This window comes from Balaenoptera acutorostrata, chromosome 14, assembly GCF_949987535.1.
Source record: "Balaenoptera acutorostrata chromosome 14, mBalAcu1.1, whole genome shotgun sequence".
Taxonomy (NCBI): domain Eukaryota; kingdom Metazoa; phylum Chordata; class Mammalia; order Artiodactyla; family Balaenopteridae; genus Balaenoptera; species Balaenoptera acutorostrata.
Window position 1 is genome coordinate 27300146 of NC_080077.1, and position 144179 is coordinate 27444324.

At 38.4% G+C, this 144179-nt stretch overlaps 2 protein-coding genes and 1 pseudogene across 2 annotated transcripts; 1 reads left to right on the top strand and 2 right to left on the bottom strand.

Moving 5' to 3' along the window:
• Positions 1 to 757: 757 nt before the first annotated feature.
• Positions 758 to 5483, top strand: LOC130704721 (heterogeneous nuclear ribonucleoprotein A3-like; annotated as a pseudogene).
• A 16551-nt stretch (positions 5484 to 22034) lies between these two features.
• On the bottom strand, positions 22035 to 24866 carry SLC35D3 (solute carrier family 35 member D3). Its single transcript, XM_007190928.3, has 2 exons — positions 24428 to 24866; positions 22035 to 23411 (listed from the first exon to the last, which is right to left on the bottom strand). Exons 1-2 carry the CDS (start codon positions 24864 to 24866, stop codon positions 22582 to 22584), a joined length of 1269 nt encoding a protein of 422 aa, XP_007190990.1. The 3' UTR covers positions 22035 to 22581.
• An 8112-nt stretch (positions 24867 to 32978) lies between these two features.
• On the bottom strand, positions 32979 to 120302 carry PEX7 (peroxisomal biogenesis factor 7). The gene is made up of 10 exons (XM_057528095.1): positions 120076 to 120302; positions 118094 to 118151; positions 117070 to 117220; positions 108265 to 108342; positions 107772 to 107880; positions 86347 to 86453; positions 84579 to 84692; positions 83281 to 83336; positions 54848 to 54947; positions 32979 to 33124 (listed from the first exon to the last, which is right to left on the bottom strand). Exons 1-10 carry the CDS (start codon positions 120203 to 120205, stop codon positions 33056 to 33058), a joined length of 972 nt encoding a protein of 323 aa, XP_057384078.1. The 5' UTR covers positions 120206 to 120302; the 3' UTR covers positions 32979 to 33055.
• Between the last annotated feature and the right edge of the window lie 23877 nt (positions 120303 to 144179).

Consider the following 144179-nt stretch of genomic DNA (forward strand, 5'->3'; position numbering starts at 1 on the left):
CTTTGATACATTTCCAAAAGACGATTCAGAGAAATTGTCTGTTTTTTCTTTTAAGTGCAACATTAAAATCTCCTTCTATGCCACGCCCCTGGATGCCTCATTAAAATTTTTAAAAAGTCATCACCTTTGTTCTATCCACGGAGGTTTCTGGGGGGAAAGGGAGGTTGGAACAAGATGAAGAGGATGTTTTCATCAGAGGAGAATTGTTCCAGGATGAAAAAGCTCACAGGAATATATGATGTGTTTCAGAAGAATGAAGGAGAAAAAAAACAAAGGCTGGGAGAAATCTTCTCCTGTGGGTGTCAGCCCCGCCAGAGACACTGCTCACGAATGACATGTTTCAGATCACTTGACAGGGTCATGCAAGCAACAGAAAGCTATATGGTTTTTAGTCTTCAGGTAGCGGTGAAATGATAATGTGGGTGGATCAGGGGGAAAAAATGAGCTTCTCATTTTGTATTTAAATTACTTTTGAGCTAGTTCTAGACTGTGGAGGAGTCGATAAGCCACTCGATTCATACACACTCACACCTCCCTCCTCCTCCACATCCTCACCAAAGTTTCCCACAGACTTGCTCTAGCCAACTCATCACTCACTCAAATTGCATTTATGGAGGGACTGGTACATGTGGGCATCGTGTTATGCCCTGGCAAAACAGATGAAAGAACACATTTCCTGCCTCTAATGGGAAAGTCAGGCAAGTAGACAGACAATCACAATGCAGGGAGGGAAGTGTCCTGTTCCGAGCAGGATGCTATGAACCAGGCACCCAACCCAGCTGGGGCTGGAGTGCAGAAGGCGAAGGTGAGAGAATCCTTCCCAGAGCTGACTGTGTTTTGAAAGATGAATGGAAGTTGTTCAGAAAAGCGAAGGACATTCCTGGCAATCTCAGCTGCGCAATCTCAAGATATAAGATATGGAATGAAAAAGTGAAATTCGGAAAAGAGAGCCAGGGCAATCATAGAGGGTCTTGAAGGCTATACTAAGAGCTTGACCTTCACTCTGAAGTAGATGGGAAGCGATGACTAGCATGTTTAAGAAGGGATTAATCTGATTTGCATTCACAGCATCAGTGTGGTACATAGGCTGTCACCTCCTTTCTAAATGACTCAAATCAAGAAAACCAACTAGGATAAAAGGCAGGGCTAGGGACTTCCCTGGTGGTCCAGTGGTTAAGACTCCATGCTCCCAATGCAGGGGGCCCGGGTTTGATCCCTGGTTGGGGAACTAAGATCCCACATACCGCAACTAAGCCCACGAGCCGCAACTACTGAGCCCACGCACTCTAGAGCCCAGTGCCACAACTAGAGAAGCCCGAGAGCCGCAAGTAGAGAAGCCCACGAGCCGCAAGTAGAGAAGTCCACGCACCGCAACAAAGAGCCTGCGTGCCACAATGAAGACCCAGCGCAGCCAAAATAAATAAATAATTTTTTTAAAAAAAGACTAAATAATAATAGTTAAAAAGAAAAGGCCGGGTTAGAGCAGTGAGTGTGAGGACAAGAGACACATAAGCTTCAAGAGGATTTATAAGAAACAAGGGTACCAAACCTATCGATGGATTCGTTGCTAGTAGTGAGGGAGAGCTAAAGCGACAGCATAGATGGTGGTACAATTCAGGGCTCAGGAATAGGGAGCCTGATAGAGGAGGAGGAAATGGAGAGAGCGGCAATAGTGGACACAGCTGAGACGAGATGAGTTTAATCAATGCAGCATCCCACGGGCGATTGATACAGAGACGTAGAGCTCAGGAGACTGGGCACGATAGAAAGACACATTTGGGTGCCATCTGGCAGGTAGGAGGAGTCACAGGTGGGGGTGAGATGGTCAAGGAGAGGTAGGGAGCCCTGGAGATCACCTGCATTTCAGGGACCCTGAAAAAGAGACTGAGAAGCAGTGGGCAGATGGGCAGAATGAAAACCATGAGAGCCATGTAAAATCCAAGGAGGGAATGTGTTTCAGAGACAGAGTGATCGACAGGGACAAACGCCACAGAAAAGTAATAAGATCAAGCTAAAGAAGGGACTTGACTTTTGTAAGCGTGGCATCTTTGAGGATCTTCCAGAGCGGTTGCAGTGGGGCGGTGGGGCTAGAACCCAGATCTCAGAGACTGAAGACTGAATGGGAGATGCGAGCGCGCAAACAGCAGAGCAGACTCAAATTTCAGGAAGCTTGACATCGAAAGCTAGTGGAAAGAGGGGACGGGAAATAGTCAGGAGACTCAGGTCAAGGAGGAACGTGTGTGTGTGTGTGTGTGTGTGTGTGTGTGAGAGAGAGAGACAGAGACAGAGAGAGAGAGAGAGAAAGAGGGAGAGGGAGAGAGAGGGAGGGAGACAGAGGTGAGTTTTGCTTTAATAAGGTGCTGTCACCTTCTATTTCCTGCCTGCTGAGAACTCTGGGACTAATCTGATCCATTTCTCAGGTTTTAAATGAAAAAAATTAGTGGTGTGTGTGGTGCAGGAATTCATACAACACTTAGTGCCTGTCAGACCGTTGTGTGTTTTTTCCCTTTTACCATCCCAGCAGTTCTACCGTAAGGGCATTATTATATTCTCTCTTTAAGCTTCTCAGGAAATTGAGTCAGAAATGTCCACTGGTTTGCCCACAGCCCAGGGTACATAAACCATCGAGCTGGAATTTGGTTCCAGGTCTATCTGAATCTAAAGCACCGAGGGCCTGGGATTGAGAGCGTCAGCCACTCTCTAGCAATTTCACCTCTAGGAGCTTGTTCCCTTCTCCATGAGATGAAAGCTTTGGACCAGGAGGTCACAATCATGCCTTCCTTCTAGTGCACCAGGCCGTCAAGACCCAAGAGTTCCGTCCAAGAAGCAAATCACTCGGTAAACAAACCATGTGATAATCCATCTATTTATCTTCTTGCCACTTTAACTCCCATCTACACACCTGAACACACAATTCTATTCTTTTCAAACTCCAATTTAAGTCTAGGAGGAACTGAGTTAGTTTTAGCACCCCAAGCGGCTGGCTCAGCAGGACAAAGGCCCATTACACTAAACACAAACGCCCTTACTGAGTAGTTTCAGAAAAGTTAATCTGGAAGGAGATCTTTCTTCTTTCTCTTTATACCAGGTTTCTTAATACATACACACACACACACACACACACACACACACACACACACACATATTTTTATTTTAACTTGTCATTGATATGTAATATACATTCGCAATAGTGCACACACCTTAAGTATGTAGCTTGATCAATTTTCGCAAGATGAACATATCCTTGTAACCAGCACCCAAATGGCTGCCTCTTTCTGAGAATTATTTGTTCTTTGTTTCCACAGTTATAAAGCTTCCTTGATAATTCAACTCTTTACCTCACAGTGAATTTAGAAGGGCTAGCTAATTATAGCTTTAACTGTAAAACACTTTGACAAACTTGAAGTAGTTAGAGAGCTGCTTAAATTGATTATAATGTCACATGGTTTCTACTTAAATTATTTCACCTGGGAAAATGTCAAACTGTCCTCATTAACAGATCATGAAAGAGATGTGTTTGAAATTCAGTTTAATGGAGACCCGTGAATTTTTTTTTAAACCATTGGAAGGCAGCTTGTTAACCTGAAATATTCCTGTTTGAGTTTTGAGTCAGCCTCTTTCCCTTCTCATAGCTCTTTCTACATTCCTTTTTCTGTAGCAATGGGAAATTTTGTGTTCAAAAGTAATAGTGGTCCCCCCAAACCTCTATGTATTACAAGTTGGTTATCACCAGTCCTTGGCTTCAACTGTTGGTTTTCAGGCATTGTTAATAATGTCTTCTACAAAGCCACATTCATATTTTAACCTTCTCCAGATATGGACCACCTTTCAGAGTCTGATCTCATTCTAGGTCATTTCTAATCCGGAGGGGCATTGTTTGAAACAGCTCAGGTAGACTCATCTATCTCAATGTGGGATGAATGAGCAGAAAAGCACCTGGCCTCTTTTGAGGATGGTGCTTCTACCTCAAGGGGAAGCGGGAAGGGAGAACCCTGTATGTGACAAGGACTCTGATGGTGAAATCTAGAGAATCCCAGCGTGAACAGTAAGAAAGGTTGATTTAGCTGCACAAGATTTTGGTCCCAGAAAGTCAATAGCACATCAGCCATTGTGGTTATTCCACAATGATATGAACAGAGGAAGAATAATGCTTTTTGTGGCACCTGAGAAGGAGTCTCATTAACATTATTTCTACTTACTGATGCTTGGTGTCCAGTCATTCCAGCCTGCCTGGGAATTGCTGGAATGATTTGTCCCCTTTCCAATAGTTACTTTGATAAATCTAGTCATTTCACGTAGCCTCTATGAAATTCGTTTTTCTTCCACTTACTAACCTGTCTGAAGGATCTGGCTCACAATCTAGACTTGTACTATCTGTAGACCAATAGTTCTCATTCCCAAATTATATGCCTCTAATCTTTCAAGCTTAGAGACTTACCAGGGGAGTGAAATTTAATCCTGCTTTGGTAGTTAGTAACTTTATTCTGCCTTGGAGCAAACGTCTATAGTTTGCAAATGAAAGGTCTGTTGTTTTGTTTTGTTTTGCTTTTGGTACTGACATGTACTATTTTGGATTGTTAGGTCACTTGCAATGTACATATATCTTAGCTTCCCAAGGAGAATGTTAGCTCCTTGAGAGCAGGAGCTAAGTCTTATGTACATTTCTTTGTGTGCCCAAAGTGCCCTACTCAACAAAGTGCCCAAGAAATATTTGTTACCTGGATGATTGGTCAAGGAAAAAAAGAAGCCTAATAGATCATATTAATATTTTTCAAGTTTAGGAATATACTCTCTAATTTTGATCTGTCATGGTAGCTGTATAAATCCAGAGTCTTTTTCAAATTTAAACCACTGTTGCAGACACTAAAATCCATCATCCGAGAAGGTTGAGTATCACTCAGAGAGAGTGATAACACCTTTCTTTTAATGATTCTAATAAGAGCTTTGGACAAGGACCAATCATACTCCATCTCAGAAAAGGAAGACTCGTGGAGGTGGGTCTGGCAACTTCATGGGTCGTGGAGGAAACTTTGGAGGCGGTGGAGGTAACTTTGGCCGTGGTGGAAACTTTGGTGGAAGAGGAGGCTATGGTGGTGGAGGTGGTGGCAGCAGAGGTAGTTATGGAGGAGATGATGGTGGATATGATGGATTTGGAGGCGACGGTGGTAACTATGGCGGTGGTCCTGGTTACAGTAGTAGAGGAGGCTGTGGTGGTGGTGGACCAGGATATGGAAACCAAGGTGGAGGATATGGTGGCAGTGAGGGGGGGGGGGTATGATGGTTACAGTGAAGGAGGAAATTTTGGAGGTAACTACAGTGGTGGTGGGAGCTATAATGATTTTGGAAATTATAGTGGACAACAGCAGTCAAATTATGGACCCATGAAGGGGGGCCGTTTTGGTGGAAGAAGCCCGGGAAGTCCCTATGGTGGTGGTTATGGATCTGATGGTGGAGGTGGTGGATATGGTAGCAGAAGGTTCTAAAAACCCAGAAGAAAAGGGCTACAGTTCTTAGCAGGAGAGAGAGCGAGGAGTTGTCAGGAAAGCTGCAGGTTACTTTGAGACAGTCGTCCCAAAATCATTAGAGGAACTGTAAAAATCTGCCACAGAAGGAACGATGATCCATAGTCAGAAAAGTTACTGCAGCTTAAACAGGAAACCCTTCTTGTTCAGGACTGTCCTAGCCACAGTTTGCAAAAAGTGCAGCTATTGATTAATGTAATGTAGTGTCAATTAAATGTACATTCCTGAGGTCTTTTATCTGTTGTAGCTTTTTCTTTTTCTTTTTCTTTTTATTAAATCAGGTATATTGCCCTGTAAATTGTGGTAGTGGTACCAGGAATAAAAAATTAAGGAAGTTTTAACTTTTCAATATTTGTGTAGTTCAGTTTTTCTACATTTTAGTACAGAAACTTTAACAAAATGCAGTTTTGAAGGTGTTTCCTTGTGAGTTAACAAGTAAAGAAGATCATTGTTAATTACTATTTTGAATGAATTTTGCTAAAGTTAACTGTAAAGAAACACCTACTGACTTGCAGTTTAAGGGGATCTATTCTCCCCATTTCCAAACCATGAAATGAATGGGCTCTGACATGTGGAGAGTATAGATATTTGTATGTTTGCAATGTGTGTTTTAGATGATAGAACTGGGTATTTAAATTAACATATTTGTGAATTTAATAGCATTAAGGTTTACCTTCAAATGAAAAATCTCAAAATTCCTATTTGGTTTTTGTGCATTTTCTTTCAAAATGTAATCATATGATTTTAGAGTATTAGCTTTGCTGAGAGTCCTAGCTGTGTTTAGAACATCTCCATTCTACATTCACCTTGGTCACATGTGAACTGCTGCCATAATTTTATTTGGGTGAAGAATGTCTACTGCCCTCTGTTTAAATTCTGGAAAGGGATAGTGAATGTTTTCCCTTTCCTCTCACCTTAAGAAACATTCTTAAAATCTTCAAAATACAGGACCACTAAGCCTGCTGCATCTGAGCAAATTAGTGGCTACCTTTTTTTTTCCTTTTTAAAGCACAAGAGGCCCATAAATTTTCAGTTACTTTCCTTGGTTTAATATATATATATTTTGATACAAGCTCTCAGAGCAAGAGAATAAAAATCATGCATTGTTGAACCCTTAAAAAAAAAAAAGACTTTTTTCCCATAAGCAGCTAATAAAACCATCACAAACAAGCTAGATGCTTCTCTACAAAATATTTTAGGTTATATTCTTACTCTCAGTTTTGCCAATTCATACAGTCTTAGGAAAACATCATTTTACATATCTGACAATGAAAATTATTCTCTCAGCAAAGTGCAACACCTCAAGCAAATCCATGAGAATGACATGAAGAGAAGCAAATAAGAAAGGCACTTTGGGATGCATGGAAATGAACAATGTAGGGACTTCATTGACCTTCTCAGAGAAGACAGTCTTTATAACTCTTGAATAGTGGTATTATTAAGTATTTCAAATGCAAAAATATGGATATATCTGTTTTGCTAATTAAGATGTCTGTTTAACACAAGTATTTGGCACCTCATTTAAATAATTATCTACCAGGGTACCTTGCACTTCTATGTTGTATATTAAGAGTGTTCAATCAGGAGAAATTCTAGCCTGCTTAGGAATGTTTGTTAGTTAACAAATTTGGAGATTTTAATTAGAGTGCCTCCAGCTTTGGGAAAATCCTCAAAGTTAAGCCAATAAAAATTACAGTTCTCATTGTTCATCCAGAACTAATAACAGTCTCTGGCAGGCATTTGAATGCATTCTCAGCCACAAAGTCGTAGCTCCATTGATTAGGCAGGCCTCTTTTAGAAAGCCACCTTTCCTACCCTTCCACAGCTGGACTCATCCAGCTTTGCTAGTTTCCCTGAGGATCTTTTTCCAGTTTTGAACCTGAAAACAAAACAACCAAAAACAAATTCTTTGTCCCTAAATGTCCAGCTTACATAACAGTGACTTGCCTAGGTTTGAGGACAACATAATTTGCAAGTAAGAAATGCAGGGCCGACTTAATAAAAAGGGAAGAAGAATTAACTGGATGTCTGTGGTATAATTTGGTTTTAACATTTTGACAACACTATCATAGCAGGAAATTCAGGGAGGATTTTCAGTGCATCACTGTTTTTCAAGGTCTGTTATGGAAGGGCCTGTGAACTCCTTTTATTACAAGTGTTTCTTTGTTTGAAAACATATTTTCAACACAGAAGGGATTCATGCATTGAGCAAGCACTTACTAAATGCATACTAGGTGCTATAAAGCACATGGTCACTAGAAATACAAAGATGAACAAACCCAAGCCCTGCTCCGTGGAAGCTCCGTCTAGTGGGGACACAAATACACAAACACAAATAAAAACATAACTGGTGGAACGGTGGGGGGAGTCCTCTAACAGGTGTTGACGTGCATCCTTCTGGGAGAGGCTTGAGGAAGCTGAACAGGTTCTTCCGATGCGGTCACTTTCTTTTTTTTCCCCCATGTGGTAACTTGCTAACCTAAACAGTGTTTAGAATCTGTAAAGCAAGTTTCTGCAAAGCAAATCATTTATTTCGTTTTTAGTCAGATTTTGACATATTAAGCTTTTAAGAATAACCAAGGTGTATTCATTGTTCTTAAAACAACAGCAAAAACAAAGAAACTAAAAAACTTAATCCTGAAGCTCTTTGATCATCCCAGTTTTCAAAGAGGAAAACTGAGACCACCCTGGGTAATAATGGGAGCCTGGTGTAAAGCATATGCTCCTGCCTTGCAGTTCTTCATACACATCTTTAACTTCCTGCTAACGTTGAAGGACTTGGTAACTAGATTGGTTTCTATTTTGGCAATTAGTCAACTGTCCTCTAAAGGGAAAAACCTCCTTAATTTTCTTATTGAACCATTAAACCTAAAAATCCTATTGGACCCAGGGCTTCTATTTGATTCTCAAACAATACCTCCAATAATATGCATTTTTTCCCTTTGCATTTGAGTTGGTGACTACATATTTTTCTCTTTATCATTGTGTTTTAATCAGAGGTTCTCTTGGGTGTGACTTAGATTGTGTTAGCACTGGATACATATATATATCAGGGATATATATCATATACATATATATATTAGATTGTGTTAGCACTGGATAAACATATACATATATATATATCATGTATATATATATCAGATACAGACCACTGGTTCACTCCCAACATCAGTAAACTCTTCTGCTGTCCTAATTAAGGATCCTTTCTCAACAGCAAGAAAACAAATAATCCCATTAAAAAAGGGACCAAAGACTTTAACAGATACCTCACTGAAGAAGATATACAGATGGCAAATAAGCATATGGAAAGATGCTCCACATCATATATCATCAGGGAAATGCAAATTAAAACAACAGTAAGATACCACTACACACATATTAGAATGGCCAATATCTGGAACACTGACAACACCAAATGCTAGTGAAGATATGGAGCAGCAGGAACTCTCATCCATTGCTGGTGGAATGCAAAATGGTACAATCTCTTTGGAAGACAGTTTGGCAGTTTCTTACAAAACTAAATATACTCTTACCATACTATCCAGAAATCATATTCCTTGGTATTTACCCGAAGGAGTTGAAAACTTGAATCCACACAAAAACCCAGATGTTTTTGCAGCTTTATTCATAATTGCCAAAACTTGGAAGCAACCAAAATACCCTTCAGAAGGTAAATGGATAAGTAAACCATGGTACATCCAGAAAATGGAATATTATTCAGCACTGAAAAATAATGAGCTATCAAGCCATGAAAGGACATGGAAACTAAAATACATATTATTAAGTAGGGAAAGAAGCCAGTCTGAAAAGGTTAAATATTGTATGATTCCAACTACATAACCTTCTGGAAAAGGCAAAACTATGGAAACAACAAAAGGATCAGTGGTTGCCAGGGGATGGGAGTGTGGGGGAGGGATGAATAGGCAGACCACAGAGGATTTTTAGGGCATGAAAATACTCTGTATGATATTATAATGATGGATGTGTGTACATTTGTCGAAACCCACAGAATATACAACACCAAGAGTGAACTGTAATGCAAACTATGGACTTAGAGGGATGTGTCAATGCAGACTAATCAATTGTAACAAATATATCACTGATGGGGGATGTTGATAATGGGGGAGGCCATGCATTGTGTAGGGTATCTCTGTACTTTCCTCTCAATTTCACTGTGAACCTAAAAATGCTCTAAGAATATAAAGTTTTTTTTTTTTTAAAGGCTCCCTTGTTTTCTGCTCATTCACTGTCTTCTATGGTTCCTTCTTCCCTCACTCACTTGGTTCACTCTCTTGCTGTCTCTTTTCTAGTGTTACCCTTGGATGTTGCCAAGCTTCCTTAAGGTAACTCAGTGCTAACTGAGGAGCCACTAACTGTTCTGTGAAGACCCACATTTCTCCAAACTCAGTGTGACTGTTATCTCAGGGTGTCTTCTTTTGTGGGCCCCATTAGGGAGATTGCTGGCCTCCAATGGGCCCAGTCTAATCATTTCCTATTTATTAGTTATATTGATCACCATGCCCAGAGGGATGACAAAAACCCTGGCACAGATATTAACTCCACAATACAGAACAAATTTGTTCATCGGCCAAGAGCTCTTTCAAACACTGTTCAAAAGATTAAAGAAAGGCCAGGACAATTTCACCCTTCATTTTTTGTCTGACCTATTTCTACCATTCCTGTCTGAATTGTTAACAATGTTCTATATTATTTTTCAAGACAAGCATCCTAGCCAAAAAAAAAAAAAAAAAAGTTTCTTTATGAACATTTTTATTGGATTGAGTCAGAGCAAGTCTCCTAAAACCTGACTGCATGGAGCCCTGGGGCGCCAAGAGTGCTGAGTGAGAGCTCCCCATCTCGCTGAGCAGACCTCCAAACAGTCTGCACCAAGCCTCCCTACCTCTGCCTTTTATGCAGAGACTACACAGCCAATTCCTTACCCAGCAGATTCAATTTACAGCATTTTATTTTCCAAGAATGGCACTTTAGGGAAATCAGGCTTACCAATCAAACCATCTTAGAAGAGCTTATAATCCAATGTAGTTTCCAATTGAATGAGAAAACTGAAGTTGTGCTTTGATTTTTCGTGACTTGGTTTTCTTTTGTCAGTCAGTCAACAGATATTTATTGAGTGCTGGACCGCGTTCCAGGCACAGTGCTGGGCAGTGGGAAATAGGGCAGTCAAGACAGTGGAATACCTGCCTTTGTGCAGTGAACTGTCTGGCTTACTGACTCCCTTTCCACAATCATCTCTCCATATGGTGATGGAATTAAAGGGGACAGTGTTTGTTTACAAAGCCATTCATCACATGGGAGAGGTAGCGCCATCCTATGATTACTGCAGCGCTCTGGAAGGCTTAGGGAATATTAGGTAAAGTGAATTTGCCTTTATACCATCACAATGACAGTAAGTGCCTACAGAAATGGCCGTTTACCAAGTCAGTAATAACGTTTATAAAATATATTGCAGATTTTGGAAGACACCCACTAGGCGAATAGCAAAATGTAAAACTTTCCCCAATTTGCCTGTCTAATTCATTTGAAAATTGAACATTACTCCTGAAAGGAAAATAGGAAACTGGTCTTTTGAACTGGCCTGCTTGCAATGGGCTGCTTTAAGGGTAACTGGGCATAGCAATCATTGATGAGAAAGGATGGTAGCCCTTCGGAGAACTGGGCAATCAGTGTGAAAGCACTCCACATATAGTCAGGACTTTTGAATTTCAGACATGACCTGTGTTAACTTCCACTAATCCAAGGCAGGGGTGCTATATAGCAGAGATTTATAACTGGTGATGTTTTATTAAATCACACAATACATTAACACTCTAGATTCATCATAATTGTGTGGAAAGCCAGTCCAAGACCAACAGCATCTCTCATTCATTAAGAGATCTTTGATACACGGAGACATACACACACACGGCTATTTTGCATGAAGCCAAATAGCCAAACAAAAAGCAAGAAATTTGGTCCACTGTCCAGATCTCTCTGAATTAGGTCTGCATCAAGATAGAAAAACATCAAGATTATCAAGTTTTTAAATTTTTCAACAGGTGTTTTGGCATCAAACAATTGAAATCAACCTTTGTCTCTTCCATCACACCACAGGAAAAGGTTGATCCAGAGGCAGAAATGAACCAAACATATCTGGGATTACATCATGTGAAGAGACATAATCAAAGGCATGCCCTTTGATAATAAGTAATTGTTCTCTCTGTTGCACCAAATTTACTTTATGGGTTATTTTGAGGACATATCACTGAAGTTAATCCATTGCTACATTCTTGCAAGCTCTGAAGATCTACCGAATTAGTTTATAATAAAGGATGGATTTAAGAAAAGTGATGGTTTCTACCCTTTTGCTTTCATGTTCCATAATCTTTTCTGTAGTGAAATAAAAGGAACAAATGGCAAACAGACATTACTCAGATAGCTAGGGAAAAAATTGATTTGCTTATTTGAACATAGTTGATATATTCAATTGACTCTGTTGGCGTGAACCATGAACTAATTCTTATTTAAGTTCTACTGTAGAATATTGTGCTCGTTGGAACTCCACCCACTGTGAATGAAATCAATGGAAAAAAATTGGATAGTAGTAGCTTACTCTTATATACAGTACTGTGCGTTCAGCAATTCTGTAAATTAGAGTAAAATTATGTAGTGGGTATAGGAATTGTGGAGCCCTGGGACGTTGCTGGTTACAAATGGAGTGTTGGTCAAGATGACGGAGGGAAGGAGCAGAAGAAAGAGAGTAGGTGGGTGCCCTCAATCCCTGTCTCTTTTTTTCAAAATCATTGTCTTTCTCACTGTGACAAGTGAGGTGACAGTGTTTCGGTGAGAACACTGGCTAAACTGCTGAACTAAAAAGAATCCTGAGTACAGAAGCTCAACAAACAAGTGTATTTCTCTCTCACAGTAGTCTGAAAGTAGGGGTAGGGTTGTAATGGTAGAAAACCTCACTCACAGGATTATTCAGGTTCCCAGCTTTCTTCTAAAGGTGTTTTGTCATAGCTGGGTCAGTGCCACATCCACAGTCCAGCCATGGGACAGGAAAGAGAGAGAGGAAAGGACAAGCAGGTTTCTTTTACTTTTTAAAAATATGCATACCATACAATTCACCCGTTTAAAGTGTACAGGTCAATGGACTTGGGTATATTACATTATTAATTTTTCTAATAGTGGTAAAATATATTGCTATGGACTGAATGTGACCCTCCCCAAATTCATATGTTGAGGTCCTAATCCTCAGTGTGGTGGTATTTGGAGGTGGGACTTTGGGGAGATGATTGGATTTGGATGAGGTCATGTAGGTAGAGCCCCACGATGGGATTGGTGCCCATGTAAGGGGATGAACAGCCCAGAGCTCTCACTTAGCCAAGTAAGGACCTGGCAAGAGAGTGACTGTCTACATAAGCCAGGAAGCGGGTCCTTACAGAACCCAACCGTGCTGGCACCCTGATCGTGGACTTCCAGCTTCCATGACTGTGAAAATAAATGTTTGTGGTTTAAAATGGTATTTGGTTATAGCTGTGTTACCAGACTATATATAGTAAAGTTTGCCCTTTTAACCATTTTTAAGTATACAATTCAATGGCACTGATTCCATTCACAAGGTTGTGCAACCATCACTACTATCCATTTCCAAAACTTTCTCGTCAACAAGCAAGTTTCTTTTAAACAAGTGATATGGGCATCGTCCTCATTCTATTCATTCATATCCCATTGGCTGCAGCTAGTTGCAGGGAGACTTGGGATTGTAGTCTGAGGTCTGCAGCTAAAGCAAGGCGCTCCAGTACCAGAAGGAAGAGGGGAGAAGGAATGCCTGGGGAAAACTAAGTGCCCACCAAAGGTATTTATCTAAAATAAAATCTTTGTCTCTTTTGTAAGAACAATAACCCATTTATGAAGTCTCCCCTCTCAAGACCTAAGCACTTCCCAAAAACCCCACCTACTAATACCATCACATTTTGCATTATTTTTTCAACATATGAATTTGGGGAAGACACAAACATTCAGACCTTAGCAATCTTATCAGGCACAATCACATATTTTGAATTACTTTTTAGAATTTGATTTATTTATCCTCTATACTTTGGGGGGAATATTAAGGATTCACCAAGCCTTGGTGTATTTATTAGTGGGTTGTCAGTATCATGTTCAACAGCAGCCAACAAACACCAGTGTTTAGCAAGAACCCATGGAAAGGGGAATTTGGGACACAAAGAGGCTTTGTTGGTCCCATCATGGAATGTAGTCACCTTTTTAAGTTATTATGCTAATAATTTTAAGTAGATAATTCACAGGACACAAAATCCAAAAGGTACCAAGGGGTACACAGTGTTTCTTGCTCTGACCCCTGCATCACTGTCACCTGATTCCCCTTCACAGTGACAACTGTGAATTATTACCAACTTCTTCAGTAGTCTTCCAAAGATATCATATGCATACAAAAGGACAGCATCCCTTTTTGTAGACACATGGTAGCATACAATCCACACTTTTCTATACTGCACGCTTTTCCTAGACATATCTTGAAGATCATCCCCAAGTCTTTCTTTGTAAATGACTGCAGGTCTTCTATTGTTTGGCTGTATCATAAATTATTTAACCAGTACTCTTTAAATAGAAGTGTAGGATTCTTGTCATTTTTGCTATGGCAAAAATGGTTTAGTCCTTGAACATATATCGTTGTGCCCATGTGCAATCATATTTTTAGGATAAATTCCTAGAATGAATCGCTGGATGAAATAATAGCTGTGTCTTAGTCAGTTTGGACTACAGAATTCCATAGACTGAGTGGCTTAAACAACCGAAATTTATTTCTCACAATTCTGGAGGCTGGGAACGCCCAAAATCAAGGTGATGGCAGATCCCGTGTCTGGTGAGGGCCTGATTTCTGGTTTGCAGAGAGCCAGCTCCTCTTTGTACGCTTACATGGCAGAGAGCAGAGAGAGAAGGCACGCTCACTTGTCTCTGCTTATAAGGACACCAATCCCAGGTAGGAGGCCTCCACTCTCATGACTTAATCACCTCCCAGAGGGTCCACCTCCTAATACGAACACCTTGAGGGTTAGGATTTCAACATATGAACTGGGGGTAGAGGAGGGAGACATTAACATTCAGCCCATAATAAGGTGCATTATTTATTATCCATTTTCTTGTCTTCAGAGGTGGTACCAACATGCTTTCTCCTGAACAACCTTCGTTCCAACAGCCTTGCTGACACGCGTGTTTTCATTGTGGTTTAATTTGCTTTTCTCCTATTTAAATGATGTTAAGGATCCTTTCATCTGTATGAGAGACATTTGATCTCCTTTGCTAAAAACCTTCTTTTGACACCTTTTGCCCCTTTTTTTATCACATTTCTGATTCATTTTTTAAACTCTTGGTGAATATGGGAAACATTGTCCAGTTGTGTCTTTCAGATAAACTTTAGAAGATAAACCTTAGAGTTTTTACTGCCCTTTCAAAGAATGTTTGACTAGTCTATCTTCAAATTAGCCCTTTTGGAAGGAATCCTTCATGTATATAAAATCACTAATTACATTGACTATAAAGAAATTTTTAAAAAAGGAAACAAATTTCAGAAATTGGTATGTAATATTTACTTAATAAATGTTGAATAAAGGGATAAATTATGGATAGATGGGTTAAAATCGGTGTTGCAATGGAAAAAAGTTTTGCTTTTCAAGTGTATTTTCTTTCAGAAGCAAAATTAATTATCAAATTTAAATTATATCAGTTGGGAAGTTTTTGACTGAAAGAAAAAGAATGCCCAACTAAAAATGACTTTAGAATAGGAATTTATCCTCTCCTATAACAAGAAGCCTGAAGTAGGCAGTTCCAGTGTTCCTAATTCAGCAGCACAATGAAGGTGTCAAGAAACAGACTCTTTCCCTCATTTTCTTGGTTGCCTTCAGCACACTGCTGTATACCCTTAGGGTTGTCCACTCATGGCTACAAAATGACTACTGTAGTTTCAGACATCACATCCACACCAACTGCATGCAAAGGCAGGATAAAGGGAGTTTCTTCTGAAGAGCGTCTTCTTATCACAGCGAAATTGCCCAGAACCCCTTCCCTAGCATACTTGCTCATTCACCTCATTCTCTAACTGGGTCACAGGCCCACCGCTGAACCAATCATTGGCAAAGAGCTATGGGTCCACCATGATGGCTTTAGAAAAATGATGACTAATCCAACTAGGGGGTCAGCCCATCTTCCCTGAGCACATTGCTGCTTGTACCTGAACAAGTTTATAGTTCTGTGTGCAAGGAAGAATAGGAGAGGGGCTGGGAGATGACAGATGGGCAATCAACTTTGCATTAGTTGTAAAATCTTCCAGAGTAACTTTCTCTATCCATGTGTGTGTGTGTGTGTATATATATACACACATACATATACATATACATATATGTGTATATATGTATATATATATCTCCCCATATATACATATCTGTGTTTGTGTGTTTTGTGTAGTAGGACAGAAAAGGGGTGATGCTTTAATAACTATGGCTTTTCCACATTCTAGGATGTGGTGAAGAATTATATTGGAGAATGATTGCTCTTTTGTCTTAGAGAACAGTATTATAGCCCTTCCGGTTACTTCTTCAGAAAAATATTAAGAAAATAAGGAACTTGGGGGCTTAAGTCTAGGGTAAGTGTGACTACGGGAAAGGGACTGTGCATAGCAGCAAACAAGGGCCAAGCAGGGAGAGAAATACTCAGAGACACTAAGAGCAAGGACTTGCGACATTAACTTTCAAGTTTTCCTTTCCTGCACTGAAATGCCCTTATGATAGGGAGCTTCAAGCGTTTAGTAGATCTCCTCAACTGCATCCCAACATCAACTTTCTATTAGCAATACCTGGCCTAAAAAAGGAGCACAGGAGCAGGTTAGGAAGAGCAGCTTGAAAGAGCAATTTCAGGACAGCAGGAAGCATCCAACCAGAAGAGGCAAATCCATAGAGGCTGAAAGTAGATTTGTGAGGCTAGGGGCTGGGAAGATTCAGGAGAAATGGATAGTGACTTCTAATGGTACAGGATTTCTTTTTGGGATGATGAAAATGTTCTAGAATTAGATGGTGGTAACAGTTGTACAATTCTGTAAACATACTAATGACTATTGTGCACTCAAAATGAGCAAATCTTATGGATGTAAATTATATTTCAATTAAGCTTTTTTTTTTTTAAGTGATTGGCACAGCGGCTGAGAGCAGGAAGTAATCAACACTGAGCATGCTCAAGGAATCCTCAGAAACACTCGTCTGAAGCTCTGCACTTTTCAGGGTTATTTAAGGTGAAGGATTAAGTTGTTTTACTTGAATATTAAATGAGAGATGGACCAAAAAGCCTGGAGATCTTGGGGACTTGGTTAAAATAGCAATTGGACCCCTGTCTCTATTCTGTTTTCATGGTACCTCAACTGCTCTCTGGGTCCCTTAGTGCTCACAAACAGAAAACTGTTCGTACATACAAACGTGTAGGTTGGATCCTTTTCCTTTTTGAGGACAGCAGAAAGGAATCATGGATAGAGTCTGGGTCCTCACTGAGTTGCAAAATTAACAAGCATTGGAACTGCCCACCACCACTCCCATCTTCTCCAGCTTTATGATGTCAGGTTGAGTGCTTCTTACCAAGAGGCAGAATAGCATAATGGTGAGACAGATGGGCACTGGAGCCAGACCACCTGGGTTCAAATCAGCTCCCACACCTACAAGTTACCAGCTATGAGACCAGGGCAAGTTACCAAGCCTCTTCATGCCTCAGTTTACCCTTTGTATTATTGGGATAATACTAATGACAACCTGTAGGAATATTGTGAGAATTACATGAATTAGTCCATGTAAAACACTTAGAACTGCACCTAGCAAATAGCAAGCAGTGTAATAATAAGCCTCAGGTATTATTATTTATAATAGTGTGCAATACACAACATTGCTCCAATGTCCAGTGAATTTGTGAAGCATGAATGTGGGATTCAACTGAATTGTAAACTGAAGGGAAAGATGACAGGTAAAACCATGGGTTGTTTAAGACCATGGGTGATACATGGTAGATGGTAATTTGTAAGAGACCAGGGTGACATATCTAATCCCTAGTCAGGTGCAGGTAACAGCTTGCATGGTGAAAAATGAAAAACAGAAACAAAACAAACAAACAAAAACCTCTTTTGTTCCTTCACCCCACCCTGTTGGCTAAGAACCATTCATTTATATTTGTGCCACTTGGGACTCTTTGGGTTGAAAGTGGCAGAAATCTCAACTTATAATGACTTAAGCAAATAGCAACAATAAAAAAGACTTTGTTTTATACTAATGACAACTACCGTGGCAACCGATCTCAATGTGCATTGACTCTTGCTCACACTTTGACTCAAAAGTTGCCCACACTCACATGCATATATCACCACAGCTTGAGTGCAGGAGTGGCCAACACGCCACATGAGGTGCAGCGGGCAGGAGTTACAAGAAGGGCCAGTAGCTTTGTGTGCTTTTATTTTCTTTTGGAACCTTCCTTAGGAATGTCTACTTTCCCTTCACAATGGCTGTCGTTATAGAAATTGAGCAGACTTTTCAAAAATCTTCAGCCAGGACTTCTGGTTCAGCTCCATCATATAAAGAGCTTGGAAGTTGTTACTACCTTCCTTACAAGCAGAAAAAAGATGAACAAACTGAAAATCAATGACTTTTCAAGGACTCATCAGAGAACTGAGGTCACAGGGCAAACTGCCACCCCCAAATCTGGATAGACAGATGAATCCAGAAAGTTACAGCAGAGACCTCCTTACCTGAAGCAGAAGCCATTGGAGCTATAAACTGGTAGAAACACTTAAATGGTAAATTTTATAAATTTCTGGAGGCTGAATGTGGACTATCACGTGAGAAACTCCTGGAGGAGTCTTCGGGGAGCCCCTACGTTTTCATGGGTTTGACTTCCCGGAAACCTTGGCACTCTGGCAGAGGGAGGGAAAGAGTAATCATTCTGAAATATACCCAGAGGGTTCTTCACAACAGAGGCCTACTCTCCAGCAGCAGGGACTTACCAGACTTTCCCACCCTGGGGAAAGGGCATTTTTCCCACTGGAGGCCCCTCTGGTCTTCCTGTCCCATCTAAGGAGAGAAAAAAGAAAAGGCTAAGAAACACCTGTAAAGGTCACAAACCAGGGACACAGGCCCCTAACAGGCTGAGATGTAATAATAAGATTGTAGAACACATCCCCTCCCCTACACTTTACCAGCACACTGACAAGGCCCCAATTTAATGAGTGGATTACAGCTGTAAGAGCTGTGGTGTGTCAAACTCTATTTAAGGAGGAGTTCTTAGAGAAGCCCAAAGACAACAGGGAGATAAAAACAAGAACGCTAAAGGAACTTAAAGACTCTGGCACCTACAGTTGCAGCAAACATTAAACAAAGTCCATATTACCATGAAATCTCACACTAGAAGCATATTTACCTCAGTTTCTATTATCCCATACATCACCTGGCTTTCAATAACAACAACAAAGTTATAAGGCATGTTAAGTAGCAAGGATGAAATATGTCTGAATAGAGAAAGCAAGCATCAGGACCAGACTCAGATTTGACACAGGTTCTGGAATTACCAGACAGGGAATTTAAAATAACTATAATTAATATGCTAATGGATCTAATGGAATAAGTAGACAACATGCTAGAGCAGATGGGCAATGTAAGCAGGGAGATGGAAACTCTAAGAAAGAATTCAAAGGAAATACTAGAAGTTTTTTAAAAAAACTGAAACACTGTGACAGAAATGAAGAATGACCTTGATGGGCTCATCAACAGACTGCCCATGGCCAAAAAAGACCAACAGACTGGACATGGCCAAAAAAGACTCAGTGAGCTTGAAGATAGATCAATAGAAACTTCTCAAACTAAAAGGCAAAAAAAAAAAAATCTTCAGTCAGGTAAGGACTTGTGAGTTTCACCTAGCTTTGTCTTGGTGAACTATTGCTATTAATCATACAGACTAGTAGGCCCTCTGACACCACTTTTCAGGATGGCTAGTCTCATAGAAGTTTCGGTCACTGCTTCAGCTCTGTTCAGCAACCCACAGTAGCATGTACACGCCCTCTCACCCGCACAGTTCTGGGAAATCTTTTACCCCAGAGCTTCTGATTGATCTATGGCTCAATTAACAATAGAGGGCTAGACAGCATCTGGGTAGGGGTCCAGAAGCAGGGCCAGCATTGAGAAGGCCTGACATCATGCTGTGTTCCACAGACAGATTCCAGCTGAGAAGTGGCAGGTGAGTGTGAGGCAGGGCCTCCATCCTGAAGAATTGATAGAGGAACAGATTGTCAATTGGGACCAGACACCAAAAGGGGTACAATGTGGGGGCATATTCTCAGAAAAAGGGAGAATCCAAGTTGTCAGAAATGGGCACAAAGACTGGGTCACTTACATGACAGTTGTGACTTCCAGCTGAGTCCCTCCCATGGTGATACTCCGGAGAATGTCAGAAGCCTCCTTCGTGCTTGACTCAATGCCTTGCCAGAGCCCAGAGGTCAGGGTGGACCTGAGTCTGTAGATGGACTCAAGTGCTACTGACCATGAAGAAAGGATTTGCAAACCAGGCCATGCCTGCCACCTGCTCACGCCCTCCTGTGGCTGAGCTCCAGCACTGACTCCTATGCTGCCCTGCCCTGTGACTTGCTTGCTCCACGGAGAGACGCCTAAGCTTGGCCCAAACCAATGCATGGGACACTTTTGATCTTCCTGGGGTTTTTTCTATCCTATCATACCCCCCCTCATCCCTCCTACCATAGGTGTCTGTGATGGTTACTTTTCTATGACAACTGTCTAGGCTGTGGTGCCCAGTTGTTTGGTCCAATAGTAGTCTAAATGTTGCTGTGGAGACACTTTTAAGATATAACTAGTACTTATACTCAGTAAACTTTGAGTAAAGGAGATTACCCTCCATAATGTGGGTGGGCCTCATCCAATCAGTTGAATGCCTTAAGAGCATAGACTGAGGTTTGCTGAAGAAGCAATTTTGCCTCAAGACTGCAACATAAAAGCCCTACCTGAGTTTCCCACTTGCTGGCCTGTCCTACAGATTTTAGATTTGCCAACTCCCACAGTTGCCAATTCCTTAAAGTAGATAGATAGATAGATCTTCTAGGTTCAGTATACACACACACACACACCTTCTTGGTTCCGTTTCTCTGGAGAATTCTAACTGATACAGTGTCTCCACAAGTTTATTGACAGAAAAGAGTTAATCTTTTTGTAATAAATGGAAACCAACAGTTTTAACCAAAAGGAATTTTTTTTTCAGTGAAAAACAATCATTTTATCCATTTGCCTGATAGTGGACTTAACAAAAATATATATACTTCATTCAACTTCGCTGCTTTTCACTAATAATTCTCAGCTTCACAGAGTTGCAGCAGGATGTTGCCTTCTGGCATGCTGGCATTACAATTAATGCTTATTTTGAAAGAAGTCAGTATAACTCTAGCCAACCATTTCTAACTGCAGCCAAATGAGAGCTCCTACATCTTAAATGGCTTGTAGAGGTACCTATGAAAACAATCAACTGCCGTGAAAACAAGTAAGCCAGAACCAATCACAAACCATTACAATGTCACTTAACCAGCTTGTGGAGACAAACTGATGCCTCTGCTTTTTGCTGTGTTTTGATTTTTGGAAAATAAAGAAAAATAAAGGATGCCACCATCTGAGAGTCTCAGAAATATGCTGGCAAATAATGAGTGTCTTCACCCTCCAAGTACCTCTCCGGGAGAGGGCTGACCGGAAGACTTCCCCCTCGCTGCCCGCTAATATTATGTCTCAAACCCTATGTTAACTGAAGTCGGCTGTGGATGGCTTTCATACTACAGCCTGAGGCAGGACTTTATTTTACTTTACTTTTCCTTGACTCGAAAATGAGAGTGCTTTTGATGCTGTTGTTGTTTGAAACCAAACTGTCATGCTAATTTAGGAAGTTCCTGATGGGACGGGCCCTGCTTCCCAGATACTAGACACCACCATGGAAGGCAAACACAAGCCACACAACAGCAAGAGAACACAGATATGTCTAAAACAAATTTCTAACATTATCCCCTTTAGCAGAGAGACTCATACTTTATTTTGACAAATTTAAGATAGAAAAATATCATAAAGTGAATATAGCAGTTGCTCTTTTTGTAACACGGTTTGGATGTGCAGTGCAACTTGAAAGGCCTAGCTTAACAGAACGGTCTCATTTCTGTTTGGGTTTCAGTTAATACTGAATTATACGTCAGCCGTTGCATTTACTTTAGAGAATACTGGACACAGTAAAACTGTTCTTTTAAAAAGGTTATGGCATTCAATAATAAATATTATAAAGCATGAACCAAAACAACCTCTCAAATTGTTTTTATAATTACTAAAAGCCAACTTTAAACTTCATGATTAAAGCTGAGGATTCATAGTTTCAAAATAGCTTTAACATTTTTTACCAATATATAATAGAATAATAGAACAGTAGAGCACTTATATATTTTTTAAAAGTGAGGAAATATTAGAGGAAACATACTTCAGATGACTATAAACAGTAAACATCAGTTCAGCGTATTTAAAAATGTCATTTCAATAATATACTCTTCCCAGCTGGCCATAAAAACTATAGTTCTAACTATCATCAAAAAGGTGCCCCTGCATGTAATCTTTGAGTTTACTAAGTGCTGCCATCATTTCTACACTCCATCTTTGTAAGGGGTGGTTGAAGGACTCTTGGTACGTGCAGATATGTGGTTATGGTCATAATGACAAGAAATGTGCCAGGAGTCTGCAGCCGGAAAGCCTGCCTTCATTTGTTAGTCACCTTCACATTCTTTTGTCTCTGTGATGCCTCGGCTAAACTCGCGCTAAACAATTCACACGCCCTTGCTAATTTTGTTGCTGTCAGGCGTTTCAGCTTCTGTCTTTGCTTCCCTTCCCCACTCCTCAAAGCAAAATATTGGGCGGCTCCTCATTAAAATATGTCATCTCTAACATAGAAAATAAGTGTATGTACATATATACATACATGCATTTCCTTTTCAAGGACTGGGTAACTCTTCATTTTCTATCAAATAATCCTTCTTCATATACTTGGCTCCCCTAACTAACCTCCACACTTCGAGGTAAGTATCCTTTAATGACCTCTTGCTCACTTCTTCAGGGCCGTCTGAGATCTGCGCGCTCCCAGCCACCGGCGGGACTCCTCTGGGGCCGCCCCTCGCCTCTTGCCCACCCTGCTGAGTGGAGCCGCCTGCTGCCTTCCCACCTTCTGACCCGCCATTGCCACCCTCCGCGGGCAGCTCCTCCAAGCCGAACGGCAGCTGGTCTCCACTTGGCTGCGCCTCCTCTCCCCCAGGCTGCGTCTCCAAGTCCTCGTAGTTGCTTTGCTTTCTGGTTTCCAAAAATTTGGCCACGCAGTAAATGATGGAGCCCAGGGTGTTCACCACGACTCCGGCAATGAATAGAGAGGTGGGCTCCACGTCGCTGAAGGCCACCATACCCACCGTGATGGTGGCGATGCTCTTCACCACCCCCACGAAGCTGGTGGTCACCGCTGAGTTGATGTAGGTGCAGTGCAGCGTAGTGAAGTTCATGGCACAGCCGATCAGGATGCAGGCCACGAAGATGCACACCATGGCCGGGTCCTTCCAGCCGGGGAAGGTCCAGGCGTGGATAGAGTCGCTGCTGGCGAAGGAGAAGATGACCAGCAGCGGGGTGGCGGAGACAGCGATGACGTACTGCGCGGTGAGCGGCCCGTGCTCCGTGTCGGCGCTCGCCTTCTGGATGAGCACCAGGTAGGCGGCGTGCACCAGCACCGCCAGCACGCCCGTTACGTACCCGATGGGGTCGCCGGTCAGGTCGCCGGCTCCTGGAGCGCATCAAGAGGACGGAGGAGCCAGGGCAGGAAGGAAAAAAAGAAGACACCGGGTTGGCAAGGGTGGGTACCCACTGGGGCAACGGCGTCGGTTGGAAAGTAGACAGGGTTCGCGCCCCAGCTCTACCCACGCTTATCAAAAGGAAGAGCCAAGTTCAGTCAATGCCCAGTTCGAGGCAGGAGAGGCGCGCCTTCCCTTCCTTATCCCCGGGGGTCTCTCGTCTACCTCTATCCAAGACAGAGGCCCAGGACAGCGCAGATGCCCTCGGGGTAGGCGCTGTGGCTTCCCGAGCTGGCACGGATGTCACCCAGGCACGTGGTACGCCTGTCGCCTCCGTGGGGCACCAGAGGAGCGAGCGGGCCCCGGCTAGTGGCTTCTAACCGCGGGCGGGCTGGGAACCGGGCGAAGAACGCCCTCCCCTCGACCCTCGAATGAAGGCATCCCGCTTCGCCAGCTCCCATCTCGCTCAGTCCTCCAAGCCCGACCCGCACGGGTCTCAATCCAGTTGCCTCTGCCTCGCGCCCGCAGCCCCCCGCGCCGCGCCGGAGATCCCAAGCTAGCCCCGGGGCTCCAGCTTGGCTCCCGTCGTCCCTCCCTACTCCGGCCCTGAGTGACCCAGGGAAGTTCACGGCCCCCTCCTTCCGTCTTGGTCTGGGGACTCTAGCTCCCAGGCTCAGGCGGCTCTCCCACCCCTCCCGGAGGAAGGAACGAATAAAGGGGGAAGACGGAAGGGGGAGGGCGAGAACGGAAGGGCGATACGGAGTGAGACGGGGGTCGGAAGCCAGGACGGGGGGGGAGGGGGCTCTGAAAGGGGGAGGCCGGAACCCTGGGGAAGGCTCTGCTGGGTCTCAGAAGTACCGTTTTCGAGCCGAGCGACCACGTTCAAAGCTTTCCGCCTCTCTCTGCCTCAGTCTCCCCACCTGGAAGTGAGGGCTTTGCCCTAAGTGATCTCCGCGGTCTCTGACTGCTGGGGTGGGGCGTACCGGGGGTCCGCGCGGGTCCCGCTCACCTGCCAGCGCCGCGCCGCAAGTGGTGATGAGCACGGCCGCGAGCACCCCCGGCGAGGGCGCGCCGTTCTTGAGCACCAGGACGCCGATGAGCATGGTGACCAGGGGCAGGCAGCGCTTGAAGACCACGTACATAGGCAGGCTGAGGCCGCGCAGGGACCAGAGCGTGAGGCTGGACTGCAGCGTGGAGAGCACGGTGACGCCCGCGAAGGAGCGAGCCAGGCTCAGGCCAAAGGGGGGCACAGCGATGAACCCGAGGCGCCGCAGCAGCTCCAGGCTCAGCGCCGCGGTGGAGCTGGTCAGGCACTGCACCAGGGTCAGGAAGGTGAACTGGTAGCGGCTGATGAGGAACTTGAGCAGGATGTTGAGGGAGCCCGAGAAGACCCCGTGCGCGATGGCCACCGAGATGCCCAGCACGCGGCCCCGGCACAGCTGCCGCATCGCGCCTGCCCCGCCGCACCCGGCGGTGGTGGAGCTCCGAGACCTGCGGAAGGAGAGCGGGGAAGAGAGCCGGCAGGAGCGGAGCGAGGGCGGCAGGGGTGCCCGCCCAACACCACGGCGAAGGGCAGGGGGCGCCGGCTCGGCTGCAAAGGGCAGCTCCAGCCAGGCGTCCTCGCGGCTCTGCGGCTCCGCGTCCGACTGCCCCGCAGCTCCGGGGAGGCAGTGACGGGGGCGGGGGACTCCGAAAAGTGGCAGGGGTGGGGGGCTGGTCTGAGAGGAGTGGCGGGAATCCTAGCGACAGCGATTTGTAAGTAGGTGACGAGCTGCGTTGGGTTGTGTCCCGCGCGGTTTCCCCGTCAGGGAGGACGCTCTGCGGTTGGAAGCCCCGGCAGCGGCCGCAAGCGGGACCGGACCTGCGCCCCTCGGGCACCTAGCACCCACCCGGGCGGGCTCTCGGGGCGCGGTCCGCTCTTCTCCCGCATGGCCAGCGGCTCCCGCTTGTCCTTGCTTCCCGGCTCCGAGCTGAGGGGCGCGGGCTGGGGGATCGCGGGCACAGCTAAAGATTTTAGAAACAACTGCGTTCCACGGTCGGGCACCGTTCATTAGCCGCAACAAGTGACGGCTCCCTCAGGCCCCTTCCCCCTGAGCTGCAGCGGCTTTTCCACCCACGGTTCCTCCCGGCGCAGCCGCGGGACCCTGTTCAGCTGCCGGCCAGGGAAGGGGAAAAGGTCGGTGCCAGCGGGCTGCGGGGCTCCCGGACGCTCGGGCGCCAACGCCCCAACATCGAAGGAGCCCAGGGCCCCAGGCCGCCGCCGGGACGTGCTTTATTTAGAGCGGGAAGCTGGTCCCTCCCAGTCCCGGGCGACGCGCTCTTCTGTCTGTGCGCCTGCCGCGGAGGGACCTGGAATTACGCTCGCGGCTAGGGGCGGGGGGAGGTTCCCGGGGGCGCAGTGGCCTCGCGGGGCAGCCGAGCCTGGGGGCGGGGGCAGGGACACCTATTCCAAGTGAAGCAAAGATGTGAAATAAGCAAAACAGCCGAAACTAAGTCCAAGTAGCCTCTACTAGTTCCGGAGGATCGCCGGGGCAACGGTTCCCAGGGGCGAGCGGGGAGAGACTGGCCGCTCGGGGGAATGGGGTGTGGGCGGAGGCAAGGGGAGGGAGGGCGTGGTCCCAGGGGCGGGAACCCGGACGTAGAGCTGAGACTGGGTGCAGCTTTCTCTGGATGCCCTGGAACCGACCGCCACCTGCGGAACCGTCACGGGCCGCTTTGGGGAGGACAACCCCTACCTCCTGCCTCCCCGGCCCAGGGCATGTCTGTCTCCCACAGGACTTGTGAACTGTTTACTTCTTACTTGGCTAAGAGTAAAAAGAATGAAATTCTTATTTTCTGCAGGTGCAAGACTTCTGTGTCCCTGTGATCTGAATTTCGTTCCCTGGAAAGTAATGTCCGGACCCGTAAACTCGGTAGCAACAGCGGGTTCGCTCAGCAGAGGTCACCACAAAGAGTCAGCACAGTTTAGTTTTCGCGCTGTTTAAAAATTACCGGCTTGGCCAGGGTTCGGGAGCGAGGAAGAGAGCGCGAGATCGCTGCGCCCTACCTCTCATTTCCTTCACTTCTATTACCCACCCACCCCGACTGGGATCCCAACCTTCTAAGCACCACATTGCCCTAATACACACGGTACACTTCCCTACTAATTCTTTTGTTTTCTCCTCCATATTTCCACTTCTGTGCTAAACGCAACGCTTCCAGGCCAGATGTTGAAGCCGCGATTATTATTGCCGCAGCAGCAAAGTAACAGTTTACATCACTGCAGTCCTTCATCTGGGTCAGCTTTGTGTGTGCTGGGAGCTCACTTTGGTGGGAGAGAGCTTGGTCTCGACCAATCCTCCTGCTGGTATGCCCAGGGCCTAGTAGGGCCCCCAGAGGTGGGCACTCAAGAAAATGCTTGCGGAATGGCCCGCTGTGGCAACCGGAAAGCATTATACTGAAAACTGTGCTTCCGGTTCCCTGGGGAATTCTTGGGTTTTATAGCTACAAGCTATGGTTACACTCTACTGGCTATTTCAGAGAGACTGTTTTTCACGTGTTCATGTTCTTCCTTTAGAAAATAATGAGGTTTGAAGCAACAGTTGAAATTTATGTTTATATGTGTGGTATAAGCATATATTCATAGTACACGCAGATAAAAACTTTGAAAATTAATTTTTTAAAGACAGCATCAGCAAATAACACATTTCTACTTCTGGGGACTGTTCCAAGTAAAGAATGGTTGTTTGAAGCCATATTAAGTGAATATAAAGAATTGTCTGCACAGACCTAGTTTTGGAATGATTCATTTCTGCCAGCAATTATAATTGCTTCCATTTGTGATACTAACATTAGGTAAAAGATTTGGGGCTGATTCAGCTACCTTACCCTTCTCATTTAGGCAAGAATATTTAGCTTAATGTTTGAAACCTACAGTGGCATGAAACAGTACATTTTATCCATTTTACTGCATATAATTTTTTCCATTAGGGCTTTCATTAAAAAAAAAATTTAATACCATCTCCTACACCAGTTACTAGATAATCTCCTAAAAGAAAAATGGGAAATCTTCTAAGGGAAAATGGGAAAAATAAGAATACTATGTTTAGCAAGGTTAATTGAACACGAATGTAGATCTGAAGGTCAAAAAGCTATTGGACCTACTGGTATCAAGGCTCAAGACTCAACCTCTATTACCTTTGGAGCTACACAATAAATTTTGATGGCATTAAATAAATCCTTTAGTTCATTCATTCAACAATCATATACAGAGCTACTATTTTGTACCAGGCAGTCTGTTAGCCACAGAGGATTCAAAGATGAGCGCTCATCTTAGTCCTTAGGGATGCACAGGGGGAGGTGCGGCAACACAATGACACTCATGCAACAGTGGGGGCTTGTGGCAGAAACAGGAGAGTGCTGAGGAGGGCAATAACATCAGCTTGGGAAGGGTATCAGAGAAGGCTTCCTGGAGAAGGAAATATGGTCTTATTTCATTATTTTAATTGTAAAAGTAATACATGCTCATTATAGTACATAAAAGGAAAACAAACTTTGTAAGGAATAAGTGAACATGCTGTCTTCAATATTCCCCACCCCCAGACCCACTACACGGAGCTGGATACTGTTAAGAGTTTGGCGTGAACCTTTCAGTTTTTCTTGTGCATATATGTATACATACATAATTCTCCCTTTAAAAAAAAATAAAATTAGGATATCATACACATTTGTCTATAAAAGCATATTGTGGTAACCAGCCTCCAAGAGAGTCCCCAGAGATGGCTGGCTTCCTCATATTTACACTCCTGTTAACCCCTCCCATGTTGTACAACAGTCGGTCTGAGTGCCCAGTAGAACGCAGCAGACGTGATGGCGTCACTCCTGAGATTAGTGTGCAGAAGACCGAGGCTTCCATCTTGAATTTTCTCTTTCTCTTGTATCATTCAGTCTGGAGGAAAGCCAGATGCCATGTTGTAGGGGCACTCAGCCAGCCAGTGGAGGGTTCTACACAGTGAGCATCTGAGGCCAGCTAACAATCATGTAAGTGACTTCAGAAGCTGACCCTTCAGCCCCAGTTGAGCTTCAGATGTCTGCAGACCTAGGTGACGGCTTAACTGCAATGTCATGAGAAAACCTAAGCCAAAACAATGCAGCTAAACTACTCCTGGATTCCAAACCTCTAGAAACTGTAAGATAAATAAATGTTTGTTGCTTTAAGCTGCTAAGTTTTGGGGTGATTTGTTACACAGAAATAGATAATACACATATCAATAACAGTCTGTTTTTCCATGTCAGCACACATAGTTCTACCTTCTTTTAAATGACTGTTCTATCATATAATCTTTCTTCTCCAGACAGGCGTCTAGGTTTTACCAAATACTGATGTAATGATTACCCTTGGAAATTTGTTCTTAGACACCTCTGTAAGGATTTGGTGGGGGAGGCTGGGTACAGGCAGGGAATCCTAGACCTGAAACTGCTGGGTCAACAGCTAATTTAAAACCTTCATTGCCAAACTGCCTTCCAAAAAGGTGTATAACAGTACTTTCGCTTTAACCAATATTGGATATTATCAATATTTTAAATGTCTGCCAAACTAATAAGCAAAAAAATTCTTTGTCATCAATGAGACAAAGTTCAACTAAGTATCCTTTTGAAGTATATTAAACATTTGTTTTCCTATTGATATCCTTTGTTGCTTTTATGTTTGGTTGTCTTCTTAGTGATTTTTAAGAGCTCTTTATAAATTCTGGATATTAAATCATTTGTTACGTATGTTGCAAATATATTCTTCCAATACCTCTTCTTTTAGCTTTGCTAAGAGTGTGTTCTGCTATTTTAATTTTTGTGTGTTGTCAAACTTTTTCTATAGTCATTTCACATGACTTTCAAATAAATGATGGGTAAGAATTTGCCAAGCCAAGAGCAGGGTAATCCAGGCACATGGACTACCTTAAGCTAAGATAGAAATGAAAACCTGCATTATTTACACAGGGAGTTTTGTGAGCACACTGGTGTTGCTGGAGCACAAAGTCCGTGACAATGTGGAGAGAAGCAATGCTGCAGAGAGCGGCAAGGGCTAGCCCCAGAGGACTTTGGCTGCCTGGTTAGTGAGCTTGAACTTTTTCCCGTAGACAATCCTATAAGCAGAGAAAAGTTTTACACTGAAATTGATGTAGTCAGATTGCATTTCGGATCAGCCTCCGGCAGCTGTGTTGAGGAGGATGGCTCCGAGGGTACAGAACTTGAAACAGACACAGCATTGAGGAAGCTGCTGTGATCGTCCAGAGAAAAGCTAATGATGGCCTGAACGAGGGCAGTGGTGTTTGGATTGAAGGGAAGAGACAGAATGGAGACGTATTTAGGGTGTGGAAGGGATAGGACTTAGTGACCTATTTGATGTGCCTTGGACTGGAGAGGTGGGAATAAGGAAAGGAGCAAGGATGGCACTTAGGTCTTTAGCTTGAGCGCCTGGGTGGGCAGTATTGACAACAAATGAAAAAAGCATGTGCAGGAGGAGCCCATTTGGTGAGCAAGATGAATTTGGTAGAAAGAAAATGAGTGCAAAGGCTGAGGGAGACCCAAGTGGGGAAGGCAGGAGATTTGGGAGTAGTCAGTATGGAAGTCAAAAACATGTAAGCGGATTATCTCTTTCAAGAAGAGGCCAGTAGGGCTTCCCTGGTGGCGCAGTGGTTGAGAGTCTGCCTGCTAATGCGGGGGACACGGGTTCGAGCCCTGGTCTGGGAGGATCCCACATGCTGCGGAGCGACTGCGCCCGTGAGCCACAATTACTGAGCCTGCGCGTCTGGAGCCTGTGCTCCGCAACAGGAGAGGCCGCTACAGTGAGAGGCCCGCGCACCGTGATGAAGAGTGGCCCCCACTTGCCACAGCTGGGGAAAGCCCTCGCACAGAAACGAAGACCCAACACAGCCATAAATGAATGAATAAATAAATAAATGAATAAATAAAAATTAAAAAAAAAAAAAAAAAAAAGAAGAGGCCAGTTAAGTAAGAAATTAATGAGTTCATTGCTGGAAGAGCCAAATTATAGCTAAGATATACAGAGAACACTCACTGCCAAAGGCAGAAGGGACAGCTGGCTCTCAGCCTGGGTCTCCCTGGGGGTGACATACCTCAGGGTCACCCCAGACCCAGGGTCAGCTTCTTAGCGCTTTAGACTTGGAAACACAATTTTGCCAGTTTTCTCAGGAACGATCAGGATCTAGTCACCAGAATGTCCCACAGCTTTACTATTTCTCAGTGGGCCAATTTCTGTTATTCCTAGGAAAAGGTGGCCACATGGCAGGACCAGATCCAGTCACAGCAGATTTCAAATTCCAGCTCCATATTTCCTGGCTACTATGACTCCCGAGAGCCTTCGTTTCCTTGTCTGGAAAATGGGAGGGCTTCCTTGCAGGGACGTTATGAAGATGAAAGGGGATTAGATACAGAAAGCATCTCACGTAATGCCCAGGTCACAGAAGACGCTCAGTGACCTGGGTTACCCTCTCCTGCATCCACTCCTCAGTGCTGTGTCGTCACTGCAGGTGCAGGAGGAGCTTGGGGGGGCAGGCAGGATGAAACCCAAGAACTCAGTTGCCAGGAGACAAATTCTAATTTTCCCAACTAGAAGAATGAGGACTGGTTGTCCTCTAAAGTCCAGAGGCTGCTCGGTTGTGAATTACCAAGAATTCAAAAATCGTGTGCATTCCCTTTCAGGACACAATCCAGCTCCTTTTCCTCTAGTTTGCCAGTCCTAGCTCAGGGAACTCACTGAAGAAAATGTTCACCCACCCTCCTTCAGATTGAGAGACTCCAAGCACCTGAGTTAAGTATTATGAAGGTAGGGTTCTAGACATCTCTAACATCCCTGAAATAGAGGGGAAATAAATCAAGAGAGATATTAGTTTTTAAAATCACAAGTATTTGTTTCAAATGATACATGGTAGATTATTTTAATAAAATCTCTTGCATTCTAAAAGAAAAATAAGTAATTTCATTTCACTGTAAATATGATCTGGGTTAGGTATTTTAAAAGGTCTATTATAAATTCTGCCGATACAGAGAACATTCACTGTGAACCCACTTTTATTGAACTGCATGCAACACAAAGCAGCTCTATGAACCAACCTAATCATCATGACACATCGCAGGATGTGTTTGAGCACCTTGTTCCTTACACGACCTTCATGTGAAGCAGTGTCCTCTCTGTGGGGGCCTCTCAAAAACAATTAGCACTGATTGGTCTAAGAACTGAAAAGAGTTATACTTTCTGTGAGACCATCATTCATTTGACAAATATTCACTGAGCACTTTCTATGTGCCAGGCATGGTGCTAGGGCCAAGCCAGGGACTAGGACGAAGTCCTTGCCCTCAGGCCTTGGGCAGCATTGTGTACTTGACCAGACTTCCTCATTTATGCTGCCAGTAGCAACTTTCTAGGACTTTAAGGCATATATTTTCAAGCCCACTCCTGGCTCCACTTTATGTCTTGTTTTGTTCTTGTGGTCTTGTTTTTGTATTTTGTAAGCTGTCTTAATCTTTTTTCTGTAACAATTAAACAGGGAAATATGTATATTAGACAATATACATATATTTACATTTATTTTTGTTCTGATTACTACAAGTATATTTTGCTCTTTAAAAAAATCTCAAAAACTTGTTAAAAATTTAATGACAATTTTTGCCATTTATAACACATTTTATTTTAATATTATATAAAAACATAAGTGTTATACAAGGTTGTCTATTCTACTAATTTTTCCCTTTTAACCTAATTTTTTACAGGTCATCATACCAAAAGGTTTTTCAAGACTTAGGGAGGTAGTAAGGAGGGTTTATAGCATTACTTAGGGCCTTCATTACTTAGTTTCAAGGGTAATTGCTTGAAACCTTGGTGGGACCTAAGACTTTTTGCCCAGTGACCAGTTTTTAAAAAATCTGATTGTAGAGAAATAGGAAGAGAGACATAGGGTCATGGGTATAATATCTAAAAATATTTGAATAAATGTAAAATATATGTAAGCTCTTAACTCTCTGAATCCATGTTCTTAAAGCATGACAGACACCAGTCCTTGAAAGAATCTCATTCATTCCGTGTATCAAGCACACAGTAGATGCTCAATAAATAACTGCGGAATAAATCAGTGATTATTAGAGCCCTGTTACTGAACCACAGATATATCTATATTATATAGTGTTATACATATATACCATATTAGAAAAAGTAACCTTGTTGGGGGTGTCATAAAATCATAAATGATCAAGGGATGCAGTTTATTGTGATTTTTATCAACAGCAGTGATTATATTTTCATCAAAAATATCGAATTAAAAATGAAATATATCACTATCAATATAATCTATAGATCTCTCATATTTAATCCATTTTATACTAGAAAGGTTATATTTTAATAGATACTACAAGATATACCATAACTTCAATATTCCTTAGGATTTTAAGAAATATGGCTTATGTACCAGGCTTAAATAGTGAGCCAAAGTCTTTATCAGCTCCCTCAAAACTGATTCCAGAATAAATTTTTAAATTTTGAAATCTGAATAGTATATAAAAACATAAACTCTATGTTATCAATCATTTATTTCCTGCTAAGCAGTTCTTCAGTCATATCCTTTGTTTCTGAATGGAGTAGTTTATCTCAAGCAGGCATGGTAAGACAAATAGGATCATATATCTTTATTGTTTCATCCCAAGCACAGTCAGCCACCTGAAAACAAAAAGGAAACATAATCTACAAATGTTCAAAACTGGCAGAAAAGCCTAAGTCTTTTAGAGTGTAAGTAGATCATCCACCAGGGAACATCTCTTTAAATAGGAAGTACACAGGGACACGTTTTTGAAAAAAGGTCTATTTTCCCTTTTTAAGATACACTTCAGGGATTGGTTCCAATTGATTGAAGTTGCCTGTAAGGATTTCCTGCCAGAGCTACATAATTCCCTATAGGTCCTGAGATAAATGCTGAAAAGATACATTCCTAAACTGTGAACCAAGGCACCATACTAGCTATTGTGGGGATAAAAAAGGAGGTAAAGTATAGCTCTTGCCTTCAAAGAATGGCTCATTCAAAACCAGAAGTGGAAAGTGCTCTAATAGAGAGTCTCGGGAGAGGAACTCTTTGAATCCAACTGGGGCAGTGTCAGAAGATTTCACAAATGCCGTGGCATTCACACTGGCCCTCTTTAGGGGCAGACATGGGAGATACGGACATTCAAGTCCAAAAAGTCACATAAAAACATGAAGGGAAGATAGTTCATGGTGCTCAGGAACTGTGTGTTAAAAATTTGGTGAGTGTAGCAATGTCTCAGGGTATAAGATTACTATATAAAATCAATCATATGTCTGTATACTAGCACGAAAAAATTTTTAAATTACAATCAAAAAATTCATTTACAATAGCATCAAATAACAAAATACTTAGTAACACATTTAACAAAAGATATGCAAAATGTCCACACTAAAACACGGCTGAGAGAAATGAAAGAAGGCCCAAATAAATGGAAAATATACCATGTTCATGGGTTCAGTATTTAAGAAGTTAATTCTCCCCCCAAATAATTTATAAATAATTCATAATCCCAGCAGGCTTTTTAATAGAAATGGAGAAAGTGACTTTTAAAGTTTAAGTAGAAAGGCAGAGGACCTAAAATAACCACAAAAATCTTGACAAAGAACAACAAAGTTATACTACTTACACTGTCTGACTCAAGACTTATCATAAAACTACAGTAATCAAGACAATGCAATACTGGAATAAGGATATACAAGTAGGTCAAAGGAACAGAACATACTCAGGAAGAGACCCCACACTTGGACAGCTGCTTTTCAACAAATGTACCAAAACAATCCAACAGGGAAAGAAAAGCCTTTTCCACAAATGATGCTAGAACTGGATGTCCACATGGAAAAAAATGAATTCAACCCCAACTTCACACCATAAACAAAAGTTCATTTGAGATGGATGGCCCACAGACTGAAATATAAAAGCCAATGGTATTAAGCTTTTAGAAGAAAACACAGGAGAATATAGTCTCAATCTGAAGGTAAGTAAAGATTTCTTAAACAGGAAGCAATAACCATAAAAATTAGATAACTTAGACTCAATGAAAAATAAAACTTTTGCTCATCAAAAGACACTGCTAAGAAACCGAATAAGCAAAACACAGAGTGGGAGAAAATGTTCACAAAACATATATCTGGCAACCAGAATATATAAAGAACAACTATAATTCAATAATAAAAAGACAACACAAATTAAAAAATTTTGTATTAACAGATAAAAAAAATATATGAATGACCAATAAGCACATAAAAATATTCACCATCATTAGGCATCAAGGAAATGCAAATAAAAACCACCATGAGATACCACTACTTACTCATGAGAATGGCTAAAATTTTAATTTTAGATAGACAATATCATATGTTAGCAGGGATGCAGAGCAGCTCCAACTCTCATACCTTGCTGGTATAACCACTCTTTGGAAAACTGCCCATTCCTTATAAAGTTAAACATATACCTAGTGATTCCATTCCTAGAGGGGTTTCCAACAGAAATGAAAACATTTTCACAAAGCAATGTATGCAAGGATGTACACAGCAACTTCATTCACAATACTGCATAATTGGAAACAACCAAAAGACAGACAAAAGAATGGGTAACAAATTGTAGTAAATTCATGCAACAGAATGTTGCTAAGCAACACAATGGAGGGAACTACTGATGGGCACGACAACGTGGATGAATCTCACAGATAATAAGTGGAGTGAAAGAAGCCAGAAACGAAAGAGTACATCCAGGAGATTCCATCATGTAAGTTCTAAAACAGGTAAAACTAATCTAAGATGAAAAAAAAAATTAGGCCTTTGGTTTGTTTTGTCTTTTCAGCTGGAGGGAGGGATGGGGCCAGGGAAAGTCTGGAAAGGGGTACAAGGGAATTTTGGAAATGTTTTGCAAATGTTTTGTATTGAGATGGGATATAGATTACACAAGTGTATCTGTCAAAAACCTATATCTAAGATTTGTACATTTCACTGTATGTAAATGATACCTAGAAATAGTAAGAATAATAATGACAACAACAATAATAGCAATAATAATAATAATGAATGAGGAGTGGGACATGAGTAGAGGAATAAACAAAACAAGAATGCTGATAATTGTTGAAGCTGGATAATGGAAGTGCCTTATCCTACTGTTTGCTTTTTATACGTTTGAGATTTTCCACAATAAAATAAGAAGAAGAAATGAAAAATGTAGATAGTAACATGAAAGATGAAGTAGCAGGAGAGGGATTTGACCCAAGTTATTTGCACTGTATTTCCCGTCCTTTAATGGTTGCAAAGGATGAAAGTTATATAAGGGAACTCACAGTCCTGGTCCATCTAATTACCTGGCTGTCACTATAGAACACAGGAACTGCTCAGATTAATCAGAACATACTAACTCCTTATCATCCATTAACAATACCTCAGATCAGAATCCAAGCTAGAGAAAGCATTAGAGACCTTTTAGTCAAACTTTTTTAATTTAAGCATTAAAAACCAGACTCTTCAAGATTTGGCTGCTACCCACTTCTTTTACTCTCACTGCACCAGGCTCACACACTCAAATCCTGGCATCTTGTTCATGCCTCTGTGCTCTTATCCTCTCACTGATCCCCTCCCCTGAATAACCTCTTTCTCCTTCCCTTTCCCTCTGCCCCTCACCTTGTTTTGCCTGGAGATGACACCTCTTTTGGGAAGAATCCGTTTAAGCATTACCTCCTCTGTGAAGTCATTCATTGTACCTATAATAATCAGCTGTGCTTATTTATTGACGCATATGTCTTCAGCTCTTTGAGGGCATGGACCATGTCATGGTCCATGTCATAACAATGACTCAAGGAAGATTAGCTCAAAGAATGTATTTTATAGATTAAGACTGCAGAGATTAACTTTTTCTCATAACCACACTAGAGCAGCAGAGTTGGAACCAGAACCTAAATCTGTTGAGTCTGTCCACTGAAAACAGTACCTCACAAAAGGCCAACTGACACTCATCATCTGCCTAATCCTGCAATTGTAAATTTTTATACCACGGAATACAAAGATCATTACATAGGGCTTCCCTGGTGGCGCAGTGGTTGAGAATCTGCCTGCCAATGCAGGGCACACGGGTTCGAGCCCTGGTCTGGGAAGATCCCACATACCACGGAGCAACTGGGCCCGTGAGCCACAATTACTGAGCCTGCGCGTCTGGAGCCTGTGCTCCGCAACAAGAGAGGCTGTGATAGTGAGAAGCCCGCGCACCGCGATGAAGAGATGGCCCCCACTTGCCACAACTAGAGAAAGCCCTCGCACAGAAACGAAGACCCAAACACAGCCATAAATAAATAAATAAATAAATAAAGACTTTCTATTTAAAAAAAAAAAAAAAAAAGATCATTACATAAATTTATCCGTCTCATCTATGTATATTTTTTTCCAAGTGCTGGGCCTTTCTGCATGTTAAGTGTCAACTATTATGGAGAAGAGAATCAGAGAAATGAGACTTAAGCTTCTAATATAAGGTATCCATAAATTACCTTTCTGAATCCCTATTTAGCACCCTTCAATCCAGCTTCTTAATTACTCAGAACTTATAACTAACAGATGTCAAGGCCACTGAATCAGCAAATGTTCATAATTCTACACTACATTAATTGGTAATATGAGAAAGACCTAAAACTGCAATGATACAGAATTATGAATAGACTGACTCAAATTAATGCAAACACTATTTCTCCATTAACTAATTAATTAAACCCCATCTAGTGTTATAAGTTTTAAAAAGCTAACAATTAAAAAAATAATAATAAGGTAAGAAGCACTTTAGTAAACTAACAATGCAGCTCCAGATTCTCTAAGGAAGGCACTGTAGAGACTTCCTGGTAAAGAAAGGTGACCGTGTGGTCGCTGTGGGTCTGGGGTTAGGGGGCGCTCGTTAATTACCATCACCACTCCAATGGCCTTAAAGGCATTCTATAACTTAGGGTAAACATGGGGCTTTTTCTTAATTTCCCATACTACCTATCCGAGGCCAGCCTAAAAGACATTAAAAAAAAAAAAAAAAAAAGACTTTGCTAAAAATAAGGGTTAACAAAAAGACCAAAAAATAAACAAGCAGATGACATGATGATAAAAAATCTGCTTTACTGGATGAGATCCACTCATTGTTTTAGCTTGCCAAACACAGCAAGGGATCTTTCCCAGGTCCCATCCTGCTTCTCTACAACGAGCCATCTTTCCCTCCCATCCCCGGGAATGCACTCCTGCCATGAAGACTCCTTCAAGGCCAGACTCAGCATAGAGAATGAGAAGACGATAACAGCATATCTCCTTTCTCATCTACCGAAGATCCTCTTTCTCCATTTCAGTCTCCTATATGAGGACTCATTTCTTTGCTCCTTACCTTGTTGTCAAGAAAAACTGTGAAAGATTGCAATCAGCAAAAAGATTGCTAGGTGTTCTTTCAGCAGAATGCTGGCATTGTCCTAGAGCCCCACAGGGTTACCTGATTCTATAGGGGTCTATGCCTTCCAATGTCTTTGACTGGATTATTTTACAACTCTAAAGTTATAGAAAACTGATAGTAATCAAATGATTCTCAGCCATTAAAATTGCAAATGAAGGTTGTCCTGTGGAGATGCAACCGATGCCTCATCCGGTCTCCCAAGAGATGATTCTAATCATTAAATGTTACTGCCTTATAGATACTGACCAGTTCTGCACCTATTAGTAAATTCATTTTCACATTCAGCAATTGCCTATATGTGTTTTTTCTTAGGCTCCTTTGAGCTAGTTGTAAAATCCTTCACAAGTTACATAAGGTCTTTGACACATGTTCATGCTATATTTGTATGAGAGCCATGACTGCCATTTTGAAAATTATCCTTTAACATGGCCAAAGAAAAGCCATTTCATTAAAAGAACACACATGAAATGGGGATAAGGGGCTGATAATTATACTAGGAAAAAGAGGCTAAGAATAACTGCTAAAATGGGGTATGAAACTGAGCTCTATCTCCACCTTCTGACAGCAAAGCTGACAAATGCAAACAATAATGTAAGATAAGCAAATAGCATAATAAATTTACCAGTTCATCAGGGGAGATAAAGTTTTTTCTAGAACTTGACTATAAGAGAAATATATAATAATATACCTCCACTACAAAAAGCATTAAATACCAAAAGAGTGGATTTACAAGAGATACAAGTCATTCTTCACATGGCTGTTTTTAAAATAAACATCCCAACCCTCAATTAAGACAAAAGCATACTATTAAACTGTAGTTTCCTAGAGGCATTTCTATTGGGCAGTAGTTCTCAAGCTTTGGCGTGCATTAGAATCACCTGGAGGGCTTGGTAAGACAGATGACTGCCATCCTCATAGCACTGGTCCTCAAGGTGTGGTCCTGGGAGCAGCTTCATTGCTATCACCTAGGGCTGATCTACAGCCTGGGGTCTTTAAACCAAGGTCCACAGATGGGATTCAGAAAGTCCACAATGCAACATTTTGTGGGTATGTACATTTTGAGGGGAGGGGAGGGGAGAGAAAATCAATCATTTCCTTCAGAGTCTCAACCCCTGGCCCTCCAAAAGTTAATCCAGAGCATTCTCCAGCTGAGTATTATAAATACGTAGGGAAGATTCTAATATGCAGCCAGAAATGAGAACCTCTAATACAGAACCCCTGATATACAGTCCTCCCTTAGTATCTGTAGGGGACTGGTTCCAGGACCCCAACACACACCAAAATCCATGGATGCTATAGCCCCTTATATAAAATGCTGTAGTGTTTGCATGTAACCTATATACATTCTTCCATATACTTTTAAATCATCTCTAGATTACTTATAATGTCTAATACAATGTAAATGCAATGTATATAGTTGTAAATACAATGTAAATGCTACATAAATAGTTGACAGTGTGTGGCAAATCAAGTTTTGTTCTTTGGAACTTTCTGGAATTTTTTCCCCTAATATTCAATCCGCAGTTGGTTAAATGTGTGGATGGGGAACCCATGGGTACAGAAGGCTGACTGTATATCAATTAACAGGACTTTTGTCCTGTGCACTAACCTGGAGTTCTTTGGGAGTACTTTATGTGCAGGAATTTTTTGTTGTTGACTAAAAAGAAATTTAGCATTATTCAAATAATCTTCTAAAGGAAAATTTCTCTTCCTTTCTTGAGGAGAAAGAAGAGGTTAATTTGCCACTAATACAATGGAAAACACCTTGTGCCATATTTTCACATTTTTATTTAGAATCTAAGCTTCAAATCTGGTAGGTTGATATGTGGTAGGAAGACTGTGAATTGGGAGGAGGACTAAGAAAGAAGAAAAATGACTGAACTATCTTTAAAGAAAAACACTAGTCCTACCTGAAGCGTTCTTAACCAAAAGTTTATGTAGCTTCCTGATCTTATTCTATTGATACGTAAGCAAGTATCCAGAATTTCTACTTAAACGCATTAGAAAATTTTATTACCCATTTAAACTATGGTTAAGAACAATATTTTTATTTTACTCATTTTATTTGAGATTTGTACCCTGGTGAGTTCTAAATGGGCTAAAACCCACAGGGCCAAATTAAGGAAATACAGATTTTTAAAAAATCTGTTCTAAAGGGAACAAATGGAGCAAAATCTTTCAGGCATCAGAGCTGAGCACATTACCACACTTGCACAATAAATTAGGCTCTATGCTTTATGACAACTAAGAAGAAAGTGACAGTATTCTGGGCAATATAGCTTCTGTTTTCTAACAACATTCACATATGGATGTAAACACTTTTGTACAACTAAACCTGAACAGGATCTTTTGAGTCAGTGATTACATATCTTGAGCAAATCTGTATTCCTTGTGTTTTGTATATAATAAACCTTTAATAAATGTTTGTTGAATAAATGAATGAATGAGTGAATCCATGTATGAGCAGTGATTTTCCTCCTCCAAAGATTTTCTTGAGTAGAGCCTCAAACATGGTAACGAGCACCTAATCAGGTGTGAGGTCAGAGATCTGGGTAAAGGCAAAAAGTTTTATAGGATTTGGGGGATAAATGGAATTTCTGAGCACCATGAATACAGGTATACCTCATCTTATCATGACTCGCTTTATTGTACTACAAAGATACTATGTTTTGTATAAATTGAAGGTGGCAACCCTGCATCAGTCAAGTCTACTGACACCATTTTTCTAACATTTGCTCACTTTGTGTCTGTGTCACATTTTGGTAATTCTTGCAATGTTTCAAGTGTTTTCATTATTACTATATTTGTTATGGCCATCTGTGATCAGTGATCTTTGACATTCCTATTGTAATTGTTTTGGGGTGCCACAGCTGTGCCCATACGAGACAACAAACTTCATCAAAAAATGTCGTTTGTGCTCTGACTGCTCCACCAACTGGCCGTTTGCCCCGTCTCGCTCCCTCTCCTCAGGCCTCTCTACTCCTAAGACAGGTCAATTAACAACCCTACAATGGCCTCTAAGTGTCCAAGTGAAAGGAAAAGTTGCATGTCTCTAACTTTAAACCAAAAGCTAGAAATGATTAAGCTTAGTGAGGAAGGCATGTCAAAAGCCAAGACAGGCCAAAACCCAGGCCTCTTTCACCAGTTAGCCAAGTTGTGAATGCAAAAAAAAGAGTTCTTGAAGGAAATTAAAAGTGCTACTCCAGTGAGCACACGAATGATAAGGAAGTGAAACAGCTTTATTGCTGACATGGAGAAAGTTTTAGTGGTCTGGATAGAAGATCAAACCAGTCACAACATTCCCTTAAGCCAAAGCCGAATCCAGAGCAAGGCCCTAACTCTCTTCAATTCTAAGAAGAAATGAAAGTGGTGAGGAAGCTACAGAAGAAAAATTTGGAGGAGCAGAGGTTGGTTCATGAGGTTTAAGGAAAGAAGCCCTCTCTATGACATAAAAGTTGAAGCAGAGGGTGCTGCTACAGAAGCTACAGCAAGTTAATCCAGAAGATCAAACTAAGATAATGAGGTGGCTACACTAAACAACAGATTCCCAATGTTTAGACTACTAAACAGGCTACTTTTGGAAGAAGATGCCATCTTGGACTTTTATAGCTCAAGAGGAGAAGTCAATACCTGGCTTCAAAGCTTCAAAGGACAGACTGACTCTCTCATCTGGGGCTAATGTAGCTGGTGACTTTAAGTTGAAGCCAATGCTCATTTACCATACTGAAAATCCTAGGGCCCTTAAGAATTACGTTAAATTGACTCTGCCTGTTCTCCAGAAATGGAACAACAAAGCCTGGATGACAGCACCTCGGCTTACAAAATGGTTTGCTGAATATTTTAAGCCCACTGTTGAAAACTACTACTCAGAAAAAAGATTCCTTTCAAAATATTACTGCTCATTGGCAATGCACTTTGGTCACCCAAGAGCTTTGATGGAGATGTACAATTAGATTAATGTTGTTTTCATGCCTGCTAACACAACATCCATTCTTCAGCTCATGGACCAAAGAGTAATTTCGACTTTTAAGTCTTATTATTTAGGAAAAACGTTTCATAAGGCTACCATAGATAGTGACTCTTCTGATAGATCTGGGCAAAGTCAACTGAAAACATTCTGGAAAGGATTCACCATTCCAGAGGCCATTAAGAACATCCATGACTCATGGGGAAAGGTCAAACTATCAATAAGAACAGGAGTGTGGAAGAAGCTGATTCCAGCCCTCATGGATGACTTTGAGGGGTTGAAGACTTCAGTGGAGGAAGTAACTGCAGATGTGGTGGAAACAGCAAGAGAACTAGAATTAGAAGTGGAGCCTGATTGAATTGTGATTCAATTGAATGAACTGCTGCAATTTCATGATAAAACTTTAATGGATGAGGAGTTGCTTCTTATGGATGAGCAAAGAAAGTGATTTCTTGAGATGGAATCTATTCCTGGTTGAAGATGCTGTGAAGACTGCTGAAATGACAACAAAGGATTTAGAATATTATATAAACTTAGTTGACAAAGCAGCAGCAGGGTTTAAAAGGATTGACTCCAATTTTGAAAGAAGTTCTACTGAGGGTAAAAATGCTATCCAACAGCATTACATAGTATAAGAAGTTGTTTGTGAAAGGAAGAGTCAATCAATACGGCAAATTTCACTGCTGTCTTATTTACGAAATTGTCACGGCCACCCCAGCCTTCAGCAGCCGTCACCATTGAGATAAGACCCTCCACCAGCAAAAAGATTACAACTCACTGAAGGCACAGATGATGGTTAGCATTTTTTAGCAATGCAGTATTTTTAAAATTAATGTATGTACTTTTTTTTAGAGCTAATGCTATTGCACACTTAACAGACTACAATAGAGGGTAAACATAACTTTTATATGCGCCAGGAAACCAAAAAATTTGTGTGACTCACTTTATTGAGATATTCGCTTTATTGTGGTGGTCTGGAACCGTACCCGCGATATCTCCGAGGTCTGCCTGTATTAATTAGAGGTTTCATAGGGAGCTTTCTTTTATGTCCCAGGAGCTGTTAGTAAAATACTCCTCTGCACTACGAAGCTATCTAAAATATAATTCACATATACATATATACTTATATTCATCCATTTATTCAACAAATATTTGCTGAGCACCTCTTCTGTGTCAGAAGTGTGCTGGAGATATTACAGTAAACAAGATGGTCCTCGTCTCTGTCCCCACAGATCTGGAGTCCAGCAGAGAGATGAATAAGTAAATAGACACCTACAGTGCAGAGTGATATGAACAATGATAGAAGAATGACAGGGTCTAGTAGAAATAGGAAAAGGATCACTATAACCAAATCTGAGGAAAGTGGATGCTTTCAGGAGGACATATTATCTAAGCTGTGGCTTAAAGAAGTATGCCTAAGCCAGAGAGCCTTTGTTTGTGGGGCAGGGATACAATGGAGAGAAGGAAAGTGTTCTAGGCAGTGGAATAAATAAGAATAAATGAAGACCAGAGAAAGAAAATACCATAGGATATCAGTTACATGTGGAAACTAAAAAATACTACAAATGGGTATACATGCAAAATAGAAACAGACTCACAGATATAGAAAACCAACTTATGGTTACCAAAGGGAAGAAGGAAGAGAGGAGGGACAAATTTGGAGTATGGGATTAACAGATACAAGCTACTACTACATATCAAACAGATAAACAACAAGGACATACTGTACAGCACAGGGAATTATACCCATTATCTTAAAATAACCTGTAATGGAATATAATCTGCCAAACTACTGAACCACTATGCTATACACCTGAAACTAACACAATATTGTAAATCAACTATACTTCAACAACAAAAAAAGAATAAATGAAAAACTGAAAGTTCTAGCTTAAAGGTAACTAAATTGCATTATAAGTCCTCTGATGAAACTCTTAATCTTTTGAGAGGCTTTTTTCTGGCTCCTGTCTGACTCCCGTCTAGGGTTTCTTGAAGGCTGGCTGCCAAGGCCTATCTTGTGTGACCCTCTCCCCTTGCGGTGACTGTGCATGTGGACACCACAGGGTAGGAGCCTCCAGTCTCTACATCTTCTGCCCAAGGATATTCAAGTAGAAAATTTATTTCTTAACCTGCAAGCACCCAATGCAGTACATTTCATCCCTATGTCCTCTAAGTTTCCTTCAATCTGAGATCAAAACGCAAACCAGCCATGTGTCAGGAGTTACATAGTGAATTTATGCAAACTCCCTGATATGTATGTACTAAATAAATGTTGAATGAATGAATGAATGAAAAGACCTTTTTTTATTATATTAGTCAACACTTTCCTTACTTTTACTTAAACTCCATACTGATTAACATAATAAACCACGTTCTTCTCTGTAGTCACTTCCTTCCGGAAGCTGGATGAGTAAATAAGACATATTTTCTTTAGCCCGTTATTTAATACATTGCAACATAATGTCTGGGCTGCTTTTTCAAAATTTGACTCGAATATCTACTGAAGAAAAAAAAGAGAAAGGAGAGAAGGAATAGAAGACCTTGTCCAGGACTTGGAAAGGCAGAAATACTTTGCCCAGGCAGAAGTGGAGGACGGTGAGGGGAAAAGTGGCAAACACATGGAGATCACAAATAATAAAATACAATTGGTATGAAATAGGGAGATTCCATAGGATGGTTGAGAAATAAAATTAAAAAGCAACATAGATTATATTGAGTCTTGAAAGTAGGATTAACAGTTCAGACTCTACTATGGAGGTAATAAGCTGCCTCTTGAAAGGTTTCTGAGAGGACATGATGAGGATGACAATTTAACTATGTCGATTTGTAAATTAAAACTGGTATGTAACCAGTATGGCAGAAAGTTAATGGTCAGACTAGTTAAAGAGCAATCACAGGAGTGACTGACCATGCATTCCAAAAAGAGAAAGGCCTGTTAGGAGGCAAACGTAATATCTTTATAAGATGAGAAAGGCCTAAAAAAAATGACAGCCGTAAGAAAAAAAAAAACGTGTTCTGTTGCAAGAACATGATATGTCTGTTCATTTATTCTAGTCTTTTTAAAAAGTCCCTTAGTGAAGGCATATAATTATCTTTATCTAGAGTCCTGCACATTTTAGAATTTTTATTTTTCTTTGTATCATACATACACACACATAGTTGTTGCCATGTAAAAGTAATTTTTGCCATTTTATTTTCTAACTGATGATTACTGGTATCCACATGGTATTCATTTTTGTATATTTTAATTGATCTTCTTATTGAACACTTATTATTTTTAATAGGTTTAAAGTTGATGTTCTTGGATTATAACATTTGACAATAGTATGAAGTACAAATAATGATACAATTTTCTACCTTTTAAAAATATTTATATTCCATTTTGTTTTCTCCTATTACTAATTGGCTACAATTTTTAGAACCATGTTGATTAACAGTAATAAGGGTGGCAAACCTCATCTTGTTGCTGCCTTTAATGGGGCCATTGATATATTTCAGGTCAAGGACTAACAAAATCAGACTTGCATTATGGAGAGCTCTCCCCGTAAGCAGTGCTGAGAAATCAGTGGAATGATGGAAAGAGCTTAGAGACCAGTTAGGAGATTACTGCAGTCATCCATGGCAGAGATACTAATAAATGCTTATCTAAGGCAGTGGAGCTAGAATAGTATGGTCCACATTTCAGAGATATTGGTGAGGAAAAATTCATAAGCTTGATGCCCATTTGAATTTAGGGATGCAAAGAGAAACAAGAAAACTAGGATGGTTTCCCAGGTCTCTAGTCTGGCCCCATCATGCAATCAATTGACCACGTTAGGAACACTGAAGGATAAGTATATAATAACATCTATTGAGATCACACAGTAAAGGCAATCGGATAAATGGGTCAAGCATCACTAACATATAATTAGACGCCAGCTTCAAGAAGAAGATGCATAAAAGTTAGAGGACTAAGACTTGTATATTGGAGAATATCTGCTTTTGGAAGGATGGTAAGGAAGAAACTGGCCTAAGAGATGGAGATATTTAGCAAACAGGTAAGGAAAACTGCTTAGCGTGGTTAGCATTAAAGCAATAGGAGGAGAAGATTTTTCTTTTAAAAAAATTAACATTATATAGCTAAAAAAAGTCTGAGAAAAGGCTAACTTGGTTTTCAGGAGCTTTTACTAGTGACCTTTTGGGGCTTAACTTCAATTGAATGATGAAAGGAAGACAGATACAGGGACTTAAAAGAGTGTTGACTTTGAGAAACTAAAAGCAACAGGTAAACTACTAATTCTCGATGTCTAATACTAGATGAGAAACTGAATTTACTGGTAGGGAGGTAAGACAGTGGGATCAAGTGAGTTTTGAAAATAGAGAAAAGAACTGACTGATGGTCTTAAAAACAAAAAAACAAAACAAAACAAAAACTGGTGGATTATTGACCTGGATGAAGAAGCCAATGAGAAAATTAGGAACCTAATGGAAAGGGGAAAAAGAGAGATGGAACATAAATATTTTGAGGTGATAGAGCTGGAAGAAGATATTCATTCTTGTCTATTTTAACAATAAGATAGGAGGTAAGGACAAATGTCCGGAGTGTTAATGATACTGCAGAAGGTTGAGGAACGACATTGTGAAGAGTGGGTTACAAAATCAAAAAGACTTCAGAGGTAAGCTGAGTAGGACCAAGAGCCCAAATGAAGTTTTTTTGAAAAGTAACTTGTTGTGTGTCAAGTCTGCTGTTTTTTAAGAAGTAATGCTCTATAGTCTAGAGAAAGAAAAATGAATAAGAGAGTAAATGACTGATTCAGGAATGGGAGCCCAGAGGCAGCAGAGGCTAAGGCGTCAACAATTTCAGAAGCTCTCACTGCAAGGGCAGTTCATGCAGTGCAGGGGGCAGTAGACACAGGGTTACACCAAGATCCTACGGAGCTGGGCCTGGGGAAGGTTTTATGGCTGGGGGAAAACAAGCATTTGTTATACAGTTTTAAGCTAAAAATTGCACAATTATGAAGGCATCAAAGAGGAAACAACAGAGACTAATGCCTGAGGACACTGGGTGCTTCTGGCACGTGTTCTTTTCAACTCTAAAGCTAGTCTGCAACAGATGCAGAAAATATCACCTCAGATTAAAGGTGAACAGGACACATATATCCTAACTACCAATAATGCTAGCCATCTTCAAAATCTGATTTTCCAACCTCATACCGAGAATTTTAAAATATTTTATCCACTGTCAACCTTTAAACCTGATATCTAAGATTGTGGGAATAGGGATTTGAATCAAAACATGAGCTGAATTTTTAAATGATACCCTAAAATTTTTGTTGTTTCTTTATTATTTTATTTTAATTGAGATAGAACTGCCATATTACATCAGTTCCAGGTATACAGCATAATGATTCTATATGTATATATATGTGTGTGTATATGTATATATATATGTGTGTGTATATATATATATATATATATATATATACACACATATATATATACATATACACACACACACATATTGCTAATTTTTTTTGCTAAAACATCAATAAAGTCAAATATACTTTTAAAAACACACCTACAGAACTAGTTTAAATCAGAAACAAATCTAAGCATCTTCCACTGAAACAAAATGAAAAGGAGAGTACTTATCTTTGCGAAGGAGAAAGGGGTGTAAGATTTGGGAGGAAACATGAGTGGGCTTTTTGGGATGCTGGTAGTGTGTGTTCCATACTTAACCTAAATGGTAGTTACACAGGTATAGTTACTTCTTGATAACTTACTGAGTTGCACACTTAAAATATGTGCATTTTCCAATATGGGTGTTACACTTCAAATAAAAATTCCTTAAAAAGGGCTGAAAAGAAACAAGTTAATATGGTATAATAGAGATTCTTTCTACAGTGGCAAAACCATGGGTAATCTTTTTTCTTTCTTCTAAATATAATTTCCCAATTTCATCATGGGGAAAAAAGATAAATTTATTAAACACATAGATGAGATGTCTTGGAATGAACTAATAATGCCTACTTTAAAGGGGATTTAAAAGAGAAATAACTATCTTCCAAAAGGAATGTGTAATGATATATAAACCTGTACCCAGCTTATACATACTAAACTAAATATCCATGAGCATTCAAAAGAGCAGAGTTGATACTGCAGAGCACAAAGTCAGGGATTCTAAAAATACATTAATACAGAAAATCCCAATTATACAAATGGACATATTACAGGTCTAGAATCATAAGCCTAAAAACAGAAAAAAAGGTTTCCAATATAGAGATAATAAGGATAAGAAAGAAAAGAGAAAATGCCAGGACTATACAAATCAAGATCAGAGGGAAAAAATTCAAAGAAAAATTTTCTGAAGTGAAAGATGATTTCAGCCTGGTTAACAAGAGGGCACAGAGTATTTCTCAGCAATTATCCTTAAAGAATGACCCCAGACACTTATTTGTCAAGTTTTAAACCTTTAAAGACAAGATCTTACACTCTGTCAAAAAGAAAGAAGGTTATAATACAAGAATGTCTTTGGATCTCATTTTTCAGATCTCTAAGAATGGAGAAGCTAAAAAGAAAATTATAAATATAAAATTATAAATACAAGAAAAATCTCTTTTAAGACAGGGAATATATTAAGACACGGGAGCCCAAAAGTAACATCAGCAAAGTCTCACAGCTCTTAAGATCACCACAAGAGATGACAAGTTTTTGAAAGCAGATGGAAAGGTACTTTCTAAGAGGTGAGAGAAAGATACTTTCTAAGAGAATAAACTATGAACAAAGAGTGAAATTAAATTAACATGCAACCAGTAAACTTGAATACATATTTGTGAGAATAAAGGATAAATATTATATGTTAAAAATAACTTAAACTACCAACTATACCAACAAAAGGTTAATGTGGTAGATTTTAAATGGCTACAAATTCTTTGCAGCTACTCCCAACAAGAGGTGGAGTCTCTCTGTCACTCTCTGAATCTGAGCTGGCCTTGTAACTTGCTTTGCCACAGAAGGAATGTTGTGTAACTTCAAAGTCTAGTCCTGAAGACACCTTGCAGCTTTTGCTCTCACCCTCCTGGAAAGCTACAACTGTTAGGTGAAGAAACCTGGACTTATCTAGAGACACATGGATCAGAAGACAACCAGTGCTACACCCTACACATCTATGCGAGGCCATCTTAGACCACCCAGTCCTGGTTAAGCCACCAGATGACTGGAGCCACATGAGACACCAACAGAGGAACTGCTTGGCTGAGCTCAGCCCAAATTGTTGACTCACAGAACTGTGAGCAGAGAAAACGGTTGTTTAAGCCACTAAATTCTGGGGGAGTTTGTTATATAGCAATAGACAACTGAGATAAAATAAGTGAGAAAAATATAGGGATATGCACTAAGAACTTGATTCTTATTTCCCCTAGAAAGGAGTTTAATGTTACTTGGTAAAACTATACATTAATAATAAAAATAAATGTTTGGGTTAAAATGTGTTAATGTTAGATATGCTTTTTTAAAAAAACATATTGGTTGGGATCATGATCTTAGTTTGAAAGGAAAGTTTAAAGTCCAAGACACAGTATAAATAAAATGGAGAAGAACAGGATAAACTAATCACTGAAAATGTTATACAGAAAGTAACCAAATCCTAGAACTTGGAGTCAGAAAACCTCTTCTTCAAACCCCAAATCTGATAGGTCACTAAATCTTGACCTAGTCTTCTCAAAGTCCCTCACATATCTATCACTTTTAATGTCTTTTAATTTCGGTGTTTAGACCATTTACATTTAATATAATTGTTGAAATGGTTGGATTCAAAGGTTTCCACATATAAGATCATGTCATCTGAGAAAAGATATAATTTTACTTCTTTCTTTCCAATTTAGACGCCTTTTATTTCTTTTCCTCGACTAATTGCTCTGGCTAGGACTTCCAATATTATGTTGAATAGAAGTGGTAGAAGTGAACATCCTTGTCTTATCCCTGATCTTAAAGAAAACGCTTTCAGTCTTTCACCAATGAGTATGATGTTGGCTAAGGATTTTTCTATGTGGCTTTTATTATGTTGAAGTAATTGATTTTTAAAATAATCATCTCCACCACTGGCTTATTAATGATAGCTCTTTTTTAAAAATTTCTTAGAGGTTACCATAGGGTTTACAATATACATCTTGAATTTATCACAATCTACCTTCAAATAGTATTATAGCACTTCACATGTAGTAATGCCTTTACAACAGTATACTTCTAACTCCTCCCTCTCTTCCCTTGTTCTATTATTGTCCTACATTTTACTTTTGCATATATTAAAAACCTTACAATATATTGTACACAAATGTATTGAATACAATACTACTTTTGCTTTAGGCAGTTAATTATTTTTCAGAGTGATAAAATTAACTTAAAAAGTGTCTTGTACATTTACTTCATTTTTGCCATTTCCAGAGGTTTTTTTTCTCTCTCCTTCTTTCCCTCCCTTCCTTCCCTTCCTTTCATTTTCCTTCCCTTTCTCTCCTTCCTTCTTCCTTCCCTCCCTTCCCTCCTCCCTCCCTTCCTCCCTCCCTCCCTCCCTTCCTTCCTTCCTTCCTCCCTCCCTCCCTCCCTCCTTTTCTCTCTTTCCATAGTTTCACGTTTTGGTCTGGGCTTATTTCTCTGCACAGAACTTCCTTTAACATTTCTTACAGCAGAGATGTGCTCTCAGCTTTCCTTTGTCTGAAAATTTCCTTATTTTCTCTTTATATTCAAATGGTACTTTCACTGGGTATAGAATTATGGGTTTACAGGTTTTTCATTCAGTACTTTAAAAAGACATTTCATCATCTTCTGGCCTATATGATTTACGACAAGAAGTCTGCTGTAATTCTTATCTCTAGTCTTCTGGATATGTTTCTTTTTTCCTCTGTCTGCCTTTAAAATTTTCTCCTTATCTTTGTTTTTTAGCAGTTTGAATATGGGTATGCCTTGATGTTTTGATTCTTTGTTTAAATCCTGCTTGGGTTTCTCTGGACTTCTTGGATCTGTGGTTTCACAACTTTTACTATTTTGGAAAATTTTCTTTTTTTTTTTGGCCATGCCACGCAGCTTGCAGGATCTTAGTTCCCCAACCAGGGACTGAACCCGGGTCACAGCAGTGAAATCACTGAGTCCTAACCACTGGACCGCCAGGGAATTCCCTGGAAAATTTTCTTTAAATACTTCTTCCCTATTCTCTCCTTCCTTCTGGACTCCAATCTGATATTTTCCCATAGTTCCTGGATGTTCTGTTCTCTTTTACTTCCCTCATTCTTGTTTTCTCCTATTGTTTCAGCTTGGGTAGTTTCTAGTGACCTATCTCTAAATTTACTGATAAGTATATTGAAGGACTGCATCCCTTGTACTGTACTTCTAAATTTTTTCTATTTTCATTTGATTCTTTCTTATATTTTCATCTCTCTGCTGAAATCCCTCATTTGTTCACACAACAAAAAGTTGTTCACTTTTTCCACTATATCCCTTTCGTATAGCAGCTGTGTCTTCTTCCTGTGCTTTGTCACAGGTAAAATAGTCCTAGTGTCCCATCTCTCCTTAGAGGAAGGGGTCTGTCTCTCTTTGGATTTCAGGCTACTTCTTTTCCCTGACACCTCAGCTCTCTGATGGGTTCACAAAGTTCTGATTTTATAGTTTATCTGCCTTTTTTCTTATTTTTACAGTGAAAAGATTTTCATCTTTTTACATCTTAGGAAAAATCAGAACTTTTCCCATTCTATCTCTCTTTTTTTAAACAGCTTCACCGAGGTATTGGGTTGGCCAAAAAGTTCATTCAGGTTTTTCAGAAACAACTTATGGAAAAACCCAAACGAACTTTTTGGCCAACCCAATATAAATTAAATACCATAAAATTCACCCATTTTAAGTGTACAATTCAATGATTTTTAGTATCATTACACAGCTGTATAACTATTACCACAATCCAGTTTTAGAACATTTCCATCACTCCCTAAAGACCCTTTGTGTTCATCTGCAGATAATTCCCATTCTCAGCTCCTTCCCCAAGTAACCACTAATCTCCTTTCTATCTTTATAGATTTGCATTTTCTGGACATTTTATATAAACAAAATTATACAATATGTAGTCTTTTGTATCTGGCTTCTTTCACTTAGCATAATACTTTGGAGATTCATCCATGTTGTAGCATTGGTATACCACATTTCGTTTATTCATTCACCAGTTGATGGACGTTTGGATTACTTCTACTTTCTGGCTATGAACATTCACATACAAGTCTTTATGTGGACATATATTTTCATTTCTTTTGAGTATATATCTAAGAGTGTAATTGCTGAGGTGTATGGTAAATTTACATTTAACTTTTTAAGAAACTGTCAAACTTTTCCAAAGTGATGGCAACATTTTATATTCCCACCAGCAGCATGTGTGATTTTCTCCTCCTTGAACTACTATTTTCTTTGAACTTCAAAGATACCATACTTTTATAGTTTTTCTTCTACCTCACCAGTCATTCCTTCTCAATCCCCTTTGCTGGATTTCTCTTCTTTCAGGCTTCTAGCTTTTTCTGAGCCTCTTCTTCCACATATTCTCTCCAGATAATTTCACTCTGCCCCCAAACTTTTAAAGCCCTTTATATGCTAAAAATTCCCATATTTGTGTCTCTAGCCCTAAACTCTTCCCTGAGGTGGACAGCCTCTATCAAACTGCCTATCTCCATTTGAATGTCTAACAGGAGACATTTGAAACACAACTCTTGATTGTTCCTATTTGAAGTTCCTTCCTCTTCCCCTATCTCACCTTGTTTTTCAGATCCAAATCCAAATTGATTCTTCTGTTTTTCTCATAGCCTACTTCCAATCCAGCAGCAAATCCTACAATCACTATCTCCAAACTATTAAGTTGATCCATATGAAACATCCAGCAATTTATTCTGAATCTTTCCATCTCTACATCTCTTAGATTTTAAGTCACCATTGTCTTTTGCCTGATTACTCCAAGATACTCCAATATGACTTCCCTGCTTCCAATCATACCTATGGTCTATTCTCCCACAACAGCCAGAATGACATTTAAAAACACAAATCACTGGACAGCCACGTGCAAAAGAATGAAACTGGACCACTATCTTACACCATACACAAAAATTAACTCTAGGACTTCCCTGGTGGCGCAGTGGTTAAGAATCCACCTGCCAATTCAGGGTACTCGGGTCCGATCCCTGGTCTGGGAAGATTCCACATGCCACGGAGCAACTAAGCCCGTGCACCACAACTACTGAGCTTGCGCTCTAGAGCCCACGAGTCACAACTACTGAGCCCATGTGGCACAACTACTGAAGCCCACATGTTCTAGGGCCTGCGTGCCACAATACTGAAGCCTGTGCGCCTACAGCCCATGCTCCGCAACAAGAGAAGCCACTGCAAAGAGAAGCCCATGCACCGCAACAAAGTGTAGCCCCCGCTCACCAAAACTAGAGAAAGCCCGCGCACAGCAACGAAGACCCAACGCAGCCAAATAATAATAATAATAATAAGCGTTGGTGAGGATGTGGAGAAAAGGGAACCTTTATACACTGGTGGTGGGAATGCAAATTGGTGTAGCCACTATGGAAAAAAATACTGGCGATTCCTCAGAAAATTAAAAATAGAACTACTATATGATCCAGGAATTACACTTCGAGGTACTTATCTGAAGAAAGTGAAAACACTAATTCGACATTTGGCTCTCTCCAAGACCTGGGTGAGGAACTGCCATGTGTCACGGAGGCACATGTGTTGCCTCAGGCCACAGTCTGGGGATCACAGAGATGGGTTAATAGAAATATACGAGAAGGAAGATATCTATTTAGGGTCATTTTTTGGGTATTGCCATATTTCAATAGGTACATTACAACTTTTTTAAACTGGGATAGTAAATGGGTATAATTATTTTATTAAAAAATCATCTATAATAAATGTTTTTCTCAGAAAAAGAACTAGTACATTTAAAGCTCATTGTATACACATTAAAGATAATGCCATTTCACCCCTCACTATTTCAATTTGTTCTCTTCTTAGATGCTGTTAAGTCATTTTCAAACAATTATTCTAATGTTAATGAGAATATTCTAATGTCTAATGAAAATATTTTAAACTCAGAATTGTCTTGAACTCCTAAAATAATAAGAAACCCATGTATTCACTTAAACTTAAGAATACAGTATTGAGAAATGTAATTTGTTTTTTGTCTAACTTCTAAAATTTATCATAAATGTATAACCTCTTAGTCCTACTGTAGAATTTTCACATATTACTTTGTTCTATTGATATGTTGGTGTTTTCACATAGTCTGTATTATAAAGTATCTTATCACTCAACATAGTCCAGTGTTTCTGACCTGACTTTACAATTTTCAAAACTGAAACTGCTTTTTTAAAAAACCTGAAGAATATTTAAAATCTAAAATATTGACTCTGAAGTCCTCAAGAGAAAAAAAGGGGGGAAATATGAACTTTAGTAATTAAAACAGTTGCCACTCTCCTCTACTTTGTTCTTCATGTAAAGCCTCTCTTCCATCGTGGGGTGTGGAGATGAGGGTGACAGTCCTGACAGGGAAATGACCTGCCCGTCATCTCAAATGCTTAGCGGGACAGCTGAATCCAGGACCACACACTCTTGACTCCCACCAACCTCTGGCGACAATCCTTCCTCATTCCATTCTTCTTTTGTTACCCATTGGAAGAGGTCTACAATGTTAAGCACAATACTTTTGGGGAAGTTTCCTTTTCCTCTCAGACAAGTCAATCTCTCAAAAGGAGAGGGGTATGCCAAGTTTCTGGATACCTCTTCTTCCCTAGTATTTCAAATGCTCAAGTTTATACAGCAAAAAAAGATCAGGTTTATTAAGTAAACATACTTTGCCCTGCCCTAAAGGCAAGACTCTTGCTCATAAAAGCAACACATGCCACATGTAGAGGTATTTGTAAACTGTATGGGTAGAAAAAACATGAGGAGATTGATCCATTACCTGAGTAGGACTCTGAAGACTTAAATCTAAACCGCAAGTAAATTCTGTATGATGTTCCACTGTTTCAAGAAGAGGGTCAGGCTTTGAAAAGTTCCAGAATCTGTGAGCATAAAGAAAAAGAAATAATTTAAATATTAAAACTACAAAAAATTTTATCTAAGAAAAAATAGATATTTAACATAGCAGATTTCATCAAAACAGGTTCAACCAATTCATAAATGCAGAGCCTCACTACTAATCTACATTTAAAAATCTAATAAAGAAAAAAATGTGCTCTTTTCTACTGTATATAAAAAGACAAAAACCAAATGGAATTATTAATCAATCTACCCTTGCAAAAGTTTATTATATTCCCATTAGCATACTTTGTAGGATGGAAGCTTAACAAGTTTTGGTTGTTTGTTTTTTTTATATAGTACAAGGACATTTGAGATGAGAGACACTAGAGTTTTTTAGCAATTTCTAAAAGCATTCATGGCTATAAAATAAGGATATTGGATTACATGAACTCTAACATTTTGTGTTTTTAAATACTACTTCATTTCTCAACAACTGACATGAAAAGATTGCAGGTTTAATTTACATTTCAACAGCAATTCAAAGTCTTTAAAAAGAATCTGTTCTGAAAATCTCTGCAATTCTGAAACTACCTTTTTTCTGAGGCACAGTCTTTCTTATAGAGTCCACGTCAATGTAATTTCTAGCGTAAAGAAAAACTGAAATATGTTTTCCTGGGCCAATATTAAGTATTCTATTTATCCTCTATAGACTGGGAGTGGTAATATTTATCATAATATATCTCTGATTTCTACTGTACGGAGAAGAATTTGGCCCTATTTTCAATGCACAAAATAGTACTTTATGTCTAAAGCTTTATTTGCTCATCATCTTTATTATTTGACTCTAAACACACCACAAAAATGGCATATTCAGAATCATAGAGTCATATCCAATTCAGCTTCCCTAATGATCTACGACATGGAACACACTGAAGGTTTGGCAGATCTCTTTGAAAGAGAGTAAATACACAGAACCAACAGTCAGTTTGTTTAACCTGGTGGTATTATTTCCCTAATAAATACAGAGTCGGTCTCATTAAGTTTGAAAAGGATTGTTGCTATGGATAATCCACTGTTGGGTACCAGAGAGACAATGAATAAATAGCTCATTTATCAGATTACTGAAATCTACACAATATTTAAAGAGAGTGATTTTACTTTTGAAAATTTTCCTGTCCAAACAAATGAGGGAACAGGCTGCAGTCTCTCTCAGAAATCATAATAGCGGTCTCCACTGTCTTTGCATATTTGTTCCTTTGGGTCTAGAGACAGAAATTGTACTGAAATCTAATGTTCCAGATTTTGAATAACCAAAAGTAAATATGTAATTGTGTAATTTCATTCCTGAAACATGGTTATTCACTGATTTGCATTATTTGAAACAATAATCAAATGATTTTGTATATACCCACCTTGTTCCAAAAAATATTCAAAATGGTTTTTAAAATATGCATTTAATATGGCAAAAATATGTAAGTTAAAGGAAAAGTAAGGATAGTAAAGTAAATTCAAACCTGCAATGAGACTGGTAAACAAAAATATATTCATGAAGTTGTATATATTTGACAGGGAGGACCTTGAGACGCTAAGCTTTCCATCAGCCAAAGAAGAAAGGGAGACACGATCAGGCCCTGAATTCATAGTGTCTATATCTAAATTGCTCTTGGAAATCTCAGAAGGAAATTCATCCTTGGGAGTTCACAGAGAAGAAACCCTATGCTTAGGTAATGAAGAGCATCCTCAACATCTCTTAAGGAAACACAGAGATGTTGTTTCATGGGCTGTTACTCATGAGTCAATGGCATCACCCCAGAGGGTAGTTTAGCAGAGTCCTTCTATGGGAAGGTCAATTTAATCCAGGTATCAGCTCTCTGACTTCATTTGGGATTTAGATTTTATTTCAGTAGAATGGGTTACTCTTTAGACAAACCATAAAGACTGGTTTCTTTTAGAATTTTTTAGGGATAATAAAAAGCAACAAGGATTCATTTATACCCTCCTGACAAGTTCCTAGAAAACAGTTTTTATTGTTATTTTAAGCCAGTTAAAGGATAAGGCTGCACTGAGGACAGGAGAGGTGGGCCTTATGAACATTAGGTTACCTAATGAGGACACAAGTGTGAAACCATCCAACTTTAGCTTGAATAAGTGTGATAGGGAAAGTCACACATGCAGGAGAGCTGAAATTCTACTCAAAAAGTCAATTTGAATTTGTGCTAATACATAGCTTAATGGGCAGTCACAGCCCCACCCAGTTCCACACCACAGATTCATACCATCCTAATTTTAACATAGGAAAAACTATCAAGTATTTATCTGCATTTTGCAAAAAAAAACTCATCAAACAAAATGCATGCTAAAACTCTAAGGTTAGTATTTGGTGAAGGGAGGGCTAGTCTAGTGAATGCCATAAAAGTGCTATTGGTTATGATACCATTTCATAGCTCTGATAGAAACTATGTAATGTACAAAGTGTATATTATGCTTCAAAAATGATGGGAGGTTCATTCCCAGCAGAATAGCTGACTAGGTGCCTAGACCAACACTCTTACTGAAAAAAACCAAAATCCTACATAATACAGAAAAACAAACACCACAAAAACTTCACAGAAGCATCAGTGAGGAACACACAGGCTATGTGAACACTGAAACCCACAGGAGGACATGGAACATGAATCCAGCTGTTGCCTTAGAGGGTGTGTGAAATAGGGAGAACCCGAGCTTCAATTTTCTCAACCTCAAAGGGAGGAGCCAGGAAAACCAGAAAAAGCAATATTAATATTGATAATTTTCAGTAAATTAAAACGTCTTATCAAAAAATATCAAGTTGAATACAGTAAATTGCATAAGCTGAGAAAACCAAAAGCTGAGCACTATGACTATAAACTAAATTTGTTTTTTAATCATAAATGGCCTTTTCAATAAATAACAAGAGAAATGTATGTCTTTCTTTCCTCATTCCCACCCTCCAAGGGCAACCACTGTTAACAGTTTGACATGTACACTGCCAGAATTTTTTTATCTATCTCCGTTCAAGTTCCAACAGGAAGGGGTGAACTGTAAGGAGGAGGCGAGTTTTTCTCCAGGTTTTCTCATGATTGCAATTAAGGGAGTGGGCAAGGTCTCTCCTTGCAATCTTCCTCTGGACTCTAGGGCCCCAAAAGTTCTATATATCCGAGAGCCTTCATGCACCTACCACACAAGTAAAATAGGTTCCTTTTAATATGGGAGAAGTCAGGCTACATATATCATTAAGTGGTCAAATAAGGCACATTATTTTTAAGTGAAATGTTTGTTTTGGTCCAGCACATATACTACTTGGTGCCTTTTTGTCTCTTTGCTGATGAAATCACTGACTATTTAAGCTCTCTCATGGGAAGTAAATATACTGGACAGGCCTCCAATGATTAAAAATATTACAGAACTGTAGGGACATTTTTCATTTAAATTGGAGATGGAAAGAGAGAAAAATTCATCATAGCACAATGTCTTGGCTGAGTTCCTTTTTGCCTTCTGACTGCACAATTCTTGAACAAAGCAAGCATGTAGCACTGTGTCAAATAAAACACCAAAATTATTTCAAAAATAAGCTGAAATTACTTTTTACTCGATTAAAATGTAATTTGAAATCTCTATACCAATGCTTTTGAAATTAAGCCTACAGGTGAATTCAGCAGAGGGTTTAAGATATTTTTCAAAGTTCTTCCTTTTTCTTTCCTGTTTTCAACTTGAGTTAGTTATTAACTCTTTGTGAGTCTTTCCTAACTACAAGAAAAAGATGGGGAAATGTTCTGGCAACTTTTCAATGCCTTACATGTACATTAATTTAAATTAGTTCTTAATTAGTAATCAGATAGCAATTGTGAGGTTTTTGTTTTCACACTGCTCATAATTTAATTTTTTAGGGATCAGAAGGCATTTTAGGTCCTTTATTAGTAACTCATAGTCATCTTAGTGTTTTTGAAATTTTAAGCAATTTGCACCATTGTTAATTCCCTCTGTTTGCACTATTTGGGTCCAGCACTCTAAAGAGCGATGAGCAAAAATGTAACAACAGCTTCTTTTCTCATTATTTAATTACTTATTCATTCAACAATTTATAAGCCCTAGAATGTGTGAGGTATAAGCACCAGAAGCAAGAGAGACCTGGCCTCAGCCCTTCCACAGCTCACAGGCCAGTGGGGTAGACTGACATTTTTTTTTAATCACAAAAACACAAATGTAATTGCAATTGACAAATGCCCCAAAAGACAATGCAGAAGGATGTAAGAATGAACTCCCAAGGAAGTGACACTGAGCTGAAATCTGAAGGTTGAGGAGTTAGCCAGGTGGAAAGCAGAGAAAGCAGCTTGGACTTAAGGTGGTAACAGTGAAGATTAAGAAAGGTTCATGGATTGGAGATAAATTTAGGCAGAAGAATCCATAGGACAGACGAAATCAAGAATGATTCCCATGTTTCTGGCTTCTATCATAATACTTACAACGCTTCCATGCATTTACTTACTTACAGATCTATTTTCCTCTAATAGGCACTAAGCTCCTTGAATTCAGGGACAGTATCCTATTTGTATCTCTTACATGTATAAAAGTATCTGTCTGACACATGGACATCCAAAGAATATTTCATGAATGTATGAATAAAAAAATTAAGTGAGGATATTAAGGACAAGATAGATAACTAAGGCCAACCTCACAAATAAGGTAACTTTTAAATCACCTTTTGATGTGGTTCCCAAATGATGGACCAAAAACTCCTTATACCAGACGTTCAGAAAATACACATTCCCCAGCTTTGCTGAGGAATTTTTTCCTGAAAATTCCAATTGACTGGGTCTGAAAGGAATCCAGAAAGCTTTTCGCAGGAAATGTTGATGCTCAGCCAGCTAGGTTTGGGAATCACCATCCAAAGCAGTACTTCTCAAACTTAACTTATTTCAAGATACAGATCTGATAAATTCCCATTAGAAACAGTAGTGATTTCAGGCAGAAGGTGAGGCCAATAGGGCAGTGGTTCTCAACCTTGACTGTACTGGAATCAACTGAGAAACTTTAAAAAAATACTGACCTGTGACCACTATTCCTAGAAATCCTGATTTAACTGGCCTGGGGTGCACCACCGGCTTCGGGAGGTGCAAACATTCTCCAGGTGATTGTAACGTGCAGCCCAGGTTGAGAACGTCTGACCTCCGTGGGGGGCATTACCCATTAATTGAGAATCACTGATCTAGACCAGTGGCTCTCAAACTTAAGTTTGCATTAGAGTCACCTGGAGGGCTTGTTAAAACCAGATTCAGAAGTTCTGGAGTGTGGCTTGAGAATCTGCTTCAGAAACAAGTTCCCAGGTGAAGCTGATATTGCTGGTCTTAAGCCCACACTTTGAGAATCACTGATCACTGGTGGTTAACAAATTACAGGGAAGAATTTATTAATAACCTGTTAGTGTATTAACAGCTGTTAGTTCCAGCTTACCAATAATAAAGAACAAAGACGATCCAAAACTGACTCCTCCACTTTACCCAATCCATCCTCAGCAACAAAGACTGACACAGTTTACACAGTGCTTTCTCATTCTCTTGTACTGCTTTTGATCAGCACAAAAACTTTTCAAAGTAGATATACAGGGTATAATTATTCTCACTTCAGAGATGAGGAGAATATGGTCAAAGAAATTAAGCAATTCATGGTGACATAACTAATTAACGGCAGCCCCAAGGCACGAGACACTACTGGCTTCAAGTCCAGTACATTCTACCGAAAGATGCTCCCATTCCCTTTTTCTCTAGGCCTGGGCCATGCCAGGGAATCTGGAATATAGCTGGGAAGGATCTGGGACTCTTCAGGTGGTTTTGATTAACATCCTGAAAATTCAAATGAACTGGACCAAGTCAGGCTTCCCCCAAACTCCTCAAACTCCATAGAAAATTTCATAAACCAAAGCCCACACCAAGACTCCATTAGCCTGCCAATTTACATTCAAAACCAATACCCCAAGGAAATCATGAATTGGAATAAATCTGCATTCCCATGGCAAGAAGCATAGGAATCTTCCTTTCTCTCTTCTAATATTTTTGTATGTGCACTTACTGCATCCTCTCATCTACCTTGCTGTCTCTTCCTAACTTAGGTATCACTCAACTGATCAGCTCTTTTTGTAACCTCAGAGATCCCCATCCTTTTGAAGTCACAACCCCCTGAGTAGAACACATGAAATCATGGCCTTATTATTTTATCATCTGTATCACTTTTGGAGGGGATTAAAAAAACAGAAATTGTAGACTATCAAAACAATTTTTTAAAGAGGTAAACTTTCATTAATTAATTCAAAAATGCTTATTGAGTGCTAATGCTTATTTTATTTATGATTAGACTGGAGAGTTATTTGTGTTTTTTGTTTGTTTTTGGAACTGGTAATAACAAAATAAAGTTTAAAACAGAAAAATACTAATTGCCTGCTAAATGAAGAATATATGATTAATTTTGAAGAATTACTTAACAATTTTCACAGATGACTTTTAGAACACTGAATTACAGATATCCGGAAACCATACCATATTTACAAACTTTCAGGGTTAAATATGATAAAATTCTAGACTTAAGCTTCTTTATCCAAATGAATTAATAATAATATTTCAATTAAGACTTTAATTAGATCAGTATTTTAGATGGGCTGACTCTACTTCATCACAATAAACATTAAGCCCAGGAACCATACACCACAAAGCCTAGAGTACTTTGGCAAATTAAAGAAAACCATTAGCTGATGGAAGGCTTGTTCTGGAAGTATTTATGGCTGCGATCCACAGGGATGCAGATGACTTTCCGAAGACTGCCACACCTCAACAAGAGGAGATAAAGGAAAAAAGAAAAACTCACACTGGGTTTGTTGACTGCTTGCTGGTCCAAACTGAAGAACCATGAAATAATTTCGCAGTAAAGTTCCAAACAAATATCTGACTACAAAAGAAACTAACTAAAAAAGAAATGGTAAGAACGCTATCTACTCGTGAAGTAGTATCAGTATGTCAGGGAGAAGAATAGTCTATGTACATCTCAACTGTAACTGGTGCCGACATGTGACTACCTGGAGCCGAAGAGCATTTCACAGAAGTGCAGACGATGACGTGATTAACATGATCAGGCGAGGCTGCAGTAGAACCTCACTCCACACCTCAGTGCTGAAGGACATTCCACTCACAGCAGCCGCCTGCCTCTGCTCTGGTCATTGATTAGCTCTATCACCATGAAATACTTAATGTCTTCACCTCAGCAGCTAAGCATTTGTGAATAAACCCACTCGGGTTATCAGGCTGTGAAATGTCTGCACAGGTTACAAGGATCTCCGTTGTTGAACAACTCTCTCCTCAGAGGAGGATGGATACAGTGAAGGGGGTGAGGGGAAGAACACAGACACGAATAAGGGTGGGACAGAGAAAAACAGAGACAGAGCAGACCAAGTAATTCTGTTTCTTTTCCGGTGATTGGACATGAAAGCTTAAGGGAAAAACAGAAAGAAAAAAAAAAAATCAGTCTGCAGAAAGAGGAGGAATGATGAAGCAGGCATTTGGAGTAAAGCAGTTTCAGTACTTTCCTTAGGTTCTGCTACACGCCTACCCTTGGACTCTGAGGGATCCCATATTTTGAGAAATATTCCCCTTTTCTATTGAAGCTAGTTCAAGATGGTTACTGTTTTACACACACATGCGCGCGCACACACACACGATCTAATAGTGAAGAAAGAAAAGGGACGCTGCTGAGTTTTGTTTAAGATGAAAACAGATTAATAATTGGTTTTTATTCTCCATATAGTTCATTCTATTAGGTCAAATCTCTAAGAATTCAGTTTTAGAACATTCAGTATTCCCACATTGTACCCTGGGGTTTCAGGACAGCCCTCAAGGGAGAATTATTTATCCCTGAGTTCTCAGGGGACAGAGTAAACTACTAACAGCTGACAGGTAGTACCCCATTGATCTAAATAAAGAGACTGACTATGCATGCAAGTCACTAAGAGAGGAAAACACTGAGGTTCCCTGCTCTATGACTTTAAAAAAACCGTAACTGCACAGATTAGAGTCCATTACTTCTACAAGGTTCATGACAAAGAGCAGCCGCTTCCTGCTGTACCTCCTCAGCCCTTCACCTCAGAGGCAATCACTTTAAATTCTTTTAGCTGTTTCTTCTGATATTTTAGTCCATATTTTCTAAATAATACGCACACAGAATTCATTGATTATTTTCATTTTCAGATTTTATCTTCCGACTTCCTACTACTGAAGATGAGGCAAAGCAACATTTACATTAGATGCTGTATAAATATATACAGCAAAATCCACTCAGTTGCCTTTTGACACTGCACAACAGACTTTTTAAATTATAATGCAAATTAACTGACAAAATCCATAAATTTTCTGTTGGAACTAATCAGCACAATTCAGAGTTCAAAGCGGTGACTTCTACTGCATTAAGCTAAGGCTTAACATTCCTCACTCCTTTTATTTATTTATTTATTTTTACAGTTTCCCAGAGTGGCCTTTTTTTTTTAAACATCTTTATTGGAGTATAATTGCTTTACAATGCTGTGTTAGTTTCTGCTGTATAACAAAGTGAATCAGCTATATGCATACATATATCCCCATATCCCTTCCCTCTTGCGTCTCCCTCCCACCCTCCCTATCCCACCCCTCTAGGTGGTCACACAGCACCAAGCTGATCTCCCTGTGCTATGCGGCTGCTTCCCACTAGCTATCTATTTTACATTTGGTAGTGTATATATGTCCATGTCACTCTCTCACTTTGTCCCAGCTTACCCTTCCCCCTCCCCATGTCCTCAAGTCCATTCTCTACATCTGCATCTTTATTCCTGTCCTGCCCCTAGGTTCTTCAGAACCATTTTTTTTTTTTTAGATTCCATATATGTGTGTTAGCATACGGTATTTGTTTTTCTCTTTCTGACTTACTTCACTCTGTATGACAGACTCTAGGTCCATCCACCTCACTACAAATAACTCAAATTCATTTCTTTTTATGGTTGAGTAATATTCCATTGTATATATGTGCCACATCTTCTTTACCCATTCATCTGTCGATGGACACTTAGGTTGCTTCCATGTCCTGGCTATTGTAAATAGTGTTGCAATGAACATTGTGGTACATGACTCTTTTTGAATTATGGTTTTCTCAGGGTATATGCCCAGTAGTGGGATTGCTGGGTCATATGGTGGTTCTATTTTTAGTTTTTTAAGGAACCTCCATACTATTCTCCATAGCGGCTGTATCCCACCAACAGTGCAAGAGGGTTCCCTTTTCTCCACACCCTCTCCAGCATTTATTATTTGTAGATTTTTTGATGATGGCCATTCTGACCAGCGTCCTCACTCCTTTTAGATCTATTTCTTCATGTGCTTGCATTAGGTTTTGAATTAGACATGGATTTGATGTGATTCTTAAAGAAAAATGTTAGTACTAAATAATTCTGAAAAATGTTCTGCAGTTATAAATCAAGGTATTTAAAATCCAAAGTCTTACACATTTTTTCTAATTAATGTATGTGGTTTCATTTTATAGGAAATTATTTTCATTTTTCACCTGACATTTAACTAGCAAAGTTATGCTTCACTTCATCAAAAGATATTTCCAGTATGAGAATAATTACCTTAATAATTTTCTAATTTAAACAAGTCAAATGGAAAAAATCTTTGGGGACATATCAACGAACTTGGGAGTTACTGGTTCATACCTACAAATATCTTAACCATTAGGAATATAAAGCTTAAAGAGATTTAACAGCAAAGTGCATATTACAATTGATTGTAGAAAAAAATAAAAATATCTTTCTGTAACTTTAGTTAACAATTAGGATACCAATAAAAGATTCCAAGTTTTGTTCAACAGTAAAATTTTGCAATCTAGTCATTACTGACTTAAATACAAGAGAACAGCAAGTTTTCTCCTTGAAAAATATCATTTTATCTCAGTAGGACTTTCCGTTTTAAATTTGGTTTTATTAATTACTACTTCAAACATAATTAAAGTGAAAACCTCATTTAAATACAATCTTTTGTAGGCTTTTAAGATCAGAGTGACCAAAGGATATCATAAATTTTCATATAATTTAAATTCACTTATATTTATAAACAATTATTTAGTATATCCATGCCCCGGATGCCAGGGACAAAACAAGGAAACAGATAAGTCCTACCCTGTAATCAGGCAACATGCTTTATTAACATATTTGGTACTAAAATATCCTTGCAAGAATTAAACAAAGGTGTGAATGCAAATGTTCTCAGTGTTAAAAAAGAAACCAAAGACGACTACATTAAGATGCTTTCTTAATATCAGTGATGAGGTTTACTGAACCTTTGCTACAAAGCAAAAAATGTGATAGAGTTACAAAGACATTTGTATCTAAGATCTCTGAAAGGCATGGAACATTAAACAACTCTTGGATCATTTTAAGAATACAGTGGTAGTTCCCACAAATATTAACAGTTAGTATCATATCATTAGCCACACAATTTCTTGTGGTTTGAAGAACAAATGTAGAGGAATTAAAAGCAACTATCTTAAAAGATGAAGTAAAATGATCATTTGAAGCCTGCACAGGAGCTCACATTCAGCCACATTTCTTATCTATTTACTTTAACTGACCTTTTTTTGTGAGTAAGGGGGACTAGGTAAAGTTGAAATGAAAGGTTTGTGAGACAGAGTACATATTCAGCTATACTATCTGTTTACTTTGGCTGACCTTTTTTTATGGGGAAGGGGAAGAAAAAGAAGTATCTGCTCGTGGAAATCTCTGAGCTAATAATCATAAGGATCAAAAAAAGCCCATCATGCACACCAAAGTAAAGACACTTACTGTATAAAGGCAAATCCCACGAGAGTAAATGTGACAAAGATAAAAGGTATTTCTGTATCTGCTGCTTTGTTAGGCTTCTAAATTTACTACAATCCACCTAAAGGCCATTTTCACACTTATGCAACATAATAAAGCTATTTATCTTATTTTACAACTAAACATTATAATTAAATATCACATTTAATAATTAATTTAAAGGTATTGATAGTAAGAAACATTTTCAGCATCTTATTTTACATGAGCAAATACAGCTTATTTTTCTCTCAAATGTTTTTATTTTAATTACCAACCCACAGAAAAATTCAAAGAATAATATACTGAACATCCATATACCCTTCATCTAGATTTACCAGTTGTTAAAATTTTGCCACATTTGCTTTATCTTTCTCTCTCTACACATACGCATATAAAATAATATCTGCTGAGCTATCTAAAAATAAACTACAGACAACATGACTTGAGCCTTTTAGTGATTCTGCTTGTTTTCAGCAATTTCGATCAGAAATATAAGAGCCCTAGGCTTACAAGATGTTTTCAGGTATCAAGTAACATAAAAAGACTGGAAGTAGAAGATCTAGGTTCAAGTTGGCTCTATGTGACATCAGCCAGTCTTTCTCTCTCTCTGAGTCAACTGTCTTCTGTATAAAATGAGCACACGCCCCACAGTAGTGTTGTGTGAAAATGTAAGTTAGACCCAGGTAACCAAAACTAAGAAGTTAAATGTAAGAACAGATATTGATGTGGAAGGATTTTTGGCATAATAAAGACTCATCTCCTCTTGGCCCTATCCCACTCAGTGTTCCGACTGCCTGAAATCCAATCCAATCGGGGCACTTCTGACACTGGAGGAAGGGGAGCCAATTCCTAACTGTAGGGACTGTCATTGCCACTGCAGGACCTTATGCCTGGTCCCTGCCCACCAAATGCCAGTATTGTCTTCCACCATTGCCACAAAATCAAATATGTCCCCACTAAGAACTACTGAAGGTGTAACTTAAAGTGTAACTAGGAAAACATACACGTTAAGCCTTAAGCCCTTTTACCTCCATATAAATAAATGAGTAAGAATGTTCTTCTAGAAGCCCATGGAGACAATGTGAAAGTTCTAGAAATCTAAGATGCACTGAAGGGAAAAAACATTCTGCCAAGGGGGCAGAAAGCCCCTGAAAGGAGAGGAGGTAGAGAATGCTTACGTAAAGTTTACCTGGTGTATGTAAACCTTTCCTTTCCAGACATTTTTCAATGAAAATGTAGATATATGCACATATAATTACAGAAGTTTTTAAAAAATCAATAATTATTAAGATAGCAAGCATCTAGGTCTAGGGCCAGCCCCAGCAGAGTGCAGGTGCCAGCTCCTTCTGGCTTGTGAGAGCTGGATGCGCACATCTCTTCCCGACCCCATGTTTACTGACATCATAACACACAGGTAGCTTGTTACTGCCCTGGTGGGGGTATTGACACCACTGAACTCCTATCTCAAACACTACACATCAGGCTCCCCCCACCCACCTAAAGAGCTGGTTGTTAAATATCTATCAGCACACCACTGGTCAGCCCTCACTGTGTTTTATGTTGAATAATAAATTGTTAATAAACTCAAATGGTGTCATTATCAGATCTACACACAAGAGAAGCATTGATAAAATACTCTTACCTTGTATTTATATTTTTAGAACTCAGAGCTAGAACTATGAATGTAAAAGTTATGTACTGGAGAACATGTTGACAACAAGTTTCACACTGTCACTAAGAAACTGAACTCCAAGGAGGCAGGGGCCAACAAAAGGCCAGGTTGAGGCTGCCTGTTTCGTTGTCGTAAAATAAAAATTATCTTACCCTTGAAGACTAGAGCTGAAATGGGCCTCAACCCCACAGAGATGCTCTCCTGTCACCATCCATTCTGGCGATAATAATAATGACTATAGTAGCAAACACTTATATAGCATTTACTATGTGCCAGAATTTGTGTATATTAACTCACCTAATCCTCACAGCAATCTTAATGCAGTAGGTACTATCGTTATCTCCATTTTACAGATGAGGACATTGAGCCACACAGTTTTAAAATAACTTGTTCAAGCTTATACAGAGAGTTAAAGGCAGTCTGGCTTCATAGTCTGTGGCCGTAACTCCTGTGTTACCCGGGAATGTGCCAACCCACAGTTAGTCCCTTCAACATGTATCTTTCACTACCCCACATCTATTTTTGTGACTACGTATCTCCCACTACGCCAACACAACTGACATGCTCGGGGTTCCTTTGTGTGCTTCTATTTCTCTTTAAGCCTTTGCTTTTATCATTTCCTCAGCAAGATATTCCAAACTGTCTACCACAATGGCTGACAGATAACAGCCATTCTGTAAAATATGCCTGAATTTTAAAGCAGAGTACAGTTGTACCATTTTATATCCAAAAAGGAGCTTAACAGTTGAGTTGGAAACATTAAAATTGCTGGTATGGGCAAAGAGTTTCACATCATACAAGCTGTATATGAGTACAGTTTGAAAACATTGGAATTAAAATTCACTTCATATTTTTCTTGCCAAGAAAAAACTCTGTAAGTCTAAAAAAACCCCTGCTATTTGGTTTATTATTACCAAAGACCACCGATTTTAAAATGTTTTAAAGGTTAGAATATTTATAAAAGTATCATGAAACAGAAAAGTGTTACTCTGTTTGAGGCTAAACTAATTGTTTTAGCTTTAGCAATTTATGAAAGCTATATCTTTATCTGAGAAATATTTGCTACAACATGGAAAAGACAAAATATTCTTCCTAATGAAGAAACATAATTATAGCAGCTTTTATTTTTATTTGGTTTGTTGATTTCTGCCTGTGTTTATGAAATGATCTACTTGGTATAAAACCAAACATTAGCATTTAGAACTCAAACCATACCTAGGTGTGGCTGGTACAGCAAACACGGCTTGACAGAAGAAGCAGTAACCTAATGGAAAGTACATCAGAAGAAAGATAATATGCTAAAACCTATGGTGATAACATTCATAAAAGAATAGAAATAATCCACTCCGAAATATTTTAAATTTAGTACTATCTTCAGTGAAGTTTAGAGAGAACCAATGTCTATTTTTACAGAATATATTGCCCATCAGCTGAAGAGAGTTCTGATATTTTTTCCGAAAGGTTGGAGTTTTTATTTAACCTAAATCATACAAAATAATTTCAAATCTGTTTTATACATTACTTTCTAGATCTTTATTACTTACTTGATGAAGCATAATGAACTACTATACAGGTAAAGGACTTAAAGATTTTCCCTATTAGATATGATAATATATCCATGTAAAAAATATGGAACTTGCAATTTATAAAACTAAAATATCCATCATAGTGTCGGTTTTGATATAATGCCCACCATATAAACTATTTTAAAAGCTTAAAAAACTAAACAAAATATAAATTAGCAAGTAAATGAAAACTTATAGTTGAAGAGTTTACGTTACAAAAACTAGCCATACAGAATCTAGAGTGATATCTGTATAATTATCAGTGCTAAAAACTAAACAGGCTACTGTTGGTCTTATGTCTCAAATCTTTTTTGTTTTAAAATAATTTTTCTGCCACTAAAAATATCATCAATCCACTGAGATTTAAAATTCTTCAGAGGATAAATTTAACTCGTATCACATGGTGTAAAAATCTACCCAAAATGCACCTTTTCTGACCTTTCTAATGAGTGGTCACCACACAAAAGTAATGAGAGACTAAACTCACACAAGGCATTAGTACAATTAAAAGTCGTATTTTCAACATGTGATGAGTTACAAATATGCATACAAATACACATACATTCAAAAATTAAAGTTTTTCAAATCATTTTGTTTTCTTTTTTCTATTCATTTTCCTTTGCATAAGAAAGTCTTTGATAATCCTACATTGGAATATACGATTAGTAGCCCCAGTTACATTTAGTATGAAGGTGGAACAGTAATAGTAGCTAGAATGTATGTTAAAATTAAAATCCTATTTCTGGAAGTAAAATGATGTCGCTTCTATATACTGCCAGTGAAGCAATTTGGTTTAAGTTTTCTTACTCCACTTCATACTGGGAAAATGTTTACCAATTTTGTAGGAAAAAAGGAGAACTCCAGGTTTCAGACTTGACTAGAGATACTGTTCTCATTAACTGAGACAAATAATGTAGATAAATAAGCAAGCCTTGCAGAGGGAAGGAAGGGAAGAAATAAAGAGCTCAGTGTGAGATGCTTGTTTGGACACTAGGTGCCTGCATCCAGCATAGAGCTGAATAAGCAGGCCTGAAGCTCTCAACAGAGGTCAGAGCTGGAAAAGCGGGGTGGGCATTATCACTTAGAATGGACATGTAAAAAAGTACTAAGCCAGAGTCTGCCAAGTTTAAGGGGGAGAGAAAGAGATTCCATGATGAAGTACAAAAAGGAAGGGTCAGGGAGTATGAGAAAAAAATAAAAGAAGAAGAAGAACATGGAATCCCTGGGGTAAGGAGTTTCAAGAAGGAAGGTGTGATCAACAATTTGAAATACAGCAGCGAGGTCCAGTATGACAGGTGCTGAGAAGTGGACTGGATGTGGTATTACTGAGGTCAATGATGGCTTTTGCCAGAACAATTTCAGTAAAGAAGTGTGGCTAAAGCCAGCTGTGGGCTTAGGAGTAAATGGACATATAGCCATAAGTGCCTAGGACTATACGCTTTCAAGGGTCTACAAAAATGTCTAAGAGCTGAAAATTAAAATCAATTTTTAATTAAATGTATATAAATTAACATTATTAACTGATAAGTTTTGTATTAAACATTTCATTCCATTTGAAAACAATTTTTAAGTTAGAGTTTTTTACTTCACAAAAATTCCTAAGTAAGCATAATAATTGCCAAGAAATCATAATCAATCGTAAGTGAGCCACTCATTGCCAAATGACTTCAAAAGCCAAAGTATAAAAATCTTTTCAAGATAATTAGCCCTGTTTAATCAGTGATGTGGATCCATTTTATAGATTCAAATGATATGGGGTAAGACCTCCAAGCAGAGCACCCTGGGACTGCAGAGCTTTTATGGCCTTGGTGAATGGAGCTTAAGGCGACACTAAAAGCTTGGCTACGAAGGAAAGAAAAGTTAAAGGAAAACACAGGATAAAGGAAGGAGTTACAGGCTGAGGAGAAAGCCAGTAGAGAGTTGGAGACTGAGGATATAACAGAGAGAATAGGTAATTTAATGGAACAAAGTGCTGAAGGACACAGAAGTGTATGGGGTTAAGAGCACTCATGTGCAAGGCTTCTGAATAGCAGAGGAGGAACGGATAGGTATAGATTTAAATAAGTTTACAGGCTTGCAGTGAAAATAGATAATCTGTGCTTGCATCCTACAATTATTTTTTTTTTAAAGAGAGATAAGGTTGTTTGCTGAAAGTGCAGGGAATAGGGCTGGGGGGGTGGTGGCTTGAGAAGAGAAGCAAAGGTTGGAAACCGAGATAAAGAATCAACACAGTATTTTCAAGTATGTTCTCTTACACAGTTCTTATGATCACCTTGCAAGCTTATGAGGACAGATATTACTAATTCCATTTTACATAGTAAAGAAACCTGAACTCTAAGTTATATAGAAAAATTGCCTATTTGAAGTCTTTTTCAACTATGTTTAAGATCTCATATTACCTAATTATAATCTCAATTTTTCCAAATGCTTACAAATCTAGCTCTGATGCTTTTGATCTTGTAGTATGTCATAGAACCATGACCTAAGCCATCTCTCTCTCCCCAGAAGCACTAAACATCTATCCCCCAATCTCCAGTCTTGCTCAGAATTCAGGAAAGAATCAAAGCCTAGTTCTTAAAAGTGGAGAGAAAAAAATCTATAAAAATACTGAATCACTATGTTGTACACCTGAAACTAATATATTATAAATCAACTATACTTCAATAAAAAGTGAAGGGAATATTAAGATGCTGAGCCAAAAATTGTAATGATTTCTGAGCATAGTTAGGTACCTACAAGATTTTAGAGTACTGCAGTTTGCATTCAAAAGCCCAGTTTTAACATATTCCCGAGTTAAACCTACATCAACAAAGGTAAGGCATCTCCCAACTGGGTGTTTCAGGATACTTAAGTATATAGATAAAACAGGGAGTGGTCAGTAGAATTAAGATCATAATGACAATTCTGAAAAGAAAGAATAAGTAGTCACTAGGTTTTCCCCTTTAGTTAGAAACAGAACAGTGAAATGGATTTAAGACGTCAAGATTAATGCTCCCACCTCAGTTGTCAAGACTTTGGCAATCAGCTTTAAACACCAGAAAAGACTTTGAAATCCGAGAACTAGATTCTATATTCGGAAATCCCTTTTGAGCCCACAGGTGACACTATGTAAGAGAGAAGATTCCAAGTTCACTCTTCATCTTGCTCAGCCTACCTGGAGGATCTCACATTACTGATCCACACCAGATCCACATCTGGTTGACATCCTCGCCAGCAGTTTCTCTGACATACTGCATGTTCTGGGGTCTCCTCCTGTTTTGGGTGGGCTGTTCCCTTCTTCCTTCCAACATTAATTCCCTCCTGAAGATAGTTTTTTGTTTTGTTTTGTTTTTGTTTTTTTGCTTTTCTTTCTCTAAACTTATCACCCTTTGATTGATGCATTCCTATGGACCAAACCATCAGTAAGTTAATGGTCTTCAAAGCCATATTTACAGCCCTAACCTCCAGCCAATGATCTAGCTCCAGAGATGCACTTTGGAAAAGATTGGGGTGGGTGGTGAACAACTGATAAGTTTTCCTCCTGTCTGCCAGGTTGCCGTTTTTTGGCTCCCAGGCTAAAAATTCTATAATCACTCCATACTATTTTATACAGACTATTAAAGAAAAAAACTGGTTATGGTACCCTTTTAATTGAGAGCTGGAAGACAGTGTGATTATATTTCCCAGTTTGTCTGCCTGCTTGTATTGGATCAGACAAAAAAACCAAGTTAGAGCATGTAATTTCTCCCAAGGCATTGTTTTAATTTATTGTTAGAATTACATTCTACACTAACAAAGTTACATAGCTTCTGCCATATCAAATACTGACTCAGAAGTAAAGGGGAGAGGATTTCTGGGTAGTTTGAAGCAATGAGGCCATGTACATCCAAACCTCTTAGTGTATCCTCACAAAAACCAATACAGAACAACAAAAAGAACAAATAAAACTCAGGCTTCAACATATCCAAACTTGTAATTACATGTAAAAAAACAAAACAAAACAAAAAAATCCCCCAGAATCCCAATGTGCATTCTCCCATGTTCCAGATCTAAGCTTTATTGGACAGCAAGGGCAATTTAGGAAAAACTGAATAGAACAGGGAAGAGCTAGGATAAGGTCTAAAACTGATTTAGAGCCACCACCAGAAAGAAAAAGCCCATCCTATGAGTGAAAATACTGAAAAAAGCCTAGCATAGAATAGAGTACAGATTTTAAAGTACATAGGACACAAGGAGCTATTTTAGGAAGTCAATAGTTTAAAGGGAAAAGAGGATTAAAAGGAAGGAAAGGTACTAATCCCAAACCATCAATCATGTACATGGATATGCAGAAACACACAAAGTCTTAATCTATTTTTAAAAAAACATAAAAATAAAATGGATACCATAAACTCAAACATTTCACCTGACAAAAGACCACCTCAAAAAAATAAATAGCAAAGTGTAAGAAAAACTGTAATATAACATTCTAAACTGAATATCTCTAAACAAGCATCTGGGGACAGGAAGGAAAAATAATTGACCTAGATCAGTGTAGTATAATAAGAAATATATTTGATCTTGGTCCGCAGTTCCTGGCACAGAGCTCCCAAAACCCCTGGAAGTTCCTGAATGATAGGAATGTCTTCTGTTATTCATAAGGAGTCCCTTTGGAACACACCTGAGTTTATGCTAATGAGGTGACTTAGGATGGAGTCCTTAAATAGTCTCATGTGATTAGAGGGCTGGAATTTTCAGCTCCATCCACTGAACTCCCAGAGAAGAGGGAGGGCTGGAAATTAAGCTCTATAAAAACTCTTGAACAAGATTTGATGAGCTTCAAGGTTGGTGAACTTACCCATGTGCTGGCAGGGTGGGGCACTCCAATTCCATGGAGACAAAAGCTCCTGCACTCAGGACTCTTCCAGACCTCACCCTCTGCACCTCTTCATCTGGCTGTTCATTTTTATCCTTTATAATATCTTTTATAATAAACTAGTACACAAAGTGAATGTTTCCCTGAGCTTTGTGAGTTATTCTAGCAAATTATCAAACCTGAGGAGGGGCTCTCGGGAACCCCAATTTACAGCTAGTCAGTCAGAAGTACAGGTAACAATCTAGGCTTGCAATTTGCATCTGAAGTAAGGGCAGTCTAGTGGAACTGAGCTCTTAATCTGTGGGATCTGATGTTATCTCCAGGTAGACAGAATTAGAATTGAGTTAACTTTGTAGGACACACCGTTGGTGTCTGAGAATTAGAGAATTTCTTGGTGTGGGAAAACTCCACATACATCTGGTGTCGGAAGTATAGAGCTTTCCCCTTACAATCAAGAATTCAAAAACAAAGAAAAGAAGTGGACAAAAACAGGAAAAAGTGAAATAGAGCTAACTGGACACAAGAAAGAAATAGAAGAAAAACGGCAAATTCATATCAGAAATGAAGACAAAATTACATGGTGCTCAAAGAATGAATTTACACAAAAATATAAGGACATCAAAGACAGGAGAAAAATAACCAAGGAATGAAAATGAGACTAAAAACGTATCAGAGAGAAAGTATCTGATATAGAAGACAAGTAAGAGAGATTCAATTTATGTTTAATTGGAGTTCCTATAGGAAAGAAATGTAAATCAAGGAGTTCATATTCAGCTAAGCTATCCTTTAAGCATCGAGACTACAGAGAAATAGTTTTAAATATGCGAGAGCTCCTGAGAAGTCTGTACCCATGAGCCCTTCTTGAGGAATTTACTAGAATATAAACTTCATCAAACTAAAACATGATGAGGAAATTTTAGCAAAAAGATTGATGATGAGCATTTAATATATTTAGTTATGTACCTAAGATGAAAACAAAATTGGAAACAAGAGTGGAAGAATAATATATAATATGATATGTATTACATGTTATATGTGGTATGTTCTAACAAAATATAAATAAAACAACTCAAAATTTGATGCAAAAGGGAGGGTAAAAAAAAGGAAGGTAAAATAAGCTCATCGGTTATTGTACATGCAGTAAGTAGGAGTTAAAATAAATACCATTAAAAACTCACAAACCTGCAAAAATCCTCAACAAAATACTAGCAAACAGAATCCAACAGCACATTAAAAGGATCATACACCATGATCAAGTGGAGTTTATTCCAGGAATGCAAGGATTCTTCAATATACGCAAATCAATCAACGTGATACACCATATTAACAAATTGAAAGAGAAAAACCATATGATCATCTCAATAGATGCAGAGAAAGCTTTCGACAAAATTCAACACCCATTTATGATAAAAGCCCTGCAGAAAGTAGGCATAGAGGGAACTTTCCTCAACATAATAAAGGCCATATATGACAAACCCACAGCCAACATTGTCCTCAATGGTGAAAAACTGAAACCATTTCCTCTAAGATCAGGAACAAGACAAGGTTGCCCACTCTCACCACTATTATTCAACATAGTTTTGGAAGTGTTAGCCACAGCAATCAGAGAAGAGAAAGAAATAAAAGGAATCCAAATCGGAAAAGAAGAAGTAAAGCTGTCACTGTTTGCAGATGACATGATACTATACATAGAGAAGCCTAAAGATGCTACCAGAAAACTACTAGAGCTAATCAATGAATTGGGTAAAGTAGCAGGATACAAAATTAATGCACAGAAATCTCTTGCATTTCTATACACTAATGACAAAAAATCTGAAAGTGAAATTAAGAAAACACTCCCATTTACCATTGCAACAAAAAGAATAAAATATCTAGGAATAAACCTACCTAAGGAGACAAAAGACCTGTATGCAGAAAATTATAAGACACTGATGAAAGAAATTAAAGATGATACAAATAGATGGAGAGCTATACCATGTTCTTGGATTGGAAGAATCAACATTGTGAAAATGACTCTACTACCCAAAGCAATCTACACATTCAATGCAATCCCTATCAAACTACCAATGGCATTTTTCACAGAACTAGAACAAAAAATTTCACAATCTGTATGGAAACACAAAAGACCCTGAATAGCCAAAGCAATCTTGAGAACGAAAAATGGAGCTGGAGGAATCAGGCTCCTTGACTTCAGACTATATTACAAAGCTACAGTAATCAAGACAGTTTGGTACTGGCACAAAAACAGAAATATAGATCAATGGAACAGGATAGAAATCCCAGAGATAAACCCACACACATATGGTTACCTTGTCTTTGATAAAGGAGGCAAGCATATACAGTGGAGAAAAGACAGCCTCTTCAATAAGTGGTGCTGGGAAAACTGGACAGATACATGTAAAAGTATGAAATTAGAACACTCCCTGACACCATACACAAAAATAAACCCAAAACGGATTAAAGACCTAAGTGTAAGGCCAGACACTATCAAACTCTTCGAGGAAAACATAGGCAGAACACTCTATGACATAAATCACAGCAAGATCCTTTTTGACCCAGCTCCTAGAGAAATGGAAATAAGAACACAAATAAACAAATGGGACCTAATGAAACTTAAAAGCTTTTGCACAGCAAAGGAAACCATAAACAAGACGAAAAGACAACCCTCAGAATGGGAGAAAATATTTGCAAATGAAGCAACTGACAAAGGATTAATCTCCAAGATTTACAAGCAGCTCATGCAGCTCAATAACAAAAAAACAAACAACCCAATCCAAAAATGGGCAGAAGACCTAAATAGACATTTCTCCAAAGAAGATATACAGATTGCCAACAGACACATGAAAGAATGCTCAACATCATGAATCATTAGAGAAATGCAAATCAAAACTACAATGAGATATCATCTCACACCGGTCAGAATGGCCATCATCAAAAAATCTAGAAACAATAAATGCTGGAGAGGGTGTGGAGAAAAGGGAACACTCTTGCACTGTTGGTGGGAATGTAAATTGATACAGCCACTATGGAGAACAGTATGGAGGTTCCTTAAAAAACTAAAAATAGAACTACCATACGACCCAGCAATCCCACTACTGGGCATATACCCTGAGAAAACCATAATTCAAAAAGAGTCATGTACCAAAATGTTCACTGCAGCTCTATTGACAATAGCCAGGACATGGAAGCAACCTAAGTGTCCATCATCGGATGAATGGATAAAGAAGATGTGGCACATATATACAATGGAATATCACTCAGCCATAAAAAGAAATGAAATGGAGGTATTTGTAGTGAGGTGGATGGAGTTAGAGTCTGTCATACAGAGTGAAGTAAGTCAGAAAGAGAAAAACAAATACAGTATGCTAACACATATATATGGAATCTGAGGGAAAATAAAGGTCATGAAGAACCTAGTGGCAAGACGGGAATAAAGACACAGACCTACTAGAGAATGGACTTGAGGATATGGGGAGGGGAAGGGGTAAGATGTGACAGGGTGAGAGAGTGGCATAGACATATATACACTACCAAATGTAAAATAGATAGCTAGTGGGAAGCAACCGCATAGCACAGGGAGATCAGCTCGGTGCTTTGTGACCACCTAGAGGGGTGGGATAGGGAGGGTGGGAGGGAGGGAGATGTAAGAGGGAAGAGATATGGGAACATATTGTATATGTATAACTGATTCACTTTGTTATAAAGCAGAAACTAACACACCATTGTAAAGCAATTATACTCCAATAAAGTTGTTTAAAAAAAAAAAAAAAAACTAACAAACCAGATAATAAATGGTTAAATTTTTTGAAAAATAAGGGACTAATGATAAGGATAGCATTAAATCTGTATATTGCTTTGGGTTGTATGGACAATTTAACAATAGTAATTCTTCCAATCCATGAGCACAGGATATCTCTCCATTTCTTCGTGTCTTCTTTAATTTCTTTCATTAATTTCTTATAGTTTTCAATAAACAGGTATTTCACCTCCTATATTAAATTTACTCCTAAGTATTTTATTCTTTTTGATGCAATTGTAAATGGGGTTATTTTCTTAATTTCTCTTTCTGATAGTTCATTATTAGTATATGGAAGTGCAACAGATTTTTGTGTACTGATTTTGTATCCTGCAACTTTACTGAATTTATTAGTTCTAACATTCTTTATGGAGTCTTTAGGGTTTTCTAGATACAATATCATGTCATCTGCAAATAATGACAATTTTACTTCTTCCTTTCCAATCTGGGTGCCTTTTATTTCTTTTTCTTCTTTAATAGCTCTGACTAGGACTTCCAATATTATGTTGAATAAAAGTGGCAAGAGTGGGCACATTTGTCTTGTTCCTGACTTTACAGGAAAAACTTTTAGCTTTTTTACTATTGAGTTTGATGGCCACGCCAATGGCATTTTTCACAGAATAAAACAAACAATCCTAAAATTTGTATGGAACCACAAAAGACCCTGAATAGCCAAAGTAATCTTGAGAAAGAAGAACAAAGCTGGAGGCATCATGCTTCCTGATTTCAAACTATATTACAAAGCTATGGTAATTAAAACAGTATGGTACTGGTATTGTAAAAAGAAACAGGTAGGACTACACCAAACTGAAAAGCTTCTGCACAGTAAAGGAAACCATCAACAAAATGAAAAGGTGACCTACTGAATGGGAAGAAATATTTAAAAATCATATATCTGATGAAGGGCTAATATCCAAAATATATAAAGAATTCACACAACTCAATAGCAAAAAACCAAACTATCCAATTTTAATAATGGGCAGAAGATCAGAACAGACATTTTTCCAAAGAAGACATAGAGACGGCCAACAGGCACATGAAAAGTTGCTCAACATCATTAATCTAGGGAAATGCAAATCAAAACTACAATGGCTGTTATCAAAATGACAAGAAATAGTAAGTGTTGGAAAGGATGTGGAGAAAAAGGGAACCCTTGTGCACTGTTGGTGGGAATGCAAACTGGTGAGGCCACTATGGAAAACAGTACAGATGTTCCTCAAAAATCTTAAAATAGAATACCATATGATCCAACAATTCCACTCCTGGGTATTTATCTGAAGAAAACAAAAACATTAACACAGAAAGATATATGTATCCCCACGTTCCTTGCAGCACTATTTACAATAGTCAAAATATGGAAAGAAAGTGTCCATCAACAGATGAATGGATAAAGAAATTGTGGCATATGTATACAATGGAATATTATTCAGTCATAACGAAAGAATGAAATTGTGCCATTTGCAACAACATGGATGAACAAAAACAAAACCAAAACAAAAAACAAGTTCACAGATAGAACAGAAGATTGGTGGTTGCCAGAGGCAGCAGATGGGGAGAAGGAGAAGTGGGTGAACTGTTTGTGGTGTTTTTTTTTAAGTTTAAATAAAACAAAATAAAGGGAATAAAAGCATTACAAAATTTATAAGACCAAAGGAAGCCACTGAAACAAAGAAAAAAATTTACCTAAATATAAATTTTTTAATAAAAGAGCAAAAAAACCCCCCAAAGCACAACAAAAAATACACCACACACAGAAACAATGAACAGAACATAATACACATAATAATCATAACATAAAATAATATGACAGACTTGCTATCAAACATATTTTTATCAAGAAATATGAATAGGTTAAACTTGCATATTATAATAAAAAGATTTTTGATTTAGCTTGCCAAGCAAAACCCAAATATATGCTCTATACGAAAGACATACTGGAAACAACATGGTTCAAAAAAACTAAAAATAAAAGTATGGAAAAAGGTATACCTGGAAGATGGGAACAATATGAAAGCAGGGGCAATGGTACTAAGAAGAGATAAAGCATAATTAAAACTAAAAGGCAATTAACTGTGTCAAAGAAAGAGTCTCTTTGATGCTAAAAGTCTCAGTTCACTAAACGTATGTTGTAAATATCTATGCACCAAATAATACAGCATATGGCTTTACAAAGTCAAAACTAGAAGAGAGGGCTTCCCTGGTGGCGCAGTGGTTGAGAATCTGCCTGCCAATGCAGGGGACACGGGTTCGAGCCCTGGTCTGGGAAGATCCCACATGCCACGGAGCAACTAGGCCCATGAGCCACAACTACTGAGCCCGCGCGTCTGGAGCTTGTGCTCCACAACAAGAGAGGCCGCGACAGTGAGAGGCCCGTGCACCGCGATGAAGAGTGGCCCCCACTTGCCACAACTTGAGAAAGCCCACGCACAGAAACGAAGACCCAACACAGCCAAAAATAAATAAATAAATAATTTAAAAAATATATTCTTAAAAACTAGAAGAGATTCAGGGAGACATAGCTAGAAGCCCACTGATAATAGGAGATTTTAACATTCCATTCTCAGTACAAAATGGATTAAGTGGACCAAAAATAGGAAAGGATACAGAAGATCTAAATAACATAATCAATTAGTAGAGCTTATGGTTATATATTTAACTTTACAGTGTGATAATAGAGAATATACCTTCTTCTCAATTGCATATGTAACATTCACAAAAATTGATCATTTATTAGGTTCTCCTCCACAAAAAAATCAACATATTCCATAAAACAGAATGACTAAAAACAGTGTTCTCTGATCACAATAAAACTAGAAAAAATTAACAAATTTTCAAAAATTAAAAGGCACTTTCATGTGAAAATTAAATAACTTCCTACTAAACAACTTTTGGGAGAAAGATGAAATACAAATAGAAGTTACACATTTTTTTAATGATAATGAAAATAATTATATATCAGAATTTATGAGTTACAATTGAAATGAAAACTAGAAGAAAATTCATAGCCGTAAACACTTTATTAACAAAATGAAACAATAAAAATAAGTAAATTCCCAGATCAAAACTTGGAAAAAGAAGAAAGTAAGCCAAAAGAAAGTATCAAGAAGGAAATAAAGAGAAAAGCAGTAATTAATGAGGTACTGAATAGAAAAACAGTAGTTCTCATTAATAAATCAAAATCTTGTATGCTGAAGAAAAAATAACGAAATAAACATGCCATTAGATAACTTAAAGTAGGAATCACATATATACAAAATCAGAAATGACAAGAGTGAAATAACCATTGAATCAGAAGAAATTAAAAAATCATGACTCTACAGACATCCGTATAAATAAATGTGAAACCTATAAGCAAAGGATAATTTCCTAAACTCCCATTAGAGATAGACAGTTTAAACAGACAAATTTCCATAGAAGAAATAAAGAAAGTTATCAAGAAGTACTCCACAAAAAGAACCATGCCTGGATGGTTTCACAGGGAAAATCTACCAACGCTTCAAAAACCAAATACCCTCTGTGTTGCACAAATTGTTCCAGAGCTTAGAAAATGTAGAAAAACTTCTTAATTCTTTTTTATGAAGCAATTAAAACACTGATACACAAACCAAAAATTTAAAAAAAGAAACAGAAAGAAACCCCTATGTGAACCCTGTGTGGCATGGGATCAGAATGAGGGGTATGATTAGAGGTACACATACAAATATAGGTCAATATCACCTTCAAATATTGATGTAAAAGCTCTAAATAAAATATTAGCAGACAAAATCCAACACCACAGTAAGATAATGATACACAAAGAACAAGAGGGATTTAGTCTAAGAATGCAAGGTTGGTTCAATCCATTAATATAATACATTATATTAATAGCTCAAAAAAAAAATCATGATCATCTCCACAGATGCTGAAAAAGCCTTCAACAAAACTTAAGATCAATTCCTGACTCTAAAAAAAAAAAACACTCAAGAAAACTGGAGTTGATGCATACTTTCTTAGCATGATAAATAAATATATACACTTTGTCTTAAAGTCAGTATCTTACTTTTAACAAGGAAACACTAGAGGCATTTTTACTAATACAAGAATTAAGACATCCTCTATAACACTATTTAACACTGTAATATAGGTATCTGCCAATGCAATTAGATAAATCAATTAGGGGCATCAGAATTGGAATTGAAGATGTAAAACTATATTTACAGATGATATGATCACAAACTTGGAAACCCCCTAAAGAATCAATGATCTTGGGGCTTCCCTGGTGGCACAATGGTTAAGAATCTGCCTGCCAACGCAGGGGTCACGGGTTCGAGCCCTGCTCTGGGAAGATCCCACATGCCGCAGAGCAACTAAGCCCGTGCACCACAACTACTGAGTCTGAGCTCTAGAGCCCACGTGCCACAACTACTGAAGTCTGTGTGGCAAGAGCCCGTGCTCTGCAACAAGAGAAGCCACCACAACGAGAAGCCCATGCACCACAACGAAGAGTAGCCCCCGCTTGCCACAGCTAAAAGAAAGCCCGTGCACAGCAACGAGGACCCAACACAGCCAAAAATAAAATTAATTAATTAATTAATTAATTTTAAAAAAAAAGAATCAACCATCTTTAGATGGTAGAGAAACAGGGAGTCTCAAACACTGCTGCTTGGAATGGAAACTGGTATATTCCTTACGGACAGGAATTTGGTAATATCTAACAAAACTATATATATATATATATATATATATATATATATATATATATATATATATATATATATGTATATGTTTACCTTTTAATCCAGCAATCCCACATCTGGGAATATATTCTGAAGCTAATTCTCTAGTGATGTGAGTGTATGTACTTACAAGGTTATTATTCATTGTGGCACTGTTTATTTATAAAACATTTGTAACAAGCTAAATGCCCATATGTAGGAGACTAGTTGAATAAACTACAATACGTCTACACAATGGAGTATTACGCAGAATGAAAAAGATCTCTATGAACTGATATACAGTGATTTCTAAACTACTTTCCAAGAATTCCAGGGTAGCAAATAGATAAATATATTGTGAATAATAAGAATCAGGAGTTTTAAATCTGGAAAAGGAGAAAAAGTAGAATGAACCCTGTGTGGTGTGGGATCAGAACTGGGGGTATGATTAGAGATACACATACACATATTAATCCATAGATACACATGTGCATACACATACATAAACGGTCATACATATATATTCACAAACATACATACACTCATGCTGATTTTTTCATATATAACAATCTTAGCCTTAAGATTCACATAATTAGACTGAAGAAATAAAATTTCATAATTTTTAAAATTTAAATTTAAAAGATACTGGCTATTCAATTTATAGCATAGGAAGATATTACGAGGAACAACTGTCAGGAAAAAAGGCTTTTAAACAGAGCAATCAAGCTAACCTTTAAATAGTAAAGAATTTACTCATATATGTGGCCAGATCATAAAAACAGAAAAATATAATATTAATCTCAGTGGCAAATATTCTTATGTGCCCAGCTCAGATTATTTCTGTATTAGTAAGATAACATATTACCCTTCAGAAAAGCTGCAAAGATGCAAATGGTTCTTGGTATTTCACAGTGAAACATATCAAAAGCCACTGTACCTTACAGTAAAATCATAGGAGCAAGAGGCCAACACAGAAGCATGAAATGGTGAAAACTACAAAAAAAACACAAAAAACCCTTTTTGAGGTTAACTGTAATTATAACATGCTACTTCATAAGGTCATTTCCATGAACATTATAATAAAGTTCATCTAACTTAACCCATTTTGTGAATACATATTATGATTGCTATTAGCACAAGTATCAGATAAACATTTAAATGTTAAAAGTTTTTAAATAATTTTTATGTTATTTGTATATCACATCTAATGAAAATGATACCAAGGTCAAAAACTGCAAATTTAAAGACAAGTAATATTTAGTAATAAACATGTTTCACCAGGCTGCCCATTGCAATTTTATTTCTTCCATGTTTTTCTTACTAGTACTTTAATAGTTATATACACATAATATAATTACATTTGAATGCTCTTCGTAGTTTGCAAAATACTTTCACTACATTACCCTATTTCGTTCTCAGAAGCACTGTGAAATATATATAGAAAATATTTTTTAACTACAAAAACCTGTGTGCCATGAAAAAACATCAGGGCACTGTGTCTCATATGTTGAGTTGTAACCAGTACAATTTAAAATATTAACTACAATTCAGAATTTTTTAAATAGGAATAACATAATTATCTTAATGAAAAGATCAAAAAGGTACCTTTTTATCCTTAATGTAAAAAAACAAAGAATGAAATTGGGAAATGTCCCTTAATAAGATGTTTTCCACAGTGACTTAGCAAAATTTACCTAAATAAAAGCTGGGAAACTAACTTAAGTCACCTTATACCTGACAAATTTGAGGGGATCAGCAGAAAAAAGTTACCTCATCCTCTGCTGTTTACAAAGTGGAAAACTGTCTATACCCTAAACTTCTGAGAACATTCATATATACAATCATGTTAGGGAAAATAGAGAATTAACTCTCTCTCTGTGCAAGTTTCAACAAAATAAAGAAATCTTCCCACTGAATGAAAAATTGTAAAGAATATAATACTAAAAGTAAATTACTATAGTTAAAAAATATTAAAAGGAATAGTAGAATGGGGATGACAGAATGAGAAAAACATTTTATTTAATCCTAAGTACTGCTTGACTACATTATTACGATTCATTCAATAATTATTCCAGTATTTTACCCAATTTTAGCTTTCAATATTCATTATCATTCATTGGATAACAAAAACATGCATAAAAAAGAATCAATAACCCCATCCCCTAAACACCTTTTATATATACTTCATTAATTATATTTTTGTTCTATGTATAAAAAGAAAAGATAAAAACTTACTTTCACTCTCCTAATAGCATAGGTGTGACCAAGAAGTTCAAATACTGGTTGTCGTACATTCCTCAAGTCCCAGCCTCTCAAACTACAATCAACTGCCCCTGTCACTAGCAAATTCTGAAAACAATTCAGAGAAAAGTAAAGTGTGACATCTTTGCAATTAAGCAGTACCCAAGCTTTCCTACTAGAAACAGTGTCTATTTTCTGGTATTTATTTAATCTGATCCCAGGAGTCATTCTTGAAAAGTTATATAACATTATAGAAAGGAGTCAGAATATACATCAAAAAGCAAAAATTAGTAGGACTTGAGAGAAAAGGAACTCAATATGCTTTAGGCATATGATGGAACACTATACACAACAGAAAAAGGCAGAGTCTCAAACAGCATTGTAGATTTTCCAATCTACTTTTAGGAATATTAATAAGAACATAAGATTTTAAAAATTATACATGACAAATGAGCCCACCTTTCTTTTCAGCATCCTCTGAGGTTTCTACCAAGCATTAAAAGGCAAGATGCCTGCTAATTTACAAATATTTGAAAGTGCAAGGTATAAATTAAATTTTTATGTTTTTCTAATTCTAAATCAATCACTGTTCTCAACTCTCATGGGCCATGTCTTAATATAATATGTAGCACTATCTGAGAATTTATGCAGAAAGTGGTAAGTCTCCTATCTAGTCAGGTTTTATAAATTCTGCTATCTAGCACCCTAGGTGAACCCAGAGTTCATGGCTGAAGAGGCCAAGAGCTGCGCCCGCACTCAGCCCCATTCCACATCAACCAGGGCAGTAATCTATTGTCTGAACATTTTCCACTTCAATATAATAAGCTCCTCTGAAAAAAAGCTGCAATGATTTTTTTTTTTAATTTTTAAACTACTCTCAAGTATATATCAGCAACTTTTTTAGAATTCCCAAAAGTATAACACACAGTCCACAATTTCATTTTCCTATTTGGAAAATTCATGAGAGAGATTTGAACTGTAGTCATCAGCACTGAAAATTTTATTAAAATCAAGTATTATTTTGAATATGTTCTATATTTTTTAAATCTATTTTATTTCTTTCTATTTAAAGAACTCAGCCGATACAATGTTCTCTTAACCTTCACTGATTACTTTAAAAGTGGGAAAAACAAGACATATGTTATACTTATTTGTCATAGTCAACAGACTGCTTCAGGTACATAAATATATTTAAACAGCATATCAACACATATTTAATCCATTTCTATTTCTAATTCATATGCTCATATGGTTAGCTGAAGCTCTGCAAAAAGTTACAAATGGACACTGCTATTCTTACAGAAACATGAAGCTTGGTTAGGCTTATAAGGGAAGATGAAACAGAAAATTCTAAAAACTGATGGACTGTCAAATTAAAAATCAAGTTACAAATAGTTCAGCAGCCTCACTAGCAAAATGAACAAGAAATGAAAGCAAAAGATGATACAAACTGGCAGGGTTAACAGCAATAAGGTAAAAAATTAGGTAACTTGTAAAGCAGTTTCCCAAATAAACAAGTAAGGCTACACTATTGAACTTTTGAGAACTTCTGTTTCTTATTCAGCCTGTTTTATGTGCACTTAAATCCAATTAATGCTAATGCAGGTCACTCACAATCATCAATTAGAAACGAAAGGGACTGAATTTAACTTAATGGTCCATAAACACTATCAAAGTCCACATAAACAAAGATAAAATAAAATCGAAAACATCTCAACATTAGGAAGGGCTCAGCAGCTCAGGATAGAACCAGACAGGGTACCTCATTGTATTTACACCAGTCACAACTCAGAATTTCTGCCTGATGTGCTGCAACCACAGTTCTGACTCCTGTTGTCTTCACATCCCAAATTCTCAAAGTCTGATCGCCTGGTGAAAGAGGAAGACTTGATCACTTTCCGTCACACCACTTGGATACTCGGTACCCATGACAACAAGTCAGGGGAAAACACACCACTTTCACTATCAGGATACTGCCACCTATATATCATATATACATTGTTTTTGTACTATAATAATGCATAAGACCTACTAAAAGTGATGAACTACAAAAAAATAAGGCACCATGATAATGTTTTTAGATCTACTCAAAGCAGGAAAATCTAAATCTCACACTAAGACAAACATAGCAGTGATTAAACACACACCCAATGCATTTTTCTTCAGGATAGGAAAAGGCCCTGAAAATCTTTGTTTCTTGTAAATAAAGTTAGCACCCTACACCAGCATATTCTATAAGAAACAAAATGGTAATAGTTTTACTGTTAAATGTGTGCAAAATCTACCAAGTTGAAATGGATAATTTTCAAATCTTAGCATTTACATTTATTACATTTTAAAGGGCCATCCGAAGGTATATTTTCACCTTGGAAAAAACAAGTTGAGAAAATTTGTCATTATACTCTGAATTACTACAAAAATGATTATACTCTGAATTATTATACTCTAAATTACGCTGATTACTACAGATAATACTCTGAATTACTACAAAAATGATTTATATCACATAGCTGCATGAAGTCAACCCTGATCAAATGTTTTACATGCTGTTTGCCTTCAATTTTGTAAACTATGAGGAAATAACAAAATGACCAGATGAAAAACCCTGAATATATGTATATCTACATCAAAATTAAATTACAAACAATAACTGATCATGTGAGAAAGCTAGTTCAGCTTAATGAAAAAAAGAAAAACAATGTGATGGCAGGCATAGTCTTGATTCCATTTAGTAGTTGTGTGACCCTGCACAAGTTATGTAATATCTCTGAGACTGATTCCTCATTTCTAAAAAAGAAACAGAATGACTACATGCAGGATGGTATAAGAATTTAGTGTAATAAAGTTTCTGTAAATCGTTAGCATGGTCTCTAGCATATAGTAGATACACTAATATGTGATATATAAAAATGCTAAATTTTAGGACTTCCCTGGTGGCGCAGTGGTTGGGAATCCGCCTGCCAATGCAGGGGACACGGGTTCGAGCCCTGGTCTGGGAGGATCCCACATGCCGCGAAGCAACTGAGCTCGTGCACAACTACTGAGCCTGTGCTCTAAGAGAGCCCATGAGCCACAACTGCTGAATCCCGCACGCCTAGAGCCCGTGCTCCACAACAAGAGAGGCCACCGCAGTGAAAAGCCCACACACGGCGGCGAGGAGTGGCTCCTGCTCGCCGCAACTAGAGAGAGCCTGCACGCAGCAACAAAGACCCAACGTAGCCATAAATAAATAAATAAATTTATTATTTTTTTTAAATGCTAAATTTTAAAAATTTCCTTTAGTTACCTACATACAATTTCCTATCATCCCAATTCTAAATCATATGTCATTTACCTAAGTTCAAGAGTTTTAGACCATTTTTTTCTGATTTCTTTGCAAGTTGTTTAAGAAAGATAAGAATTAAATTGCTGGTGGTAGTGAAATGTAGAGGTTAAGAATGGGGGCTTTGGAGCTCCAGAGCTTGTTTCAAATCCAGCTCAATCATTTGGTAGCTGTTGACGTTTAGTCAAGTTACTTAACATCCTGGATTCTTACTTTCCTCACCTATGATAAAATATCTGCCTTATACAGACCCACAGACGTGAAGGACAAATTAGTGGTTACCAGTGGGGTGAGAGAAGGGCAGAGGGGCAATATAGGGGTAGGGGATTAAGAGGTACAAGCTATTAGGCATAAAATAAGCTACAAGGATATATTGTACAACACAGGGAATATAGCCAATATTTTATAATAATTATAAATGGTGCATAACCTTTAAAAATCATGAATCACTATATTGTACACTTGCAACTTATATAACATTGTACCTCAACTATACTTCAAAAAAAAAACAACAAAAACAAATCCGCCTTATAAAGTTGAAATGAAATAAAGTTTTAAAAATAAAATAACAAAACATAACCATGATTAGAAGTCATTCCTGTCCCTATTAATAACATGAATAAATAATAACTAATATTTATTGAATGCTTACTATATGCCAAATGCTGGTCAGCATTTTACATGTAGTCAGTCCTCCATATTCGTGGGTTCCAAATCTGTGAATTCAACCAACCATGGGCCAAAAATATTCAGGAAAAAAAAATTCCAGAAAGTTCCAAAAAGCAAAACTTGAATTTGCTGTGCTGGCAACTATTTACACAGTATTTACATTGTATTAGGTATTTTAAATAATTTGGGGATGATTTAAAGTATACAGGAGGATATGCATAGATTATATGCAAATATGACGACAATTTATATAAGGGACTTGAGCATCTAGGGGTTTTGATATCCTGGGAGGGTCCTGGAGCCAATCCCCAACAGATACCAAGAGATGAATATATTAACTTTAAAAACATCACAACAAGTGAGGTAAAAATTTTGATAAAATAAAAAGTAATTTTTGTAGTAATTTACAAATGAGGAAACTGAAGCACATGGAGCTGAAGTAAGTCAGCGGAGAGGAAACAATGGAATCAGGGCCTAGAATTGGAACCCAGGCTGTCTGGCTTCCTAGCCTGTGTCAACTATAACTACACAATGGTGCCCCCTAACGTTGTCGGAGGAGAAGTGCCACGTGATCAATGTTGGCGAAACCTTGAGGAATTATTCTTTTAATTTATACGTTAATTATTTTATAAATTGGGGGAAATTTTAATAGACACACACAGATAACATTCTGTCATATTTGCCCCACAATTATTTTAGAAGTAAAAGTAACAAAACACAACAGACAGTGTTGAAACCTCTACTGTATTTCCAACCCCATTCCCCATCCTCCTTGCCCGAGGCTACCACAATGCTGAATTCGGTGTGCCTCCCTGTAGTTTGTGTTTTGGTGATACTTCTACAACATTTTTATGTATTCATAAATATGTACTATTGTTTGTGTGTGAGATTAAAATTTTTTTTTTATTTAAAAAGCATCATCCTCCTATTTTACAAAAGGTTGAAAACCACTCTGATAGAAGAGAGTGACTAACGTTTTTGAATCTAGCTAAGGATAGTGGGGATGAGACCGAATGATGAGTTTGAAAGTACCAAACGGAAATGGTTCAGAATTGGTATAGACTAGAGCTCCCAACATTTCAGGGGTCCTAATAATCATCACTGTCTGTGGTCTAGCCACCAGTCAGTAGAATTTCTTTCAGAAGTCTAAGTAGCTTTGATTAGATGATCTTTCATGACTTTCCCTAACCTTCAGAGTTTACAGCAGGGTGGTGTGGATGTCCAGAGTTTGGTCTGCCCAGCAACACCCTTCCAGGAACAGCACCCTCTTTTCACCATGTGATTCCAGAAAGACCTATGGCTCAACACAATCGACTGGCCAAGGACAGGTCTAAGCAAGGCCAGTCATACTATCTCATTTTCTGCCCCTGCCACAGCTGACAGGTCAAAAGTATCTACTTGGGATTTTTCTGAAGTATAACTGAAAAAATAATGTCAGTCCCTCTCTCACAGTAGAATTTACAGCTTATAAAATTGAGAAGCTGCTGGTGGCCATGTGTTTCACTGTATGGAGAAAGCTGGCCTGCAGAGTCAAGTCAACAAGCAGAGAAAAGTCCAGGTTAGAGACAGAGAATGTGTCCGGGGGTCATTTAAGCATCCCTTCCCCTTCTGGGGTTGCTTTTCAATAAATTCTACAAAGACCTAAGATTGCTCAAGTTCTATCACCTGTAGGCAAAGGCGAGCCCTTATCATCATGGAAGCAGTGAATGGAATTCACCTGAAGCTTCAAACTATAAAGCCTAGCCCCAGAGAAAAAGATTCGATTTGGCACAAGGCTTCCACTAAAACATAGGAAATGCCTAAATGATGTATACTAGCTTTCAAGAATTTATATGTAATACCAGGTCTGAAATCATAAAGTCTGCTATAAACCATGACTAAGCTTCGTTTAAAGTTCAATGAGCTTGTGTTCATCCTAATAATTACATTCCTCATAATTACATTTTATGGGTGTATGTGAATGCTTTAAAGTACCAAAATATTACAATAAACGTGGACTAGGAGATTAAGAAACAACTAGTAATTCCAGCAACAATATGGATGAATCTCACAAAACATAATGTTGAGCAAAAGAAACTAGACAAGAAAACATAAAAACAGGTAACATTAATCGATTACAAGGCAGTTCAGTAGTCACCCTCGAGTGAGGGTCGGGTAATGACTGACGGATGTGAGGGGGGCCTCTGCGATGCTCTGTTTCTTGATCTGGGTGCTGGTACACAGAGGTGTTCATTGTGAAAATTCATCACATGCTTAAGATTATGCACTGTTCTGTATATGTATTATATAATGTATTGTTATGTATATAATATACATTATATATGTGTATTTCAAATTACTCTGGGACAATATTTTGGTTCTTCACCATCATATTCAAGCAATGCTTTTTAAAAACACCATGGCTTAGGTTGTCCCCTCTTGCAGTTAATTTAAAGGGCACAAAAAAGTGAGAACTGCTCTGAAGGAGCTGAGAATTCCACTTCTGCTGCACACATTCGTCACTTCCTCTTCATCACTTTGCTTTCCAGGTAGGAGAGGGACCTTCTGGCCCACTGGTACCAGGACTCATTCAACTCTTTTAGCCACCAGGACATCTATATTTATATATTTTTTAAATTGCATTTTCCAGACAACTGGCCTTTCATTGTCAGCCAGACGTTTATCAGGGCCCTTGATAGTGCCATAGAACCACCTGAATTACCAGCTTCTCTTATCAGTTGCAGACTTGCCACTGGCTGCAGAACCAGTGAATTTAAGTGCATAATATGGTATAGGATGTGCTGGCTACTACTATGTCTAATTCAAGTTGCAGCGTTAAGAAACTGGGTAAGGAGAATAAGTGTAAACAGTGAATCTGAAACTGGGAAGTGAAATGAGTAGAAAAAGGATGCATATTGGGCCCAAATAATTTATTTGAAATGCCAGATGCCTATCAGATGTAATATGACTTTTTTCTTAGAGTAGAATGATTTTTTTTTAACTACTGGACTCTACATATTCAGGCATGGCTATGATTTATGCAATTATATGGAGTCTGTAATAGCAGTAATTTAGTTTTCATGGTTCAAAAAAAAGTTTACTTCATATTAATCCTCTTTATGTAAAGAGCTCAAATATTCTTCCCTTTCATCTCACGTAATTTAGAAATATGAATTCTGTACTAATACAACGTTCATGAACTAAACAAAACCAATGTCCTTAGAGAACTCAGCTAAGGAAGATCTAAATCTCTATATACTCCTCCCTTTTGGTCTGTCTTGACTTAGCTAATGATATATTTAGGTCTAGATTTGCAAATATCATACAACTTTGAAGGTGACCAGATTCTTGGAAAAACTCAAATGCTATATTCGCATATACTATCTTAAAATATAAACTGTTATAAGCAGTTGAAAGACATAATTAGCTATACGTGTGCCACAGGATTCGACATAAAACTACGTCTTGACTGCCTATCATACAAGCTTCTACCATTTGTAATATTTGTGAAGACAAATATTTTACAATACTGGGTTTCTCAACCATGAATTCTGCAGTTGAAACTATTTTTACGCAAAGATTATAGTATGTTTTATAGCAAGTTCTTGTCTGTAAGCAAGAAGACAAAGTAAGAGAATTAATTGATAAAGACCATAATATAACTCAAACTATAACCGACAAAACTGAGGAAAAAAACTAAAGAGTTCTCAATCCAAAGAAACCACTTCCTCTCTGAATTCAGCACTGAAACCATTCTGTCAGTTTTTTTTTAAAGAGATGAGTATATTTCTATTAAAACAAACATGCAATTTCCATTACATCAACAGAAATAAGCTATTTATTTAGGCATCTTAAACAGAGGGACACCATAGACTAGTACAGTGCTTTCCAAATTAGGCTGATCACTAGACTCAGCTGGGGTGATTAAAAAATATACTTCTGGGGCTTCCCTGGTGGTGCAGTGGTTAAGAATCCGCCTGCCAATGCAGGGGACACGGGTTCGAGCCCTGGTCCGGGAAGATCCCACATGCTGTGGAACAACTAAGCCCGTGTGCCACGACTAGTGAGTCTGCGAGCCACAACTACTGAAGCCCATGCACCTCGAGCCCGTGCTCCGCAACAAGAGAAGCCACCGCAATGAGAAGCCCGCACACCACAACGAAGAGTAGCCCCTGCTTGCTGCAACTAAAGAAAGCCCGTGCACAGCGAGGAAGACCCAACGCAGCCAAAAATAAATAAATACATAAATACACTTCTCAGAGGTATCTGATTCAGTAGGGCTAAGATGAAGGCTAGAATTCTGTTGTTTTTTCAAGCTTCCCAATGACTCTGATGGTGGGCCAGGTTTCAGGATCACTGGACTAGTACGTTATTACACAAGCATGCATTCCAGATTCCACCTGGAGGAAGAAGTTACTCTAAAACTCTGTTCTCAGAGTTTTAGTTTCTAGATAAGCACTGACTCTTAATCCTTACAGCACATACGCACGCAAAGGCCATTCAGATCTTCCTCAAATATGCCCTGCTCTCTCCACATCCCCTCCCTCTGCTTCCCACTTCTCATCTCCTAACTCTTACTTGTTCATAAGGTAGCAGTTTAAACACTATTTCCTCAGAGAAGCTTCTCCGACCAGCCAACTTTGACAAGCTCAAGAATCCTTTGTTACGTTTCCACAGAATTCTGAGCACACAGGTTAATCACAGGAGGAACCACTCAGACAGCCCTTACTCTGTGCCAGGCACTGTCCTAAGCCTTTTGCTCATACTAATTCACTTAATCCTCATCAAAACTCCATGACATGGGTATTATCATCACCCTGATTTTTTAAATGAGGAATGAAGAGACGGAAGTTAAGTAGCATGACCAAAGTCACGTAACAGTGGTGAAAGCGGAATTTGATCACAAGGAGCCTGGCTGCAGGGTCCATGTCCCTAACCACTGTGCTGTGCCCTCTTCCTCAGAGAACTTCATGCTCCTTATCGTTATTGTTGCTAGGTTTTTTCTTAGCATCTCTCTTTCCCACTGGACTATACACTCACTGTATCTTCAGTGCCCAGACAAAGGCGGACATTCACTAAATATATGACTGACTCACTGACAATGTCCCTGTCAGCAATCAAAATTAACCTTAAATATGTTTTAAAAATTCTGTAAGATGATTATTCCTGTATATTATATAATAATAATCAAAAAATTTTAGTGTTTGCTTGTGTAAGGTGCTCAGCTATGTCAAAGAATATACATGCCCTATAGGAAATATACGAAAACAAGTCAAGCAAAGAAAATATGCAAAGAAGTACATTGTACACAGCTTGGTAAGCAAATTTTCTTATCTCTCTTGAAATGGCAAAGGCACAATGAGAGCTTTAGAGCTTACCCCGACTTTTACTATGCCACAAACCCTCCTTTTGTAAAGTGGAAGAAAAACTTTAAATCTTTTCAACTTTATTAAGTAGGCTAATATTGGAAAAATCATCATGGAGAAATATTTCAGGAAAATGTCAAATGCTTGATAAATAAACCTTCCACTGAGTTTCCTAAATCATAAAATCTGGCAGAAAATGGCTTTACTGTATTCAATTTTTTTTAAGGAACATAGGTTACAGCTCACAGGTCCAGTGCTGGTTTCTGTCAAATCCCTTCTGATTTATTCCAAGCCTTGGATGTGCAGACAATTTAGTTCATATTGACCCCCTATCCATCTTCTTCACCTAACCAGGATTCAGTCTTGCCATTCTCAGTGTATGTAGCTGGGTACCACCCTCTCTCCCGTTTCCCATTCTCAACTGCAGGAGCTGAGCCAGGCCCAAGCCAACCAACATATTACAGCCTCCTCTCCCAGGCACAGTGATTAGTTTAGGAACATCCACACAGGCCATCAGAGCCCATGAGAGAAAATGAAACATTTTTAGATGTCTGAAAAGGAATCTCCCACTTTCTCCTACTGGACAGAAACAAGAAAGGATGCAGGGGCTAGAGCTACTGCCATCTTGCTATCATGTGGTACCTGATACTGAAACCAACTTAACAACAGAACACAGAACAAAAGAGAGAGCAAGAACAGTCTTTGAGCCCTACATCCAGCTGTGTGTACATAGCCAGGTGTAATTCTGGACATTTCAACTATGTGAGCAAATAAATTATCTTCTACCTTAAGGCAGTTTGGGTCAGAATTTCTTTCACTTTCAACCAAAGACGTGCTGGCTGGTATAACCACTATTTACATTCATTTCTAATACAACACATGAAGGTAATGTCATTAAACTGTCTTTTTTTTCTGTTAAAGCAAATGGACATTTTGTTGATAAAAGACTCTTTTTATATACTATCTATTTACAAAGTACAGATACTTAAGTTTTGTAATTATACTGCTAACTCTCTACACAGTCTTTTTCTGCTATTCAGTCTTACACACTGAATATTCTATATATAACATCCAGAGTCAATATTATGTATACTATGCTACACAAAAGGCCAATGTAATACAAAGAAGTGTGTGTGACTCAGCCTGAATAAAGGGCTAATATGTACAATTCTGCCTGACTTTTATTTTTAACATCTTTATTCGAATATAATTGCTTTACAATGTTGTGTTAGTTTCTGCTGTATAACAAAGTGAATCAGCTATATGTATACATATATCGCCATATCCTCTCCCTCCCACCCTACCTATCCCACCCATCTAGCTGGTAACAGAGCACCGAGCTGATCTCCCTGTGCGATGCAGCTGCTTCCCACTAGCTATTTTACATTTGGTAGTGTATACATGTCAATGCTACTCTCTCACTTCGTCCCAGCTTACCCATCCCCCTCCCTGTGTCCTCAAGTCCATTCTCTACATCTGTGTCTTTATTCCTGTCCTGCCCCTAGGTTCATCAGAACCTTTTTTTTTTTTTTTTTAGATTCCATATATATGTGTTAGCATACAGTATTTTTCTCTTTCTGACTTACTTCACTCTGTATCACAGACTCTAGGTCCATCCACCTCACTACAAATAACTCAATTTCATTTCTTTTTATGGCTGAGTAATATTCCATTGTATATATGTGCCACATCTTCTTTATCCATTCATCTGTCGATAGACACTTCAGTTGCTTCCATGTCCTGGCTATTGTAAATAGTGCTGCAATGAACACTGTGGCACATGACTCGTTTTGAATTATGGTTTTCTCAGGGTATATGCTCAGTAGTGGGACTGCCGGGTCATATGGTAGTTCTGCCTTCAATTTTTTAAGGAACCTCCATAGTGTTCTCCATAAGTGTTCTCCATAGTGGCTGGATCAATTTACATTCCCACCAACAGTACAAGAGGGTTCCCTTTTCTCCACACCCTTTCCAGCATTTATTGTTTGTAGATTTTTTGATGATGGCCATTCTGACTGGTGTGAGGTGATACCTCATTGTAGTTTTGATTTGCATTTCTCTAATGATTAGTGATGCTGAGCATCCTTTCATGTGTTTGCTGGCAATCTGTGTATCTTCTTTGGAGAAATGTCTATTTAGGTCTTCTGCCCATTTTTGGATTGGGTTGTTTGTTTTTGTGATATTGAGCTGCATGAGCTGCTTGTATGTTTTGCAGATTAATCCTTTGTCAGTTGCTTCGTTTGCAAATATTTTCTCCCATTCTGAGGGTTGTCTTTTCGTCTTATTTATGGTTTCCTTTGCTGTGCAAAAGCTTTTAAGTTTCATTAAGTCCCATTTGTTGACTTTTGTTTTTATTTCCATTTCTCTAGGAGGTAGGTCAAAAAGGATCTTGCTGTGATTTATGTCATAGAGTGTTCTGACTATGTTTCCCTCTAAGAGTTTTATAGTGTCTGACTTTACATTTAGGTCTTTACTCCAATCTGAGTTTATTTTTGTAAATGGTGTTAGGGAGTGTATTAATTTCATTCTTTGACATGCAGCTGTTCAGTTTTCCCAGCACCACTTATTGAAGAGGCTGTCTTTTCTCTATTGTATATTTTTGCCTCCTTTATCAAAGATATGGTGACCATATGTGCATGGGTTTATCTCTGGGATTTCTATCCTGTTGCATTGATCTCTATTTCTGTTTTTGTGCCAGTACCATACTGTGTTGATTACTTTAGCTTTGTAGTATAGTCTGAAGTCAGGGAGCCTGATTCCTCCAGCTCTGTTTTTCGTTCTCAAGACCACTTTGGCTATTTGGGGTCTTTTGTGTTTCCATACAAATTGTGAAATTTTTTGTTCTAATTCTGTGAAAAATGCCACTGGTAGTTTGATAGGGATTGCATTGAATCTGTAGATTGCTTTGGGTAGTAGAGTCATTTTCACAATGTTGATTCTTCCAATCCAAGAACATGGTATATCTCTCCGTCTGTTTGTGTCACCTTTAATTTATTTCATCAGTGTCTTATAGTTTTCTGCATACAGATCTCTTGTCTCCTTAGGAAGGTTTATTCCTAGGTGTTTTATTCTTTCTGTTGCAATGGTAAATGGGAGTGTTTCCTTAATTTCTCTTTCAGATTTTGCATCATCAGTGTATAGGAATGCAAGAGATTTCTGTGCATTAATTTTGTATCCTGCTACCTTACCAAATTCATTGATTAGCTCTAATAGTTTTCTGGTAGCATCTTTAGGATTCTCTATGTATAGTATCATGTCATCTGCAAACAGTGACAGTTTTACTTCTTTTCCGATTCAGATTCTTTTTATTTCTTTTTCTTCTCTGATTGCTGTGGCTAAAACTTCCAAAACTGTGTTGAATAATAGCAGTGACAGTGGGCAACCTTGTCTTGTTCCTGATCTTAGAGGAAATGGTTTCAGTTTTTCACCATTGAGAACGATGTTGGCTGTGGTTTGTCATATATGGGCTCTATTATGTTGAGGTAGGTTCCCTCTATGCCTACTTTCCAGAGAGATTTTATCATAAATTGGTGTCGAATTTTGTCGAAAGTTTCTTCTGCATCTATTGAGATGATCACATGGTTTTTATCCTTCAATTTGTTAATATGGTTTATCACATTGATTGATTTGTGTATATTGAAGAATCCTTGCATTCCTGGGATAAACCCCACTTGATCATGGTGTATGATCCTTTTAATGTGCTGTTGGATTCTGTTTGCTAGTATTTTGTTGAGGATTTTTGTATCTATGTTCATCAGTGATACTGGCCTGTGGTTTTCTTTTTTTGTGACATCTTTGTCTGGATTTGGCATCAGCATGATGGTGGCCTCGTAGAATGAGTTTGGGAGTGTTCCTCCCTCTGCTATAATTTGGAAGAGTTTGAGAAGGATAGGTGTCAGCGCTTCTCTAAATGTTTGATAGAATTCGCCTCTGAAGCCATCTGTTCCTGGGCTTTTGTTTGTTGGAAGATTTTTAATCACAGTTTCAATTTCAGTGTTTGTGATTGGTCTGTTTATATTTTCTAGTTCTTCCTGGTTCAGCCTCAGAAGGTTGTGCTTTTCTAAGAATTTGTCCATTTCTTCCAGGTTGTCCACTTTATTAACATATAGTTGCTTGTAGCAATCTCTCAAGATCCTTTGTATTTCTGCAGTGTCAGTTGTTACTTCTCCTTTTACATTTCTAATTCTGTTGATCTGAGTCTTCTCCCTTTTTTTCTTGATGATTCTGGCTAATGGTTTATCAATTTGTTTATCTTCTCAAAGAACCAGCTTTTAGTTTTATTGATCTTTGAAACTGTTCCCTTCATCCTTTTTCATTTATTTCTGCTCTGATCTTTATGATTTCTTTCCTTCTGCTAACTTTGGGGTTTTTTTGTTCTCCTTTCTCTAATTGCTTTAGGTGTAACGTTAGGTTGTTTCTTGAGGTAGGAATGTATTGCTATAAACTTCCCTCTTAGAACTGCTTTTGCTGCATCCCATAGGTTTGGGTCATTGTGTTTTCATTGTCATTTGTTTCTAGGTATTTTTTGATTTCCTCTGATTTCTTCAGTGATCTCTTGGTTATTTAGTAGCATATTGTTTAGCCTCCATGTGTTTGTATTTTTTACAGTTTCTTTTCTGTAATTGGTATCTACTCTTATAGCATTGTGGTCGGAAAATATACTTGATACGATTTCAATTTTCTTAAATTTACCAAGGCTTGATTTGTAACCCAAGATATGATCTATCCTGGAGAATGTTCCATGAGCACTTGAGAAAAAAGTGTATTCTGTTGTTTTTCGATAAATAAATATCAATTAAGTCCATCTTGTTTAATGTGTCATTTAATGCTTGTGTTTCCTTATTTATTTTCATTTTGGATGATCTGTCCATTGGTGAAAGTGGGGTGTTAAACTCCCCTACTTTTATTGTGTTACTGTCAGTTTCCCCTTTTATGGCTGTTAGCATTTGCCTTATGTGTTGAGGTGCTCCTATGTAGGGTGCATAAATATTTACAATTGTTATATCTTCTTCTTGGATTCATCCCTTGATCATTATGTAGTGTCTTTCTTTGTCTCTTGTAACAGTCTTTATTTTAAAGTCTATTGTATCTGATATGAGTATTGCTACTCCAGCTTTCTTTTGATTTCCATTTGCATGGAATATCTTTTTCCATCCCCTCACTTTCAGTCTGTATGTGTCCCTTGGTCTGAAGTGGGTCTCTTGTAGACAGCATATATATGGGTCTTGTTTTTGTATCCATTCAGCCAGCCTATGTCTTTTAGTTGGAGTATTTAATCCATTTACGTTTAAGGTAATTATCGATATGTATCTCCCTATGACCATTTTCTTAATTATTTTGGGTTTGTTTTTGTAGATCTTTCCTTCTCATGTGTTTCCTGCCTAGAGAAGTTTCTTTAGCATTTGTTGTAAAGCTGGTTTGGTGGTGCTGAATTCTCTTAGCTTTTGCTTATCTTTAAAGGTTTTAATTTCTCTGTTGAATCTGAATGAGATCCTTGCTGGGTAGAGTAATCTTGACTGTAGGTTTTTCCCTTTCATCACTTTAAATATGTCCTGCCACTCCCTTCTGGCTTGCAGAGTTTCTGCTGAAAGATCAGCTGTTAAGCTTATGGGGATTCCCTTGTATGTTATTTGTTGCTTTTCCTTTGCTGCTTTTAATATTTTTTCTTTGTATTTATTTTTTGATAGTTTGGTTAATATATGTCTTGGCATGTTTCTCCTTGGATTTTTCCTGTATGGGACTCTCTGTGCTTCCTGGACTTGACTGAATATTTCCTTTCTCATATTAGGGAAGTTTTCAACTATAATCTCTTCAAATATTTTCTCAGCTCCTTTCTTTTTCTCTTATTCTTCTGGGACCCCTATAATTCGAATGTTGATGCACTTAATGTTGTCCCAGAAGTCTCTGAGACTGTCCTCAATTCTTTTCATTCCTTTTTCTTTATTTTGTTCCACAACAGTGAATTCCACCGTTCTGTCTTCCAGGTCACTCATCCGTTCTTCTGCCTCAGTTATTCTGCTATTGATTACTTCTAGACAATATTTAATTTTGTTTATTTTGTTGTTCATCATTGTTTGTTTGCTCTTTTGTTCTTCTAGGTCCTTGTTAAAAGTTTCCTGTATCTTCTCCATTCTATTTCCAAGATTTTGGATCATCTTTACTATCATTACTCTGAATTCTTTTTCAGGTAGACTGCCTATTTCCTCTTCATTTGTTTGGTCTGGTGGGTTTTTACCTTGCTCCTTCATCTGCTGCATATTTCTGTCTTCTCATTTTGTTTAACTTACTGTGTCTGTGGCCTCCTTTTCGCAGGTTGCAGGTTCACAGTTCCTATTGTTTTTGGTGTCTGCCCCCAGTGGGTGAGGTAGGTTCAGTGGCTTGTGTAGGCTTCCTGGTGGAGGGGACTGGTGCCTGTGTTCTGGTGGGTGGGGCTGGATCTTGTCTTTCTGGTGGGCAGGCCCGCATCCAGTGGTGTGTTTTGGGATGTCTGCGAACTTAGTATGATTTTAGGCAGACTCTCTGCTAATGGGTGGGGTTGTGTTCCTGTCTTTCTAGTTGTTTGGCATGGGGCGCCCAGCGCTGGAGTCTGCTGGCCGTTGGGTGGAGCTGGGTCTTAGCGTTGAGACAGAGATCTCTGGGGGAGCTCTCGCCTATTGATATTACGTGGGCCCGGGAGGTCTCTGGTGGTCCAATGTCCTGAACTTGCTTCTCCCACCTCAGAGGCTCAGGCCTGACACCAGGCCGGAGCACCAAGACCCTGTCAGCCACATGGCTCAGAAGAAAAGGGAGGAGACTTCCCTGGTGGTGAAGTGGTTGAGAATCCACCTGCCAGTGCACGGGACACGGGTTTGAGCCCTGGTCTGGGAAGATCCCACATGCCGTGGAGCATCTAAGCCCGTGTGCCGCAACTACTGAGCCCGTGAGCCGCAACTACTGAAGCCCGTGCACCTAGAGGCCAAGCTCTGCAAAAGAGAAGCCACCACAATGAGAAGTTCATGCACTGCAACGAACAGTAGCCCCTGCTCACCACAACTAGAGAAGGCCTGCGTGCAGCAATGAAGACTCAATAATGAAGACCCAATGCAGCCAAAAATAAATAAATATTTTTTAAACAGAAGAAAAGGGAGAAAAAAGATAGAAAAAAATAAAAATAAATAAAATAATAAATAAAACGAAATAATTATTAAAATAAAAAAATAAAAATAATGAGAAAAAAGAGAGCAACCAAACCAATAAACAAATCCACCAATGATAACAAGTGCTAAAAACTATACTAAGATAAACATAAAAATCAGAAACAAATCAGTCGCAGACAGCAAACCCCAAGTCTACAGTTGCTCCCAAAGTCCACTGCCTCAATTTTGGGATGATTTGTTGTCTATTCAGGCATTCCACAGATGCAGGGTACATCAAGTTGATTGTGGGGATTTAACCCACTGCTCCTGTGGTTGCCCGGAGAAATTTCCCTTTCTCTTCTTTGTTCACACAGCTCCTGGGGTACAACTTTGGTTTTGGCCCCACCTCTACATGTAGGTTGCCCTCAGGCATCTTTTGGGAAGTCTGAGGTCTTCTGCCAGCATTCAGTAGGTATTCTGTAGGAGCTGTTCCACATGTAATGTATTTTTTTTTATTTTTATTTTTTATAAATTTATTTATTTATTTTTGGCTGTGTTGGGTCTTTGTTTCTGTGCGAGGGCTTTCTCTAGTTGCGGCAAGTGGGGGCCACTCTTCATCGCGGGGCGCGGGCCTCTCACTATCGTGGCCTCTCTTGCTGCGAAGCACAGGCTCCAGATGCGCAGGCTCAGTAGTTGTGGCTCACGGGCCTAGTTGCTCCGCGGCATGTGGGATCTTCCCAGACCAGGGCTCGAACCCGTGTCCCCTGCATTAGCAGGCAGATTCTCAACCACTGCGCCACCAGGGAAGCCCCTGTAGATGTATTTTTGATGTATTTGTGGGGAGGAAGGTGATCTCCACGTCTTACTCCTCCACCATCTTGTAGGTCCCCCGTGCCTGACTTTGTCGCTATCAGATTTTACCTTTGGTCATGGTCAGTAAAAGAACAATTAAAAACAAAGAAAGGGGCTTCCCTGGTGGCGCAGTGGTTGAGGGTCTGCCTGCTAATGCAGGGGACACGGGTTCGAGCCCTGGTCTGGGAAGATCCCACATGCCACGGAGCAGCTGGGCCCGTGAGCCACAATTGCTGAGCCTGCGCGTCTGGAGCCTGTGCCCCGCGACGGGAGGGGCCGCGATAGAGAAAGGCCCGCGCACCGCGATGAAGAGCGGTCCCCGCACCGCGATGAAGAGTGGCCCCCGCTTGCCGCAACTGGAGAAAGCCCTCGCACGAACCGAAGACCCAACACAGCCAAAAATAAATAAATAAATAAATAAATAAATAAGAAAATCCTTTAAAAAAAAAAAAAAAAAAAACAAAGAAAGATAATTTGGGGGCCTTAAATAATAATACAAATTAATAGAATTACATGCAATAGTAAGGTAAAGGAATTTTTTTAAATCTATCAGTAATTTATGGTTTTATTTATTAATACTTTTCCAATTTATACTCATTATTAATTCTAGTTTATTACAAATGCTACCAATTAGAGCTCCTAGATGACATGTCTTCACTGCTTCACTAGAAGGGAAGTATGTTTCAGGTCATTCTGAAGATGGATCTATTCTATACCACTAATTCCTTCCAGAGTTTGAGGCGAATCCTTTGAAAATGTAGAATATAAGACCAAAGGGCATCCCTACACTAAGAAAATGATGTTAATGTCAAACTAATTCACATCCTTATAAGAATTTTAATTGACCTTGTACTAACAGTCTCTGTATTAGGGGTTTTCACCAATAGTAAAATTATAAAATGGTCAAATTATAACCATTATGTTATGCTTAACTGCAGTCATCTTGCAGATCTGATTCACTATCAACATGAAACTCATTAGCATTTCCATTAAAAGCATAAAAATGACTAACTCAAGTTATATATGCAGGCTAAAGGGTTAGTTAACTCAAACAAGTGTATTAATATTGCTATCATTTACTTAATACACACCCAGCCTTATGGCTAGTTGTGCCACAGAAAGACTGAAAAAAATCAAAGAAGAAATTTAGGCTTGGAAAAGGAAATGTGACAAGGAAAAATATATTACCAGTCCCATCCCCAAAGACCTGATATTTCAGAAAAGATTTGGTTCAAATTATGGACTGAGAAACTACAACTTACACAACTTAGAAAATTTAAGAACAGTAGTAATAATTTTATCAATGTACCTTTCTTCATTCTAGAAAATACTATTAATTTTAATCAGTAAACAAAACATTTTCTGAGTTACCTGAACCTCTACACACAGAAGTTATTATAATTCACTATTATCTTAGGATCTAAAAAAATTGCTTAATCTAAATGGGACGTATTTGTCTGTTCACAATTTACCTGGAGGTTTCCACTTCTGAGGTTCTCCAACCTAGTCATACTTCAGAATTCAGGGACATTTGGTCATTTTTAAGTTTTAGAATTAAAAAACATAATGAACAAATAGAAAGGATTTCTGTGATATTATATTTCCTGTGGAACCCACTCAACATAATTCAACATCTCAGGGCATTGATTTAGCTTATTAGCAAGAAAGGAGCAATTATCCTACCGATTGCCTATCTTCAGATGCTAGATAATGAAACGAGGAGACAATACAGGAAGCACTCTTCCCCTCCCCTGCTATTGTGCCTTCTCTCCTCCCCTAAATAACCACACTGTGCAAAAGACCTTCCATCCCTTTATCTCCCCTCAAGACTTATACCTGGGGTCAGCAAACATTTTCTGTAACGAGCCCAACTGTAAGTATTTTTGGCTTTGAGGGTCATTCAGTCTCTGTCATAACTACTCAACTCTGCCACTACAGCATGAAAACAGACATAGACAGACAATATATAAATGAATGGGCGTGACTGTGTTCCAATAAAACTTTATTTACATAAACTGCCAGTGGGTCATTTGATTTGAGGGCAATAGTTTGCCAACTTGTGCTCTATTCTAAGCTTTCTTCTATTTAGTCTTTCCTGGGTGCTCTGATTTACTGCAATGGCTTTAGATCCCATTTATGAGCCAACGACACAGTTTTTATTCATAAGGTCTGATTTCTCAGCTCCAAACTCCACCTGCTCTTGACAACCCCACATGTGTGTCCCACAGGCTCAACGTGCTCTAAAACTAACTCAAGATCTTCGTTTTCAAATGTATTTCTTATCTCAGTTATGACATTACCATCCATGAATTTGTCCTTGCCAAGAATCTAGGACTTATTCTTTATTCATCCCTCTCCCACGTCTTCTACATCTTATAAAATCATCTCGAAATACCACTCAAATCAGCCTACTTTATTCCATCCCTTCTGCCACTATCCTTATCCATGCCTTCATCTCTCTCTTAATTGTTTCTCTGCATCCACTCTTGCTCACCTCCAAACTATTCTCTACACGACAGCCAAAATGAGTTTTTAAAAATGCAAGCCTAATCATGTCACTCCCAGGCTTAAACCTCTTCATGTCTTCCCACTGTCCATAGGATAAAATCCAGAGTCTTGAATCCAGCCCACAAGGCATGATCTGGGCCCCTGCCTGTGATCCTGACCTCATTTTTACTACCCTTTTCCTCTTAGGCAACAGTCCCTCTGGCCCTCTTTCAGTTTCTTAAACGCATCAAGTTCTTAATTTTGAATACACTACTCTGCTTGGAATGTTCTCTCTTGCTATGCCATCTAAGGCCTCCCACTTTTCACTGAGCCAACTCCTTATTCATCCTAAATGAAAGTCAGAAACCTATCAAGCAAAAAATTGATAGTTTTGACTACCAAAAAGTTTCAATGCTTATACAGTAAAAATTAAAATATAATAAATAGGTTAAAGGACAGAAAAAAAATTGGGAAAATATTTGTAACAGACGTAAGATACAGAGAACTAACTCCTAAGTATAAAAAGAGCTCATACATCAATACAGAAAAGCAACAACAAACAGCTCTCAGTAGAAAAACAGGCCAAAGACACGAACAGGTGACTCACAAAAGAACAACTACGGCAGCCAGTTGACATACTGAATGTGTTCACTAGCCCTAGTAATCAAATACACAAATCAAAACAACAATTAGTTGTAACTTTTCATTCATCGAATTGGCAAACCTCTAACAGATGGAGAAGACACATCCATTTACCATTTCAAGGGCCAAACCTTAAAACAACTGTTGCCTTGACACTATCAGCATTCTCATTATCAGAATAAACTGACATCGTCTAGACCGGGAAAGTTGTTATTGTTTTGTCTAATCTATAAGGTGTTGCTGCCCTGAAATAAACACATTGGAAAATAACAAGTGTCATATAGATTATATTTATGTATACATTTTCCCAAATGGTCTAATTGAATCATTCCTCACATTGGAATACCCTGAGCAGACACCAGTTTCTCCTTCCCAGTATGTGTCTCCTGAGGCAGATGAAAGTGACTCCAGAAGGCAGCCTTAGAAAAGCAACTCTGCCCTTGCTTATGCCAATTAAATTGCTCACCTTTGTTTTATTTCTATGCTTTTTACAGCTTTAATGGCACTCAATACATTATACAAATTATCTAAAAGAAAAGTGAAGCAATATATATTAAGGTATCAGAGCTTTTAGGAAGGAAATAGTATCAGAAATCTTTCTTTAGCCAAATGTTTATTGGTGGTATATCAAATAAAAGAAACCTGTTGTACCTCTTTTTCTACTTTAGATTTGTTTTAATTTTATAAACTTAAATATGTAATATAAATGCATATGTATAATTCATAATATATAATTGGGAGATGTTCTCTTCCAACAAGTGTATTTAAACCTATAGTCTAAGAACTCTTTCTGAATGGTGGTATGATTCAGTCAATTCAGCTGTAATACTGGACTACAGCTACTAAGAAATCTCCACAGTCAAAAACTGTTTTATAATAACAGTGTTTTCAGTGGGTAAAATGAATTTGGGACAGGAGATTTTCTGACTCAAAATTACAAAATTATTTTCCTGTACAATTTCAACAACGACAAAAGTTTTATACCTATAAGCATGTAAAACCTAACATCACTAAGCAAATTCAGCCTTTAAAGATATCTGACTTTTTCCTGAAGAATATTCCCCATTAATATTTTTAATTTTTTGAACATATATTCTGAATGAGCATAAGAATTTTTATGGAGGAATACAAGCAAATGTTAACAGTGGTTCTATAGGAGGAGGGGAATGAGCACTTACTTTTTACTTGGCATGTTTCTGTGTTGTTTGAATTTCTTTACTACATATATGCTCAAACAGGAATTATCGGGATACCATTTCTGTTTTCTCTTCATAAATTTATTTTTTGAAAGTTATGAAAGAAGCAAGATATAAAGAGTGCTGATATTATCTTGTCAATCACCACAAATATTTATGATTAATTAACACATTCTTATAACTGTTACTCAACCTTTGTTCTGATAAACAAACCAAAAATAAAGCCATCTAAGCAAAGCAGCTCAGTAGCTAATAAAAGGAGCTAGACTGGTTCCCAACTTTGAAAGATTTATAACTGGTTATGATCTGCCTAAGACAGACCATTAATCGTTAATTAACCATATTTATTCATTAATAGTTGTGCTTATAAAATTCACAGTATGAAAAGTCATACTGTGGCAGATATAATATCACTGAGAATTAATATTCCATATCCTTAACCACATGAATATAACCTCTAAATGTCTTCCAACATACTGTTTCCCCACTGGGAATGATTCTACCTTCTAACCATGGGAAGAAGGGAGTGTTATTCTTGTTATCTCAGCTTCTTCTCCCCATCCCCTTATGGAAGGACCCTTCCACTGAACTTGTTCATGTAAAATCAGGACAACAGAAGGGTGACAGGATAGACTGGCAGAAAGAAAAGGTAAGAGGAGGAAAGTACAAGAGCTGTGAGGACAGGGTTACAGGGTGTGAGAAGAAGGTAAATGGCCAGGGGAGACCCACTCCAGAGCAGCCAGGGGCGAGTGAGGATGAGGACAGCTATTTAAATGACCATTTGGCAGGTGGACCAAGCTGTTTTAAATGGCACTGCAGAGAAATTATGCAATGTTTCTCTCCAAATTATATATAAAGTAGATTGTTCAGATTATACATGATTTAGGAATTGGCCAACAAACCAAATTTGCAAATCCTTATGCAAACAGTACAAAGTGTAATTTTAAATTTCTATAAAATGACTTTTCTCTACAAAAAACATAGAGACATATAAATGTAAGTATCTGCTTTATCTTAGAATTGCTGACATGAATCAAAAGTAAACAGTTAGAAAAAAAGATCATACCAAACATATTCTTGCTATGGCTTAGTGGCAATGAATTAAACACACTATCCCTAAAAAGAAGGTAAATATCAAGCAAAGGAGGTTGACTGTGTGCTAGACATTTTACATGTTTCCTTATTTCATGCTGACAACAACCCCTTAAGTTAGACATTCTTAGCCCCATATTACTGATGTGAAAACCCATCGCATCACCCTGACGCCCCACAATTGGCCACTGAAGAGAGTTTCCAAATTCAGTCAAGTCTGATGCCAAAGCCCTCACTCTGTCCCTTACCTCTCACCTCACCAAAAAGGCACATGTTAAGTCAAAGGTTTAGAAGCAGGCCGGGATAATTCTTAACTAGAGACTGAGAAAGAATGAAATAGTCTCAAGAGTTCAAATAGGAATGTAGTCCCTTTTCTTCTCCAAATCTAAGGTACACAGTGCCACCTACTGGAGAAAGTGAGGCCACCATTCCCTACAAATAACGCTTTTGGTAAATGAATTCTTTACCTGAGGCTGAAGCAAAGCAACCAGGGATGTGGGGCGACCAGATCGTGCTATAAATGACACTTTCATGGCCTCTAAAGGTGCACAGAGACTTTCCAACAGTTGGATCCCACTACAAATAAATGAATAGATCAATTACTTAACAGAGGCAAATTCATTATGCTTTATGTATACAATATATATGATATACCATATATATGTATTTATATACATACACAATATACATATATATCTCAAGAATTTCTTTAAAGTCTATTTTTATATAAAGCAAGATGGTATTTAAGGGGCCAAAATAATCAACACTGAGCTAATTATTAGTTTATAGCTAGAAGATTAGAAAATTTTAAATTCTAATAAATGCTTTAGTATATTTTTTGAAAAGAAAATTAACTGCCTAACTGAAAAGCAATAGAAGTATGTTCCAGAAAAGAAAAAACTTCAGTGGAAGCTTTGAGGAAGGGAATATTTGGTTTTAAATACAGTAATGCTGACATACCAGTTTGATAGTTTGATCCCATGAGCCAGACACCACAAGCTGTTCACATCTGGTTTGACTCCAGTCAACACTGTACACCTAAAAACATTTTAAAGTGTCATTTAGAATGCAAAAGAGCATCAAGTTCAATATTACATTTATCTGTTTGTAACAGTGATAGCCAGTTAGAACAACTAATTCACTTCATTGAAACATCAAATAAAGTCCTACAAATCTCAATATGGTGTCTGAGAAAGGGAAAGGTCATCTTGTCCGTTCCTCCAGCCTTACCCTTAACAGATAAGACTCCATTCTACTTTAGCAGGATCCTACAGAGTATTTCCAAAACCTTCTTCACTAAAACAAATTATACATATTTTTAAACCTACCAACAAATCACTGTTTGCAGCACCCTGAAGAAATGTCAGAGCAGATTAGAAAGTTAGTCATCTAAAAAAGCTTGCCAGGTCAATGTTTATCAGAAAGCATTAAAATTCAATTAATATCCCTTTCTGGCCTTTCTTTGAAAAAGCTTAGCGGAATGACGTGATACTTTCAGATCTCTTGGTAAACAGCTTTAGTTATCCAATGCTGCTCTCAGTAAACCATCTCAAATGAATTATATGAAAACTTATGGAAATACTTTTAATTCTGTTATTTGATACAACAGATTATATATACAGATCACTACTGGAAGCTAAGTTCAACCAAATATGTGTATAATTAAACTTTACAAAAGCAGTCCTGCCATGGACCTGAGTATGCCATTAAATGTGATCAGCCAGCAGGTTATTTTGAATCTAAAAACTCTAGCATATTTATGCAGGAAGCACGACTGTCTGGGGTTTGTTGTGGCTTAAGTATGGATTCCCTGTTCTCTACTGCCTAGTGCTATGCCTAGCCATGTTGGAACCTGAGTTTAAAACAAAAAAATAATTAGTAATACCGATTATGTCCTTACTTAAAACTTTGATATTTTGTTCATCATAGATTTTTCTTACATTAATTTTGATTTTTTAAATACTGCATTAAGAGATTATTTATCTTGACTACTGAGCTTTTGGGGCCCCCTTAAATTATGTACTTAAATTATGTACTAAGATGAGTGTTTCAACACCCAGTTCTGGCCCTGCTGCGGCCCATATTCTTGCACAAGAGAGAAAAGCAGTTGGAACACTAAAGAAATCATGATCCAGCAACAGAGAGTAGCTCATAAAGTATACAGAAGGGTCAGCAAAATCCAAAGTGCTGCTGCAGCCATCTGTCAGTTATGGATGGAAAAAGATAGGCTCGGAAGCAATCAGGGAAGAGCTTGAGACCAAAAGAGGTTGATTTTACCCTCTAGGCCAGGGCTCAGCAAGTTTCTTCTGTAAAGGGCCATATAAATATTTTAGGCCTTAAATATTTATATAATAAATATATTAATATATTTATTATGTTCATAATAAATATATTATGGGCCATTTGGTCTCTGTCACAACTACTAAACTCAGCCTTGTAGAGCACAAAGTAGCCATAGATGATACCTAATAAATGGGCATGGCTGTGTTCCAATAAAACTTTACAAATCAGACAGTGGGCTGGATTTGGCTCTGGCCCACGAGTAGTAACTGGCCAACCCCTGCTCCAAGCTGATGTGAACAGTCAAAAATAACCACAATAGGAAATCTTTACTGAGCACCTACTGCTTGCCAGATGTTGTCATAAGCACTTTACATATTTTATCTCATTTCATCTTCACTTCTGTGAAGTAGATACCGTGCCAAGGCCCAAAGAGGTTAAGTAACTTGTCCAAATTCCCACAGCTAGTAAGCTGCAGAGCTGAAGTCTGAACCTGGGCAGCCTAATCGCAGAGTCCACCTTTAATCATGATGCTAGGCTGTCTCTACAATATGTTGCATGAAGGCACTTTAAAATGGAACTTTTCAGTGACCTTGGACTGTGATATTATGGAAATAAAACCCTGCCCTTGTTGGTATCATCCTTCACTGGAGCTCCATTTGGGCCCAGACTGATTCCATTTTGTTTTCATGAATTATCCGTACCCATATTAAAGCCCCTACCTATCTATTCACTTGGTGAACCCCCGCTCATCTGTCAAGACTCAGCCCCTTTAAATCTTCTGTGAAGTAAGCCTCCCCTGATGAACCCCTCGAGCATCGAGGAGTCAGATGCTTCCCTCTGTGCACTCCGACAGCATCTTACACCTACTCCTAGTTCAGCATTTACCATGTTTTACTAAATTTAGTGTTAAATAACTGCCATACCTGCTATATTTTGGAAGAACCATCATAAACAAAACCATCTTGTTTATGCTCATTGCAATATAATAGGCACTCAAGAAACTGAGTTAAAATGATTTAACCAACCAAATTTATCTCCACAACCTGCGCTGTTGCTAAGTAGTTATAAAGAGCTCCTGTTTTCATTTTAGAGGATAACTGAACAAATACAATTAAAAGATAACATCATTAGCTCAGACTCCTCTACTTCTACACATTTCCAACATGACAGAGGACTTGAAACCTGACAACTTCTCACCTTTTAAAACTGCAAGAGCCTCTGCGGGCTCAGAGAGAACCCAGCCCCAATGAGAACAAAAGACACGACGTAAGAAAACTATGCTGATACCAGGGCTGCTGCCAGCTCTTCTATGTGACTCATAACAAAGTGGCAAGCATCAGGGTCTAGGACAAAATCAAGCATAGGATATACATGGTGAGGTTAAAAATGGGATAAAAAAGAAGGAAATAGGGCTTCCTTGGTGGCGCAGTGGTTGAGAATCTGCCTGCTAATGCAGAGAACATGGGTTCGAGCCCTGGTCTGGGAAGATCCCACATGTCGCGGAGCAACTAGGCCCGTGAGCCACAACTACTGAGCCTGCGCGCCTGGAGCCTGTGCTCTGCAACAAGAGAGGCCGCGATAGTGAGAGGCCCGCGCACCGCGATGAAGAGTGGCCCCCACTTGCCGCAACTAGAGAAAGCCCTTGCACAGAAACGAAGATCCAACACAGCCAAAAATAATAAATAAATAAATAAATAAATACCACTTCTGTGCAACGACTCCCACATTTCTATTTAAAAAAAAAAAAAAAAAGAAGGAAATAAAGGTGACTCAATCAATATATACTTTGTGTTTGTTTGTTTTACTGTGTTTAATATACTAGGACATGGGAAAGAAACTAACAGTATAAGCCAGGATATTGAGTTTAAAACACAAAAACCAAAACTGTAGACCATAAATACAAAAGCTGATGGGATGGAAAATTCAGCTTGATGCCCAGAAGAGAGGTATCCTAGCAGGGCCCTGAGGGCTGGCTAAAATGTCCATAGCAAAAAGCAGAGGTGAAAATAGTGACCAGAAACTCCCCCAAAGACATAAACGGGGACATAAAGCACCCTAGGGATTAGGACTAGTGAACAACTGCAAGACAACACCAAGGTTCTGTGCCTCAGAACTGTCAGTGACGGTGGCATTAACAAAACCGGAAGACTGGAGGAAGGAAGATAATGTGTAATTTTAGACACAGTGAGTTTGAGGTGACAGCCTGACAGTCAAGTGGAAATGTCTAGGAAGAACAGGGTTTGGGCATTAACCTCAAGCCCTGAAAAAAGTTTACAACCAGAGAGATGTTTGGGAGACAGCTGAAAAGGGATGATTAGATTCCATTATCCCAACCTCAAGTCAAATAACTATTCAGTACATATTTATTAAGCACTTACTATGAACAAGGCATGTGGGAGGGAGAGTATAGTGTTAGACAAGACAGATAAAGCCCTAGCCTTCATGGGTCTTATACTTTAGCAAGGGAAGATAGGCTGTAAGCATAAATACACAATTTCAGGTTGTGATTTTTTAAAAACTACCAAGAAAAATAATGTAAAGTAAGAAGACTAGAAAATAATAACAAGGGCGGGAGACTAGAAAGCACATCTCACATTAGTCTACTCTTAGATCTTTTCCCTATTCCCAATTCCCCCCTGCACTCCCACTCAAATAGTGGACACGGGAAATATAAAAAGAAGAGAGATATGCAGCTATGCTTTAAAAGCAGGGTCCTCTAAAGGCCTATCTTAATGAAATTACTCTTGGTAGTGGTGAAGAAAATTAATTGGGAAACTACACAAAGAAAAAAGAAAAACACTGAAGAATATTTTGTGCTGCTTTATGCAATCTGAACTTCATCAGAACCACAGTTTGAGGAGGACAAATTTTATTACTGAATCCAATTCCCAAAGAGCTCATTTTTAATCTACTGTACAGTGTTGCCCTTTTTAAGTTGGTCTGTTTAATTAAAAATCATCAAATAAAAACTGTGTCCAGAATGTTCATACTTATCTGTATCAATACAAAGGAAAGGGACACTGACTTTTAATTACTGAGCGATTAGAAAGGGCTACATATTTCTTTTAATGTGAAACTTAAATTTTTTTTCATTATAGATATTTTAAAATGCACATAAGAGTAGAGAGAATAGCATAATAAATCCCCAGGTATCCATCACATACCTTCCATAATTATCAATATTTTACCCATCCTGTTTCATCTGTTCCATTACTTACTGGAGTATTTTAACATCGGACCATTTCACTCACAAATACTTCAGAAGAAAGAATGTTTTCACCTTTTACATGAGCACAAGGCCATTTTCACATCTTAGATTAACAACAGTTCCTTAATATCATCTAATACTCAGTCCATGTTCATATTTCCCTGATTGTCTCAGAAACATCCTTTTATAGTTGGTTTATCTGAATAGGATCCAAACAAAATCCATATTTTATACTTAGCTGTTATGTCTCTTAAGTTATTTCTAATCTAGGAAAGTTCCCTTTCCCACCTTGGTTCAGGTCCCCCTACTCCACCAATGACATTTACTTGTTGAAGAAACAAAGTTGTTGGTCCTATGGAATGTTCTAAATACATTCTGGATTTGGCTAATTGTTTCCTCATGGTGGTGTTCAACTTTTTCCTCTACCCTTCCTATTTTCTTTAAATTGGAAGTTAGATCTAGAGGCCTGATTTGATTCAGTTCAATCTATTTTTTAGCTTCCTATTGTATTAGGAGGTGTTTAATTTCTGGTTGATCCACTTTTAGTGATCCTAAGATTGTTCATAAGATGGATCACTCTTAAATTAATGGTTTTACCATCCACAGATAACCCTTGCCTAGGGTCATTATTTCATTAGGGGCTACTAAATGGTGATTTTCTAATTCTATTATTCCTTCTACATTTACTAGGTAGAATTCTATTACAAGAAAATTTCCGCACCAACGATTTGATTACCCCACACTGAAATTCATACAGGAAAAGCAGGATAAATGCCTTGATTCTTTACCTTTATTTATAAATTCATGATCAAAAGCTTTAAATGTATCAAATATCTTTTAAAAATTTTCAGCAAACTGATAAGCCTCATTACTTGACAATGAAGACAAATTTTAACTATTTTTAAAAACTGTAATAAGAACACTGAGAATTAGATGCTGAAATAAATATTAAACTGAGTCTGTCATCTTAAAGTCACTTTTAACTCACTCTCAACAGCACAGTGCTATAAGCCATGAAGTCAGAAACAAAATTCTCAATTACTCTCTTTTTTCTCCTTCTTGCTGAACTTTTAAAATTTTTCTTATTCTTCCATTCTTATTATATATTCAGCAGCAGGCTAAGCTGAAGGCATTTTATGGGGCTCAAAAGACATAATGGCCTCTGCAGTTAAATAATACAGAGAAGAATCCGATTCCTGCTTTGATGCTAAGTTTAGAAGCCATGCAAAGGGAAACTTTCCATGTTTTTCTTTCTTTCATTTCACCAGGACCTTTATTCCTTAAGGCCTAAAATATATCTAGGTCTTGGAATTTTCCTTTTTGCTTCAGTAACTACTTATCTGACTATCTGAAAACTGACTGTTGGACTTTATTCAACACTATTTGTTGAATATTCAACAAATATTTATTAGCTCCTCAAAACTCTATTTGACCTTAAATCAATCCTTTTAAGTGTTTCTGCATATTTGGTGTAAGAGACAAACTTTAGATAAATGCTGTATTTCTCTTTAATGAAAAATGCCAAGTATTTGGGATTATAATACTGAGCTTTAGATTGATCACCAGAAATTCTTTCTCTTAACAATCTCATGGAGGACAACCTTTCTGAGGGTCCTACAGTTCTCTACTCGTCATCCGGCTTGGTGTGGTTCGACTTTTACTAACAATCGTGAGAAAGACAAGAAGTAATACTGTGGCACATAGTGATGGGGACTCCCCAACCACCAATCTCCCTTTCTCCTTGCTCACAGAACCCCAGTTTTGCCCTTCAGGGAAAGCTCTGTCCTTTCCTCATCCTAGGGGTGAATCTTACTTAGATGAAAGTACGAGTGGTGACTTGCTTCCCTCACAAGTGACAGAGTTACGACCGGGCACGTGATGAGACGATAACTGGAACTATACGGAGCGTTAGAAGAAGGAAACCCACTGCGGAGAGCAGAGTGGAAAGGCAGCAGAAACCTGGGCATCTGATGACACTGCCAAGCCTAAGTGAAACAAACCTGGACCCATTCCCAGCTCCATATCCTTGGTTATGTGAAATAAAAAACTCAGATCGTTGAAAGCACTTTTAGTTTGGTTTTCTCTTATGGTAACAGTCAAGGCATCTAACTGATACAAAATGCTTATCAAAAATTGCATTTGAAAAGAAAATGAGGAAGGACAACCTAGAACAACAGTCTGAAAAAACAAACAATAAAATAAGTCTTCAGTTCAAAAAACCAGTTACATAATTATAGAATGATGTACACCACTGGTTTAACAGTAGTACAAAGATCTTTACGAGTGGACTGAAAGTAACCCAGCACTACAACGTGGCTGAGGAAAATGCACAGCCACGTTAGGTAATATTATTAGAACTAGAGGCTCAAGATCATGGTGGCGAAGTCATATAAAGCTCAGCACTAATAAACACATTTCTGGAATAAATTAGGTTTACAACAGTAAAAGCAACACTGTAAAACAAGAGATTACCCAAAGGAGTTTACCAGGAGGGTGAAAGATATAGAGACCATGTAACCTGAGGACAGGTCGAAGGAATTACAAATGTACAGTCTGGAAGAGGGAAGACTTACAGGGGGGCATGACAGCTATTTTCAAGGATTCTCCTGGAAAAGAGGGACTGGACTTAGTCTCACCATGTCAGAGAAAGGAATCTGAAGCAACAGTTCGTTGATATTGAAGGTAGATTTAGGCCTAAGAGAGCAATTATCTAACCAATAGAGCAATCAAAAAGTCAAATAAGTTATCACATGAGATAGTGAAATTCACTTTCACTGAGCTGAAGTAAAGACTGCGTGACCATCACACGGAACATTCTCTAACAGTATTTTCCAGAGTAGTAGCAGTACAAACACCATTGGTTGTACAAGAGATGATTTTAACTGGTACATACATTTTATTTTATTCGTTATATATTTATTTTACCATACATGAAATAAATGTACATACTAAGCTATCAATTCCATGGTTTCATGAATATGTGCTGTTTTAGAATAAGTGAAATAACTATGTAAAGTTCATTTAAAGAAAAACATTAAATCAGTATCTACCATTTAACAAAACTGGATATATTATTTTATGATTTGTTAGCTACAGCCCTAGAATTTATATAGATAACCAATACAAGGTCCAAAGATTTAAGAAAGAAAAAGAAAGAAAACTTTTGAGAGGAAAAATATTTTTAAAAAAGAAAGAAAAACATTAAGTTAATCATAATATAAGTGGTATAAGAAAATGGCAAAAATCATGAAGGTACCACAAAAATGTCTGAATTTTGGACATGCTGCTTTGTGGGGATTTTTGCATTGAACATGCTGAAACTAAAGCTCCTCCTTTACCAAAGTTGTCTTGGTATTCAGTGGTTCTATGAAAACACAATCATTTATAACTACATTTATTCAAAGAGCCTCCTTTACAATAAAATGGAGGAACTAAAATTTTCTATTATTTTCAGTCAGATCTTAGAGATACTCATTTTTAATAGCTAGAACTATAAAAATGATGTCTAGAATCCTCACATAACCAGTCTATTATTACAAAAGACTAACATTCTTGCACCTAATAAGCATTTACTGAGGTCTTTCCATGAGCCAGGCACAAATTTGAAAGTAAATTTGCAAGTTTTCATTTGAAGCATCTATTGCTACCTTAAGAAAATTCTTAAAACATTTAAGGTAAAACACCAAAAGAGAATGTCTTTACCATCATGTTCATGAAAAGTATATATGTACTTTAATATGACTGAAGGCCAAACTATTCTCTATGCTACCCATACACACACACAATATCTAGCACATGTAAGAGATTTAGTTTTTAAACTTCTTCGGTAAGTTCTGCCTTATAGTCAGTATTTCAAGCTCTTGCTTCAATATATTCTGAAAATCCTTAGGAATCACAGTGAAGTCCTAAAGGCAATCTTATGACGTCTCTGTGAAAAGTCCACTTACCTCTATCTTAAGGCAGTGTATGGAGACATATCCTTCCTTACAGCGTAAAGAAAGCGATGCGTCTCTGGAGGAAACGGTGCCCCAGTATACTTCCTACCGGAGGCGTTTTTACTGACTAACGAGAAGCCTGACCTTTTCTTCTTTCCCAGCTCCTTAGGCTAAAAGGTACTTTATGTTTGAATAATCAAATAACAAGTGACATCTAACATGTACAAGAAACACTAAAGCTTAAACTTCTTGTCCCCTGAAGACATTTCCCCATGTTTCTACCTCCAAATGGATTTCAACCAAAGAAAAACAATCAGCCCAGAAAGATTCCCTTCCTACCTCCTGAGTGTGCTCCTTGTAGACCTGCAGTGGCCCTGCGGCTCTGGCGGTGTCCCAGAGCTGTAACGAGCCATCACCACTACAGGTGACCAGGATGTGCTCATTGTTCTCACTCCAGGTCACGTCAAACAAACCATCGTTCCAGTCAAAGCTACACCAGGGAAATTAAAACAAAAGAAATCTAGTTACATGGGCAGCTGAACATAAAATAACAATCATTGTTTTTTTTTACAGTTTATCACCTATTTTAACACACATTATCTCACGTGGTCTTCACAAATATGGGAGATTCATAGAGCAGGCACTTGCCAGATTCAGAAACAACTTCAGAGAGCTTAAAAGAACAGCCCAGTCATACAGCCAGAAAACTGCACAGCTAGGTTGAAATCAGGGCTCCCAACTAGAAATACGGCACCATTTACATGAGGACATGCTGCCACACCTGGGTGCTCACTGCTTTCTGTGTTTCACAGGAGGGAAGAACAAGCACTTGAAAATACTAATTTAGATCAATAATTTCAATGTTTCCCAAAATCTTTCACCTGAGCTATCAGCAGGTAGTTATTTTCTGAGGGAATTTCCTTTCCTTTCTCTACCCTTGACTAACTCTGATGGAGACGTTAATGAGTCTAACAGTCACACAGACAAGACAGGCATGGAAAGAAGAAAGGGAAAGAAGCGATGATCCACAAAATGGATAATTAGTTCCTGAATGAGTAAAGCTAAAGTACATTAAGAAGAAAGCAAAGACAGGAATGTCAAACAGTATACCAACTAGCTCCCATTTTTTTATGTTTAAGTTTTACAATTTATAAGTGAATACTAAGAGACAAGAGCTTTAGAAGAAAAGTGACATAATCACAAGTTCATGGCAAAAATAAGCTCTATCCTATGCAAATCCTGAAGGTTCTTTTATACTGCAAATTAAAACATCTTATTGATCACAAAGATTTAAAACTAATTCTATTAAGGTCTTAAAAGCAACAGAGAACACATATAAGTTTAATAGTTCGAGTCATCTTACCTTCTAAAAAGCCTAAGTCCAGATTCATTTTGATCCAGTATTAGCAGGGTTCCACAGCCTAAGGAGAAAAATGCTGAGGTCATGCTGTTGAACCTGCTGGGGGACCATGTCAAGGCAAAGAGGTATCAAGTACTGAGTACCTAATTTTACAGTCACAAATTTCAAGTTACTTGAGGCCATGTATACCAAATGATCAGGACTCTGTCTCTGTCTGTCTCGCTCTCTACACTGTGCTTAATTAAATATTAAGCTTACCATCTCACCTATGCTTGGAATCCAGACACAGCTCTAACAGGGGACAGATATTTAAGTGCATACTCTATGGCCAGGCAGGATGACAGGCACACAAACCTCCCAAACAGGTGTTATCATCCCTATTTACAGGTGAGAAACCTCAGGCTAACAGACCCCAGGGACTGTGTACCTTCTACATCACACTGCCTTCACAATAAATCTACAATACATTCTGGACTTCCCTGCTGGCACACTGGTTAAGAATCTCCCTGCCAATGCAGGGGACATTGGTTCGATCCCTGGTCTAGGAAGATCCCACATGCCACGTTAACAACCAAGCCCATGCACCACAACTACTGAGCCTGCGCTCTAGAGCCGGCAAGCCACAACTACCGAGCCCGTGCACCTAGAGCCCATGCTCCACAAAAGAAGCCACCGTAATGAGAAGCCTGTGCACAGCAACAAAGAGTAGCCCCCTCTCGGTGCAACTAAAGAAAGCCCGCGCACAGCAACGAAGACCCAACGCAGCCAAAAATAAATAAATAAATAAATTTATTTTAAAAAAATAAAATAAAATAAATAAAGAGTACTGGTTCCATACTTTAAAAAATAAAATAAAATAAATTCAGCATGGAATTTTAAAACAAAATGCCTAGTGGAACTTACCACGTACTCGGTGGTAAAATGCTGAACACAACATATCATTATCTACCAAAGAGGAATTATTTTACTAAAGGATCAGCATATTTTAAAAGTTATATTTGTTATTGAGTTGAAGGAAAAAAAACTATTAAACATGACTGACTTAAAAAAACGTATCAATTCCTCTTAAGGCATTTTTTTAAGGATCTAATTTATAATATTACAAACTCACGAGTCTTCAACCTAAACGGTAGGCAAGTATTGTAAACCTGAATTTGCAACCACTAAAAGCGAATGGTGAAAATATTAACGCAAATATTTCTCTCCCTCTCAGTTTTAGAAATCACTAAATCACCGTAGGACCCAACAAAAAATACTGTCGAGAGCTGACATTATGCAGTGAATTTTTTCATAGACCTTCAGTGCGTATACAACAGCTACGAAATGAATTAAAAGAAAGCCCGTAAGTCAAGAATAGAACCCCGCCTTTCAACCTAGTCCAGGACCAGAGACCATTAACCTGAACCTCTTAACTGCCTGCAAATGTTTGTATTCCTCCGGAGACAAGAAAAAGCGAGAAAAGCACGTGGTCAATTTCGTGTCGGCACTTGCGGGGAAACTCCTGGCGTCTGCTCAGGAGCATCCTTAAGACGCACAGCCGGAATGCAGCCTGTGGGGAATGTGGTCCAATTAGCGGGTACTGGGGTGACCCTGCAGACCGTCTTCCAAGGGCTGTTGGTCCCGTCGGACCGGTAGAAGGGGCCCCACACAGGTTCAGCCCGCTCTCCGCAGGGCCACGTGTACCTGGAGGGGTGTGTGTCACTAGGGGCGACAGTGTCGGTGCGCTCTAAGGCATAAGGACTAGGGGCTCTAGGCATCTTCCACACGCTACTTCCGCACTGTAACTGGAAAAGGTGATGGACTCGATTCTAAACCAACTCCCCACACTGGACAAAGGCGGTCAGGGAGCCAGGCCTTCCTCTGCTTCCCCTGGTGTTCTTTTCTGGCGCCGTCTACTGTCGGAAGTGCTTTTGGACCACCAGAGGGAGCTGGAGCTCGGATGGAACCCGCCCCCGCCCCGGCGGCTCAGCGCGGCCCGGCCTCACCCGCGATGCCGTAGTGCTGCGCGGTGGCGCAGGCCAGGCGGCCCGGCAAGTACGGGGAAAACTCGGCGGCATAGCCGTGGCGGCCGGGCACCCGCAGCGACCGCACCGCTCCGCCACGCGCCGCGCTCATCCCGCCCGCCGCCTGCGTGCCTCGCCGCCCCAGCCGCCGAAGCCCTTCCGAGTTGGAGGCGGACGGTCCGGATTCGCTAAGAGAATTAGAGATCCCAGCAGCTGAGACGGAAGTGAGGACACCGGGTGCCCTGAATGCTAGGTTTCGATTGGTCCGCAAAGGAAAGGGAATTGACTCTGACGGAGGCCATTTTTGTCTTGGGCAAAACAGATGCTTGGCGCCCGCTGTGACGAAGTAGACATGAGGGCAGTATTTCTAGAGTTAAGTGGTTATTCTGACACCTTTTGTTTTTGCCTATCAGCCTCCACTGCGGGCTATCTTGTTTTTATTAATTTATTGACCTTTTGAAAGACTGGCATCAGGAAATGTGGCTGATGATTACAAAATGAGACAAGTTACAGCAAAGTCTGAAACCATGCTGCGAGTCCAAAAGGCAATTGAGCGCCGTGTAGCCCAAGGTAAATTGAAGCAAAGTTAAATCAGCGGTAGTCAAGCTAAGGAAAAAGACATCGTAAGAAACTCACTTAAAAAATGTTTTTAATTCTTCCTATATTTATTGTATGGTAGTAAGTGCTCAGATGCCAGAGCTGAAAACGAAGGCTCCTTCATCCATTCAAATATTTACCAGGCATATACCATGTAGAGGTTGGCCATATATTGCTTATCTAACAAACAAGACCCTTTTGAGAGTAAAAGAGAGTGCAGTTAATAATTGAGCCAGGTCAACAGGTACAAACCTAGTCATATGGCCACTTTATACACCAAGTACAGTGCTAGGCACTGGGGATTCAAATGCAATAAGATATAGTTTGTGTCATCAGTTAAGTGTAATCAAAAAACTGTAGGTGCTATGAGAAATATATAGGGGCTATTTTTAAAAGGAATTGTCAGTGCTGGAAGATGGGGGATGGGAGAAAAGCCTTCAGAAAGCAAGTAATGTTTGTGTAAACATTGTGTGTAAATGATGATAAGGTTTTCTTTAAATAGACAAGGAGATGGAGGTCATTATAGGAGCAGGAATAACAGGAGACCTAAAACAGCATGACCCATAGGAGATTGTGGCTGCCAGGTATCAGCCTGCCCAGATGAAAGGGGTATGGTGAAGAGTATTGGATGGAGAGACTAGAATATTGTATTGGTTCATGAAGAGTCTTGTGTGCAATATCAAGGGAATTTGACTTCTACTGTAATGTAAACAATGGGGAACCATCAAAGTTTTCTAATGTGAGAAATTAGATGACCAAGTTTTCATTTTAAAAGATCTTCTGGCAACACAAAACTGGAGAACAGAGATTGGAAATGGGGAGGCCAGTTAAGACTTTAGCAATAGTTCAAGCAAAAGATAAGAATTTAAACAAAGATTATGGTAATGGGAGTGAAAAGAGTCACGCTCTACAATATTGTGAGATTTACCCCTAGGAGGCCAGCCAGTTTCTCACAGTAAATATCAGGAAAAATCCACTTTGTGCTTCCTGCAGGGGGAAGAGAAAAGGAACCATTTTGAAATAAGCCAGCGCATTCTGTTCTTCTTAACAAGGCCTGGTCTCAGAGAAAACTAGTTAACCAGAGCCTAACCTAGTAGGATATTTTCAGGGCCTAACTAACCTGAAAGTTCCCTTGTGCCCGTTTTCAATCAAACCCACCCCTACCCCCTGATCCACCAGTGACCTGGTTTTTCCTGTTAAGGACTGCCTGAAATTCCAGTACTAGAAATGTATTCCCCATGAGTTTTTTAACTGATTATTTGAAGATTCCTCTTTTAAAGGCAAGTAGGCTATAGGACAAGGAATACTGAGGTTCAATCTCAATTTGCCCTTTACTTTTCAGTAATATACTTTCCCTAGATTCTCGTTTCTTCCTATGTAAAAAGGAAAGGTTTCAACTGAATCAATCATTTCTAGCAAGGAGGTCTTGAAAACTATAACAGGATTAGATAAACTAATCTAAATATTTCAAAAGCCAAACAGGAATTGCACATTTATAATTCTGCATCAAAGGCCAGCCTGAAATTCTAATTTTCTTTGTTTTTAGGCTGAGATTATATGAATGCAGTGTGGTTACACTCATTCTCTAATGTTGATATTAACTTCTGATTGATTGCTTATGAAATCGTAATGTTTCTGGAGCTCGTGGAGGAAAAAACTTTGAAAAGGTTTATAGATATTGAACAGGTTGATCTCTAAGGTTCTGTGCAGCCAAGAGGATTGAGGAATGTAGTTGCTGGCTGTCATGCACACCTTATTGGGATAATTGAAAACTATGAATGGTAGTTAGATAAAAACTATTGTATCCATTTGTGTCCCAAATTTGATGACTGTACTGTAGCTACATAAGAGAATGCCCTTATTCTTAGGAAATACTTAGGAAGTAATACGAGGTAAAGGGAATTATAAAAGGATAACTCTTCAAATGGTGCAGAAAAAATAAATAATATAGACAGGCACAGTAGAGAGAAAGATAAAACAAGTGTGGTTTAAAATGTTAAAAATTTGGTAATCTGGGTAAAACATATATGGGCACTTCAAGTATTATTCTTATAATTTTTCTGTAAGTTTGAAATTATTACAATTAAAAGGTTTTCTTAAGTATATGATTAAAGATTTTACTATTTCAGACTTTTCTTTGTCCAATTAGTTTGAATTAGTAAGAAATGGCTTTAATTTGTTAAGTAACACCTGGGGGGCCTGTGAAAAATTCCTATACTGATGCCCACATAGTCCCTATGGGTGAGTCACATACCAGAAATGTCTGTTGTGTGATTCTGCCAGGACTTCTGACTTCTATAGATTTGAGAGCGTATGTCTGAGAAGAAAAACAGAAGTTTCCTCCTACCTAAGTCTAGAATGAAGCACAGCTAATCAAGTGGAAATGTCAATGGGGAAATCCAGGTCAACTATAATTCCCATCATGACTAAGTGGCATAAAAACTCAGAATATGGTGACCTAGAGCTGACCTCAGGGAGGAATCACAGTCAGATCAGGATCACTCATTTCCAGGATTCTTTGTAAGGTTGACTCGACAATTCATAAATCTTACCATTTACAATGAACACAAACCTAGGTCACTATATACATTTCATTCTCTCAGACAAATAATGCACAATAGTACCAAGCTATTTCTCAGGACTGTGTATGTGTTTATATATTCTTAAGAAAGATAAATTCAGATAGAGAAACAACTTACCAAGTATGAAAGGACTATACATGGTCATCTTAAAAGTGAGTATCAGACATTAAAAACCTAGTATGTTCATTACCTGCCTTGGATTTCTTAGCTCTGGAAAATAGCATATTCTTCAAAAGCTATCATTTTCATTAACTAAGAAGTAGAAACAGCACTGATTTCCTTCAAACCTGTTCAAAAAGGCAGGCATGCTTTCATGTGAAAGAGCAATCTTAGAAGTTGTCTGGCACTCTTCTCATAGTCCCCAGACTGCGTGATGTTTTACAGTACAGCATTATTCACAGTAAAAACACACACAAAAAGTGGCTGCATTGTGAGTCAATTCATTGCAAATAATGATGAATACAAATTTTAGCTCGGATGTGGTTGATGGTATGATTCTGAACAAATAATTGATCTCTTCAAGCCCCAGTTTCTTCATAAAATAGAGCTTCTGAGCAGGGCAAGCAGAGCAGTGAGGGATCTGGAAGCTATATGACTTAAGGAATTGTTAAGAGTACTGGGATACCACTACACACCTATAAGAATTACCAAAATCCAGAGTGCTGACGACACCAAGTGTTGGCGAGGATGTGGAGCGGCAGGAACTCTCATCCATTGCTGGTGGAGTGCAAAATGGTACAGATGCTTTGGAAGACAGTTTGGTGGTTTCTTACAAAACTAAACATACTCTTACTCTACAACCCAGCAGTTGTGCTCCTTGGTATTTACCCACAGGAGCTGAAAACTTATGTCCACAGAAAAACCTGCACATGGATGTTTATAGCAGCTTTATTTATAATTGCCAAAACTGGGAAGCAACCAAGATGTCTTTCAATAGGTGAATGGATAAATAAGCTGTGGTGTATCCAGACAATGGAATATTATTCAGCACTAAAAATAAATGAGCTCTCAAGTCATGAAAAGATATGGAGGGACTATACATACATAATACTTAGTGAAAGAAGCCAATCTTACTGTATGATTCCAACTATGGCATTCTGGAGAAAGCAAAATTTTGGAGACAGTAAAAAGATCAGTGGATTCCAGGGGGTGGAGATTGAGGGGGTTGGAAAAGGTGAATAGACAGAGTACAGAGGATTTTTAGGGCAGTGAAAATATTCTGTATGATTCCATAATGATGGATACGTGTCATTATACATTTGTCCAAACCCACAGAATGTACAACACTAAAACTGAACCCTGATGTAAACTATGGACTTTGGGTGATTATGATGTGTCAGTGTAGGTTCATCAGTTTTAACAAATGTACCACTCTGGTGGGAGATGTTCATAGTAGGAGAGGCAATACATGTGCGGGGTCAGGGAATGTACAGGAAATCTCTGTACCTTCCCCTCAGTTTTGCTGTGAACCTAAAACTGCTCTAAAAAATAGTCTTAATTTTACAGAAAGTCTGGTGCATTAAAAACAAACTTAAAAAAAAAAAAACTTTAATGTTCTTAAGTAAATTGAAAAGTTTTATAATTTAATTTTATTCTCCACCACTCTTCAGAGAGAAAACTTTCAAAAAAGCTAAAAAAGAAAATAAAATCTCCCCTCCCCCACCTCACTAACACGGATTGCCTACAGATTTCTTCTGAAAGATTCTTTTGTTCCCTACACCCACTAACTTTTCTGGGTGTTCTTTAATGCTACCCCCTACGCAGGAAAAGTCTTTGCTTTCTTATTCCACAAGCTCTCTGTCCTCTTTCATATTCTCCCTCAAGGTTGAATACTTCCAGAAATTCTAACTCATCTCTAGAACTTAGCTTCTGAATATGAAAAGAACATGCATCTAATATCATTTTTAAGAATTGTAATTGCTTTTCTTATTTTCTCTTTTTTTCGGGGGGGGTGGGCAGGTCATATCCTTTTTATGACAAGTTTAATGAATAAAATATTTATAAGGATAATCATTATTAAGGTTTTTTTTCTAAATGGAAACAGCAGTGGACTGAATGTCAGGAATCTTTGTTTTATGTTTTGGGACACATTGCTTTACATTTTGGTACTGTCTTTCTCAGGTGTAAAAATAAGTGTGATAGATTCTGACTCTTTATTTATTTATTTATTTATTTATTTATTTTTGGCTGTGTTGGGTCTTCGTTTCTGTGCGAGGGTTTTCTCCACTTGTGGCGAGCGGGGGCCACTCTTCATCGTGGTGCGCGGGCCTCTCACTGTCGCGGCCTCTCCTGTTGCGGAGCACAGGCTCCAGACGCGCAGGCTCAGTAATTGTGGCTCACGGGCCTAGTCGCTCCGCGGCATGTGGGATCTTCCCGGACCGGGGCACGAACCCGTGTCCCCTGCATTGGCAGGCGGATTCCTAACCACTGCGCCACCAGGGAAGCCCCTGACTCTTTTTATCTCTTAATATCATGACTCCAAGACTTGTCTTAAAGAAAAGTGATTGTAAATGAAAGTTTTTTTAATTCAAAGTAAGACCACCAGGCTGTAGCCATACTTTATTCCAAAACTTGGCTTCTATATTTCATAGACAACAGAATAATATTTCCTGTTAGAGGTGAGTTGATTTTAGGTAGCATCACAACCCAAAGCTTAATTCAGAAAGTAAATATTGCTGAAAATCATGCTCCTCAAGAAGAAGAAATTGTGCCACAAAATTAAAAGAGACATAAAATGACCTTGAGTTGGTTTTCTTTAAAATCTTACTATTTGTTTTTAAGATCTTTATCCAAATATTAAAAATATGCAGACATTTTCTTGTATGTACGTTTTACAACTGAGAAAAATAATACATGCACATGGTTAAAAAAATTATTCAAGAGTATATAATGAGAAGCAGTGTCCTTCTCACTCTTTTTTTTTTTTTTTTTTTTTTAAATAATTAATTTATTTATTTATTTATTTTTGACTGCGTTGGGTCTTCGTTTCTGTGCGAGGGCTTTCTCTAGTTGTGGTGAGCGGGGGCCACTCTTCATCGCGGTGCGCGGGCCTCTCACTATCGCGGCCTCTCTTGTTGCGGAGCACAGGCTCCAGACGCGCAGGCTCAGTAATTGTGGCTCACGGGCCTAGTTGCTCCGCGGCATGTGGGATCTTCCCGGATCAGGGCTCGAACCCATGTCCCCTGCATTGGCAGGCGGATTCTCAACCACTGCGCCACCAGGGAAGCCCCCTCACTCTAACTTTTCAGTGCCCCTGGTCAGACAGCAATATAGTGTTTACTAAAAAAAATAAAGTGCAGAACAGGGCTTTAATATGCCACCATTTGTGTTTTCAAAGTGTGTGTATGTGTGTAGATGTCCTGTTATTCAATTCATAGAATATCTCAAAAGAAACACAAGGAAACTGGTAATAGTGGTTGCTACTGGGAAGCAATAATGGAGACACTAGGAGACAAGATGGAATCAAGACTTGCTAGTCACTGGATATTTTTTTAAATCTTTTAATTTTAAACCATATGCAACTATCAGTTAAAAATTCCCATAATATATCTTGGAGACCATTCCATAACCACACACAGTTTTAATCCCATGCTTTTTAACAATATAGAAGTTTCTTAATTTACTTGAAATTATGTATATTCAGTTTTACCCCAAATAATATTGCTGAGAACAGGCTTTGGAACTAAGCAGATCTGGGTTGAAATCTGGGTTCCACCCTCTCAGTTCAACTGTGGGCAAGCCACTTCAATTTTCTTCACTGTAAATGGATATAATAATAGCCTCTAGGGCTGTTGTAAGGATTTAGTGATCAGTTTATGCAAAGGGCCTAGTATTATGCCAGGCACGTAGTAAGCGCTCAGTGAAGTTTAGATTTCTTTCTCTCTTGGCTTTTTAGTCATTTGAAAAAGTTAGTTAAATGCCTGAAATAGAAAGACAAAGGTATGTTGTTATTGTTGTTATTAACTATTTCTGTCTTTGTGTTCGTAGTAGACTTCTGCTCTGAAGAAATAAATTCTGAAGAGTAAGTGTTAAATTAAATGGGATCTAAGACCATATACCCTTGGAAAGGAAGCTTGTTTTTTTATTTTTCAGGTAGTTAAATGAGGGAAATGAGAGCGCATGGAGCAATTATCCAGTCTTATAGTCAGTGAAGCTATCCAATTTGAATAATTTAGGCCCAAAATGAAGAAGCAATTTGAGACATTAAACTAACATATAGCTTATGTATTTCATCTACTGCGTTGCCACAGTTATCAAGAAATGATGGTAGAGCACGGCTCTCTGTGGTACTGTTTGTGGTGGTCTGAACTGTGTTCCCCCTCCCCCCACCCCCAGTTTATATGTTCAAGCCCCAACCCCCAATGTGACTGAATTTGGAGATAGAGCCTTTATTGAGGTGATTAAGGTTAAATGAAGTCATAAGGGTGGGGCCCTAATCCAAAAGGATTGGAGTCCTTATAAGAAGAGGAAAAGACATGAGAGTTCTTTTCTTTCTGCGCGTACACAGCGGGATAGCTGTGTGAGGGTACAGCAAGAGGGTGGCCATTTACAAGCCAGAAAGAGACCTCTCACCAGAAACTAAATTTGCCAGCACCTTGATCATGGACTTCTAGTCTCCAGAACTGTGAGGAAATGAATGGCTATTGTTTAAGCCACCCAATCTGTGGTGTTTTGTTACGGCAGCCTGTGTAGACTAATATACTACAGAAGGAATTTCCCCCCTGTCAAGACATCTGGAAAATATGCTGTTGCTTTTGTTGATATATATGCCAATCTTTCAATCAAAAGTGTTTCTAAGACAAAGACAAAAGCAAAACCAAACCAGAGATAGTACAAATTCAGAATTCTTTCAAGAAGTTATTTACTGTTACTCTAGCAGTTAAATAAAATGCTGTGACAGTAATTGAACTTAATCACTGTCATTTTACAAATTAGGAAACTCAGGCCAAAAGAAAGGAAGTTGGCTCTTCCACAACTGAGCCAGAACTGAGCGTATTCCAGGTGCACAGAGCTCTTACCATTACACCCACTACTTTAGAGCCACAGGTCTCTTCCATTCCTGGGGCTACAGGGCATGGTAAAGAGGAGAGGAAGGGAGAAGCTGACTGCACTCTCACCTCCCCACTTACATCATTAAGAGGTCAAATGTTTAAGGACACACACTCTTTTACCTGAACCAAATACAGGACCTCTCAGAGGAGTCCTTTTTTTTTTTTTCTCTCTTATTTAGGAAATCAGGGAGATCTTCTTGACTCAGATTATAAATACAGTAAGGAATCGGCAGATTATTTTGAGAACTAAGGATAGTGGATTTCACTCAGTGAAATGAGTGACAGCCCATACCCCACACTCCTTAATAACTGTCTAGGTGAGATAATCACTGTAAAAATTTAAAGATGGGTAGAAGTCTAATATTTAAAGTTAGGTTTTATATATATGATTTTTTACAAGGGTAAAAACAGCCCCCAAAGTACTACATATATATGATGAGTCCCCTTTATGATGCTCTAAAATTTCTCCTTGTACATCTGTCTATCCATCTATCTACCTACCTACCTATCATCTCTCTATTTATAGATACATACACACACATGCACACGCATTATATTGAAGATTAAGATATATGTGACAAAGACTATTGCTTATCCAACATCCATTCTCTCCTTCTTTCCTGGTAACAAAACCTCTAAATTGTTGGCTGCATATACTTGCCATGTTTAAAGCTACAGTTTCCAGGTTCCCTAGCAGATATCCCTTCTCTAAGTGGACATAATTGGTCGAGGCTTCTAGGAAAGCTATTTTAAAAGAGCTGATTAGCATGAAGTTATGGTCTTTTGCCTGCACTCCCCTCCTTCCTGCTGCCTGGAATATAGACATGATGACTGGACTACATCAGCCATTTTCTGAGTATGAGGTGATCCTGAGGATGAAAGCTATGAGACAAGGCTGAGAAAGAACGAATAGTGAAGGAGTCAAGATCCTTGGTGACAGTGGAGTCACCAATGGAGCCTTGGACTGACTAAATCTGGACTTATTTTATATGAGAGAAAAAATTATATTTTGAGCCTCAATTATTTCAGATTTTTATTATATGTAGTAACTAGGGTATATGTTCCACAAGGGCAGGAATCTTTGCCTGTTATGTTCAATGGTGTATCCCAGGGACCTGAGATAGGCATTCAGGAAATATTATTATTGAGTGACTGCAGCGTAATACAAGCCTAAACCCTCACTGTATTTTTTGTAATAGTGCAAAGAGTAAATTAGGAAATTTCTGGAGTTTTTCGCAATGCTAAAGAGAAGTTAAGAAAATATTGAAGTGAGCAAACATAAAACAGCTGGAACCTTGGCCAAGAGTGGTACAGGAAGATTTCCAGTCTAAGCTAAAAATAGTGTGGTCTCTCTGGAAAGGACAAAGGCTGGTTCCAACTGGGGTAAATTGTTTATGATAATCCTGACCATGGAAAAAATTCTGAGGGACTCTGAGATATTAGCCACTCCTTCCCTCGTAATACTTGACTACAGCATTGTAGAATACTGTAGTTCATCCCAAAGGCTAGGTTTTCTAGAATAAAAACAAACATATACATAAATAAACCCACTCCTATACTGGATTTTAGGCACTTGAAGTCAAGTCCAGGTCTAATTTGTTTGAATCTCCAGAATCTTAAAGAATGCTCAATGTACAGTACGCCTTCCATAAATGTTTGACAACTTGAGTTGAATTGGAAAATTAAGGAATAAGAGAGACATGAAATATTTCTTATCTTCTCCTATCTCTCCGTTTCCCTCTCTTCACACCTCTCCCCACACCTGTACTCTCCAAGTGGAGTCCAGTTTTGCTAGGCGTATGGATGGAAGTAGAGTCAAAGACTGCCTGAAACTCCAGTACTAGAAATTTATTCCCGGGCTTCCCTGGTGGCGCAGTGGTTGAGAATCTGCCTACCAATGCAGGGGACACGGGTTCGACCCCTGGTCCGGGAAGATCCCACATGCCACAGAGCAACTAAGCCCTTGTGCCACAACTACTGAAGCCCGCGCACCTAGAGCCCGTACTCTGCAACAAGAGAAGCTGCCACGATGAGAAGCCCGCGCACTGCAACAAAGCGTAGCCTGCACTCGCTGCAACTAGAGAAAGCCTGCATGCAGCAACGAAGACCCAACGCAGCCAAAAATAAATAAATTTATGTATTTATTTATTTTTTAAAAAAGGAATTTATTCCCTGTGACTTTTAAAATTAAAGATTTCTCTTTTAAATGCAAGTAAGCTATGGGACAAAGAATACTGCGTTTTAATCTCAATTTGCCCTTTAATTCTCAATTCCATACTTTCCCTAGATTTTTATTTCTTCCTCTGTAAAATGGAGAAGTTTCAACTGGATCAATAATTTCTAGCTAGGAGGTCTTAAAGACTACAAGAAGATTAAACTAATCTAAATATTTCAAAAGCCAAACAGGAATTGCACGTTTATAATTCTGCAGCAAAGGCCAGACAAAATTCTAATTTTCTTTGTTTTTAGGTGGAGGTTATATGAATGCAGGGTGGTTACATTCATTCTCTGATGTTGATATTAACTTCTGATTAACTGCTTATGAAACCATGACATTTCTGGAGCTCATGGAGGAAAAAACTTTGAAAAGGTTTATAGGTATTAAACAGGTTGATTTCTAAGATTCTGCACAGCCAAGAAGACTAAGGCATAGACTTGCTGTCTGCCATGCACACCTTATTGGTACTCTTCTTTCAGCTTTATTGAGGTGTAATTGGTAAATAGAAATTGTATATATTTATACATGTTTCGCTATCATTGTGAAATGATCTCCACAATCAAACTAGTTAACATATCCATCACCTCACATAGTCGTGTGTGTGTGTGTGGTGAGAATACTTAAGATCTACCCTCTTAGCAAATTTCAAGTGTATGTTACGGTATTGTTAACTGTAGTCACCATGCTGTACATTAGATCTCCAGAACTATTCATCTTGCATAACTGAAACTTTGTGTCCTTTGACCAACATTTTCTCATTTCCCCCACCCCAGCCCCTGGTGACCACCATTATACTCTGTGCTTCTATGTGTTCAACTATTTTAGATTCCACATATAAGCAGGATTATGTAGTATTTGTCTTTCTGAGTCTGGTTTATTTCACTTAGCATAGTGTCCCAAATCACAGGCTTTCTTTCTTCTTCAAAACTGAATAGTATTCACTTATTGTGACTTTTAACAGAAGTCTTGAAGAGGAGGTAAGACACCAGGTCATTCAAGGTCCAGCAGAGAGACCATTTCCAGCACTTAGAACACTTAGAGCATTAGCAGCACTTATACAGAGCTCCCTTTATGATTATAATATGCTTGTCTACTACTTATCCTCATTATCATCTCAGGGTATTTGGTTTTTCACAACTGAGATAGAAACTGTTTTCATCTAAACATTCATTAAACCTCAGAATTGTGTAGCTTCTAAACTTGACCAATGCTATGGAAAACTAAAATAATGTAGGTAGACATGGCTAGATGTCAGGTTTATGTAAGGATCTACAATTATATTTAAATTGTTTTGCTTTTATAACTGCTATAGTGACCTCATAAAGACTCTAATTGCAAATATTTACCAACTCACATCTTTATTGAAACTAGTTTATCTTTCCCATGGAGATAGACAGGAAGTAAAATAATTGAAATGCATGGTCTTTCCACCCAGGTGAATCCAATTATCCAAGGTAAATGAACAGGTTGCTATATTTAAGGCTGCATATGGTAGTTATAGGAAAGAATTCCAGAAAAGCATGGGTAATTTCTTTTTCCCTTTTAGTTCTGTGCAGCATTGTGCAGGGCACATAAGGAAGCCTTTAATCAATGTTTGCTAGAGGGTAACATAATCATCATCCAAACACTTGAAGCATTATCTTCGAATATGAAGGATACTTGGACTAATGTACTGTAAAGTCTCTTCGAGCTCCGAGAGTCCATAATTGTGGGCTAATTGTCTATATTACTCATTGTTCATCACTAACCACTTGTATATCACTTAAAATCTTGTAGGAATGCAATATGATACAGTCAATGTGCAAAACAGTATAGCAGTTCCTCAAAAAATTAAACATAGAATTACCATATAATCCAGCAATTCCAATTCTGGCTATATACCCAAAAGAATTGACAAACAAGTATTCATACACCCATGTTCATAGCAGCATTATTCACAATAGCCAAAAGGTGGAAGCAACTCAAGTGTTCACAGAAGAATGAATAAACAAAAGGCGGTATATACATACATACAATTCAGCCTTAAAAAGGAAGGGACTTCTTGGGACTTCCCTGGTGGCCCAGTGGTAAAGAATCCGCCTTCCAATGCAGGGGACATGGGTTCGATCCCTGGTCAGGAACTAAGATCCCACATGCTGTGGGGCAACTAAGCCTGCGAGCCACAACTACTGAGTTCACGCGCCTCAACTAGAGCCTGTGTGCAGCAGAACTACAGAGCCCACGCGCTCTGGAATCCACGCACCACAACTACAGAGCCCACGTGCCCTGAAGGCTGTGCACCACAACTAGAGAAGAGAAAACCCACCCGCCACAACTAGAGAGAAGCCCGCGCACCACAAGGAAGAGCCCACTCGCCCCAACGAAAGATCCCGCATGCCTCAGTGAAGATCCCACGTGCTGCAACTAAGACCCAACGCAGCCAAAAAAAATTAAAAGAAAGAAAAAAAAAAAAGGAAGGGACTTCTGACACATGTTACAACATAGATGAACCTTGAGAACATTATGCTAAGTGAAATAAGCCAGCCCCAAAAGAACAAATATTATATGATTTCGTTTATATGAGGTACATTGAGCAGTCAAATTCATAGGGACAGAAAGAAGAATGGTGGTTGCCAGGGGTAAGAGAAGGGGGCAATAGGGAATTATTGTTTAATGGGAATGCAGTTTCAATTTGGGAAGATGAAAAAGTTCGGGATATGGATGGCAGTGATGCTTGCACAACGATATGAATGTACTTAATGCCACTGAACTGTACACTTAAAATGGTTAGAATGGTGAGTTTTATGGTATGTATATTTTACTACAATAAAAACGTTTTAGAATCTTAACTAGAGTGTTAGTATTTATTGAACTTCTATGTAGAAAGAGAGGCAAAAATCTGTATGATTGACATAATCTGAACACAGTAGAAAATGCATTTAATCATTTTTCATATCTTCTGGAAAGACAGAGCTGTTAAGAGCACAGGCCTTCAGAATCAGGGACTTAGGACTGAACCCAGGCCTTATGTTTTTTAACTTGTATAATGAGGAGAGTCTGACATCTTTCTGTCCACTTTCAGCTCTGGGGCAGGATAACATTTTAGGTGAGCTGCACGTGTAACGACAGTCGCTTGATTAGTCATAGGATAAATGGGATAAATGGGTGGATTTATCCCATAAATGGATATTGGCTCACATGGAGAAATGGCTGGATAAATGAGTGCCCCTTCCGTAGGCTCAACTCAACATAATAATTTGGGTGTAATAAACTGGCCTCCTCAAATCTCCATAAAGATAAAATCTCCCTCCAAATGCTGTTGTAATGATTAAATGAGGTAAAATGTGTAACCGTTAAGTCCTCATTTGGTAGAGGCTATTATTTTAGTTGTGCACCGTTCTAGCTTGGCTCAAGTACTAACGTTACTTTCTCAAGGCAGATAACTGAACTCTTTAATTCCATTTAAGATTTAATTCTTTCCCTTAACCTTTTACACTATCACCAAGGAATGGGGTTTCCCAATGCTGTTAGGTCTTGGCTAATTTTTCACTTCTGTACTCCCTAAAAGAATTTAGAAAAATTATGAACCCCACACAGGTTTTAAGTTGCCTTCTAAAATGTTTTCTCATAAGTTTAAAGAGCTGCAAATGATATAATTTCAAGCTTATTGAAAAATGTCATTTTAAAATTCAAAATATTTTCTCATTCCTAAATGTGTCCAACAGATTCTAAAAACAATAGCCATTTGATTCACAATTATTATATTAGTTACCTAGTGCTATGTAACAAATTGTCCCTAAACTAAGCAGTTTAAAGAAACCATTTATTTTCTCACAGATTCTCTGGGTCAGATCACTCAAGATCTCTCACAGGACTGCAATCAAGGGGTCAGCCAGGGCTCCAGTCTCATCTAAAGACTTGACTAAGGAGGATCTGCTTCCAAGTTCACTCATATAATTGTTGGCAGGATTCAGTTCCTTGTGGGCTGTTGGACTAAGGACCTGGTTCCTTGTTGGCCAGTGGCTGGAATCCTCCCTCAGTTCCTTGCCACATGGGGCTCTCCATAAGGCAGTTCACAACATGACAACTGGCTTCCCTCAGAACAGGTGAGAGAGGGAGAGAGGGAACAAAAGAGGATGAGCAAGATGGAAATCACAGTCTTTTGGTCACCACAGTCTTTTTCTAATGTTGGAAGCTGCATCCCATCACTTTTGCTGTATATTCTCTTTGTTAGAAATAAGTCATTAGGTCAATTCATTCTCAAAGGGATGGGATTACACAAGGGCATAAATACCAGCAGGCAGGGAATTCCCTGGTGGTCCAGTGGTTAGGACTCTGTGCTCTCACTGCCGAGGGCCCATGTTCAATCCCTGGTCGGGGAACTAACATCCCATGAGCGGTACAGCTGAAAAAAAAAACAAAAAAAATCCCAGCAGGCAGGGATCACTGGGGGCCATTTTATAGAGCCTGCCTATCACTATTATCAATTTTTTAAAATGCTTGAAGATTCATCTTTAATTGTTAGAAATTTTATCATTTCTTTTTCTCCTTGAGCTCATAATTCCATTCTATTATTCTCCTCTGAATCTTATTCTAATGTAAAATATATTTATGCTTGGAATTATTTTATTGATTTCCTTATCATATATCACCATAAGAAAAATATGCATGTAAATTAAATTTTTAATTAAAAAAATATCCTATAACCATATGGTTTGGGGGATTGTCTTTTTCTAAGACTAGTTATCATTCATTTATTGTCAGTACTAGTATTATGACTAGTATTGTTGATCAAAGCTATATGAACTTGTAATTAAATTTGATAAATAACTATTGAATACAAAAAGTAAAATGCCATTGGAAATGCATTGCTTAATACAATGGGGTTTTTTGGGTTTTTTTTCGTTAGTTCATTTCCCCTTTCTTGAGTATGACTTATGCTTAGAATGAGTCAGGGCCACTAGTAAATGAGCTAGTAATGTTCATTGATGATAGTAAGTGCCTTATTTTTAGGGAAATTCATATCATATTCCCATTAAACCAATCTAAATTTAAAGGTACATAGGAAGAATAATAAATGAGCAGAGAAATGATTGATGAATGATAGCCCAAGTAAAACTAATAGGGATTTAGAGTGTCCAACAAACTTTTGGGGACAGTTAATAAAAATGTTTCCTCTGCAAGTTTGACTAAATGTTCATGTAAAAAGAAAACACCAACTTCTTCCTAAAAAGGAAAAAAAAAAAAATCTGAAACCCTTCCCTCCACACTAGCAGCACAGCAATGATGGATTTGCAGGGGGCACAGAAGAGAACATTTGTCATAGAGGAAAACCACATTTCAGAGTTTCTCTTTTTTCCCCTACAACTTTGTAATAACCAGAAGGACTAGAAGTGAGCAACATGATACAAAGTACATTACTTTCAGGGCTCTTCTCTACTGAAACTGCATGCTTTGACTCAATATGGACTCCGTTCAACAGAGCGACCTCTATACTTGGAAGTGAGGCAATCAGCATCACGTTCACACACACGTTTGACAAAACTATAATTTCTGCATTTGGTTATAAAGGACCATAAGTGGTGTGATAAATATATCTCGGCTCATTTGGGAATAAACATGGAATGCTTTCATTTTCCAATTATTGCGACCAACTATTTCTTACCTAATCCCTTTCATGCTGGGTGGCAGGACTATTGGTAAAAAGTCTCCCTTGTGTGACTATGACACTTGAGTACTGAACAAAGTATCAGTGTTACAGAGCTCAGGTCCCAGGAAATGCTGATGGGAATAATGCGATGGAATTCACGCAAAAACAGGTTAGACTGGGTAATTCCTTTCAGTCTACAGGTAGAGACTTTAAAGTCTCTGCCGTGGCTATTAATCCTGTCTGCTCAACACACTCCTTGCTTCCTCTCTTGTAATAGCTGACGTCTGCTCTCTCTACCCCTCACTCCACAGGCCTGGGTTTAAAACCAAGGCCAAGCCTTTCCTAGTCCTGTGATCTAGATATAGTCTCATTCTGGAGCTACACATGACCCTAGCCACACTAGTTATGCCCTGGTGCTTTTTTTCTAACAGACTTCCAATTTGAGAAAGGCAATATCCTAGTGAATATCCTAGAAATAATGGAAATAGAATTATCAGGGTATGGGCCTTATTAAAGTGCTGTGCTCCACTGGAGTTTGCCCCAACTATCTTAAATGGACTAAAGACATCTCCCCAGAAGAGGTCAGATGTACTGAAATTAACTTCCTCATAGTCTAAAGCTTAGTATTTCAGAAACTAAAAATCAGAATAAGCCTAGACTACAAAGAGTAAAGAACTGTCCATGTTTGAAATAAAGAATCCCAGTGAAACAGATGCAGTAAGTGAGCTGTTGATGAACTTTATTTTTTTAAAAAAATTTTGGTTGCACCGGGTCTTAGTTGCAGCCAGTGCACTCCTTAGTTGTGGCATGCAAACTCTTAGTTGAGGCATGCATGTGGGATCTCTTCCCTGACCAGGGATTGAACCCACGTACCCTGCCTTGGAAGGCAGATTCTTAACCACTGCGCCACCAGGGAAGTCCCCTGTTGATGAATTTTAAATATTTCTAAATGTTAAGACTCTGTTTTACAGTGTGGGGTGATCTGTTATACAGATAAAATTTTCTATTCTATCCAAAAAGAGCTTGAGTGCTGTGAATCATAAAAACATAGTAGAAGTCTATTGAACTGGAAATGGCATTCAGAGATCTCAGGGCTCAGGAATGATTATCTAAGACTTGTGTATTCCAAATATGATTTAATTGAAATTAGGAAGCTTTAATTGGTAAAATACATGAAATAAAATGAACTGGAGGTTGACTATTGTACTTGAAATTGCTTTTATCCAGAAAGGGGGTAAGGCTGTGAATGTATTTGTATGAAGCTAAAAGTGGTGTGAAATAAACTTTTAAAAATAATATTTTTTTTCTGAAATCAGAGGTAAGCTCAAAAAAGTAAAAAAGAAATGTCATAGGCCACAGGAGAAGAATAGGAACTTCAAAGGGACTTCAAAGATAGGAAATAGACAAAGAACTTCAAAGAAATAAAGGAGAAAAAAAAATGACAGTTTTAAATTTTATCTAGTTTTAAATAAAATCTCTGGTTTCACAAAGAAAGGGATTAAACCAACCCTCCCATCCCTTTTGGTAGAAAAATGATTTATGAATTTCAGGATTTTTTTAAACATTCCAAATTTGGGTATTTTATATTAAACATATTTTAAATACCTAAAGATATAAAATATTCTACATTGAGTCTGGAAGATTTAATTTTTTACCTTAATTTTTAAAGAAATATAGTTTTATTGGTTTTCTCAGTAATGACAAGTAAAGTTACTAAAAATTACCAAATTGGGAATTGGGATATGGGATGTTTGATGGCATGCACAAATTCAGAATCGTGTACTAAAATTAAATAGTTAAATTTATGTAAGGAAAAACATGAGGCTTCAAATGAAATGTATTGTGTTTGAAGTATATAAACACTTGTACATTTTGTGAATTAGTTCTAACACAAGTTAGGAAAATTGAAAACTTCCTGAACCTAGAGAAAATGTTCTGTTTTGAAATTGTGGGTAAAGTTTAAATGTTTAGCATTTGACATATATTTTTTATATACATAGGGCAGGTTAGAAATTAGGGCAGGATTTCTATGTTTCAGTCTTGGGGCAGAATTCTTTTTCCAAGAAACCTCAATCTTTGCTCTAAAGGTCTTCAACTGATTGGATGAGGCCCACCCACGTTATGGATGGTAATCCACTTAAAGTCAGCTGTTGTAAATTTTAACCATTCTACACAATACTGTCATAGCAACGTCTGGACTAGGGTTTGCTCAAACAACTGGGCACTATAGCTTAGTCAAGTTGAAACATAAAATTAATCATCACAATGATCAATTTAATTAAATGTTATTATCTAAATAAAATGTTATTTAAACAAATTCTTGGTTGGCTTTTGTAAGTTTTAGTTCACAAATCATTAAGACAATAAATATTTGTATTTATTCAAAGGTCTCATAAATTGGAACTCTATACTAGAGATCTGTAATTAAGATAAACATAGTAGAAATATATATGATATTTTGGCCCATACATTGAAAGAGGATTTCAGATTATCTCAAGGGCAGCCTATATTTACATATATCCATCTTTGCTATTCATATAGCATTCCAAGATATCAAGATAATCTTTGATCATCCTAATGGAAATGAGAGACTGGTACTGGGTCAAGATATTACTGAGAGAATCATTTAGATTTACACAAACTATACTTTTAAAATATAATAATGATAAATAACATGACATAAAGTTAATAGGGAGATGTTTGTCTTTTTAAAGAAGGAAACTTGTAGCTTGTAAAAGGGAAAAAGTAATTTTAAAAGGTTTCACCTGAAGAATCTCCGTTAACATTTCTGAGACTCATACTACATGCATTTTAGAACACTTGATATCCCACAGGTCACTAGGCTCTGCTGGATTTTTTTTCATTCTTTTTTCTCTGTGCTTCATTTTGGATAAATGCAGTTTCTGTTAATTCAAGTTCACTGATCTTTTCTTCAGTAATGTCCAATTTGCCATTAATTCCATTCAATTCAATTTTAATTTTTAAAACTCTATTTTTCATATCTTGAAATTCAATTTTATTCTTTATTATATCTTCCATATTTTTCCCTCATTATGCTCATGTTTCTTTTGCATCCTTGAGCATTTGTGCATATTTGTAATAGCTGTTTTAATGTTTGTTTGATAATTGTACCATCTCTGCCATTTCTGGGTCTGTTGCTGCAACTGATTTTTTTCCTTGTTAAGAGTCACATTTTGTCATTTTATCTAGGATGTTAGATATTACATGTTCTAGTTGATTGAATGTTATATTTTTGTTGTTTTTCTTTAGATATCAGGTTTTTTCTGACAAGCAGTTACCTACTTATGGGTGAACTTTCTTGTTTCTAAGCTCATTTAAGGCAGGATTAGGGTCTTGTATACACATTTCTAGAATTATTTTCCTGTATAGCATCCTCTTTCACATTCTAACCACCTAAGCTTCCCCAAATTCCAATCTTTTTATCTTCATGTTAAGATACCTGGCCTCTGTTGGAGTTCTCCTTCCTTACAGCACTGTACAGAAATGCCTTCTGACAGAAGTCACCTCATTCATTTCCCTTTTTTCAGGGTTCCCAGTCGTGTACTGCCTGTTGTCTAATACCTGAAACCATAAGCAGTAGACAATTGTATATCATGTGTTACCATTTTATTAAGAAAATGAGACATATACGTGTATTATGAGTTTCTATTACAAATTCAGTAGCAATATAACACATTACTTAAAAAAAATTATTTCTTGAATTCACCTGGGATTACCATCCTAGTGAAAATAACCAGAAAACTAGAAAAAATGGTTATGGTTAGAGATAGTCAACATTCCTTTTTATAGCTGCATAGTACTCCATTGAGTGACTACATCATAGTTTATTAAACCAATTCCTGACTTATGAACACCTGGGTGATTTTCAATCTTTTGCTATTGTAAATAGTACTAAAATGAACAGCCTTTAAAAATGTCTTTCATAATTTCACCAGTGTAACCTCAGGATACATTTTTAGAAGTAGGATTGATTGGCCAAGGGTCAGTGAGTACATACTTTTCCTAGATATTGCCAAATTTCCCTCTGCAGGTATTTTATCTTTGTTTTATTCCACCAGAAATGAATGAGTGCCTACTTTCTTATAGTCTCACCAACAGAGTGTGTTGTCAAAGTTTTGGATTTTTGGCAACTTAGTAACTGAAAAATGGAATACTACTGAATTCGAATGTGCATTTATCTCATTATGAATGAGGTTGAGCATTTTTTATATGGGTAAAGGACACCTGTTTTTCCGTGTTTATGAATTTCCTGTAGCTTTCTATAGCTCATTTTTCTATAGGATTTGTAGTCTCTATTTTTAGAAACTCATTTTATGAGCTGTGCTATCAGCTGCAGATATTTATTCCCAGTTTGCTATTTGTCTTTCTAGTTTGTTTGTGACATCTTTTGCCATATAAAGACTTTTTATTTTTATTTTATCAAGTTTATCTATTTTTCCTTTTTAATTTTTGAATTTTGAGTCATAGCCCTGAAAGTTTTTCTCGCTCCTAAGCTGAAAAGAATATACCCATATATTCATTGAGTACTCATATTGTTTCATTTTTTATAATTAGATCTCATATCCATATGGAATTTTTCTTGGTGTATGGTGTGGGAAATGAATCCAATTTTATCTTTTCCGTATGACTTTGCAGTTATTCCAACACCACTTTTTTGAAAGTCCTTTTTTCCCAATACTCTAAAAGGTTGTTTTTATCTTATACTAAATTTTCCTATGTAATGTGATGTATTTCTGGATTTTCTATTCTGTCTGATTGATTTATCTATTTATTCATGAAGTAGCACCATTAATTTTAGAAGTCTTATGTCTTTAACAACTGTAATGTCACAGTTATTTTCTGTGACAAAGAAAAACTCAGATACTGTTCCTGTGGAGCGACCTCAGCTGTTTTAGCTCCTGGCCTTTGAAGGCTTTTGGTTTCTGCCTTTTCTGAGCCTGGACACCAACCTTGCATTGATGCATGAGCCCCAATATCCTCATAAAAAATTCATTTTTTGGTTTTGGTAGTCAGAGTTGGTTTCCATTTCTTACACAAAAGCTCTTACTGTGGCTCTATATATGTATTGGCCATGATTTGTTTATCTAAATTAAAGGGATGCCTTTAACAGTAAGAACGTTAGTCGAAGTGAGGGAGGAAGAAGGGGACACGTTGACAGTCTGGGAAATGGTGAGTATGTGCGTGGGACATAGAACAATACTAAATAGATGGGGCCTTGGTCTTCCTTTCACAAAAAGTGAAGAGAACCATTTCTCTGCATTAAAATTGCTTTAACTTATTAGGACAGAAATAGAAATGAAAATGTTGGCAACTATACTTTTAAAAGAAGCATATCAAAGATTACATCAAAAATCATTCCAGCTTGAGGAGACCTGAGAGGCAACAAGATCACTGCTCCTTCCCGAGGCCGGGCTTGGAATCTTACAGAAGCATCTTAACTTCCTTCTGGGTTTAGCTACAGGCCTAAACTTCTACAGCAAGCCATAGTTTTCTTTCTAAAATATAGATGGGGTCATATTACTCCTCTGCTTAAAATCCTTGAATGTCTCCTTTTCTTATAGGATGAAATTAAACTTGACTTTCATGAAGATGCTTCAAAATCCGGCCTCAGCCTTGGTTTCCATACTTTCTTAACAACTACCATATCAGACACACATCCTAGTAATAGTAGTAGTAGTAGCAACAATAGAACAGTTGTAATAGTAGAAGTAGTTTTGTAGAAATAATTGTTACTGACCTGGGTTCTTGGACTCTTTAGAAATTGATAAGAGGCCAGGTGAGGGGAGGAGCTGTGGGTTAGGCCGAGGGGTGGCTTCGGTGGGCTGCCCACCCCCTTGGCGGTGCCGTGTGCAGGCATCACACGCAGTACACTGCTTTTGCTTCCGGCACCTCAGATGTGTCAGTTGCGTTTTGGTCTTTTTGTATTCTGTTGTTCATAATATGCCCCAACTGCACATGCTGGGCACGCATACAATTATTTTTAGTCCCTTACAGTGTCTTTGTATTCTGTTGCTCGAGGAGATGTTTGTCCAGGTGCAAGCACTGCAGCAAAGGGTCTCAGGTCCCAGGTCCCAGCCTGTCTCATAATGAGTAGCAATAGCTAGTAGTGGCGGACTGTAAGACCACAATTTCTATGAAACTATTACTACTATGACTCTTTTACATGTATTAGTACTTGAACTGCTTGCAGTTTTCTAGAATTCAACATACCAATTCGTGTCTGTACATTTTTGCATGTTTTTGCATAGGCCACAATTTCTTCCCATTCACCTGGACTGATATAGCTCCTCCTCCCACTCTTTCTGTACCTATTCTATCGCAGCTCGATCTCTTTACACATCTGTCTCTCCAGGTAGGAGTGAACTCAGTTGAGGTCATACTTTATTGTTTAATACTTAAAGCTTAACGTAGTGCTAAATGAATGAGTACAAATCCTTTGAAGTATTATGGCAAATCCCTTTCTTTCTATAATAGCACTGTCCAGTAGATTTTCTGCAATGATGGAAACGTTCTACACCTGTACTGTCCAATAAAGTAGCCACCAGCCACATATGGCTACTGTGTACTTGAAATGTGGCAACTGTGACTGAGAAATTAAACTTTAATTTGATTTAATTTTAATTAATCTAAATAGTCACATTTTATTTTTTTAACTTTTACTTCCATCATTTCCTAGACCTCCTTGTCGTTTATACTTAGGCTTAAATATTTGCTAGATGAAGATGATTCAAAATAAGAAGGTGTATGGTAAGTCTGCAGCAAAACACCCAGGTGAAAATATTTTTGGTCTAAATATTTTAACAGATTGGATTCCATCATAACTTTTGCAGGAGTCATTCAATATAACGTATACTTAATTCAATGGAGTCACTTATTCCTGATATTTTATGTCTTTTCTAAGTAAGGTACTATTTTTAAATGGTTTAGAATTTATGACAATCTCTTTAAATGTTGAAAATCTTAGTACTTTTGTAGCTGAACTCCAGCAATTCTGTCCATTTGTGTGTGTGTGTGTGGCATTATCTCTTTTTATTTATTTTTTTGTTTTTTTCTTAACATTTTTATTGGAGTATAATTGCTTTACAATGGTGTGTTAGTTTCTGCTTTATAACAAAGTGAATCAGTTATACATATACATATGTCCCCGTATCTCTTCCCTCTTGCATCTCCCTCCTTCCCACCCTACCTATCCCACCCTTCTAGCTGGTCACAAAGCACCGAGCTGATCTCCCTGTGCTATACGACTGCTTCCCACTAGCTATCTATTTTACATTTGGTAGTGTATGTATGTCCATATATACACTACCACTCTCTCACTTTGTCCCAGCTTACCCTTCCCCCTCCTCGTGTCCTCAAATCCATTCTCCAGTCGGTCTGCGTCTTTATTCCCGTCTTGCCCCTAGGGTCTTCATGACCTTTTTTTTTTTTTTTTTAGATTCCATATATATGTGTTAGCATACGGTATTTGTTTTTCTCTTTCTGACTTACTTTACTCTGCATGACAATTCTGTCCATTTTTAAGCATTTATTGAGTCACTTAAAGATGAAAAGAATCCCAAGAATAAGATCTCTAGATAACAAAATTGCTTTATCAAACCCTATAGGTATATTGAAAGCCTCCTGTTCTTAAACGTATTTAAATCATATCTCTGGGGTTAGGGGTTGGGGGGAGGGTCTCTATGTGTGTAAAATTCCTCAGGTGAATCTGATCTGCGCCCATGGCTAAGTACCATTGCTCCAGGAGTTTGCTGAAGCAGGTGGAGGGAGAATTAGAAGCTAATATATAAGCAAAGGAACCTGATTCATCTTCCAGGAGCACAGGTTTTTCTCAGAGAATTAAGAAATCCAAAACATGATTTTGTATTAAAACAAATTAGCATTAATTATGAAATAAATGGCAAACTTCAAGACAAAACAGAAGCATCAAACAAACACAAACCACATTCACCCTTGTGGACTTTAGAAACACAGCTACTGTACACAGCTTC

Coding starts and splice junctions, on each gene's coding strand:
- SLC35D3 (XM_007190928.3), bottom strand. CDS start 24,866: ATGCGGCAGCTGTGCCGGGGCCGCGTGCTGGGCATCTCGGTGGCCATC. Junction 23,412..24,427: donor TTGCGGCGCGGCGCTGGCAG/GTGAGCGGGACC, acceptor GATGCGCTCCAG/GAGCCGGCGACCTGACCGGC.
- PEX7 (XM_057528095.1), bottom strand. CDS start 120,205: ATGAGCGCGGCGCGTGGCGGAGCGGTGCGGTCGCTGCGGGTGCCCGGC. Junction 107,881..108,264: donor GGGATCAAACTATCAAACTG/GTATGTCAGCAT, acceptor ATTTATTTGTAG/TGGGATCCAACTGTTGGAAA. Junction 33,125..54,847: donor GTCTTCAGAGTCCTACTCAG/GTAATGGATCAA, acceptor TTTTGTTTTCAG/GTGGCTGACTGTGCTTGGGA.